This window comes from Alnus glutinosa, chromosome 7 (assembly GCF_958979055.1).
Source record: "Alnus glutinosa chromosome 7, dhAlnGlut1.1, whole genome shotgun sequence".
Lineage (NCBI taxonomy): Eukaryota > Viridiplantae > Streptophyta > Magnoliopsida > Fagales > Betulaceae > Alnus > Alnus glutinosa.
This window is the reverse complement of record NC_084892.1, coordinates 29,578,175-29,680,997: the sequence shown is the minus strand read 5'-3', so window position 1 is coordinate 29,680,997 and position 102,823 is coordinate 29,578,175. Positions and strand designations below refer to the sequence as shown.

Below are 102,823 nucleotides of genomic sequence, written 5' to 3'. Positions count from 1 at the left end.
AGTACTAAATTTAAAAAGGCTTAAAACTCAGATACCAATGGGGTATTTAACCATTTTTTTAAACCGTAAACCATTTTATGATTTTGAGCTTCTATTTCTAAAATTGTTGTTCGCCGGACATCCGCTAGAACTCCATTGGACCTCAGACGAATCACTGCTGGAGTTCGCCAAACCTCTGTAGGAACTCAACCGAACACCACCCCCACATCCCCCTCCCATCACCTTGAAGTCTATGTCGGGTGGCCCCATAGCATTTGATGCATGAAGATTAACTTTTATTTTTTGGTTGAAGGACCACATTACATAGGCTTTATAGGGATGTAGGAATTATGCACAACATTACTCTTTAATGTATACCTTATATGCAAATTTGTAGCTAATGCCTTTTTTTTTTTTTTTTTAAGAAACAATCGAGATACAAGGGGAGGGGATTAAGGTGAGTGTTTTCGACTCTAATTTGCAGTTAATCCCTTATTATAAGTTGACTCGTTTTAGAATATGATTGGAACTCTCTATTCGAGTGTTGTTAGAACTACTAAGTTTTTATTGTAAGTTATTTACAAATTGACATAGTTGTTTACGTGACACTTATAACGTCAAAAGGGTTTAATCAATTATTTAATGGTCCCCACACGTACGTGTATTAAATAGGTTTTAGTTTAATTTATTTTATTTTATTTTTATTTTTAAGCACTAAATTAATAAATTTAAGTAATGCATGTATTCGCTCTAGTTCACATCTTTCTTAATTTGTACTACCACTTAAAATTGGCATTTTCATGAATTGTAATTTTATCCTACACACTGAGGTTTTTCTCTTCAAATAAACAATTTATAATGGATGTCCATAAAGAAAAAACAATTTATAATGGATGAGAAAATAAAACATTCATTTTAAATGCCAAAAAATTTGTGTACAACATTTGTTGACATTAGTTAAAACTTTTAAAATAATTTGTGATTTAAAGATTAACACTTGCTTATTGAAGGTGAATTTAAACCCACGTGTGAAATATGAATTGTATTGTTCAATATCTAGTCAATGTGATTACATGATTTGTAATTTTTCATCTTCAATATATTACTGAAGTTTGATAATCATAAACCCAAAAGAAATTAACTACTAATAGTTTTTTTTTTAAATGACAAATTAACTATAATTGTTAATCTCTCTCTCTCTCTCTCTCTCTCTCAACATACTATATTTGCTCCTTCCCTCTCTTTGATTTCTTCACCACCTCCTTCCTTTCTTATCTCCTATAATTGTCGTTATCATACATCTTTTCCTTGCCCGCAACCTTCAACCATGTTCATCTTTCTATTTATTTATGGGATTAGGCTTAGGTGCCGTAAAAAAACTACAGCATAGGTGCTATAATTTTTTCAATCGTCAAGATTTAACTTTATATTCTCTTTTTTTTAAAAAAAAAAAAAAAAAAATTTTATAAAACACTTAAAACTAGATCTTGACTATTGAAAAAACTATAGCACATTAGCACTTATGCTATAGTTTTTTTTTTTTTTTTACAGCAAACTTATTGATATAGAGTATGCCGAACAAACGAAAGTTTTTAAAGTCTTGTTGGTTTGACTATTCATTTCCATAGGCAAGATAAGATGTAATTAATGTTTTGTTGCACACTTGCCATTTTCCGTGAATGAAACTTCCTTTGGCTAGAGGAGAAAATAAATGTTCGAAATTAGTATATAACCTTGACATAATTTGTTTTTTCACGCTCACACTTTATTCATAAAGTTCTATCATGTGTTAGAGAAAACTTGTAATTATCAAATGAAAGCACTTTAATGCTAATATAACTCCCATAATAATTGGGGGTTTTACATAAATAAGCCCATCTTTGTGGATTAAATGGTGATCTCTTTTGATGACCACTTTTAATGCTAATATCACGGGCATTGATACATATGATCCGACTATGAATTGAAATCTCTTATAATTTACTGTTTGAACAGCTAATTGAGTGGGAAGTGAAGCCCCATCTTGATAATTTCAGATTGAGATATATTTGCTTTAATTTTTTTACATATCTTGTCCGTATCTTTTTTTAAATCCACCATTGGACAGAGATATGCACACGATAATAAAACCAAACATTTATCTTCTGAATTTCAATGACAAGTAAACCCATAGCCCATTTTTGTATAGTGTACCAGAATTAGATTAGTTAATTGCATGATCCTTATTCACTATCTATTGACATGCAAAATTTGGCTTTCAAGTTGATGATATGGTCATATTAAAGCCAAACTTAATTATTTTATTAACCACGTCCACTTAATAATTATTTTGCATAAAATTGACTGCATATATAAAATCAAAATTTGATAATTATTTTTTTTTTAATAATGTTAGAAACCGCATTTTTATTGAACAATTATTTTATAATGTTAACGTGACGGTTCCTATCTTCCCTTGAATAAATCTTTGTAAAAAAAAATAAAAAATCCAATAATTAGTTAGAAATGGCACATGAATATTATATGATAGATATATGATAAAATTGCGTTATATTAGATTACTCGTTTTTTTTGTTTGTTTGTAATAATATATATAATTCGGACATACAAATCAAAACACCGTTGTATTAAATAAACCAACCGGTCCAACCGCCCCGGTTTAAAGATCGTTATATAATTTATTTTCTTTACAATCTTCTATTTCTTATTTTCTTCTTACACTTATCTTTTCACGCTCTCTCTCTCTCTCTCTCTCTCTCTCTCTCTCAGTTTCTTTGCCGGTAAAGAACGAACGGGACGACGACCGATACGCGCGAAAACCCAACCTGAATATCGCCGGCACCGAATCAGCTACCATTGTATTCGTCATGGACTCTGAATCTGTAAGTCTCCGAATCTCTCCTCTGCCATTCGATTGAGATAAAACCTCCCACAATAGCAGCTCCGACCGACACCGTTTCTTCGGAAACCCTAAATTGATTAATCTTTTTCGAGCTAGTGCTCCGATTAGTCTTCGATTATTGAGGATACTAATGCTGGATATGGTTTTCTAATGCTTTTAGGGTTCTTGAGGTTCTGCCGGATTGATATATTTAGATATTTGATTTCTGCGATAAATTAGGGTTAGGGTTTTTGGTTCGAGGCATTTTTTGGGAAGTAGATTGGGGATTTTTCTTGATTTTAGGGTTTGTTTTGTTGGATTCGAGACGGGGAAGATAGGCGTGGGGTAGAGGATAATGTGTATACTCTGTGTGATTCAGAAGTGGTCTCGCCGGGTCGCTACGATGCTACCTTGGTTAGTCATTCCCCTCATAGGACTTTGGGCTCTCTCTCAACTCTTACCGCCAGCATTTCGGTTTGAGATTACCTCGCCTAGGCTGGCCTGCGTGTTTGTGCTTTTGGTTACTCTCTTTTGGTATGAGGTTTTGATGCCATGGCTGTCAACCTGGCGGGTTCGCAGGAATGCCCGGCTCAGGGAAAGGAAGAGGTTTGAAGCGATAGAATTGCAGAAGCTTCGGAAAACTGCAACTAGGCGGTGCAGGAACTGCTTGACTCCATATAGGGATCAGAATCCTGGTGGTGGTCGGTTTATGTGTTCATATTGTGGGCATGTTTCGAAGCGGCCAGTTTTGGACTTACCCATACCGCCTGGTATGGGAAATAATGGGATTATTAAGGATTTGGTTGGGAAAGGTGGGAAGATACTGAATGGTAAGGCGTGGTCCGAAAATGGATGGATGTGCGGTCAGGATTGGTTGGAGAATGGCAATTGGGTTGGTGGGTCTGTTGCAGGGAAGTCTAGTTATTGGAGGAAGAACGGGAATGGTGTTTTTGGAGAGGATGAACATTGTTTGGCCGAGAAGTCTTACTCGGGAGTTGTGATTTTTGCTTACAACCTGCTGACGTCTTTTTTCTTGAGCATTAGGTGGCTTTGGAGAAAGATTTTTAGGATTAGTTCATCTAGGGATGATAGCTCGACTGATGCTGAGCATCGGGGGATATTGGTTAAGAAGGGTGAGAATGGGGTGAACTATCCTGAAAGTAGAGGAGAGAAAGCACGCAGGAAAGCTGAGGAGAAGAGACAGGCTAGGTTAGAGAAGGAGCTTTTGGAGGAGGAAGAGCGAAAGCAGAGGGAGGAGGTTGCAAGACTGGTGGAGGAACGGAGGAGATTGAGGGATGAGAAAATGGAGGCTGAAAAAGATTGTGGCAAAACATCATCACCTGTCCGGGAGAAAGATGGTAAGAAGGAAGCAGAAAAGAGGCGTCATGAGAGAAGAAAAGAGAAAGACAAAGGGTCAAGTAAGAGCAATTCTGATGCAGAAGAGCTAGAAAAAAGAGCAGGTAAGGAAAGTGAGCGAAAGCGAGAATCAGACAAGAAGAGTGAGATTGATCGTCGGGAACATCAGAAATCTGGGACAGAAAGTGTCAGAGGCCAGAGCACCGAGACTGGACATGGGATGAGAAGTATATCTGCAAACAGTTTTAGCCGTGGAAATTCTGGAACTAGGTATCTGGATCGTATGAGGGGTACGATTTTTTCCTCTTCTAGAGCATTTAGTGGTGGTGGTCTTTTTGGGAAGGGTGCTAATATTCCTGCCACAATTACAAAGGAATACAAGCCTAACAGTTCTGTAGATCATGTCCATACTTTTGCTCATAAAAGAGATTTATTTCCACATGAGCACGAAGCTGCCAAACCAAGTATAAATGGAGATGACAAGAACATCAATCGCCCTGTAAGTTGTCCTTACTGTGTATTTACTTTAATCTGTCACAGTAGCGTGATCTCTTAGTGTCTTACTTAGATCGGAAATTCATAGAGGATGTAAGTATTTGTCATGCTCTTTTTACTTATTATCTATCATACCATGCATGTGCTCTGCATTCCATCATTATTAATTCTGTTTGTGTAAGTTTCTCCTTTTGGTAAGTAATAAATTTCTTTAAAGAAAAATGTAAACGTAAGCATCCTACTTATGTGTTTTCAAAACTGTTAAGTTTGCTCATATCCTTATTGACATTTAAGCTTAATTCTCCAAACTTGGACCTCAACTTCTACTGCCAGCTTTAGCACTACTTTTGGATTTCATATCTCTTTCCTATTGGCTACATCTTCTTTCTTCATCACCCCCCCCCCCCCCCCCCCCATCTCAAACCAAAATAAAAAATAAAGAAAAAGAAGGGAAAAATTAAAAAAGGTATTCTGTCTGCATTTGAGTGGCAGTGGTTGAGTTCCGCTGGCTTGTCAAGCATGATAATCTTAGGAGTATTTTATCACTGTATTTAGGTAGAAGAAATGCTATAACAATGTTGAGCTGCTGACCTGCAGGTCCTCTCAGAACCACAACCTTGGACAACACCTAAAAAAACATGGCAACAATTATTTACTCGATCATCTGTTCCTTTATCAAATCCAAATGTCATAAGCAGACCAAATACAAAGTTCCAAGCAGAAGTTCAAAACCCACAGTTTTGCAGTCAAACATCATCGACACAATCGTATGATAATCCAATAAGCTTTGGGCTGCCGTCACCATTTACACTGTCTACCTATCCCAACGGATCTACAAGCAGTAGTTTAGGTTTTTCACCTGCAATTGAGCCAATCTTCCCTCGCATTGGAGAAGCGCCTCATGAATTTATACATGAAGAGCCAGAGCTTTTTGAAGATCCGTGCTATGATCCTGATCCAGTATCCCTGCTCGGACCTGTTTCGGAGTCGCTTGATAATTTTCAGTTGGACCTGGGCACTGGCTTTGCAACAGACGCAGGATTGGAAACGCCTCGTCCTTTAAAGAAAGTATCTGCTTCATCTGAAGTTAACAAGCCATCTCCAATTGAGTCTCCGATGTCACGAGAAAAGCATAATAATTCTAATTGGCTTTTGAATCCCTCTAGGGCCCAAGATATGCATACTTTACCTGTGAATGATGCTACTGTGAATGAGACAGGAACGTGGCAGATGTGGAATACTTCTCCTCTTGGTCAGGATGGTCTAGGTTTAGTAGGAGGGCCTGTGAGCTGGCTTTCACCCCCAGAACGGAACAGATCAAACAAGGAAGATTTTGTGCATCCTTCTCAGAAAACTACTGCTTCACTGTTTACAAATGAGGACCATGTCCTTCCTGGCATTCATTCTCCTCAGAATGTCTATCTTGGTAATGGGCAGAATGGTGGGCCATTTAGCCCTGTCACTGGTTCAAGTGATAATGAACCCTGGCTACAGAAAGCTTTCTTTCCACCATTGTCAGGAGAAAACCATTTTCCTCTCAAGCCTCAAGAAGGGACCACACAGAATGAAATGATTTATGGCAGTCTCGGCTCTGGAAGTAAACATCCATTCGAGCTTTCTCCTGCTAATCGTTGGTCCAAGTAAGTGCTCTACGCTTTTATCCTTTTTTTATATTAACCTGCAAGCTGGTTGTGTATCTGTGCCAAATACCCATGTTTTAACATTAAGATTGATTACAGTAACACGTTTATATGTTCCCTCTTTGATGATTATGCTGTAAAGGTTGGGAATGTCTGTACTAATCCAGTGTCTATATGTTTTTACTGACATCACTCATTTTACTGTAACTATATTTCCCAGAATAGTGGAAGATAGAAGAAAATATCATTTACTTTTGTCTCCTGCATGTTATTCTATAGATGATGTTGTACGTGAGTGAAGTGACCATCTTTTTGAAGATGGGGCATAAGCGGTTTAGTCGGGCATAGTGTAGACTATTTTCATGCCACTTTCATAGTTCCATATATATTATATAGTCCTTATGTGTGTACAGTCAGGTCAGGGAAGTTGTTCATGAACCACATGTGAGATCGCTCTCAACCTCTCAACCTTACCTGTACTCAAGGACTTTGGTACTGCCTTCACTTGATCCGCAAACAGGCCTCCCTCCCTCAAAGAGTCCTCGATCCATGCATGCATTTGTGGACACCCACTTGATCTAGAGCATCTTTCCCACTTCTTCAGCCACTTCGTATAAATATTTTTACCTAAAATTTGATAATCATACTGTAGCTTTTGCTGTACTGGACTTTATGCAAGTGTGTGCATGTTTTGGGGAGCATTGACCTCCACACACAGTCTTTTGGAAGATGCAATGTTGGATGCCAGCATGATACTTGACTTGGAATCTTGATTTTGAAGTCCATCAATCTTGGTCATTTTATAATATTTACCTTTATTCCTTATCATTTAATAAAAGAAGGGTTTTATGATAATATTTAAATTGTAAGGAGGTTTGGATGTAAACCTGGGTAAGTATCAAGCGTTGCAGTTCACTTGTCAAATAATATGGTGCCTGATTTCATGCATTGCTCTTTTCATATATATAAATTACGAGTGATCTGGGAGGAGGAGGCCCCAGCTTTTCTCAGATGCTTATTGTGATTGCGACATTGTATGTGAGGTGAAAGCTTAGCAGCCACAAGAACTAGAGAAAAGCTGCTAGTTGATTTTTGTTGGGAAACTGGGCCCCTAATGATGGCTTAAAGGTGTAATCCTTTAGCAACAGGTCACTGTAGAATAAAGGAAATCCATACTTAAAAGTCATGCTGTTCCAAACAGAGGTACTAGATTAATGTGATTAGCTCAAACACTGCCGAATAAATAATAGTATAAACAATTCCCGTCAATGCTGTGATAACTACTGACAACCCAATATGGTTTTTGATATCGAGGCTAGATGCCTAGGCTTTCACAGTTTTGTCATTGCTCTAGATGAGATGTGCACAGCTAAGTAAGCTAACCTTTAATAAAGGAGCAGCCACACAACATAAACGGAAACTTTCTTGATTTTGGATATTGATTGACTCTTTTAATTAATCTTGAATTTTGGATGGGGCTTTCTTTCATTCTTTACCCAATTTTAAAGATCATTACTTACCAAAATAAGTAATTAATTCTTTGTGCTTCATACATAGCAGTTATGCAAATTTTCTACGGTCGTTTTCAGCCTTCTTTGATTTAGTTATTTCTAGTAACTAATTGTACTTTTTGAATGGTAAATCTCTTACATTTTTGAGCTTTTATGCATTTTAGTTAAGTCAAAATATTAGCAAACAAGTTTGCCATCGGTTAGTGTATCCATCTGAGGGCTTCATCTTCTTATTTTAATGATTTTAAAGCAAGCAACTATTATCTGCCGACTGGTTGTTCCGTTCTTGATTCTATTGCGTCTAATGCATCAAAGTATTGAACCTGTCATGCGGATTTTATATCTTATGAGGCTTGATATATGAGAGAGGATGATGAATTCGAGACAACATCCTATTGCAAATTAGGGTCTCCATCAAATGATTGAGGAGTCCATTAAGGGCATTTTCTTAGTCTTTTACGGACAGACATAAATTTTTCAGTCTAAGCATGCCCCGTCACGGAAACATGACATGAATTCTATTTCTGTTTTTCAGAGCCCTAGCTGAGTGGTTCCTCAGTGGAGTTATTAAGTTCTTCTGAATGTAAATTCTGTGTTTTTTCTTTTCTTTTCCAATATTTAAATGAAAATAATTATTTTAATTAGCTTATAAAAAAATTATTTTATTTAAATCACATCTAAAGTCATGATTGTCCCAATATTTTTGTCCTATCACTTTGCTTTATATATTTTATGTAGAACTGCATTGTAATAACATAAATGCATGAAATGAGTTGCATGTGTAATAACAATAATGCGTGAATGTCTGATAAATATTTGTGGAGTAATGCTATATGCAAGACTCATATCCCTCCAAATGTGACATGGCTTATAAAATCACTGTTGAATTTGGCGGGATGGATCACTATTGAATTTTGATCTAATAGTAATTTTAAAAGCCGTCACATTTGGGGATAAAAGAGGGATAAGAGTCTTGCATATAGCATAACTCATATTTGTGACACGGTTTGTCTCGTGAAATAGGAAGGATGTGCTCATGGAAAGCAGCTAAAAAGGTTTTTTTTTTTTTGATAAGTTATGCAGCTAAAAACTTTGACGAGTGATGAGAGGCATCTCCTTAAATTATTTGAGCCGACTAAAAAGCCTTTGGAGATCTTTAGCTTTGTGTTTTAGTTGATGTTAAATGGTGGTAGAATGTTTTCCTGGGAGTTTATAGCTTGGTGTTCTCCCTTCTTTGAATGGTTTGATTGCTTATGATTCATAATACATGAACCTAGTTGTTGGATGGGTCCGTTGTATGTTTAGATTGTTTTGTGGTGTTTTTGAGGAGAAAGAAGTAATAAAAGTTTTGAGGATTGCAAGAAGACTGGTGGTGGAACTTAAAAGTCTTTTTTTTCTTTTCTTTAATACTCTTAATCTTTGGACAGCTGTCTGTCTCTCCTTATTTGCCTAGTTTTTACGACTTTCTTGTATACTTCATGTGTACTTGGGTTTTGCCTCTTACTTTTTAATTATATTTCGATTACTTATCATTTTTAAAAAAAAAAAAATAAAAAAAATCATGAATGGCAATCTGATTCCTGTTTTGGTTCAATTTCTTGTAGCAGAAAGGAATGGGCTGTGCCGGCTTCAGGGGAAGGTGTTGGAAAGTCATCCGTGGCAAGGCCCCATATTGGGGGTCTATATCCCAGTCAGGATGTACAGTCACTTTGGTGATTCGATTGGAAACAGTGAGAGAGTGATGAGGGACTAAAATTAAAATACACTTGTTCTCTCTCAAGGCAAATAGCCTCTTTTGGAGGAGAGTTTAGAAATACTGGATGCATTGTATCTTCCTGCTCATCTTTATAAGGGAGATTGATGTTTACTTACATTAGCATGGATAGGAATACACGTGGCATTGCATGCATTTATGCGGCAGTTAAGAGCTAGGTTTAATATGTTTCTAATTTTTGAGTTTTAGTTCCTTTCTATGCTGCTGGGGATGAGGGGGTCTCCCGTTATTGAGGAATTTCTTGGATGGATGGATGGATGTCAAATGTCAAATGATAATATACTAATGCTGGCTACTTCTGTTCATAATATAGTTTATATGCGCAACCTTTTTCTTTTTGGGTTTAGACGACCTTTGCCAATCGGTTTCTGGAGACCCCTACCCCCTCCCCAATTGGAATTGGAGAAAGTGTTCTAAATAATTCAGCAGCTCATGCGCAAATACTAGTGTTACAATTAGTATAATTTTTTTGGAGGGTTGTGTTATTTTGGCTGATTGGCCCAAACAAATATTAGGATGCCTCGTAAGGTTTCTGTGAGTGATGCATTTGTTCAGTACGTTACGGAGAAATTTCCTCCAAACTCTTCTAACTCTGTCGTGTATCTTCTAGCATGTGTTTTTACTTGCATGTTATTTTTAGTTAAAAAATCATGTGTTTTTTTTTTTTTTTTTTTTTTTTTTTTCTTTCATGGTAATTAAAAATGAGTAATATTATTTAGTAGATTGTTATACGACTGTCATATTATTTGGATTATGTTTAATCTCTCATTAAGTTGTATGACAATTGTATTAGAGTCTACTAAATATCATTTCTCATTAAAAAAAATGTGTTTTTCACATCTTAATTAAAAAGAAAATCATGTGATTCTCACGTGCTAATAAGAGTAGCAATTCATATTAGCGTGTTGAAACATGAGTATAATATTATATATGCCAAGTCTTATCTGACTTTTTAATTAAACAAGCTAGACCTCTGAATCTTAACCTGTTAATATTGTGTTGGGTTTGTGCCGAGCTTGCAGATCGTGTCAAAAAATTTCAACGTAAATGTTGAGTGTCCTATTTGAGTCGGTAAGACATGCTTATAAGATTAGATAACACTAACTTGATCCATTTAATTAAACAGTCTAGACTCTTTATTTTTAACTTGATAATTTCGTATTGAATTTATAGATTATGTCAAAATTTGTTAGACCTACATGCTAAAAGGCACGTGATAATTTTTTAGATTGAGTTGATAGAAATTCTTTCAATCCAATTTAGATCAAATTTATAATCGTATGACTCTTAATTCATTTTGAGAAAGAACAGTCGAGTGATTTTTATTACGAGGTGAAAGGCTTATTTTACAATCGATTGAGTATGTGTGCGCACTTTCCCATTGGCAAAAGATGAAAGTTACACTCCTAATGTACGAGCCTTTAAGTTGTGTAAGCACTTTTAGGTCGTATCTTGATGTTGATGATGGGGGGGGGGGGGGGGGGGGGTTCAAATTATGGGGTCTAACTTAATCTGCTGGCATGGAATATACCTTAACATAAATGCGTAATAATTGAGCATGATCCAAATCGACGTGCTTCTATGTGTTTGGTTCGAATAAAAAGTTTTTTATTTTTTGATAAGTAATAAGTTGGTTTTATTAAAAGCGTAAGTCGCCCTTCAATACACCGGCAGTATATAAGAGAACGCACCTAGCTAGAAAGTGTGAATCGAATAAAAAGTTGAATAATCCTTTTTTAAAAATAAATAATATTTTATTTAACTTTTTTAAATTTTTAAATTTTATCTCACAAAGTCAAACTTCGTAATTTGCACAATGAATTAGAATTATGTTTGGATTTGAAAAAATTCAACACCCAAACGGACCAAAACCCTTTGCCTTTGTGACATATATTTTCCCAATCACTTAATAAGTTTTTGTTTAAACTATTTCTTTCGATTCAGTCTATTAAACTGACATGTGTTCAAAATGAATATAATTTTTATATGCCATTTTAAAAATAAATATAAGAATTCACGTGCTTTTATTAATAATGCATATAAGAATCACATAAATTTTGGATTCATGTTAATTTAATAGATTAAGTTAGAAAATTTATTCAACCCAAATTTGAAAATAAAAATAAAAATAAAAATTTGTTCTTTACAATATATAATGCCACCGAAAATGAGGAAGTTAGCATGAATAGAATTTGTGTCAGGATGGTGTAAATTAGATGCATTTGCACCTCAACAATTTAATTACTTTTTTCCCAATTTGTAATTTGACCTTGCTTCAAGGTCCCTCATTTTCAACCCTAGATTTCACGGACAAAAAAATATATAAATATGAATTCTCGTGAACAAAGAAATCCGGCCTGTCGGATTCAATCCAGCGACCTAAAGGATGTCTATTGAACTTATCTACAGTCCTCCGCCCTACCAACTGAGCTAATGTCGGATACGAAAGAAACAACACAAATTTTTTCTTTTATACAAACAGGTATTTTTGAGGCGACCTGTAAATAAATTACTTCGCAATTTATATTAATCCAACGTAACTATTGTACAAATATCTACCTAAATAAATAGGCAAATACTTGTACGTTTTACTCGTAAGTGCACAAGATCAAAACAATAGTATAGCAGGCAAATACGAGATCATTCCCACGAGGATTGGTATAAATTGTCTTTAAAGAGAAATTCCTAAAAGCGATATGTTGAATAAGACAGGATAAAAGATTGAATTAAAAATACTATGAAGAAAAGGTAGGGCTTCGATATCCACAGCTAATCATACTCAAATAAGATTCGCAATATGCACAATACTACAATCATAACATGATGCTTAATGCTTACTAGCCACAAGGGAATGGTATCTTCTCCTAAAGCTATTGATTTCCCTAAACAACGAGTTAGGCATGGTATCTACTCTAACTCTTTTCTTCCTTTAAGGATTTAGCATGGTATCTACTAAGTTGTTCTTCAAGAAAGCATAAATCTATGGAAATCGGTATACACACTCAGATTGAAATATGGTATCTATTCCAATTATCTTTATGTTGATTAATCCAAGAACCTGTGTCGGGGTTCTTCCGTTACTCTATTATGCCCAGGACTCGGTCATCCAAATTGACATAAATAACAAACCCATACCACAAGAATATGCTAGCTAAACATAAACATGCGAGGAATTCAAGAAACTAGAATTAATCAAGTTAAGCATCAATATATAAATTGTAGCAAGGCAAATTGAAAAACTTAAAAAGACATGATTAGGGCTTTAATCGAGCCCTAACTAAAGTATTAGTTACACATAATTTGGATGGAAATCATCCTCATAAGAAATTAATAAAGGAAAAGAAAGAAAATAAAGACTATAAAAAACCTCCTTCTTGATGTAGCCTTTGATTCTTCCTCCAAGTTTGTGTGTCTTTCTTCAAAGGCTAGAGGCCTATTTATAGGGATTAGAGAAGCTTTAGAAGTTCTAGAATTCCTATTACAATTCTAAGTAGGTTTTCTAGTCCAAAAAGAATAATTACAAGTCTTCTCATTTTCTGAAATTTCTATCCAAGTAGGAAAAGGATTCCAAAATTCGTACAGATTTGCGGTCTTTTATTTCAGGGCGATTTTGGCATGGAAAACGTCCGAATTAGGAAAAACCTATTTCTGACATATTTGTTGCCTTTATTATTAGCTTTCCAACGCCACCAATTTTGTTGCAATTTGATACTTGAGCCGAAAGTTATGATTAAATTACTGAGACGTGTTCATTCTGGATTCTTTCCAAAGATAACGAATTTTTGCCAACTTCTCTTTTCTTAAATTCAAAATTGATTTGGAGTTTGAATCTATCCAAAAGTGAGTTTGCTGACTTCATTATAATCTTGGAATTTGATCGGTTTTTCTTCTAAAACCTGTAAAATACAAGAAAACACAAAAACAACACAAAATATTAAATTATAACAAAACTAAGAGCATAACATATGTAAATTAAGGGGCTTTAATGTGTAACATTCAGCACTTATCAGTAACCGTGTCGGCTCTTTCTGTCTCGTACGCTGCCTTCTCTTTTTATTCTCGTGGTGCAAGCGGAAATAAATTCCATTCAATTAACAATGAAGCAAGTGACACTTATTTATTTAGTTTTATATTCAAGTCTTGATACAATCGAAACTTAACACATGAATACAAATTATCACCCCTAATTAAAAGAACCCAAAATTCGTCTTTCTTCTTTATTTTAAAAATAAAAAAAAAAAGTTAGAGCATTTACATCCAGCTTAGCAAATTTTAGTTTTAGCTAAGGAATCATATTTTTGTGTTTCAATTACCCATTTTTCTAAAGCATGTACATTCGATCTCTATTTTAATTATCCACTCTCAGTATCTATTTAAATATTTTTCTTTATATTCTATCTTTATCCATTTTCACTGTTACCAAAAATGAGAAAGAATCAGACTTGATTTTTTATTAGATTCTTTATGCATTTTTTTAGCTAGATTGCTAGACAAAATTGACTAGCATTGTAGCAACTAGCCATCTTTTTGGCTAATTTAACTAGTCCAATAAGAGCATTTCACATATGACCGAGCAATTTTAGCTAAACAATCACATTTTTTTTTCTTTTTATTTATTTATTTTAGCTACTTATTTTTTCAAAGCACTTAAAAAGTTAAAACTTCTCTTCATTTTAACTATTCACTTTCACTATTTCATCTAAAATATTATTTCTTTATTTACTTTCACTATTCTCAAAGACGATAGATAATCAAATTAATTTTTTTTATTAGTTTTTTTATGCATTTGTTAAGTTACATTACTTGACAAAATTTGTTAAGCACGATAATATATATATATATATATATATATATGTGTGTGCGCGCGTGTGTGTTTTTAAATTTTAAAATGGCTAACTAGATGGGACTACTTTTTTTTTTGCCTATTTTTACTACTAAACTAGCTAAAATAACCTTTTGACTAACCCAATATAAATGCTCTTAACAATCCAAGCACAGGAGGCTGGAGCAAAATACAACTGGTTTTTAGGCAATATAATATTTCATTACATAGAAATGAGAAATGATTCTTCTATATCTTTCATATACTTCTCTCACACCTAATCCTATGTGGCATCTACTTATTCATTTTGTGAGAAACAAAATAAACAAAACAAAAGAAAAATGAAAAAAGACACCACGTAGAATGAAGTGTGGAAGACTTGTATGAAAGATATAAGAGAATCATTTCTCCATAGAAAGATGCATGGATTCTAAGATAAGGAACATGGGTTCTAAGATTTTACCAGCAAAATAAGTAAGTGAAAAACGGGACCTTCCACATACAGTCGAACCAAACCAGTACAAAACCTAAAAAGAAAAAGAATAAAAGAACAAAAAAGGGCCAAATCTTGATCCAATAACTCTCAAGTTTAATGGGATAATTTAGAAATAATTAGGAGAGAATACAAAAGTTGAACATGCAGAATGTAAGCTCTCCCACTTTTAGTTAGAAATCAAGTTGTGATGTTTGAGGATACTTTGGAATCATTGATTGAATTATACATAATAAATTCCGATTTCTCCACGTTGAACCAAAAATTTATCAAAAAAGGTGAATAATCACACTTACAACAAGTTGCTTCCACATACAGTCTGCTTGTGCTGCTAATGTTCCTTCAGCTACAATAGCAGTAGGCAAAATATCTATATGGACTAAGCTGCTATATGAAATGAACTAAACGATATCTATAGGGAGGGGTGCATTAAGTTGCAAGCGGCCATACTACTTACAGAAAATTAGATGCCTGGTTCTAGAATTACTTTCTTCTCGTTTGGTGTAATCGTTTTCTTTAGTCCGAATCACAAACTTCTAAGAAAAAATTAAAGAAAATGACAAGTACAGACCCTAATTACAGGCAATGCATGAGATACACCTACTTCTATGGATTTGAAGGCGATGCAACCTGTTGTTCTTGTTGCCCTACTTCTTGCTGCTGCTGCTGCTGCTGCTCCCCTTGCCATGTCCAAACAATGTCCTTGAGAGCTGGTCTAATGTCCTGTTTCAGCATTTTTTGGTACTCCAGAGTATCTCCGCTTGACTTTTTCATCTCCACCAAATGGAAAAGTGGCGCGATCTCAAAGATCTCGGCGTTGATGCCCAAGAGCCCTTTCCTGCCTGCCTTGGACCCCTCCATTTTCAACAACCCTCCATCTTTCTTTTTCACTTTCAGTCTCAGTCGCTTGGCAATGTCTTCCAGCTTAGAGATTATGGTCGAGGCAGGTTTGTCGGACGTAAATCGCACCTCTTTCTTCTGGTCAGTCTCCTCAAACAGACCAGACAAGTCAAAGCCTGCAGAAAAGGAGATGATATCAAAAGCATTCAAGTTACAAGGCCTTGCCAATTCTTGCTTTGATTCTGTGGCGGAACAGTTATTCTCATTAGGTCTAAAAACTTCATCGGCATCCAGTGGGGCAGGTTCTTTCCCTTCCGAATGAATATCTCGGCGTTTGGGGTCTAAACCCTTCCGGAACCAAGAATTATCCATTATCTTTGTCATGGATATCCTGGTACTTGGGTTTGAATCCAAGATCTTTGACAACAACCTTCGAACTTCGGGGCCAAACCAGTTAGGGAATTTAAATTCACCCTTACCAATCTTCCTATACATCTCCATCAGATTTGAATCATGAAATGGGAGATAACCAGCCAACAGAACAAATAAAACCACTCCACAAGACCAAATATCAGCTTTGGATCCGTCATAGCCTTTTCTATTAATCACTTCTGGAGCAACATATGCAGGGGTCCCACAGGTTGTATGGAGCAACCCATCTTGACGCTTACATTCAGCAAGGGCACTCAATCCAAAATCTGAAACTTTTAGATTCCCATTCTCATCCAACAGTAGGTTTTCTGGCTTCAAATCCCGGTGATACACGCCTCGACTATGGCAGTAATCAACAGCACTGATCAACTGTTGGAAATATCTTCTAGCAACGTCCTCCTTGAGCTTCCCTTTAGCCACCTTGCTGAAGAGCTCACCACCTTTAGCATATTCTATAACAAAGTAAATCTTGGTTTTGCTGGCCATTACCTCATAAAGCTCCACCACATGTGGATGTCTAACCAATCTCATGACAGAAATTTCCCGCTTAATCTGCTCAATCATCCCAACCTTCAAGATTTTCTCTTTGTCGATTACCTTAATGGCCACACCCATGCCAGTTTTAAGGTTCCTTGCATAGTAAACCTTGGCAAAGGTACCTTGGCCCAGTAGTCTCCCTAATTCATACCGTTGCATCAATATAATCTCTTTGTTTTCCATGCCAGGCACTATTATTGTTTGAAGCAAAACTTTCTTTTACCTGCTAGTGCAATATCTAGATATAGGTATGTACGAAAGAAGAACTGATCTCAACAACATAAAAGCTCAACCATCTTCACAGACATCATGTTTTGAAATGGTGTGTTCTCTTAAATTTATAGCTGCATAGGGAATTTGGGAACAGAACCGTGGTGGGATGTAAGTTAAACAACCGATGTCATCAAGTATAAAAAAGGGCAGCCCAGAAGAAGCAACAACTTCATCATCCTTAGAGAAGGAATTCTCAACTTTCAAGCACATCTTTCAGCATTCCCTGGTCTTTTTGATACCTAAAGAAGGCCAAAGATATGGAGAAAATTATGTGTTGAACCTCTGGCAGAAAAGTCGAGAAGTAGAGCAGCAATTAATAATAGTTTCAGTTCAAATTACCAAATATTCAAAATGGAAAACTCTATAACAAGCTAAATACCATACTGAATTTTAAAAACATTCAAGAGACTACTATAAATCGCCACTGTTCATTGCTTGTTCAAGAAAGGTAAATATATTAATATTCCCATTAAACATGATATTCTTTTTCTTTGCCTCATCCATAGAGAAAGATACAATACCAGTGCAAATGCTCCAGAAAAAAATATATTAACGAAACAAACTAACTCCCCATCGGGGGGGAATCAAAAAGTTCGGAAATTTGTTCGTTTGTAGTATATTTGCGAAGAAACAATAAATTCTCGGCATGCAGCGTCTTCTATACATGTGCAAACCATTAAAAGTTAAAGAAGTCCTACATCTAACGCTTCACAGTGATATTTAAAACCCAATACAGTAGCAATATACTTTACCAGTAAGATAAAAGAAACAATGAATGAATGAGCAAATAAGCACCTTATTATCACTGAAATCTCATACTCAATAGATTAAACTGGACAATAGTTATTACAACGAAAACAGAGAGAGCAATAAAAATAGTACATAATACATGTAATACAAGGTATACAACCTCCTACTTCATAAAATAGTCGATCAATTTCATTATAAGCAAAAAATTTCAAAAACTTGAAGATCTAACCAATATGATAGATACCAATAAACAGAGAAATCTTACACAGTGCTTTGAATTAGTAAAATTGCCTTATTAGCTTCCTTGGAACCTAAGCAGCAAAGAATTACAGCTTCAATTTTCTTATCCACACATTTTCTCAGGAACCAAACAGAAAACTGATGGTTTCAGATAAACAGCTTTTTCCATATTGAAACAAACAGAGCCTAACAAACATGTTTTTCCCAAATCTTTTTTTTAAAAAAAAAATTAAATTAAATTAAAATTATCGTTCTTTAGCTCCTAAATACAAATATTCTATCATTCAGCTCTGCAAATCGAACTCCACCACCAATAAATACATTAACGCAAACCCAATTTCACATATAACACATATTTGAGATCTTACCTGAGAAAAGGGTGAGCTTGGAAATGGAAGCTATCCCAAAACGCCGCTGTATGCTTGTGTCTCGGGGCAAAGATTGCAGGGAGACAGAGAGAGAGAGAGAGAGAGAGAGAGGCCGTCTTTGGCCACGACTTCGGCAGATTCCGAATTACCGAGCAAGAATAATTAGATGCTGTTCTTCTTAGTTCTTATACACCGCCAAGCCTCACAATAATGAATATTGAATATTTGATTTTATGCAAAAGCGCGTCCCCCAATTTTGCCAAAATAAAATAATAATAATAATTATTATAATAATAATAATAGGGTGGCCCTATTTTCTCTGACCTTATTTAGGAGAAAATTTTGTCCATAATTAAATAAAAATATTAGAAATCACTCTTATTCTTACTTCACTTACGTGACATTGCTAACCAGTCATTCGGTCATTCTTTGTCAAAATAAAAAATAGTAATTTTATACATCACACTAGAGACGGGACCAAACATTTCAACGGGATGGGGCTAAATAATTTTATTTTATTTTTATTTTGTTTTAAGTAGGGGTTAAAAAATATATATATATATATAATTCAAAAATATAAGTCTATGTCCTCTTGTCTAAATGGCCATCTATGTAGTATATATTACTTCATATTAAAAAAAATAAAAACCAAATTTTAAGTAAATTAAACATAACCCAGTTTTTATATTTTTATTATTCCCTTAAAATTAAAAATCAAGATATGCAAAATTGAAAATAAAGTTTTTTTGGAAAATAAGTAAAGAAAACCATTGTCTAAAGATTCAGAAAAGGAAAAATAAAATAAAATGTCTCAATTTATGTACTGAAATTGATAAATTTCAGTTGGATAAAATTTTGTGCTTCTCGCAAGGCTTTACCTGGATAACATGGTTCTTGAAGCTAATATTCTCTTGCTCATTTTATTATCACTCTAATTAACATAGTAGCCCACTAACTGTTATACAAAACACACTATATTATACATAAAACGTATTCAGCTAAATGCAACACAAAACAAATGAAACTCATATTTTATGGACTTTTCTAACGCCATGTAGCTGTATTGCAATGAATCTCCATTTTATATTACATTTGCCATACATCTTTAGGAAATCAAGCTTTGGCAGACGTGTGACTTTTCAAGTCCACACCTGTCTTATTTCAATGCACTGCTTTACTAAACCCTTTTCATTTACTTTGAACAAAACTCCGGTAACTTTGTAAACCTCCTTCCATTGTTACTCTTCTCAGACATGTCCGTTGCTATCCGTGAATATTAGAAGGAAACAGTTTTGACAAAGCTATTATTCCAGATGATATGAAACCAGTTGAAGAGATAATAAAAGGGAAGGGGCAAAAAAAAAAAAAAAATTACTGCTAGGGGCTAGTAGGCAAAAAACCTTATAATCACGCACTGTCCCCCTTCCTCTGTCCTCGCACTACACTTTTATTTCACTTTGTTGATGTGACATTGCTAATCAGTTTTTAGATTTTTTTTGTAACAAGGGGATGATTGATAATGTCACATCAGTAAAGTGAGATAAAAGTGTAGTTTGTAACATTTTTCTAAAAAAAAAAAAAGAAAAAGAAAGACTAACTAGCAATGCAACCTTGTCAAAGTAAGATAAAAGTGTGTTATATAACATTTCTCTAAATTTTTAAAATTTGGTAGTACTAAATACTATATTTTTATTCAACATTTATGACATGATAGTCTTAACTAAACGTTAGATTAATCATTGTTAAAAGAAAAAAAATAGTTAAAATGTTTTAACATTATGAAATAGTTGTAAAATTGAAATATGATATTAAATTAATTACACTTTTTACACAATTTGAAGAATCCTAATTATTAAAATCAATTATCTTTTAAAACCCTATCACATGATTCGTGAAGTTGTTGATTTTTATACCACTCACCAATGATGAGTCATGCGTTAAAAAATAGAAACCAGTCTAGAAGATTCGTTGAATTTAAAAAAAAAAAAAAAAGAAAAAAAAAAAAAAGGGAAAAAGGGAACTTTTAGGTGTCCTTTTAGGGACCTTGTAGTCTATTAATCAATCCATTTCCCTTGGGGAGGTGACCTACCTAACAGTCACATAATTTCTAGTCACCTACACTATTACAACCAATTATTTGTGGGAAAAGATATTTTATCCTTTTTAAAAAATATTATTCTACCTGACTTCCAAATTTAGTTTCAAATGGATTTGATTTGACTGTGACTTGTGAGGTGAGGGCAACGAGGGGCTACGAAGCTTCCTCTTTCAGCAGCCACCCATACCCACGATCAATAGGGAAACGACACATATAGAACGCCAAGTACCTTCTTATGGGTACAAGTGTGGCGTTCCTTGGCCTTGCCGCTACAGGCATCACTGGTTTTCTAACCATACACGTGTACTCATCGTTTTAGGATGACGCCACGCAAGCCGATATTATTAGCTGCTCCAATTGCCTTACAAGAGAGAAATAATAATTTTAATTCGTGCGTTGAAATATGAGTATTAAATTATATAAGTTAATTATAATTTAATTTATTTAATTAAAATAAATCAAATTTCTTAATTCTAGCATGCTAATTTTACAGGGAGTTCACAATCGTGTTCAAAATTATCAGTAATTTATAAGGCATGAGTATAAAATTATATAAGTCAATCATAATTTGAACAATTTAATTAAACAGGTCAGATCCCTTAATCCTAACCAGTTAATTCCGTGTTGGGTAATTGTCAAAATCACGGATTGCGTTCAAAATTATCAGCCCTAAGTGTAGGGTTAATTTATTACATAATCATACTTTGAACAAACAAATAATAGATTAAAAATATTTTATAATTAACTGTTCAAATAACACACTATTCAAGCCGCCCTATTGAAAGGGAGGCTGCGAGATAGACTTGTCAAGAGCGAATTTGCTCTATACCTTAGGCTGTTCAAAAGCTTCAATCTTTATCATACTCTGTACAACGAAGTTGTTGGAGATCTTTATTCATAGGTAAAAATTATTATATGTCATAGTTTTAAATGTCCGACGATATGATGAAGTCTACATTTATAAATTTAAGTCTCGGATTTAGATCATGCATTTAGTTGTTACAACAACATTTCATTTGAAGATTACCCAACTATTTATTTTTCTAATACCGTATAAGTTACTTTTGGGGTTTTCATTTAATTTATTTTGTTGATTGAACGGTAGAATGCGTTTTAACTCACGTGCCGCTTAAAAGAAACAAGAGTTCAACGGTCAAAGGAAGGACCTTTGGTGGCGTTTAAGAGGCCGTTGGGGGCAACTTGCCAAAGCACTCAAAGCCCACTTTAATTAAAAAATAATGGAATTCGGCTTCCTCACTCCTCAGGACAAAAAAATAGTTGAAGCAATTGGAATTTTGGAAAGGTTGTTGGGGTTCGGATAGGCGGATAGCTTTGGCAGATAAATCATACTTTTTATTTTGTCATTATCTTATTTTGTCGACACTGCAGTGTAAACAGATTTTTTTTTTTGTTTAAAAGAAAAAATTACATTATTAGCCCTTATGATTGGCTTAAATTACAAATTACCTGTTGTAAAATAAAAAATAATTGTAAGGTTCTTTTGGTATGCGAAAATTATAAATTACTCATTAAAGTCGTTTTTGTCCACAAACTTAATAAAAACCGTTAGGTTGCCACGTCAGTTCAATAAAAATATTAGCCGTGTCACTCGTAATAATAAAAAAAAAATTAAAAATTAAAAACCTCAAATTTTATTTTTTTATTTATTTATTTTAAAAAATTGATATTTTTTTATGAGGTTTTTAATTTTTAATATATTAACATTTTTTATTAAGAGTGACACGTGTCGTGTTTTTATTGGAATAACGTGGCAACCTAATAGTTTAAGTCTGTGGATGAAAAACGAGTTCAGGAAGTAATTTGTAATTTTCGTCTACCACAATGATCTTACTAGGGGTGTGCAAAACCCACCCGCACCCGCAAACCCGCCCCGCCCCGTCAATAACGGATATAAGACATTTCTAAAAAAGTGCGGATCCTAAATATGCCAACCTGTGATTTATGGGGCGGGTTGCGGTATGAAATTTTTTCTCACCCGCACACCCGCCCCGCCCTGCAATCCCTTTATACTCGTACAATCAAATTTTCCCAAAAAAAATTATAAGAATCATGACTAGGGGTGTGCCTTTGATTTCATCAAATTTTCTCCAAAAAAATTATAAGACTCACGAATTGCCCAAATTGTGTACTTTTGATTTCATTCAATTCTGCATTATTCATTTCATCTCTATTCTTATTCCATTTTTATATACACTTTCATCTCTACATTCTCACATACACATATTCATTCAATCTACAATCACATAAAAGAATAAAAAAGTTATTTACAGTTAGGTTTGTTGGTAATTCTAGTTATTTCTTCTTGTTATTGTTTGCTAGTGAGGTTGATTCAATTGGGATTTTAAAATTTTGAATTGGGTTAACAAGATTGTGAATTATTTTTCTGGTTTTAGGCCCATTAAAAAAAAAAAAAAAAACCCAAACCCGCATGAACTCGTCCCGATCCGCACTACCCAAGGCTTAGCGGGTTGACCATTCACTATGCGGGTTGCGGATCTTGATTTTCAAACTCGTTCATTGCAGGGCGGGTTGTGGGAAACATGCAAATTCGGCCCAATTCGGCCCGCGCCCACCCCTAGATCTTACAATTATTTTTTTATACTACAATGAATGATTTGTAATTTAGATAGACCACAAAAACCATTGGTGTAGTTTTATTTTATTTTATTTTTTTAAAAAAACATAATGACTAATTAACACGATCGCAGATCGCATCAACCAGATATGATAATGGTGTGTTAAATGTGTGGTTTTTTGTATTACTTTATTAAATTGATATATGTCTTTAGCATATTTTTATTTTTCTTTTTTTATAAAAAATATAGGTGAATTAAAACCACTTAATTTTATTAAAAATATGCTTTTTAAGGACGAATATTAATACAATGGTTGAAGGAGGGAAAATTCTGTCCATATAATAATTAAGAAACAAAAATCCACGCGGTACTACCGTTCCCACACGTTGGAAGAAAGTCCTTTTTGGATGGATAGATATAACGCAAAAAGAGAGTCTGTCACGTTTTTATTTTGTTCGTGCACATGTGGTGGTCCAACAAAAAGACATGTAGACGTATATTCTGTGAAGCTAACTTAAATGTCGGCATATTGAATATGATGTGACCATGATTCATGTTGCCTTTCTTTTCTCATGTCAATCTTACCGCCACCACTACCAAAGACATAAACGTACGAGTGCCACGTGCACCTAAGACATCAATTTCTGTGTGTTACTACTTTTTTAAAGTGTATTATTTGTTTAAAAAAAATATTCTGATGCGACAAAATTAAAAATAGTTTAAAATATTTTACGTTTTGAATAATTTGTTAATGTTTTTGTTTTAAAAACAGAAGAAATAATGAAAAAACGTTATCAAACAAAGCTAATTGTAATTTGTTAATTAGTCATTTTGTAACTTCGCTCATACTTCTTCCCTCTTGAGTCTTGGCAATGGGAAGAGCTTGCATCATGTGTTCTTTGTTAAGAGAATGCAACACAGGACACTAGATTAGTTGACAAAAATTAGCTACAAACTGGTTTAATAAGTTGATAAGTGTAGTTAAACATGTGAGTTTTAATAGAATTTAATGGTGTTAACTTTTCAGCCCTTTTTTTTTTTTCCTAACCCTTATTCGTTTTTGTTTTTTATTTTTTATTTATTTTTTTATGTTCTCTTTTCAATTAATTGACTTTCACATGATGAGCAAGAGTTTAGTTGTGAGAGATTTTTTTTTCCAAATTTTTTTTTCACAGCAAGTTCGCGATGGTTCTAATAGAAAGTTTACTTGATGATTCTTTTATGCTCATGAGGATTCCCTTTTTTTATTTTGCTAATTTTTGTCTTTTTTTTGTCCAGCAGGTTCGGGGTTTTTTTTTTTTTTTTTTTTTTTTTGTTGGTCCTAAATGGAGCAATTTTTTTTCTTATTTTTTTTGGGTCCTAAATGGAACAATTTTTGTCCTTTAATTTTTTTTTTTTTCACTTTTTTGACTTGCTCCTCACGTGAAAGCCAATTAATTGGAAATAGAACATGTAAAAGAAACGAAGAAGAAGGGTTAGAAGAAAGGGGGAAAAAAAAATGAAGAAGAATGGGGGTTAGAAGAAAGGGACAAAAAAGAAAAAAGAAAAAAAAGGAGTTAGAAGAATTAAATGTTAGGTTCATATGAGAGAGAGATTAGATTAGAAGAATAGAGGTTTAGGAAAAAGAAAACAAACAGAAAGTTAACACCGGCTTAATAAGTTGACAAGTGTTCTAAAACATGTGACTTTTTGGTTCTAAGATGAGACTACTACATAAGTAATTAGAGACATGTTACACCTCCAGCTTGTGTCTGTGTACACTAACACAGGACACAAACCAAAGCCTTTGAAAATTGTTTATTTTTCATTTTTACTAAGCTGGCAAGATTGCACACTACTATGAAACATAGTTTTAGCAGCAAGGAAGTCTTAGAAACTGTGGTATTGACATTTTTAGATCAAATAATTTTCAAACAAGCATTTGAACTTTGAACATATATTATACATCAAAAGCACCATGATGTCATAATAAATATTATACATGCACACATCGGAATGAAAGTATAAATATCAAGTTTGCATCTGCATTTTCATTCCAATAGATTTTTTCTGGCATAATTAAGAATCAGACAGCGCTGATACTTTTGCCACCGGCGATGCTTCCGTGCTACTATCTGTAGAAGAATTGCAGGCATGAAGCGTGGTGCATATGTCTGTTGTTTCCAGAAATTTCTCTGCATTGGCAAGGACCAGAGGTCCATACTCGAAAACCATCCTCTTGCACTGACAAATAATTTAAGATATTAGAAGATTAAATATATTTAATAAAACGCTTATAAACATTTCTCTAATCATGAATATCAATACATCATATTCCAACACATGTCGCAATTAAATACTAAAAACTAGGCAGAAGGCCTGGTTATCTTTACTGTTACTGCTCTTTTTCCACTGTCTCACCTTTAACAGGCCAACAGAGAGCATCCTAAGCCATTAATCATAAAGTTTGCCTATTCAGTTCTCAAACATGTTGAAAGAATAAGAATCGGAGCGTTAATACCTTTCACATAGATCAAGGGCCATCACAAATCAAAATAATCATACCTTGATTTAGTTATTGGTCAAGTGAGGGTATCAGCCATTAGTGGAAAACCCCTCTTCCGATTCAACTTAATTTTTTTTTTTGATAAGTAAGAGAAATATCATTAAAAAGCGCAAAGCGCAATCAAGTACGCATGAAGTATACAAAAAAGGCATCTAGGAACTTAATGAGGCAGGTATAAACTGATAACACAAACCCCCCTCCAAAAATTAAAAAAGTTAACTTCCTAAAATTGTTCTCACCTTTTTTGCATAGTTCTCCATGGAATTACATGCCTTCAAAAGCAACTCAATGATCTCTAGCTGACATAAAAGTAAGATAAGATGTTAGTTGTTTAGTCAGCAGTAAGCACCGTGGTATATCACAGCCTGCAATTTCATGTTTTGGGTTGGAGATACTCCTTTTATATTGTGAGATATATCTCTCTACTGATCCACACAACAGAATAGCAGTGAAAATTACTCAGATGATACAACAATGAAGATCTTGGATCTTCTTTTGACAATAAAATTATGATTTCACATAAGTTGGTTTGAACATCACAACCATGTAACAAATTCAAAACTCTATTATCAACTTTAAGCTTCGTCTGTATATATTCAGTTGCCTGAAGTTTTCTGTATTTGTTATTTGCGTTATTATTCCCAAATGCGTTTTTACATTGACATATCAACCTTTCAGCAGCCAGCAAGCTTTCCAGAACATACATACATAACCCTGAAAAAGTTTTCTACACAAGCAACCAAAAGCTGAATTTTGTAATTTTTTAATAGTGTGTAGCTACTCAATGATAGAAATGCCAATCTAATTGAAGTAATGACCACTGATCTAAAACTACATCAGTTTGGCTTTATTCATTTGCTCCATTTTCTTACTCTACTCTTGGGAAAGGGTTTATGGTGGTGAAGTTTGCTTACGATTCAAAGAGGTTGATTAGTTAAACGATACGAATATGCAGTGACCATTGTCATTTTAGTGTCATTTCTCATTTGGCTGTGCCTTTGGCCATATAACAGTGCAATCTAACACAGGTGGTAGATTGACTCATCACACATTTGCAGTAATTTTAAATAAACTCTTAACAGAAAAATCAACAGAAGAGGAGATAATGTCCAGAAGCAGTATGCGTTTCACCTGGAGGTAGGAAGGGCTTTGATTTTCCTTCTCTCTTTTTGATTGTAAATGTGAGAATACAAAAAATGTCCCAAAGTTGAAATTTTTTACAACATATAGTGTTCTGTGGTACTTTAACTAACAGAAAAACCATGTGCATATCTAGGTCTTATTATGACGCAAGTACATACCTGAGTGTCAGGGTCTTTCAGCTTAACAAGTAATTCTGAAACAGTGCGGTGGCAAAGTCCACAGCTGTCTTCATGAAGTTGAGAAGAAATCATTGCAATTTGTTGACAGAGATTGACTCTTCGGCAGAATTCTTCAGGTTGTACAGAAGAAACCTCTAAGAAGAACAGAGGGGCATAATAGTTCACCAAAGTGATGCACTATGCAGTCCCCCCAAAAAAAAAAAAAATATTAGATGAATTAAATTTGAGCACCCTTTTCTTTTTGTTGTTGGGGGGGGGGGGGGGGGGGCACCCTCAAATTTTAAGATTAGACACAATGTTTCACAACCCTCCAAATCATTCAAAAGTAAACTAAACTTTCATACAGTGACTTATCCCACTACTATGTTCACCCTTTATATTATTCTTGTTTCTGTTAACAAGTAAATTATAATACAGGTACCAGTACTCATCTACACTTCATCGTACTTATAATACCTATAACCTATCAGCCATCCAAATGGTGCACATGAAGGCAAATTGACCATTCAATGTAACAAAATTTGATTTATTCAAGATAAATGACCAGCATGACCACTCAATAATTATGACGACTTGGCGATAATAAAAAAATGAAATCAATTTGTGATGGTCTGATGCTTGAGATCAATGGAACTACTCTTTTTTTTTTTTTTCTTCTCTTTTTCTTTTTCTTTTCCATCTTGCAACTCAGTGGCCAGGAGGAGGCTAACTGTTTTGAAGCAGCACGATAACACAGTTTTATCTAAAATATCCACATAACTAAATGAGATAAGTACCTCCCCTTTGAAAGAGCCTGCTCGAGTGCAGGCCAGACGGAGGATGTCAATGATCTCAGTCTGGGTCTTGTTTTCAGAAATGTAATCAAGTGCCTGGTTAGCAAACTCCTCACACAATGTGCACACCTTGTCATTCCTTGGAACTTTTTTCATAGTTTGAACTTCTCTATCTTGATCCTGGTAGTTGATCTGCATAACTGAACCAAAACATATGGCGGCAACAATTTTTTAACATTCTTATGACTAGATAAGCAGAATACTTCTTCGATAAAATAAGAGCATACATAGAACCTAAAATTTCATTGCATCTTCAATGAGAAACTATTTGTTGATTTCCTTATTATAGAAACTAGCATATAACCTGCGTCATGCGCGGGATTTTACGAATTAAAACTGCGTGCTTATGTTTTAAAAGTAATAAATAATGTAAAAAGTAGTTTTAAAAAAGTTTTGAGCTATTATATTAGAATGCTACATTTAATTTACGAAACAAAATAAAAATTTAGGAATAAGAATGAAAATACGTAAACGTATATTGTAAATTATCTCGTAAGGAAGCAAAATAAATCACATGTATTCAATATTTATAGATGTTAAATTAAAGAGACTTTTTACATAATATAGGAATTCATAAAAACAAAGAACAAAATAATGTACTCACATCATTGCAATAACTTGTATTCAATATTTACAAATAAGATAACTTGTATTAAAATGCTACATAAAATTTATCAAGCCTATAAGCATGAAGTTTAAGAACTTATAATAGAGAAACTGAAATCTGTTAAGCATGATCGTGTTCATTGTCGAAGGACTCAAGCGGTGGTACATTTGTCTCCTCCTGACACTTCAGATCAATCATGTGGTGCAAATTAATAACTTTAGACATTTGATGCAAGTGTTGGTAAAAACTTAGTGATGTTGCCCTCTTAGGATTAGAGCACAAAATTGTGTAAAACAAAAAGAACTGGATAAAGACCAAAAAACCAAATAATTATCCATTTTATAAACTGTTTTTTTTTTTTTTTTAATAAATAGCCAGCTTCAAGCACACTATATATATAGTTTAAGTCTTTCATAATATTGGCCGTATATGCATTGTTTTAAATTTACGGATTTCATGTGCCAAATGTGATGGTCATTTTCTATCTATCCAACAACACTTGATGCTTTTCTAATCTCTGGCATTGTCATAATGCCCTGTTTGATTTGACTAAACAAAGAAAAAGTTCCAATGTAAGCACACTTACTTCACGGTATTGAATGTACGTTTAGTTTTGTGTTACTCTTCCATTTGCTGAGATATATAGAGAGATTGAAGTGTATTGCTTTGCTCTGGATTTGCATCTACTGAGATATTTATAAAGTTTGAGATGAAAAGAATGAAGAAGTATTTCAAGAAGAATGCTGCTGTCACACCACAAAACGAATTTTTAAAGAAATTCTTAAGCACATGAAACTTACTTGATCGACGTAGAGGGTTGGGAGTTTGGGAGGGTGGTGAGTTCTTTGGAGTAGAAATAGTGGGGAAGAAGGAAGGAATAAACAGACAACGGGTAAATTAGGAGCCCACTAAGCTGTCATTTGAAACCTTCAACTACTGCTTACCACCCCGACGTTCTATAGGAATGTCTACGCTATGATCAAGAAACTTCATAAATTTTGCATACGCCTTGTCAGAAAATAGTAAAACTTGATCATGGTCATAAAATAATTAATATCTCTTTAGCAGTAGCTTCTTCCCTTTCTAGAGCCTTTAAAACACTACTCAACTCCTTTTTCTCATCTTCACTCAAAGATGCTAAAATGTCATACAAAGTTGAAGCAGGTTTGAGTTGCATTTCTTTCTCTTGCACCATCTCTTTTGTTGCGTCTTTGATCACGGTTCAGTTAACTACCCCATCTCTAAATTATGTATTTGATTTCAGATATTTTCTGGTTCACAAATAACAGTTATGATACAGTTATTTTCTAGGGAAAAAAACTGCTTTTACACAAAAATAGGATACAATTATTTTCTAAGAAAAAAAAACTGCTTTTACACAAAAATAGGTACACTTGCCAATTGTATGAGATGCCACATGTCATGATTATAGGCTCTCCTCCTATTGATTCTCCTATTATATAAGAAATATATGATATCTTTTTGGAAAGTCTGCATTTGATGACACGTACAAGAATTTATTGTTACATCTTTTTTTCTTTTTTTTGATAAGTAATGCCAATTCATTAATAAAGCGCAGAGGAGCGCAACCCTAGTACATATGAAGTATACAAAAGAACCCATAATAGGAATGAACATAAAATAAATTTAAGAAATCTGCATAAAATCTTTTTTTTTGATAAGTAGAGAAATCTGCATAAAATCTTAAAGCATCAAGTTTTGCAAAATGTCAAAAGAACAAATCTGAGTTGAAGAGGATAGCCCATATGTTTGAAAGTGACCAACTTTGTCAACTTTGGGAGACATTTTTTTACAAGGCATCACACTTCAGACAACCTATACATGTTTGAAGGAGATCCAAACCGAGTTCTAAATTTGGCTGCAAACTGATGTAGCAACCCATTGAGTTTCTTATTAATAGGCCTTAGCCAACACAATCTAGGTTTACTGGAGTATCATTTCCCAAGGGTAAAGTTACTTGTAAGACTTAAACCTAGAAAGCCCTAGAGTTTCAAGGTTAAAAAGTGTGTGTGTGTGTGTGTGTGTGTTTTAGTGTAAGCATGTGTGCGTGTGCTTTTGGCTAGGAGCTAAGTCTAAGTGTTAGCAAAGGTACTTAAGGTAAGTAGGTAACAATAACTATCCAATCAAATGATAGGGCCAAGCAAGACAACTTGAAGTATGTCTTGACTGGTAGAAAAGTGGATCATGGCATGCTATATTAGATGGACTTAACCTATCCTTGTAGACTTCTAAATAAGGCCCAACCTTAATTTCAAAGAAGATGTTTCAAGCAAACCAATAGGGCATAAAATCTGCATCTCAACCGTTAAATGAGGATAAATAGATATTAACAAGTGAACAAAACAGAAAGTAAGTAAATGCTCAAGAAAAAGAGCAACATTCAGAAATCAGTTAAAAAATTTACCTGATATCTCAAAGATCCTTCCATTCCCACTATAGAACTCGGTGTTCCCCAGTTTTCGAGCATCACAAGCCCAGCTAGCACCCAACACTAAAACAAATAGGAGCCCAACTCTCACCTCCATGGTGCCTGAAGTCACAACCATTCAACAAAAGTATTATAGCCTCAATATTGCAAATCAATTCGTAGTGAAAATATTTCAAACCAATTTATCATTATTGTCGAGAAGGATTTCAAAATTACAGGTAAAAATGAGAACCAATGGTGAGATATTCCTTGATAGTCAATATATCCAAATTGTACGGAGGAGCAGGAGTAGGAGCTAAAAAGTGAGCTTAAGATGCATATCTACAGTACCTTTAACCAGTTTAAGGCTCAGCCAACTAGGGTAAGAGCTGAAATGCTATACTCACTAACATTATGTTACTGGTCAAATCTTCTTATCACTAGTTACGGTTTATAAGGCATTATGCAATTCTGATAGCAAAAACCTAGCTCAAACTATGCTTGTCTAAGCTTGATATTGGCTATTTTTAGCTCTATTCATAATCCTGAATTAGCAATCTAAGAAGTGGAACTGAATACTGTTCTTCAGCATCTTTTTCATTATCAGTGAAAATACATAGATATAAACCTACTACCGCAAGCCCATTTGACCCATGCTTGGGGTCAGTAAGGCTTAACAAATTCTTAATAAGCCTGACATAGGGGCTTTAGATAAGTATATTTGATTCATAAATAAGCCTGAACAGGCTTCTAACTGAGCCATAACCAAGTTTCCGGCCCTAGCCGGTAACCTACAAATTACATATTCATCAAATTACCCAACAGTTGTTTAGAAGTCTTTTAAAAAATAAAGCACTGACAACAACGGAATCACAGCTTTCAGAAACATTAAAAAAGAAAAAAAGAAAAGAATAAACATAGTCCTCTATCATTTACACATTCAGATGAGGGCGAAAATTTGTGTTCAAACTGTGAGTCTGTCAACTTGAAACAGTGCATATCATAAATACCAAAAACCTTAACAGTAATCCCAGAAACCAGATAAGTAAACCCCACAACCACAAATTTGACGAAAATATGGAACATCATAGCAAGAAACCCATGACATAAAAAGCAAACCCAGAAAGAAAGAAAAGAAAAGCAAAAGCAATTAAAATATATATATATATATATATATATATAAGATAAGAGTAATACTAAGTTCAAGAAAAACAACCCAAGAGGCACGTTTTGCAGCTAAGAAAAACTTGGGAGAAGAAATCGAATATCGAAATCTCAGAACAAAGTTCGTGGGTGAAATTCGCTAGTTGAAAGATCAAAGTCTTCAGATATTTTGTGTTTTTTCAGCAAACAAACGGAGCATAAATTGGGATTGATAATAGCCGAGTAACAGATATTTACCTTGTAAGGATCAGCAAGGGAGAACTCGCAGAGAGAGAGAAAGAGAGATGTTCGTTGGGGACTTGGAGTGCTGGATTGGGCGATGCGTTGGAAATTTGGAATGGTGGTTGGGAATTTTGATTTTCAAAAAGTCGTACAGATAGAGGTTTCTTTAGTCTGTGGTAAGCAACATATTATAGAAGAGTTCCACCTTTATTGAATAACTAAAGTAATGTTGAAGATAATGGTATTATTTAATGGTTATTTATTTATTTATTTATTTTTTAATTAGATGAGAAAACAAATACAAAAATAAGAGGAAACCAAAAACATAAAAATAATTACAAGGGGTCTTCTAACAAAGAAAAAGCAAAAGTGGAATGCTTTCAATTTTTTTGAAAAATAGAAGTCCTTTTTGCTAAATTGTGAGTATAATAATTAGCGCTCCCGTGATCTTTGATTGTCGATTAATTATGTAACTTGGCTAATGAGCTACATATATTTGGCTTAGGTGTGGGTAAAAAAAAAAAAAAAAAATTGCAGCACATTTTATAGTTTTTTCAACTATTTATAACTATTTTTTCATAAGAAAAAGAAAAAGAAAAGTTAAATTTAAACCATTGAAAAAACTACATATTAAAAGCTTTAGTTTTTTTTTTATTTAGAACACCCATCCTCCAATATGTGGTGAGGTAATGACTCATTTTACTAAATTGTGGGGAGGGGTTAATTGTTAAAATGGATCGTAGAAACTATTCTACTAAGTAAGAACATTAAAAAGAAAAAAGAAAAAAGAAATGCTTGCAATATAATCTATTTGTACCTATCAAATCATTTCACAAGCAAACTAAAATTAGGATCTTAAAAAAAAAAAAAAAAAAAAAAGTTGATTTGGCAGACTACTTGTTAAAAATGATCAATTTAATCTTATTCTCTTCTAATTGGGTTTCGTTGGATATTATATGCGTTCTGTAATTAATGTGTATTCAACGAAAAAAAAAAATACATGGAAAACTGTAGTAAATAATTATCTCTTCAATAGATGATTAGAATCCTTTAATGGTGTGTTTGGTTGGAATAAAATGTAGAATAATATTTTACTTTTTTCAAAAATAAATTATATTTTATTTAAATTTTATCTTACAAAGTTAAACATTGTAATTCGTACAATGAATTAGAATAATATTCTAATAAAAAAAATTTAACACCCAAACAGACCATTAATTTGACAAGATTCTGATAATCTAGTGCTGATGTGGCAACATGTACGTGGGTCTGCGTAAGTTCAACGGTGATAGCTTAGAGTACAGGAGCTAAACCCAAAACAACAATTGGAGAATAAAGCAACTAAATTGATAACGATATTCCGGTCATTATACAGGCTAGGTACCACCACACAATAACAAAAAAAAAAAAAAGAAAAAAAAGAAAAAAAAAAAAAAGAGGAAAAAAGTCTTCAATTTTTTTCAGTTCAATCTATTAAACTTGGCTAATGGTGTTTCATAAAAAAAAAATTAGACCATTATAGCAAGTTCAAGATTTAGGCTCACACAATGGTTGATCGAATTCGTCCGAGAAGTTGCCCTGTTTAATACATAAATTAAATGAATTATTTGTATCAGTCCATCATTAAACTAATGCATTGTTAGAAAGATTGACGCATATATTTAAACTTAAAAGCTTAAGGACACGTTTGATATACGAAATAGTCATTCCTTTAGAAATAGGAATAAATATTACTAAGAATATAAAAAGTTAGAATGAAAATATTATTCTTATTCGTTTGTTTGGCCGCATCACATATGCTTTTATTGGAATTAAACTAAAATTCCTAAACTACACAAGATTTATATATATAGTAGACTCTTGACCAACAAGAAATGTCCAACCGTCTAAAAAAATTGCTTCAACAATTATCAATTGCAAAGTCAACGACTTTGAGGTTGTGTGTGTCTAATGTGACAGTACTATTTCCAAAGATAAGAACCAAGAATCCAGAACCAAGACTATGATGTTTCCCGCCATTGGATCAGGAAAAAAGATCAAGTCTTTAGAAACCATGCTATAGACACTATTAGATCAAATAACTTTAATATATATATATATACAAGCATTTGGATTTTGAGCACATATTTTACATCAAAAGCACCATGATATTGATGTCGATCATAATAGTATTATACATACACACACACAGCTCGAAATGAAAGTACAAATATCAAGTCCACATGGGCAATTTTATTCCACTTGATTTTTTGCCGCCATATGGCTAAAAACTTGCTTTAGAATCAAAGTATGAGGGCCTGATCACGTAATTGTTCTTGATGGGGATTGGCGAATAAGGCAGCAAAGATGCTTCCATGCTACTTGCTGTAAATTTGCAGGCATCAAGGGTGGAGCACACGTCTGATGTTTCCAGAAATTTCACTGCATCGGCTAGGAGCTGAGGCCCATACATCAAAACCATCCTCTTGCACTGCCAAATAATTAATTAAGATATTAGTAAAAAGCTAAGTTAAAAGCTTTTCCCTAACCATGAAAATCGCATTCCAATTCATGTTCCAATTAAATACTATAAACTAAGAAGAAGACCTGCTTCTTCTCTCTGATATTTTTCTTCTTCTACTGTCTGATTTTTAACAATCCAACAGATAACATCTTTATATATATATGTCATCCTTGTTTTGGTTCTCGACAAGGGGTTGTCGGCTCGTCATTGATAATGTATCATCAGAGTCGACACATTGGTTAAAGCGCTATCTGTGGCGACCGATGTCATCATTGATAATGATATATCAATGACGGCATTAAAGTTGTTGTTGATATATAACCTTTCTTGACGGAGCAACTACAACGACTTACTATCAACAACTGATCGTCACTAAAAGGCATTAGCGATGACTTTTGAACCTTTTGTCATTGCTAAAGAACAAAATTCTTGTAGTGGTCATTGAAGCGTTCATGACCTCCACATAGAGTAAGTGGCCATGAAAAATCAAAGCAATCATAAATCCAATTGATTCAGACAACAAGGTCATTGTGGTATAGGGGGAGTTTTTGTTGTGAATGGTGCAGACATCAATAAAATGTCACAACTGACTTAATTATTGATCAAGTGAGGGCATCTGCCATTAGTGGAATCTCTCTTCTAATTCAACATATAGTAGAGAGGGTATGCTTGACCTAATTTCTTTGATCAGAACTCCCTCAAAAGAAGTTAATTTCTTAAGATTCTCACCTTTACTCTATGGTACTCCACAGAATTAGAGATCTTACATGCCTTAAAAAGCGACCCGAGGATTTGATGCTGATATAAAACAAAGACAAGATGTTAGTTGTATATTCAACAGTAAGCGTAACGAAGTCAGAGCTCATAATTTCATATTCTAATATTAATTAAATAATTAAATCAATCAATTTTTTTTTTTTTTTATATATTTTTTACATTGGTTGTACTTTTGGTCTATTATGATTCTTAATAATTCTTTAGTTTGGTTGGGTTTAACAGGAGTCCAATTCTTATTAGAGTTAAGTTTGCTTTTCCTAAAAATATTAATTGCTTTCAATTCAAGAACGGCGGAAGAATATGCTTTGCTAAACCTTAGGTGTAATACTTGGGAAAACTATCTCTTTGTCCGATGAGATCGGGTGCAATAAAGGTGTTAAGAGTTTCAGATTGCCAAGGTATACTTGGGTTGTAGACTTTATAAGCCTTGGGTAAATATCTTCCTTTAGAGTGTTTTTTGTAGAAGAGTAAGGCTCAATGGACTTTATTATGGTATTAGACCTTTAAGGCCTTGAGCAATGTTGCGCCTTCCATCTTGTTGTACACGTGTTTGGATAATAGTGTCACACGTGAGGAGGCGTGTCAAGAGTCCCACATTGCCAAGGTATACTTGGGTTGTGGGCTTTATAAGCCTTGAGCAAACCTCTTCCTTTAAGATGCATTTTGTGAAAGACTAAAATTCAATAGGCTTTATCAAAAGGTGCTGATTCATGTGAGAGGGCACTTGGGCTGAACATATGCATATTCCTTCCATGGGTTGAAATAAATTATTGAAAACATTAATGTTGGCCTATATGTGTTTAGGAAACGGTGCAAGTACATACCTGAGATTCAGGATCTTTCAACTCAGAAAGCACGGCTGAAACAGAGCGTTGGCAAAGCCCTTCTCTAATTTCGTCAATTCGAGAAGAAGCCATTTCAAATTCTTGACAAAGACGGTATCCTCTGCAGAATTCATCAGGTTGTACAGTGGATACATCTAAGAAGAACAGAGGAACAAAATGGTCCACCAAAGTGATACACTATATATGTAGCAAAAAAAATTAAATTAAATTTAAATTTAATCATTTAATTAATATTGCAACCTCAACGATATCAAACCGATTAACTAATAAAAAAAAAAAAAAAAAAAGAGGCTATTACCTCCTGTCTCAAAGAGCGTGCCCGGGAGCAGCCATCGTGGAGGATGTCGACGACCATAGTCTGGGTCTTGTTTTCACCGAGGTAATCAAGTGTCTGGGTCATATACTCCTCACACAATGTGCACCCTTTTTGGTTCCTCGAAACATGTTCCAAAACTGGAACTTTGAATTCTTCATCCTGGTGGTCGATCTCCATAGCTGAACCAAAACGTATGCCGACATCAATCAATTTTTTCAGATTCTCATGACAAGATCAACAGGTTAATTACTTCCCAATAAAATAAGAACAAGCACAAAATCTGATGGTTCAGGCAAGTAGATAGAGCATAAAATTTGCACCTTCAACTGTTACTCCATGATAAACTGTTATGATTTTAAAACTTAAGTACAATTTTAACCATATATATATATATATTTTAACCATATATATATATATATATATATATATATATATATATATATGCTTTTGAACACCTTCTTTTGCAAATCAGTTTTAAAAAGTGAATTATTTGTATTATTTGAAATCAAAATCAACCACCATTTCAAATCGATCAAATGGGTTACAACTTTATGTCTGAGTCATAAAAGGAGCGGCCTATAAACTGGATCAAAATATTTTATTACTATGCATGAGCGTTGTGTTAAAATATGTATCAATATCGATAGAGTCGTCGGCTGTGAAGCGTGATGGTATATTACGATATCATTGGATTTGTATCATAAAGGATAATTAAGAAGTGAAAAGAAAATGAAAATAAGTAAATGCTCAAGAACAAGAGATAGGTTTAGAATTCATTTGAGAATTTGACCAGTAATCTCATTCTCAGAGACGATCCTTCCATTCCCACTATACAACGCAGGGTTCCCTAGTCGTCCAGCATCACAAGCCCAGATAGCACCCAACACTGAAACAAATAAGAGCCCAAACCTCACGTACTCCAAGTCCATGGTGCCTGCAGATCTGCAGAAACACAAATGGTGATTAATTCATAGTTTGAACACACACATTTTGTGTTCAAACTATGTGTGTAAACTTGAAACAGGGCATATCATAAACCAAAGACCTTCACCTGCAATCCCAAAAGGCAGGTAAACCACCCCACAAACACAAATTCGACGAGGATATGGAACCTCAACAGGGAACCTACGATATAAAAACCACACGCAGAAGACAAAGCAAAAGTAATAAAAGAATAACATAAGAGTAATGCCAAGGTTCAAGACAAAACAACAACTGAGAAAACTAGGGAAAATGACTCGCATCTCCGAATGCATGTCAGAACAAAGTTTCCGGGTAATATCGTAGTTGTAAGACCAAAGCTCTCTGGCTTTTGTGTTTGTAAGAAAGAAACAAGACAAAAGTATAAATTAGACATCGATATAACCGAGATGACTGATATTTCCCTTGTAAGGAGATCCGGCGCTTTGGTCCATTCTTTCCGTTTGTTAATGCTTTTTAAATGGGATTTTTTTTTTTTTTTTTTTTTTTAATATGCTTTTTATCAAACAAAGCGTTGGAATGATTGTTTCTACTTTTCAAAAACTCCTCAATAAGTCGTCGAGGTGACATTTTGGGATGAGGATCCCTGCGGTTCGGATCTATGTTAATCTTTGAACCTCCCCTTTAGGCAAGAGTCTATGCGAGGAGACTCCCTTATTTATGCTGGTGTGTGTTTAACAAAAGAAAATGCTTAAAGTACTATAATTTTTATTAATAATTTTTTTACAAGTTGATGTAACCGTTTTAATTAGTGAAATGATTAAAAACTTTCCCTTTTAATCATTTTACTAATTATAGGCTGTTATATTAATTTGTAAGTGATTTATAGTAACATTGTGGTAGCCTTAAATGCACTCGCAAGCAAAATATTTATATCACCGATATTTTAGATCGATTTCTTAAGATTAATGGTATCGTAGACTTTTTAAAATTTCATTCATTATTTTTAATAAAATCATTCAAATTTTATCATCACTAAATTAAGATAAATGATTTTTTTATTTTTTTCATCTAGTATATATCTCCATACAATTTTTTGCAAATTGGCCATTTAATTTATGGAACTCACATGTGAATTTGTGTGGATCTCACAAATTTAATAGTTGATTTGCAAAAAAGATAGAGAACAAATGTATAAAAGATGAGCGTGTATCTGTTCTCCTGATTTAATGAGATACGGTGAATTAAAGAAAAAATTATGATTGTTTTAAAATTTTCATTAAATTATCCTAAAAAACTTAAGATATGCCGATCCCAATTTCTTTTTGCTATAATGTGTCCACGTGTCAGCAACAGTAGATACAGCCTACAGGATCAACTACATTAAATAATAGAGAAATGTTTAATGAAAAATAGAAATCGACCCAATATAAAATATGCTAAAATCTTTTAGCTTCTGAATGACGAGTACAGTAAGCTGGCAAAAAACATAAATCAAATTAGCAGGTTTGCCCGAGAGGTTAAGGGGGAAGACTTAAGATCTTCTGCATATTAAATGCGCGTGGGTTCGAACCCCACAGCCTGCATTATTGTATTTAAAAAAGATAATAGAAACCTTACTTTCTAATCTTTTACTTTTTTTTTTTTTTTTCCACGCATCAAAAAGGTTGTATAAATTAGTTTTTTCCATTATAAGGGAAAGATATAACAAGGAAAACCAAAAGTGTGAATGCTTCTAGAAAATTTGGAAAAAGAGGCTCAATATGCTAAATTTGTTTGCATGATAATTAACACTCCTGTGAACCTTGACTGTTGATCAGCTGTGAAGTTTAGCTAACAAGCCAAGGATGTCTAAGGGAAATCCTCCGATGTGTCGTGAGATGGCTAAACCTATCGAATAGCAAGAACCATTGCCAAAGAAAGTTATCCAACTTAAGCTCCAAGGCTGAGTTGGCCTCAAGCAAAGCTGCCACTGCTTCACCAACATTAGGTACAAGGGGGAGCTGATAGATGATTTGGTCCAATCTTGAAAGTATTACTTCCATTCCTCTTTACATGGTTGAGGAAGCAGTATTGTGCGTTTAATTAGGACAAAGTTTCCCTCTAAATTAGATTGGACAACATTCTTCCAACCCAATCAATTAAGCTGACATATGTCTAAAATGCAAGTGAGAAGATCACATCAGTACTACTTGATTACCATTGCATGACCTACAAGAAGTCCCAACTTCAGCCAGATCTTACTACTCATCAATAAAACACAATATATAAATATGACTCTTGTGGTTTCCATCAAATATGACTTCCACCGGCTATATATGACAAACAGCTTTACAAGCAGCATAATAACTTAACAAGGATGAAAAGCAAAGTACGGACTGAGAAACTCAATACTGACCCAAGTAAACATAGTTCTGAACCAGGAACTACAACTCTACAAGAGTAGGCAAAGGGGGGTTAAAATAAATTAGAAGTCAGTGGTTGATGGGGATCTTGATCGACTCACTGGGTTACCTCAGGTTTAGAGTTGGATTCTTCTTTTTCTTACTTTGCTTTGTCATAAGCAATGAGAACCTAGCAAATCCAAACTTCTTTCTCTTAGCAGGGAACTGCTTGTGACTGCTTTCCCTCTCAGCCTTGGGAGAAGAAGGTAGATCACCATATTGTTTACTAAGCATCTGACCCAGTGACACCTTTCGCTTCCCGGAGCTTCTCTCAGCCAGCATCCCCGATTCAAACTCTTCTGGCATAAGCAGCTTTCTGCTAAGTATTTGTCCTATTGACAGGGTTGGCTTCAAAACAGGAGTGGATCTATCATTAACCAGATTCAGCCCATTCACGTCAACTAGATGGGACTCTCTTCGATGGTGAGATGGACAGGAGTTCTTAAACTTGGTAGAGTTATGAACAGAACGTCTTTTCTGGCCATGCTCAGATCTCCATTTGCGAAGAGTGTCTTCAACAGCGAGTTTTTCCATGTTTGCCGCTTCCACTCTGTTCAGAGCTTCTTCCAATGCTTTCTTACTGGTTTTGACTTCCTTTGTAGCTTCCTCTACCCTTTTCAAGATTTCCATTTTTGATATATTTGCTTCATCGACTTGAAGCATAGCATCTATTACTCTCCTTTTTGAAAGCTCTTCTGCCTCTTGAGCTTTGCGGATCAGAGATGAGTACTCTTCAGATGAAAGAGTTACTCCGCCAGGATTTTGCAAGTATTCTCCAGACGAGGTTGTGTGGTTTGATAGAGCCTTGATCTCTGCAAGAGCAACAGCTTCAGTCGCTCTAGCTGCTTCCTTCATTTTCCTGGCTGCAACCAACCTGATTTCAGCTGTTTTTATTTTAGCTTTTGTCTGTTCAATCTCGGACATTGCTCTCAAAACTTCTGATTTTGCAGCTTCTCCCACTTTTTTGAATTGCTCTGCCTCGTAACACAATCTTTGGAGCTCCTTTGAAATATCCAAAGCATCATCAGACCCAACTTTAATTTCAGAATTTTTTGCCAACCGTAGCTTTAGTCTTGTTTGGTTTAGCTCCTCCTCAAGAGATGATATTTTTGAAGAATTTTGAGTTAGCCTCTCCCGAGTTTTTTCAAGTGAGATTCTTTCCTTTTCTAGTTTCTTGTTGAATGATTCAACAGAAGCTCGAATGTCAGCGAGATCATTAGTAGTCCTGGTAAGGTTCAACTTAGCTTGTTTGAGTTCAATTAAGATTAAACCTGGAGCAGAAGAAGGGCAGGGGCTCAAACCTTCCACTGAATTCGGATTCTCATGGTTGCTCTCATCTCCATTTTTCACCAGACGAATCATGTTCTTATCATCCATATCTGTCTCAAGGGTCACACTAAATTCAGATGCTTCTTTTTGTAACTTTAGTTTCAGCTCTTCAACAATAGTTTTAGTGGCTTCCAGTTCTTTCAAGACATCCAGTGTTTCTCTTTCTTTCACAAACAGATCTTTCTCCAACTGTGCTGCCTGCTCCTCTAGTTTTGAAATGCCAACCTCTTCTATGTCATGCTGCCAATACAGAGAACTTGTCACAGTATAATAAAAAATCATAAAGTATACAGATGCACAGATATGAGTTGTCATTCCCAGTATTGAGTTAGCTAGTGCTAAATATATACAGGAGATGATATGACAGATGAAACTCCTTCCCAGCTTTACTTTTGATTCTATGGGGCAGCCAGAAAAAGTAGAAATCTTGGCCAAAAACGAAAAGGTCAAGAGGCGTTCAAAACGAGTTTGGCAACAAATTGCTCAGGCGCACACATGCACTTCTTTGTGACAGGATGCACCATGGCATCACACTATAGCATGATACTTGAGCCCATGATGCAACAATGATTTAAGTAGCAAAATAAAACATAAATGAATAAATCATAGGTAAAGTTTCTAAAACATGAATGCACAATTCTTATAGACTTTCTAAGTAATGTGTATTAGGTACATTATAGTGTATATATATATATATATATATATATATATATATATATATATATATATATATATATATATATAAAAGGCATATAAGGGTAGATCAACTCATCATAGCAGGTTCAAGAACAGCCCTATTGATGTTTCGAAAAGAATCCGAAAGTTAGACCCATTATAGCAGGTTAAAGAACCATGTTCACATAATGGTGGATCACATTCCTCCTAGAAGTTAAGTACACAGTTTGCCACTGAGATTAATCATCTGCAGGTCATATGAAATAGCAAAGAGAACCCTTCACACATGCGAAGGTCATCCTAAGGATCACATTCGTTATAAACCACATTCATAGCAAAATTTGTCAGCCATCGCGTAGCATATGACTTGAATCTAAGGTCCGAGATTGACTACACGTTTAAACAAACTGTGAAAATGGGTTGCTCTACTTAAAAATCAACAACTTTGAAGAACAAGTAACACCCATTTGCCCTGAAATTCCCAAACTAAAAATCTAAAACATCTGCAGTATAAAAACACAAAAAAAAAGGCACTTTTCGCACACAAACAGTAGCTCAAATCCCAACCTTTACTTTGCAAGCAGAAAAACCCGAGAGAGAGAGAGAGAGAGAGAGAACCTCGGCTTCAGCGAGCTTGCTGTTGTGGTGGGGTTTCCAGTAACCGAGTCCACCGAATCGACTCACCGCTTCCTTCACCGACTCAAACGGCGCCGAAGTATCGATCTCCGATCTAAGACTGTCACACTTCGGAGCGCCCATTTTCACACCCGAATCTGATATTTCGGTAGTAGATTCCGGTTCCGTTTTCAAACCACCCGTTGTTCCAAGGGTTTCAGCCATTAGAATGAGTTTGAAGAAAAACGACAAAGCGTACGGCAAAACAGAACCCTAGGACTCACTATGTGGTCGTTTGTGCGTTAGAACTGAACGACGACGATGATGATGTTTGGGACTATAAAAGAGAGCGAGGAGCGAGTACACAGGCCACAGAGACAGACGGAGGGAAAAAAGCAAAAAGAAACCCTTGAATTTCCTGAAAAGCCCTGGTGTTTAAAGCATTTTACGCGGCCATATCTGTGGCTAAGAGGCGAAAATATTGCCAACTCTTTTGCCCCTAGTGAGACTTGAGAAAAAGAGAAGAGAGAAGCTGGGCATTGATATTTGAAATACGTGGGCCCTAGGGGAGAAGTGATTTTTCAACGGCAACATGCACTCTAACGGGCTTCTGCGCTTCTTTCAGAACATCATGAAACCACGTTAATAAAGGAAGCACTGTGCTCAAAAGTACTTCCTATAATTGACTTTAATCAGGAAAATAATTTTTTTTTTTTTTTTTTTTTTTTAAATATCAATTATGTAATGTTCCATAAATTTCTAAATAATTTTGTAATAGGACTTGTTTGTCGAGCAACAATACAGAACAGCAACCGTTCATGTAACTTTTTTTTTTTTTTTTTTTTTTTAATTATATTTTTTACTACTAATCAACATTAAAACATTCCCACTTTTTATATCACATCAATAATTTTTTATTACTATTCAAATAAAAAAATTCACTACAATACAAAATTTTTTCACTTTTTTATACAAATTTTTTTTATTTTATATCACATCATTACTTTTTACCAATTCCAAAACTAACAACTCACTACTCTATTCTGTTCTGTTTTGTACAAGTCTTTACCAAACAAACCCAAAAATCATAACATCTTAAGTATTTTTCATATATAAAAATAGGTATTAAACCTTATATCAAAACGAAATTGTGAGTTATATTCCATAACGAGACACAAGAGACTTGTGTCCCAATTTCAATGAGTCCGGTTCCAGCTCCTTAATTCAAAATTCGGAATAAAAGGAAAAAAAAAAACTCACTGTAAATATTGGTCTCACCTCAATGAAGCCAATCAATTACTTCATGACATTTTGACATTAAAAAATAAAGAATTCTTGTTGTGCTTAATTCCTTGTGGTGTATTTATTTTGGTCCTTCTACCAAATTAAAAAAGTATTAATAAATTTATGAGAACTCCAAAAAAAGAATATTATTTTAATATATATATTTTTTTTTAAAAAAAAAAATGGTTATTTGATATAATTTTCCATTTTGGGAATGAATAAGTTTCAAGGTTGATGTGAATTATTCTCAAAGTTTGGAGTTGAGTAACCTTCTGTTGTCGTTTTCTTGAGGGGACGCGTCAAGAGATTGAGGAGACCTTTTTTCGGGTCCATTGAAAGTAGTTTAGGCGAATAAAAATGTCAGAGAAGAGAAGAAGAAGCCAAAGCAATGGCCTCCTCCTTTTAACTCAACATTCCATCACGAGGAGACCGTTGCATAGGCATACGGACAAAAGAATTAGGGATATTTTTATAAGGATAATTCAACCGGCAGGAGATTACGTTGATTACATAAAACGAAAGTTATTAATTCAAATTTTTTATTTTTCTCTTATGCGAACATGTCAAAATAAATAATAAATAAAGAATTAGGGTATATTTGGATTATCATGAAGTTGCCTTTAATAAATATTATATTATTTTAAATTTAGAGATGTGATGATATTGAATTACCTTAAATCAAAAGATTTGATTATGATTATATTTTATCTGTGTAAGCTTTATAAATAGAGCATTTTGTATTGTAAACTCATTAAAATAAATAAAAGTATAATATAGTCTTTTGAGTTTTATTATGTGAATATAGATTATAGACCGAATCATATAAAATTTTTGGTATTTTTTTTTTTTTTTTTTGTCATTACGTTTTCTTTCAAAAAGAAGCCTCATCCAGTATACTGCGACCGAGTTTTTTGTTTTTTCTTAATTTTTTTTTTTTAAAAAGAACATTCAAAGAGAAAACAAGAAACAACAACGAAAAAACTACAAGAGAAGTGAATCTGTACCGCTACAAATAGGGAAAGAGGGGGCAGGGAGAACATTTGCCTATTTTCCCAGTTTTACAAGCGGGCAGAAGCTTACTGCTTGTGAACATTAAGAAAAGGTTTAAAGTTTTCGTTCAACCTGATTTTGATTTTGATTTTTTTTTTTAGTTTATTATATTGACATATATTTGTAATGTATGTAATTTTCACATTTGTTAGAACAGATTCCGGTTTGATTACTTGCTGAATTGGAAGAGCCCGCCTCTACTGACCTGCAAAAGAGAAAACTGCGTTGGGAGAAGCCCAACAATTCCACTCTGATGCTGAAGTCAATATTATATCAAGCATATTTTTTTTCTTATATTATCACCGAGAGCAATCGAATCCATACCTATGTAGTTGTGAGGTATTTATAGATGGAGTGTTGAAAGTGGTCCGATTTTTCATTAGACCACGTGTCAGGTCCGAAGCACTTGTCAACTATCCGAATCATGGGATTGTGGTACATGTTTCACGATCATTACGGAGTCGATCTTCAACCGGCTCTAGATCGTCGGTGGCACCTTCCGCGATAATTGCTATTGTGCGGATCATGGGATATCCTTCATGAACCTATCAAGGTTAGTATTTTTAACCGGCCTTGATGCGTACGCACAGTCAGCATTTTACCAATGCTGGGTAAGACGGTTTTGGTAAGGCATCATCATGGCCTGTTTGGGTCTTCTGCTGATGGGCCCAATAAACCCAGTTTCTGCAGTTTGTTGCTGGTCTTGATGGGCCAAAATCTCAGACCATTTGGTAGAGTCGGGATTATTTTCCAACAACATTCATTTTGCATCTTGAAACTCAGTTTATCAAATTAACATGCGTCCAAAATACATAAAATTGTTTCATGTATTTTAAATAAATATCAATTTAATAAACTGAATTAAAGAGTTTCTTTTAATTCAGTTTGAAAATAAAACTTTATCCTTTTAGAATTCCACTTTTTTGGTATGTAATATTTTAGAAGCTATAGGTCTCCATGGAAGAGGCGAATTGGTCTTTAATTTAAGGGTATTTGGCATTTTCATACATCTCATCATTGGGATATAATAGACTTTTTACGTGTTTGCCTTCCAAGTTAATCAAAAACCTTAACAGCAGGGAGTAAAATGGGTAACAGTTTGGTGGGTCAATTACAATTTTTTTTTTTTTTTTTTTTTTTGGGCTATATTGCAAACGGGTAAAAGCTAAAAGGATTAAAATTCCCATTTTCCCTTATTGAATACAAAAAAGATAAAAAGAAACGAAAAAAAGAGTGTAGTTCCGAAATACTTTGTTTACTTAGCTCCTTTAACAACTTAATTAGAAACTACCAGAAATTTCTTAGTTATACCTGAGGTGACCGAAACTTTAGCAGCCCTACATGCTGTGGAAACAAGTAAATAGATGAGTTTATATAATATAATCCTGGAGGAAGATGCTCTTCAGATTGTCAATGCGATTAAAGCGACATGTAACAATTAGAACAACTTTAGGTATATTGTGGATGGCATAAAATTGAAGTTGCGACAGCTGCAATCTTAAAGTATTGCACATATTAAGCGGAATGCAAATACAACAACTCATACTATAACCAAATAGGTTATTTCGTGCGTCATAAATAGAGTTTGAGCTGAAAAAAATTTCAAATTATCTCTATAGTATTATATCTATAGAGCTTTTGCAAGTTTATTTCAATAAAGATTCTTATATTATTATTATTATTATTGGGCCAAGATAGATTTATTTTCTTCTTTCGTTTTGGGTCTTGAAAGCCTTCTGAACTTTTTTTAAAAAAAAAAATTAAATGAAAACAAAAACTTGCAAACCAAATTGGGCCGTATATGTTCAGCCCAAGACTAGAAGGAACTCATTATCTTTTGTTTTTATGTTTTTGATCGGAAGCAACATAAGCTGGATTGCATGAACTTTTTTTTTGTGGCGGGTCACAGCAGTTGTTGCAGCCATCATTGAACTTCTGAATCACTCGAAGTGCACGACCAACTACTCGTTGGTAAGGTATATTAGGGAATTTGATTTTAAAAATTTATTTTAATATTAAGCTTTTTAAAAAAAAAGTAAATTTAATCATATTTTAACCCTCATCAATGAACCATGAACAGTTTGTATACGTACAATATAAAATCAGTCGTAATTTCACCATATAAAATCATGAACGAATATCTTTTTCATTTATTTTTGAAACCCCAAACTTTATTTTTGTTTTGTATGAAAAATGGAACCAATATTACAAATATGTATATATCACATAATAAACAACCTACACTTAATTCTTTGAGGTAATGGACCCAACACCCAAACGTACGTACGAAGGAAATCGTAGATATCAATTCAAGCAAAGGAAAGAACATGTGCATGCATGTGGGTATGGTGATTCCACGGCATGTGACCACATACCCATTCTAACAATGCAGTTGAAAATTGTTTGAGTACAATTTTAGGATGATTATTGTAACAAAAAAAAAAAAAAAAAATCCGCTTCCAAACAAGGATTATTGTGACTAAATATCGAAAGGGAACTATAAGACTTTGAATAATACCTCAAGAAAAAATAATCAATTGGAGCATGATACCTGTTGGATGGTATATATTAAGGCGTGAGATATGGGTGGATAGAATTAATGTAGGCGTCATGGATGACTTGTACACAAATGCCATTAACCATGCTTAATTAAGTTGCTTATGCCCATTCTCTAACTTCTAAACTACTTTCTTGATGGGAATTGATACACGTACCATTATCGGAGCTAACGTGAGGCAGAAATCATGCCCCCAAGTATTAGAATATCTATTCTGCAATTGGATATGTATCTTATTCTTATGGCTATGCAAAAAGAGTACTAGTACTTGGTCCCATAATAGATATGAATTAAATGCTCGGAAAACTACAATTTTATTACAAAATGATTCGACAATCAATATGCGCACTGCCAATTGGATATGTATCTTATTCTTATGGCTATGATAAAAGAGTACTACTAGCACTTGGTCCCATAATAGATAGGAGTTAAAAACGTTTGGACACTACAATTTTTACTATAATTTTCTTACAATTAAATGATGCGACAGTCAATATGCGCACTGCCATATTAGACGCAATCAAATTTAATTGTTCAGTAATTGACGTGGTAAATGTCACATACATGCAAGGATTTACAGTCTGACGTGGTAGTCCCACATCAACTACAATTGATTTTAATTGTTTAGTGTGCAAGTATAACGTGAATTGCACATGTAAGAGACTTATAATAGAAGTTAACGCATCCTTACAGCAAAAAAAAAAAAAAAAAAAACAAAAGAAAAAACCATGGATCAAACTGATAATTTAAGAAGGAGTAATATTGCTACTTTTCACACCTATTTCACATATATAAGACATAACGTGTTTAAAGTATTTTTTTTTTTAAGTGTTTGAGAAGAAAAACTACTTTAAAGAAGTCAAGCCAATATACGATATATATATATATATATATATATATATATATATATATATATATATATATATATATATATATATATATATATATATATATATATATATATATATATATATATATATATATATATATGACAAATAGACGTGAAGAATAACAATCCTCTTTTAAGAGAAGTCAACTTGTGAGATGTGGGATGAATTGCCGTGATCCTAGCTACCCTTCACGTTATAAAGGTTATAACCACTTAATTAATTGCAATTCGTGAAAGCTGAGGATGTAAATATATGGTAGGTAAATTTGGTCATATGAACCTCGTATGTGGCAGTGATGTTTACGATGAATCGGCTTAGGGTTGGTTTGGGTTTGCGATTTCAAAACGTGCGATTTTAAAATAATGATTTTAAAATGCGCGATTTAAAAAAGTGATTTTTAAAAACGCAGTTAAGTGTTTGGTAAAATCGCAGTTTGACTTTTAAAATTGCAGTTTAGCCTTTTAAAATACCGCGTTTTTAAAAAAGCACCTCATTACCTGCGATTTGAATAAACACTTTTCTGCGTTTTCAAATCGCAATTTTTTAAAAACACAGTTTCCAAACGGTTCATTTTCTGCGATTTGGTTTAAAATCGCACTTTTTCTCTACGAAATCGCAATCCCAAACGCACCCTTAGTAATTATCATATGATAAAAAGGCTGTTTTTACTATATATCTACTTATTTTTCAACATTTTAACTTAAATTGATCAGACATTACCTTAATATAATATTGAATAAAATATTAGTTAATTTGACAACACACAGAATATTTTAAGTGAATGAAGTATACTGTGAGAATCATGATTCGAGCTTATCATGATCTTTATTATGATACTATATCATATTAAATAAGTACTTAATTCCAAAAACTTAAGCGGATAAAAAGAGATCAATTTAATTAATATTTGGTAAAAATCATATTTAGCTCTTATGTTTTTATCTTATTTGAATTTAGTCTTTAAGTTTGTAATTTTAAGAATATAGTCCTTAATTAGGTTTTGCTCAAATTTTAAATAGGTCCCTCTATCACTTTTCCGTCAAAATGAATGGTTTGTCATATGTCATGTGTGTCTCAATTGACACGTTAGCGTCCATATCAACATATAATATCAATGTCATATCATTAAGAGCCGAGATCTACATTAAAAAAATAAAAAACCCAAAGACCCCAACTACCAAAAACAAAAACCATTTTTTTTTTTTTTTGTCAAATTAATTTTTTAGATTTGTAGCATTAGAGGAAAAACCATTAACCTTGATAGTGAGATAGACCCTGACATTTCAAATAAGACACACGTGACAATAAAAAATCGTTAACTTTGACAGTAAAGTGATAGAGAGACTAATTTAAAACTTGAGTAAAACTTAACCTTATTCTTAAAATTAAAAACCTAAGGACTAAATTCAATCAAATGAAAACTTAAGGGTTAAGTATGATTTTTCCCTTAATATTTTAACAAAACATTCCCGTCAAATTACTCTATAAAATTTGGAATATCTCAATCGAACACAGCTTGTTGACTCATCCATGGCTACATGACAAATGAATCACGTTAAAACTCCAACTAATTACCATATATATATATATGAATGAGTCTGATCTTTTCAATGGCCCACTTGATAACATACATGCATGAATCATGATGGAGTTCATGAGGACCACAGGTAGCCAGGTCACCTTCCCACTAATTTAATAATGGTCAGACCATTGGCTATGAGAATCATGGCCACTGTGTATCCCTTCTAAGCCACTTAATTGTGATTTTTTTTTTGTTCAGATCAGCATCAGACAGCCCTATTGAGACAATGACGGTTCTTTATCAATGGTGTAGATTCGTGGAAGGTGCAAGTAAGGCAGCAATATTGTTACAAATATAATAAATAAGGAGGATCTAATTAAGATTTTCTTTCAGTATCAAGAAGGAGATTTCTGTGCATCAACTTAGATTTAAACTACTGCCCCTTTTGAGCCATACACAAAACGTGGCGGTATGATCAGAATTGATCATATGGGATCATTTGATATGTAAAGCTTCGAGCCAACATGTTGCTTTTATAACAAAGATTTGACCACATCAAGAATGAAAAATCAGATGTATATATCAATCTATATAATGATAATTTTACTCTTGTCTGTTTTTATTTCTTTCTTAATTTTTTTCCGCGTAATTGTACGTCAACATGCTTTGATTTAAAAAAGTGTTATGATATGACATAAAATGTGAAAGTTGTTTTGTGTTTTGAGTTGTTTGTTAATGTATTTGCTTTGAGAACGAAAAACAAAAACTTCAATAAACATGATCTGATCGAATATAGATTTCCAACAATTTCGCAAGCATTGTTGTTCGGATTGTTAGCAATTCGGACAACAAATATGAGTTTCTATGAGACTCACCTATCCAAATAAGATTTGAACTATCTGCCTACTTGTTGGTGCAGGTGAGTATTCTCTCGTATTTACTATGTGAATTGCTAGTAATTAAACCAGACAATTATATTTGGGTTTCTAGTTACTTGCAACTGGGTTTTGATCATTTTGCACTTATGCTTAATTTACAGGAAGATCGTGGGGAGAAGCCTAAGGGTACATATTACGCAGACTAAATTTTCTCAACCAGTAAAATAAGCATGGGAAATGGTCAAAATGGTTGGATGCGAAATTGATCAAGCTTTGTCATTAAAACAACTTGAGGTCGAAAATCAACTTGTCACTTGCATATATATATATATATATATACGTACACACTGAATATATACGTTGTGTGTTAGTTTTATATATGTTCCGAAATATACAAAGCTAAGGTACGTGGGTGTCTTCTTCTCCCATCTTCATATCCTGACGAAGTCAGTGAATCCCCCATCAATCTCAAATGTTCAGTGGCAGCTCTGAGCTTCCCCAAAGCTCCCTTCAAATCAAGCAGGACGACAAGTTCTTCTCCAGGCTTTTATCCAAAGAAAGCTCCCGGGCAAACCCTTCTCTCAGAGTGTATTATGGAGGAGCATCCGGTGCTGTTCCATTCATGTGGGAATCTCAGCCTGGTACGCCTAAACATGCATTTTCTGACACCGTCCTTCCCCCTCTTACTCCACCTCCCGCCTATCATTGCACTTCCAAGAAGAAACCCATCAAGAACAACTCAAGATCCAATCTTTTACATGCCTTATTCCTAAAAATCAGTCCTCAAAAATCGATCAATGTGTCACCTTACCCATCTCCATCATCATCCTCATCGTCACTGTCATCATCAAGGTTTGCTCCAATCAGTACCCCTACCAAGTACCATGGAAGGAGGCGAGTTTTTAGCCAGAGCAGCTCATCCTTCGAATCCAGGGAAGATGATGAAGGACAGACCGTCGGATCACCAACTTCAACATTGTGTTTCAGGGGTATTGGGCGTCGAAGCTGCTACCGGTTTTGAGAATAAAGAAAAAGCCTTTTTCGTAAAAGTTGGGAAATGGATCTAGCTAGGTACGACTGCCTATAGATTTCCCATATGTTTTTCATGATTAAGCTTTAGGCTGTCTAAGTTGTTCTGTTGTAGTAACTTGCAGTAGTACTTACGATCGATATGAAGCAAACTTTCTGAAATGTATGATGGTGAAGTTTGTTTATACAAAAGAAATAAGGAGTTGGCTTTCAAGATTCATTGTATCAAAACCATGTAATTTTTCATTAACACAACTCATCTCTTCCTTCTCCTTCAAATCTGAAATGTGAGACTAGAGGGGGACAATTTGTATTCGTGTACATGTTAAGTTCAGGTCATGTCGAAGCATGAGTATAAGAGTATTAATCATATATGGTTTAGTAAATATTTAACTAAAAAACACATTCTTCTATTTTAGTTACTAATTTTTTCAAAATACCTATATCTAGATCATCATTAATTTTAACTATCTACTTTCATTTTTTTTTTTTTCATTTAATTTAATTAATTAATTTTTTTTTTTTTTTTTTTTATCATCTACTCTTATCTAAATTTGTTAAGCACGCTCAACAAATCATTAACTAGTTTAACTAGCCAGATGTGGAGCTTTATTGGAAACATTTTGCTACAAAATTAGCCAAAATAACATTTTAGTTATTTTGGTTAACCCTATGGGGTGCTAACTATATAAGTTAATCTTATCTCAATCCATTTAATTAAATATATTAGACTCCTCAACTCTAACCCGCGAATTATGTGTTGAGTTCGCGAGTTGTTTAAAACATTGTCAATTGTAAATGTCGTGTGTTAGGTTCAGGTTCTATCGAGACATGGATATAATAGAACTATATAGGTCAACTCTAACCCGATCTGACATAATTTTTCTGCAAACTGGGTTGCAGGAACTCCTACAACCCTACAACCTAAGCTTTAAAAAAGTGATATGTATTAATTAGCATGTGAGAAACACATATTTTTTAAATGACATTAATAAGAAAGCTTTTACTTCTCACATGCTTAAATGACGCATGTCACATTTTATAGGCTGGGTTCTAGCAACTCTTATAACCCAATTTGTAGAAAATTTTATATCCAACCCGACCAATGTAATTAAACGGGTTAAACCACTCAACTTTAACCTGCTAATTTCATGTTGACATGGTTTTGTATCGAATTCGTAGATCGTGTAAAAAATTGCCAATCTTATCACCAAGACACATGAAATTGGTTAAAATGTGGCTGAATTTGGTATATGATCAAACCAGTGAAATAGACCTAGCTCAATGAAGTTGAAAATTAAGAATATACCGTTCTACTACGTACTATCATATCCCCTATATTGTTTTCATTATTTTCTTATTTTTAATTAATTTATTGGGTGTTTAGTTGTCTTTTTAGTATTTTCCATTGTTCAGAGATCCATTAGTTCGAAGGAAGTAGATTGGATCATCCAACACCTTTTCAACCTTGATATAATTAGGACACTGGCATCTCGTGGTGTAGTACTTTCCCAGAAGCAACAGCAACTACTCTCTGTGGGGGGTTTATTAATTGCTTTATTAATTTGGTTGAGTTCATTGTCGGAAAACATGTCTTTTTTTTTTCATGCATTTACATGTGCCTCTAATTTGTCTTTCTTTCAATGGTTATTTAATGCAAAGAGGAAGATGGGTCTCTGTTCCTATCAACATATTTAATTCTGCATGAGCGCATTGTCTGGAATCTTTTGGTTCTAGTGCTTTGTCCTCATCACGTACAGAAAGTTTGTCTCATTTTTGAAAGAGCAAAGATGTTTACTGGGACAAGGAGTTTTTTTTTTTTTTTTTTACACGAGAAACCAATTACAACAGGAAATAAAAAATACAAACACAGTAAGATGTGGGCAACTCAAAAATTAAATTACGAATGAAAGTACACGGAGACAATACTTTCGAAAATGTAGACCCTTTGACTCGAGGCAAGAATGCCACAAAGTCGGAGTCATCAGTAAAGGTGATTTGATAAATGTATTGAGTCACAAGGGCTCAACCACCAAAAAAGGGTTGAACAGTGGGGGAGGGGTACAACAAAAAGACCCAAAAATACAATAAAAAAAATCACAAACAACAGCAACTAAACGGGTTGAGTGTGAAGTTGGGTGGGAGCCGTTCCTGGAGGCGCGTGAGAAACACGCGCTGCCCAAAGGCGGCCTCTCAGCAGTAGGGAGAAACAAAATCCTTTTGGAGCCGCCGGGGGCTAAAGCGAAAGGTGGAGGAGGACGCAGGCGTGAGCTTCACACGCCGGTTGAAAGGAAGAACAATCGGGCGTGTGAGAAGCACGCGCCGACATCCAAGCGGCGATGGAGATGGACGAGACCACCGATGGACTCCTGAGACTCCGGAGAACCCGTTGCCGAGGAGCATATCTTGAGAGAGAGGACAGAGGTGAGATGATGTAAGTCCAAAATACCAAAACCAAACACTAAATGTTAAAATCCTCAAAATATGGTAGGTGATGGGGAATAGGCCAGAGAGACACTATTGGTTAGAGGAAAGCAAGTAAAAAATTGGAAAATGGAAAGATAAAACCGGTGCAAAGCCGGCTCGGGGATGGAACATCCAGTGTAATGCCCGCTTTGGATTCTGAGAGAAAACTCTCAGATTTATTGGTTGATGGGGAAGAAGGGCGGGTGGGTGGATGGGGAGAGGGAGATGAGGATGAAGGGGCAAAGGGGAGGGAAGCTTTCCCTCCCATGGAGGAAGTAGCAGCAAAAGGGAGAAGTCGGTCGTGCTAAAATCGCCTTAGAGAGAAGTGATAGCTTCTCTCTCTAGCTGGGACAAGGAGTTAAGTTCCGACTCAGGACCTCTATTCTAATACTATGTTAAATTATTGTATTAAAAAGTATTGATTTAATAATTTAATTAATATTCTTTACATATGTGCCTGAATAAATCTCAAGCTGCTCAAGCATATGCCTGAACAAGTGAGTCCCATTGAGATCTCTCTGGTCCCTAATGCAGAGAAAGCAACATTTTGTAATTCAATAAACAAATTGTAGCTGCTTTCACAGTTTCGTAGCAAATGATGCTGCCGTATCATTTGTCAGCATTTTCCAATGGCGGCTATGTATGATTTTCTTCATACAATTGCAGTTTATATGAAAGTCATTTCCTTAATGATTGAACAGAAGAAAAGCCAATGACACAAAACCAAGCTACCTTTGTCTGTCTCATCAACCAAGAAAATCGTAGCACGTATCAGAAGATTTTATTGTTCGCAATTTTAATCAAAGGAAGAAGAGGCTGGAGAACCTTACCAAATTCAAACCTCTCTCGTTATCTAATTTGTCGGCAGCTCCGCAGCTAGCATGTGCACGCGGGCCATCATCATTTGTATGGGATAAATTTCACACAAAATAACGACAAATCCTATGCTACAAATCCTGCAACAGAAGGTTGGACAAGATGGGAACTAATTTATAGCTTTTCCTTTGGGGGAATAAGAGACAAGGGCTGCCGAGAGTATAACAATTTTTACAATAAATATCTTATAAACCGACATAACAGTCTACGTGACATTTATCATGTCAACCATTAAATAATTAAATTGACCATAGCCAATGCAACAGTATCACTTGAACTTCTACGCCAATTATTAAGGAGTTGTGATAAAAGCTATAGAATCCTAAACATTTTACTTATATACTCATTTTCATGCTTTCTCTGCCTTTGGAGCCAGAGCATTTCTGAGGTACTAAATTCCTATCATATCAATAGTGGGATTAACTCATAAAGTTATTAGAAGTTTTGACCCAGAATGTATTGCACAAGTTGCATGGATATAAACTATTCACGCACGTAGATTCACATAATGAATTTTCCAAATCTGAATATATTGTACTTGCATCAATCTGTGTGGGAATCTTGGGTTTATAAGAGTCAACAGGGTTAAAATCTTGAACTATTTTAGCACATAACCTTAACTCAAACCTAAATTAATGGCTTTAAACCTTTTTATGTTATAAGTAAAGCAAGTTCATTAGAAGCTAAGGAGTGCAACCTAAGTACACATGACGTCTACAAGAGAAGAATATCCAACAGATTAAGAACGATGAAAGAGATCACAAAAATCAACAAAGCTAGAGCTATTGGGAAGGGCATTCAATGGCTTCTAACCTAGCAATGTTAAATCAGTTGCTTGCTCTTATTATTACAGCCCGATCTGAAATTTGACTGCCTAACCAATCACACCACAGAGGTGTGAATATTCCAACAAAGTGTTCTAGATAACTAGGTTGGCAGTGGAACAAGGAGCAAGCAATTTCATCAATTTCTCTGTAATCCTGGAAATAAATAATATTATGGTTTCTGCTACAGTTGGTATGATGTAACATCTGAAATATGTTTCATGGAGCTTTCCACAATTATACATTAACACTCAGTTTCTCTAGTAAGCAACATCATTTGTAAATGATGGGGTTTTAAGCATCCCAAAAATGAAGCATTAGGTATAAAATGAGATATTAAAGACTGATGTTATAGATATTTGAGGCTTCTTGATCATATTTTGTAACTTCATGTATCGCGCTTGCCAAGTAACTCACATTGCTTGTAGTTACACCTGCAATGCTGTCAATGGTGTCATGGTGATGCACACAATTGCAGGTTGGAATAGCTTATGTCAGTATCATATCCATAAATAAACGTAGAACAAAATGGAACAAGAAAACACAATGTAAATCATAATTTTAAAAATAAATTTAATCATTTTACTAAAACAAGTATACCTTATTCGTCCATCTCGAGTCATATATATGTGGAATTCCCTCACTAGCCGATCAACCTGATCAGGGGTTAAGCCAGAGAAGCAAAACATCCCAACCTGCAGCATCGTACATAAGCAAAAGATCCCATGAAACCTTACTAATTAAACTCCAGTCACAAAACCACCAAATACTGGCCCAGAACACAACACACACACACACACACCCACTCACCCACCCAACCTGGTTAGATATGTGCTCCCAGTCGAGAGGAGAACCCAACTCCTCAAGACGTTCATGCAGAGTAGCCCGCATTAGTTGAATACGATTTGCCATGACCTTATAATGTCGGGTTAATATTAAAGGAATATTAGGATCTCCCTACTCCAAATGGAAGAGAAAAGAAAAGGAACCAGTGCGAAAGAGATAGGCAAGTATACATTACCTTCACCTCTTTGATCCAAAGTGCCTTGGTCTGTGGATCATTTAAGATCGTGGAGACCAGCAAAATACCATGAACAAGAGGATTGCTGTACATTGCCCTGGCAATCTTCTGCAGTTGGCTTTTAACTGCAACTGCTTGCTTCACATCAGCACATAGGACACTAAAATTTTTAAGTAGAGTGAGAAAAAGTGAAGAATGATCAAATCCATTCCAGAGGACAGATTCAGATGGTTGAGTTATTGACCTGATTAACATTATAACACATTGACCTTTGGGTAATACTGCTTCCACCTATAGACAATGAATAGATATGGGTATGGCAAAGGGCTCCATTGGTCAGTCTCATCCTATTTGTTTTCCAAACTTGTTACATGTACTGCCCATTGCCCATTGATCACATCTATAGTCATTCTCATATGTTTTTAGTCTAACTACTAACAAATCCAGACCTCATACTTTCCAGAACCCATGCTTATCTTACCTGAGACAACCAACTCGGTGTCCGTATAACCCCATGTTTTTGGAAAAGGATTGAGCACAGCCGATCAGATGTCCATCTTCAAGAAAAATACGAATTGCTTGGGCATCCATGTCAAGATCTCCACTTGCAAAACCTTGATAAGCCATGTCAAAGAAGGGAAAGTGATTCTTTACCTGAAAAATGATGGATGCAAGAGCTAAAGATAACTATGAAGAATTAGAGATACAGAAAAAAGCTGGTAAGCACTACATTTGAAAAATTACCTTAAATTGATATGAGATTTCCCTCCACTGTTCCTCAGTAGGGTCAACCCCAGTTGGGTTGTGAGCACACGGATGAAACAAGAAAAAAGAACCATCTGGGGCATTCTACACAAACCACCAGACGAAATAAACCAAAGACAGTTAATCATTTCTTTCATTCGACTGTTGTATGAGGTAATATACCGGCAGTCAATTGATAATGTAGGCAAAGCATTATCCATTGGCTTAAGATTCCTGAAGAGGATACTGCATGACTCCATGCTTTGACTCAAAACAACAATTGTACAATGCGTATGGATGAATATGGGCCTTTGGCGTGGTTCTACAGCATAAGAAGAAGTTAATATCCATTCTAATTGGCTATAATTTAAAAGACATGGTTTACATGGATAATTTTTTTTTTCCATCAACCACTTTTATTGAGAGCAGAGTCCTTTTAAGAAAATTTATATTCACACAGAAAAGCTCCTTAAGACGTGGCACATCATTGATTGAACAAATGTGCTTCTCTTGTTTGGGTGACATGAGGCCTTGAAATGTTGAAAGAACTTGATATCGACATCTCTTTTGAATCAATACAAACCATGACTAAGGTCCGTCTGAAATTACAATTTCAAAATAGTGATTCTAAAATGTGCAATTTGAAAAAGCGGTTTTTAAAAATAAAGTTAATTGTTTGGTAAAATCGCAATTTCGAGTTTAAAATCATACGTTTTTTAAAACACACCCCCTTGCCTACGATTTAAAAACGCAATTTTTTTTTCACGTTTTCAAATCACAATTTTTAAAAAAACACTCCCAAACAATATATTGTTTTGCGATTTGGTTTAGATCAGAAAAATTCCAATGCCAATCGCAATCTAACAAGTCCAAGTAGACTCTTATACCTTGACATCATCCATGAGAGCTGCGAAGTCTAAACCCTTTGTAATGGGATTGTAGTACCGGAAGCCTCTTTCTGGAACTTGGGCATCTCTCCATATATTGTGGTGGCTATGCCGTTGCACATGATTGAAAGTAATACCAAATACATCAGAGGAATTACGTAGACCACGAACAGTAAATCAGAAAATGCGGAAGGAATTAAAAGGGTAAAGAGCAAACTTACTTGGACCAAGTTGGATAAGGTAAATAAATTGGTGATCTAGGATAGAAACGCCTCTGAAGCTCAGCAAAGAGACGACACGCACCAGTACCAGAGAGGGCTTGAAGTCCAGCAACCCTCCCTTCTTTTACGACATGGGCATGTGTTCCATAAGCCAGTTTCACACTCTCCTCCACCAACTTTGAACCCACTGCAGTAGCATTTGACTCCCTAACCACAACCCAATGGCTCTTAAGAAAAAATCAGACTTTTTTAAAGTATCGATTAAAGGATTAAATTCATCATTTTCTATCTCTCTACACCCTTAGGATCGGTACTTCGGTAGTATTTAACTCCTGGTCCACAGGTGAACAACTTGAAATTTATCACTATTAGATAATACTGGGAAAGAAACGGAAACAAAAATTAACCTCAAACAAAGAACACCCAAAATCAAAACTCACTGGAACTCGCAAGCAGCAATCTTTGCCTCCGCATTTCGAACACATTGAAGAACAACTGGTTTCCCCTGATCGTCCCTGTAAGCTCCCTGAAATTAGAAATTAAAAAAATAGATCAAACAATATTAAAACAGAGAGAGAGACAGAGAATTTTCTAGCACCAAAGGCTCAATGAAGTGAAGGAAGAAGTGTACCACTCCAAGATTGATCTTGTTGGGGTTGGTGTCAGCAAGAAAAGCCTCGGTTACACCAGTGATGGGGTCCTTAGGAGCTGGGCTCACATGCTCCCACCATCCAAAGGCCCTGCTTGAGCTTGACATGCACCTCGTTGATCTACTAAATCTTCCTCCCATGAACCTCCACATGATGATGATCGATGATCCTTCACTGAAGCACTGTGACTGAGTGAATTCGACGAACCCAAGTTACTCGGTGTAGGTAAAAGAAGGGGTGGGTGGTGGTGACTTGGAGAGCTCCCCTTTTCCATTGTTTTTCCTGCTCGTCTTCCAGTGTTCCAGTGGGCTCCTTGGTTTTGCAGACTTCTGCTTTCCAAATCCCACAGCGCCGTTATACATTTTCCTATTCTAGGTAATCGTGGTGGCGACTTCTTCGGTGTTAAGGCGACAAGATTGTCTTTGAAATAAGTCGGCAGTAACAGTTTTTATGTCCACATTTTAATTTCGACGCAATTGCTTCTCTTTTTTTTTTTTCTTTTTTTTTTTAATTATTATTATTGTTATTTTTTTTTTTTAGCGTTTTAAAAATAGAATATCATTAGCTTTACAACCCTTTTTTTTTTTAAAAATAAATAAACTAATTGAACCCTTTTTTTTAAAAAAATAAATAAACTAATTAATGAGTGAAACAAGACATTACAGCAACATTTGAAAACAAAATAGGAAAATTACATATAATCAAAACAAAGATTAAAAAAGTTACTTTCTATTACCGTAATCCATAGAATAATTATGTTTTAGTGGAAATAGATGTTACGTCTGATTGCCCTAAAGAGATCACTATATGTCGTGGTAATGGATCTAATATCACCATAGGGGTGGATCGAATACCCATGGTTGCCACCTAAGTGCTCTTGCTGTGGGGGTTTTGGGCATGTGGCTCATTCCTGCTTTAAGAAGGAGAAAAAAGTTTGGATTCCTAAGATTTGGAAGCCAGACCTGGTGAGAAAGAGTACTGCTGGTCCTTCAAAATCAGTGCTGCTTGATGGGACTATCAGGAAACCTAATGGGGCTTCAATTTCCAAAGGCAAATCTAGGGGTATCAGATTGTCTAACTCTTTTGGTCCTATTGGGAACAATGTGGTGGCTGATAAGGAGGAGGAGGAGATCCCGAGTAGAGCTCCTATCACTTTCCTTGATGCATTTGAGAATGCCCTAACCACCAAGGATAAAGGGAAGGCTCAAATGGGAGAGAGCAGCAGGGTGGGGGGGGGGGGGGGACTGAGTTTTCTCCTTCTAAAGGGACATGAAGATCCTCATTTGGAATGTTAGGGGCTTGAATATGCCCCTAAAACATAAGGAGATTAGGAAGATGGTGAATAGGCTCGGGGTTTCTATTCTTTGTTTGGTGGAGACCCGGGTTAAACAATTTAATTTTGATAGAATTGTCTTTTCTATGCTTCCCGGTTGGGAAGTTATTCAAAACTACTCTGCTCACAGCTTGGGGAGGGTATGGATTTGTTGAGACCCGGGTGGATTTTCTATTAAGGCTATTGATGTACATGAGCAAGTTATTACTTGCCATGTCAATTCTGTTGATCTGGGAAGGCCTTGGATGTTTGGTGTATGGTGCCACTCAAGGGTTGGAAAGGAGATTTTTGTTGCAGGAACTTCAGTACATTAATTAAATCTTTAGTTAGCTGCCATCCGTGGCTCTTAGCTGGTGATTTTAATGTAGTGAGGACTGTTCAGGAAAAGTGGGGAGGTGCTGGAATTTCTTGCTATGAAAAGGATTTTGAAGACTGTATTCTCGGATTGGAGGTGGATGACCTTGCGTATACAGGATGTTTTCATACCTAGACTAACAATCAAATTGGTTCAGCATTTGTTTCCAGGAAGCTAGATAGGGTCATGTCTAATTTGGTGTGGTTGCAGCATTTTGGCAATACCTCTATTGAGTTTCTTGAGGGGGGGGTTCTCCGATCACTCACCAGCTTTGGTGACTGTGGCTAAGTTCATTAGTTATGGTCCCAAACCGTTTAAATTCTTCAATTTTTGGGTTGAGCGTGTTCATTTCATGGATTGGATTGGTGATAGTTGGAGACTCGAGGTGAATGGATATGCTATATTTAGACTTTATGCTAAACTGCAAGCTGCTAAGAGTATGTTGAAACAGAAAAATCTGGAGGTTTTTGGGGGGCTTGGTCATAAGGTGCTTCAAGCTAGACACAATTTGGCTAAAGCTCAAGCTGAATTTCTTGCTTCTAGAGGTAATGCAGAATGTCACTGTAGAGAGAAGGAATGTTTGCATCTTTTCATTTCTATTTCCAGTGCTGAGGAGAATTTTTTGAAACAAAAGTCCCGTAACAAATGGCTGAATTTAGGGGATGGGAATAATGCTTTCTTTCACAACTCGGTTAAGGTGAGGAACACCTCCAACCTTATCAAGATGTTGAAAGATGCTAATGGTAATTGTGTTCAACATGTGCAGCGTATTAAGAACCTAGCTCTTGACTTTTATCAGAAGCTTATTGGTAGTTCCTCCGATGTTTTTTCTTTTGCGAAGGCTAGAAGGGTTGCTGGTCTCATTAAGAGGAAGTTTTCTGCTAGTTGTATTGCTGGAATGAATGCTCCAGTGACTAGAGCTGAGATTACAGAGGTGATGTTTGCTATGAATAAGCATAAGGTACTAAGCTCGGATGGTTTTTCAGCTGGTTTCTTCCACAAGGCTTGGCCTATTGTTTGGGGAGATGTGTGTGATGCTGTCCTTGAGTTCTTTAACTCTAGCCTGCTTCTTAAGAAGGCTAATTCGACTATTCTTACGTTGGTCCCCAAGAAGAAGAGCCCCTCTTCTATGGGTGATTACCGTCCCATTTCCTGCTGCAATGTTGTGTATAAGTGTATCACGAAAATCATTGCTAACAGAATGACTCTGGGTCTTGGTGATGTCATTAGCGCACATCAAGGTGCTTTTATCCCTGGCCGAGGTATAGCAGAGAATATTTTACTGGCTAAGGAAGTGGCGAATGATTATCACAAGGAGAGAGGTAAGCCTTGTTGCACACTCAAAGTGGATTTGATGAAAGCTTATGACTCTTTGAGTTGGGAATACATTCTTTTTTGTTTACATTGTTTTGGTGCTCCTCCTTAATATATTTCTTGGATTCGGGAATGCATTACAAGTCCTAGTTTCTCTATAGCTCTCAATGGTTCATTGGTGGGCTATTTTCAATGGAAAAAGGACTTAGACAACGGAATCCATTGTCCCCTCATCTTTTTTGTCCTAGCTATGGAGGGGCTATCTCTTTTCCTAGAGGAGGTTGCTCATTCTCATCTTTTTGCTTTCCATGCTAAATGCAATTTGATCAATCTACATCATCTCTGCTCTGCGGTTGACTTACTGATTTTCTCTGAGGGTTCCATTGATTCTGTCCAAGCCATTCTTGCTGCTCTTAATGAATTTGAGGAGCTTTCGGGGCTGAAGGCTAATCCTTCTAAGAGTTCGGTTTTCCTGGCTGGTGTTCCTCCTCTTGTGAAGCAGGAAATTCTCCATGTTCTACAAATGCCATAGGGTGTTTTACTTGTGAGATATCTTGGTGTTCCTCTAATTACCAAGTGACTTTCTGCTGTAGATTGTGAGGCTTTAATCACCAAGATTTCTTCTCGTATTGATTCCTGGTTAGTGAGAAAGCTGTTGTTTGCTGGGAGACTTCAACTTCTGTCTTCGGTTCTTTTAAGTCTACAACTTTTCTGGGCTCGAGTTTTCATTCTTCTTAACAAAATCATTCGGCTTCTTGAACAGAAGTTTAATCGATTCCTTTGGTGTGGTAGTGATGTGAAGGCCAAGGCAAAAGTATCTTGTGATAAGATTTGTGTGCCTAAGAAGGAAGGAGGTTTAGGAATCAAGAACATTGAGGTTTGGAATCAAGTTTCAATTTTGAACCACATTTGGAACCTTTTCGCCAAAGCTGGTTCTCTCTCGGTGGCATGGGTTAATATTAATTGGTTAAAGGGTAGGAGTGTGGCAGATTCCTATCCCTAAGTCATGCTCTTGGAGCTTGAACAAGATCTTGAAATTGAGAGACATTGCTAAGAAGTTTATTCGGTTTAAGGTGGGTGATGGTAGTAAAATTTTTCTCTGGTTTGACCATTGGCACCCATTTGGATATTTGTTGGATACTTTTGGATATAGAGTAGTTTATGATTCAAGCCTTTCTTTGGAGTCTAAATTTTCTTCTATTATCCTTCATGGGGAGTGGTTCTAGCCTAGTGCTCGGTCCGATGCTTTGGTTGATATTCAAGTTTGGCTCTCGGAGATTGGCCTTGGAGGTACTGATACTCCTATTTGGGATTCTAGGAGAGGCACCTACTCTTGTTCATAGACTTGGGATAAGTTGAGAGCAAGGAGTCTAGAGGTAGTATGGTGGAAGCTTGTTTGGTTTTCCCAAGCTATCCCCAACCATTATTTTCTACTTTGGTTAGCCTGCCGTGATGCTATTGTTACTAAACATAAAATGTGTGGTTGGGGCTATATAGGGGCTGTCAATTGTCTATTTTGTCATGGCTGTATGGAGGATAGGGACCATCTCTTTTTTAGTTGCAGTTTTAGTCGGCAAGTTTGGAGAGCTGTCATGGCTGTTTGCTTGATAGAGAACCCTCCTATATGCTAGGATGAGGTTTTGTAATGGGGTCTTGTTGTGTTCCATGGTAAGACTATAAAAGCTTGCTTGGGGAGACTCTGTATTGGGGCTGTGGTGTATCATCTTTGGAGGCAAAGTAACGACATTCAGCATGGAAACACCCCTCGAACAGAGGAGGCTTTAGTTGCTCAAATTCTTTGGGAAGTGCGTGCTAAAGTGCTGGCCAGAGGCAATATCAAGGGCTTGTCTAAACATATGTCTCTTGTCTATCGTTGGAATTTACAATCCTTGTTATGATTGGCTGTTAGATGTTGCAATTGGGCTGGTTTATTTGGTCTTTTATGGGTGTTGCTGCTATATGTAGCAGTAGGTTGAGGTTGTAAATGGTTGTTGTTGCTTCACGCAGCAGTGGGTAACTTTCTGTTTGTGTTCCATTTTTCAGACAATTTACTGGAGGGTTGTATTTATTGAGTTTTGTTCTATAAAGCATTTGATTCATCCAAAAAAAATCCATTCCATCACCCCCACGGAGAATCCTGAAGATAGAAGAAGCAAACGGGAATGCTGCAAACGATGCTAGTTGTAGCAGCCTATGGTGAAAGTTGTGAGTATAATAGAAGGCATTTAAAGGATTTTTAGTTTTAGGCCAACTGTAAAAAGGGCTGAAATAACTACGAGATACCTATACAGTGAGTAATTCTATAAATCCTTTGTGTCAGGGTAAAAAAGTTGCTACCATAGATTGTGAGATAAAAAATAGCAATTCCAGTGTATTTTGAAGTCAAGATCTAAGTTTGGAAGAAACAAAAAAATAAATGTTGAAAGAGCATTTCCTTGGGTTTTTGGGTCGCATGATCTCTTCTCAAGAACAAATTGTAATTAAAAATAGTATGCCAAGAGGACCATGGCCCAGATTTCCATTAATAAATTCAAAAGAGAATCCATCTTTTTTAAAGAGTGGATAATGGATCCATTTTATGGTCCAAATTAAATTTTACAAATAAAATGGTGTTTATATTTCCACATAGTGTATATATTGCCACGCCATTTAAAATTTCAAATAACATGACATCTTATAAATTGTTCAATGTAACAAAATAAAATCTTAAAAGTAAAATAAATCATTTTCGTTTCACCTATTTCTTTTGAGTTCAAAGGAAGACCCTAATTGATCATTGGTGAACCATTTAAGAAAGCTTATTAAGCAAATTAAGGAAGGGTTAGAGTAGGCAGGAAATCACTTAAGACCTATGAGTTTAGATATAACCCATGGGTCACTCCGTGAGATTAGAGATTTAAAAGTTTGGGGTAATTACCTTTTCCCCCCATCAATTACCAGCCATTGTCAACATGCCCCCATGAACTGACACCTCGACCAAAAGAGAGCATCCAACTACCATCGTTACCCACTTTGCCCCCATCTGTCAGTCTAATTCACACAAAGACCAAAATGCCCTCTACAGTAATTAATAAAAAAATATTAAAATTAATATTTAAAAAAAAAAAAACTAAAAAAGGGCGCCACCCTTAGATTAATTTTTGTTTTTGTTTTTATTTTTAAAACAAAAAAATATATTAATTTTAATATTTTTTTTATTAATTACTGTAGAGGGCATTTTGGTCTTTAAACAAAAACTAACGCCCAAAAATGGAATATTCCATTCAAGTTAACGGAATCTTCTGACGGATGGGGGCAAAGTGGGTAACGATGGTAGTTGGATGCTCTCTTTTGGTCGAGGTGTCAGTTCATGGGGGTATGTTAACAATGGCTGGTAGTTGATGGGGGGAAAAGGTAATTACCCCTAAAAGTTCAATTAAGGCCTAAGTAGTTCTTTCTTAATGATTTTCTTATTAGTGACTAAAAAATGACGATATTTATGGAGACAGTAAATACAATATATATATATATATATATGTTATTGAGATACACATAATCACATCATGTGGTCATGTTTGATAAAGACTTTGTTTACAAATAAACAACGTACTTAAAATATAAAATACTTTTCAAAATACAAAAATTATTTTGGTCTTTAATCGTGATACATCGAGTATATTTTCAAACAAAACAATTAACAAAGGTATAAATATAGGTCATGCAATTCAACTTATTGGTTCACTTTGCTACAGCTCAGGCGGATTTCTCCTTGATAACCCGTCAATGGTTTTATATTGCCCATTTTCACCATGGACTTGGCAAAATCCTGCCAAAAAGCAATGGGATATGAGCTATACTTGTTCACTAACGGATCTGTTAAGCCTCCACTGAACAGTGCCTGATCTGAGTGGAGAAGCCCCTTCTGCTGAACCAAGTTATTGAAGTATGCTGTATCAAAATATGCTGGTGTTGGGTCGAAGGATGCGAGGTTTGAGTCTCCATCATTGGGGTTTTTTGGACATGTGGATTTAAGCTTTTCTGCAAATGCTCCGTCGATGTTTGTCTCCTTGTAAATGCGGTCCCTGAAGGTAAGGCACCGTGCAAACCCTAGGGTGTGGCCACCGGAGAGCACGACAAGGTCTGTCTCATCGAGGCCTTGCTTTTTGAAGTTGTCAATCAATTCGGGGAGGTTCATGTTCGACAGCGGGAGGTCGGCGTTGGCTATAGTCCTGCTGGCTGTGGTTGAGTCTCTCCTCCCTAGTTGCACCTCCCATGCTGGCCCTCCAAGCTGCAGATGCAATATTCACACGTTCACATTTATAGTCAAATTGATCATAATATTCCAACTTAATTATTATTACTTTTCAAACTATTTACTCCATGTTATATGAGTATGTCTTATTTTTGCGAGAAAATGAATTTTTGCTTTTGTGATAGCTCAAAAAGAATTAAGAGTAATGTAATTATTTAGTAGACTATATTAACATTAATAACCAAAAGGGTTAATGATGCAAGAGTACGAACCGCAACAACAGAGTCACGAGCAGCGACAGCCAATATATCTGCACATGAGACCACCGGACCTCCACAGGCTTTGTCGACCTCGGACTTGATATTGTCCACCACCTCAAATCCTCGGATGGAATTGTTATTGGCAACTGCAGTTTTCTCGCTGTCAATGGTGGGTGTAGAATCAAGAAGAACTGAACCATCACAACCCTGCAACATTTATATACATCATAAAAGGATAAGGTTTTTGAAATATTATGGAAATTGAAGAGCATACAACTATAGTTAGTTCAAGATTAGACGAGAAGAAGGGAAACATAGTAGTTCGTACGTTAACAAAGCAATCGTGGAAATGGAGACGCAGTAAAGAACCGCCCATGCGTCGCTCCTTGTATATTGCCGTCCGGACAGCACTTTGGATAGTCGACAAAGCGTGTGGACAAGAATTGTCGTAGAAATTGGGAGAAAGCTGTGAGAAAGCTGTGGTTGCAAGAGCCAACAAGACAAAGGCACGGACACAGAAAAGACTACCTGAAGCCATATCTAATAGCTCTAGTAATTAAGCTTTGAATCTGTCGTGACTATGTATTGATCCTAGGCTTTGGGTACCTTTGGCTTGCTTGGTCTTGGTATTTATAGGAAGAAATAGACTTAAAGTCTAGTTATTTTCTTGGATTTGGTCAAGAAAGTTAGGAAGCTTCATGTATTAGCTCAACTGCCCAGGTCTTATTTTATTTTTATTTTTATTTTTATTTTTATTTTTATTTTTTGACATGTTGACACGAGGGGGAAGGGGGAAGGGAAATTCGAACTAATGACATCCGCTTCATAAGGCGTGGTACCCAGTCGATTGATCTATCTCTTGGAGGCAACTGCCCAAGTCATTTAAATATACTAAAATGTGATTAGAAAAAGTATTATATGAAAACTTCTTAATTTCAACTGGAATTAATTGTATTGAATAGGTTAAAATATTAATTAATTAAACAATTAAATGTATCATTTTGTATGAGTTTTGACATAAGTTATGATTTAACTAAAAGCTTATATATGGCATGTTTGGGTGAGATGTTGTTTTCAAATACTTTTCATATACTGTGTTTTAGAATTTCAAATTCTACTCAAATTTTATCTAATTTTTTCTAATTTTGTCTTAAGTTTTATAAACCATCAAAACATAATTTCAAAAAACAAATTCTCTCGGAATTTACAATTTTTCAAAAAATCGCACATCCAAACAAATCATAAGTTTTAAGTCGATAAAAAATGATAAATCTAATAATTTAATCATTATATTGTCCAACATATTATCAAACCATTAATACCGGACAGGGATATATACTAACTATTTTGACAAGTCGATGAGACAGCTAGGGCTTACAATTTATTTCAAAAAGAATAAATCAACAGGGTATTTATTGATAATTAGGATCTCTATAATTTAAAAAAAATTTGAAATTACCAAATTATATGGATTCAAGCCGTTTTTTACATCAAATAACGTAAAAAATGTTACATATTAAATATATGACATGTTATCGAGACAAAAAAAAATAAAATAAAAATTCAAAAGGCTTTTTTTTTTTTTTTTTTTTTTTTTTTTTTTTTTTTTTTTTAACTTTTGAAGAGACGCTTTTTATTTACTAAATTAAAAGACAGTTTTTTGCTCAAAACTTTTATACGACATAAAGTGTAAGAATCTGATAAAAATATATTCAATTCTTATCGTTAACATATCTCGTTTTTAATATGTATAATTTTTCGTGCCGTTCGAAGTATATGAAACGACCTAAATTCACATAATTTGAGAATCTCAATTTTTTTTTGAAATTGTAGGGGATCTCATATATCTTGGGCTGAAACCATTGGGTTCGGTCATAAATGTCATTAGACCATGTCCAAGAAACTAGTAGCTTATGCATGCAGTACTTGGACCTAGTCAATTATGACTGCAAAGACTGAGTAATTCCATATTATGCATACACATAAATGTTCGATCGGATTATAAATAATTCCTGCTCCTATCAACAAAATAATTAGTGCTATACATTAATATTTCCTAGAGTCTACCTCAACCAAATGCGACACATGCAGTTTATACGTATATAATGGAAATAAATAATATTATGGTTTCTGCTACAGTTGGTATGATGTAACATCTGATATATGTTTCATGGAGCTTTCCAAGCACATTTCTACGTTAACACTCAGTTTCTCTAGTAAGCGACATCATTTGTAAATGATGGGGTTTTAAGCATCCCAAAATGAAGCATTAGGTATAAAATGAGATATTAAAGACTGATGTGGAAAGCATTAGGTATGGATGAATATGTGCCTTTGGCGTGGTTCTACAGCATAAGAAGAAGTTAATATCCATTCTAATTGGCTATAATTTAAAAGACTTGGTCTGCATGGATAATTTTTTTTTTTCCGTCAGCCACTTTTATTGAGAGCAGAGTCCTTTTAAGAAAATTTATATTTACACAGAAAAGCTCCTTAAGACGTGGCACATCATTGATTGAACAAATGTGCTTATCTTGTTTGGGTGACATGAGGCCTTAAAATGTTGAAAGAACTTGACATCGACATCTCTTTTGAATCAATACAACTCATGACTAAGGTCCGTTTGAAACAACAATCTCAAAATAGTGATTCTAAAATGTGCAATTTGAAAAAGCGATTTTAAAAAATAAAGTTAATTGTTTGGTAAAATCGGAATTTTGAGTTTAAAATCATACGTTTTTTAAAACGCACCTCATTGTCAACGATTCTCAAATCACAAATTTTTTGAAAACACTTCCAAACAGTGTGTTTTTTTTTTTTTTTTTTGTGATTTAGTTTAAAATCGCACTTTTGATAAGAAAAATTGCAATGCCAATCGCAATCTAACAAGCCCAGGTAGGCTCTTATACCTTGACATCATCCATGAGAGCTGCGAAGTCTAAACCCTTTGTAATGGGATTGTAGTACCGGAAGCCTCTTTCTGGAACTTGGGCATCTCTCCATATATTGTGGTGGCTATGCCATTGCACATGATTGAAAGTAATACCATATACAATAGAGGGGAATTATGTAGACCACGAACAGTAAATCAGTAAATGCGGAAGGAATTAAAAGGGTAAAGAGCAAACTTACTTGGACCAAGTTGGATAAGGTAAATAAATTGGTGATCCAGGATAGAAACGCCTCTGAAGCTCAGCAAAGAGACGACACGCACAGTACCAGAGAGGGCTTGAAGTCCAGCAACCCTCCCTTCTTTTACGACATGGGCATGTGTTCCATAAGCCAGTTTCACACTCTCCTCCACCAACTTTGAAGCCACTGCAGTAGCATTTGACTCCCTAACCACCACCAAATGGCTCTTAAGAAAAAATCAGACTTTTTTAAAGTATCGATTAAAGGATTAAATTCATCATTTTCTATCTCTCTACACTCCTAGGATCGGTAGTATATAACAGCTGGTCCACAGGTGAACAACTTGAAATTTATCACTATTAGACAATACTGGGAAAGAAACGAAAACAAAAATTAACCTCAAACAAAGAACACCCAAAATCAAAACTCACGGGAACTCGCAAGCAGCAATCTTTGCCTCCGCATTTCGAACACATTGAAGAACAACTGGTTTCCCCTGATCGTCCCTGTAAGCTCCCTGAAATTAGAAATTAAAAAAATGGATCAAACAATATTAAAACAGAGAGAGAGAGAATTTTCTAGCACCAAAGGCACAATGAAGTGAAGGAAGAAGTGTACCACTCCAAGATTGATCTTGTTGGGGTTGGTGTCAGCAAGAAAAGCCTCGGTTACACCAGTGATGGGGTCCTTAGGAGCTGGGCTCACATGCTCCCACCATCCAAAGGCCCTGCTTGAGCTTGACATGCACCTTGTTGATCTACTAAATCTTCCTCCCATGAACCTCCACATGATGATGATCGATGATCCTTCACTGAAGCCCTGTGACTGAGTGAATTCGAAGAACCCAAGTTAATTACTCGGTGCAGGTAAAAGAAGGGGTGGGTGGTGGTGACTTGGAGAGCTCCCCTTTTCCATTGTTTTTCCTGCTCGTCTTCCAGTGTTCCAGTGGGCTCCTTGGTTTTGCAGACTTCTGCTTTCCAAATCCCACAGCGCCGTTATACATTTTCCTATTCGAGCTAATCGTGGTGGCGACTTCTTCGGTGTTAAGGCGACAAGATAGTCTTTGAAATAAGTAGGCAGTAATAGTTTTTATGTCCACATTTTCGACGCAATTGCTTTTTCTTTTTCTTTTTTTTCTTTTTTTGGTTTAGCGTTTTGAAAATAGAGTATCATTAGCTTTAGATTTTTTATTTTTTAATTTTTTTTAATGAGTGAAACAAGACATTACAGCAACATTTGAAAACAAAATAGGAAAATTGCATATAATCCAAAGAAAGATTAAAAATGTTACTCTCTATTACGGTAACCATTCCACCGCGCCAAGGAAAATCCTGAAGATAGAAAGAAAGTAATGGGGAACGCTGTAAACGATGCTGCTAGTTGTAGCGGCTCATAGTAAAAGTTGCAAGTATAATAGAAGGCATTGTATCGTTCCTTCTAGTTTCTCATAATATTGAATATAGAAAAGGGATAGAAAATGGATGAAGAATAAAAATGGAATGGATAAAATGCAGAAGATATATTGATTGAATCAAAAGAACATAGGTATGAGCAATTCGAGAAGCTCAGTTTTCTCCCAAGTCACCAAGAACTCAAAACAAGCTAAAACTCTTAATACAGATTACAAATTCCAAAGGCTATTTAAAGCCCACAGATGAGATAACAAACTAACTACTTCAGCCCAACTAACAAACTCAATCCCAATCAGTTAAAAAATCAAGCCCAAAAGGCCTAACCTAATATCCCTTACAGGCATTCAAAGGATTTTTGGTTTTAGGTCAGTTGTAAAAAGGGCTGAAAAAATTAAGAAAAATCTATACAGTAAGTAATTTTAGAAGTCTCTCGTATCTCAGGGTAAAAGAGTTGCCATCACAGATTGTGAGACAAAAAATAGCAATTCCAGTGTATTTTGAGGTCAAGATTTAAACCTGGAAGAAACAAAAAATAAATGTTGAAAGAGCATATATTTCCTTGTGTTTTTCGGTCGCATAATCTCTTTCCAAGAACAAATTGTAATTAAAAATGGATCTGGCTTCTATGTGGTAGTGCAAACTACCGCATAGATGCTATTACTCTAAATCAACAAAAGGAAGAAATATCCCTGTCGCCATTTCCAATAATTTCGTTATGTTCTTCTTCTTCTTATTTTTCGGGAAAATGACGACGGTGATAGTGCAAGACCAGAATTTGGAGAATGATGACTTGGTTCCTTTGGATCTTCAACCGCCACCAGATTCTCGCCGGGAAACGCTTCAACTCCACCAAACGCCTCCCTCCATCTTTGGTAAGTTTCTCATTTGGCTCTTTTAAAACATTTTTATGTCCTCTGTTTGCTTGCCGATATATTTTTTTTTTTTTAAAAGAAAGAAAGAAAGGAAATTGACTTATGTAAAATTTTCAGGCGGTGGATTCGACGCCGGAGTCAGAGAAGAGTATAGATTCTCCAGAGGTATCGGGAGAATTGGAGAAACAACAAGAAGCGAGATCGGCACCATCGCCGAAGAGACTGAAGCAGTCTCCGCTACCAGAGGGCCGAACTCCGACGTCGGAGACTGCTACTCTGGCGGATACTCCGACCAAGTCACCGCTTCCCTTCCATAAAAATAATATGCCAAGAGGACCATAGCCTAGATTTCCATTAATCAAATTTAGAAGACAATCCAGCTTTTTTAAAGAGTGGATAATGTATCCATTTTATGGTCCAAATCAAATTTTATAGATAAAATAATGGCGTTTATATTTTCACATGGTGTATATATAATTCCAATGCCATTTAAAATTTCAAATAACATGACATCTTATAAATTGTTCAATGCAACAAAATAAGATTATAACAGTAAAATGAATCACCTTCGTTTCACCTATTTCTTTGGGGTTCAAAGGAAAACCCTAATTGATCACATGTGAACCATTTAAGAAAGCTTACTAAGCAAATTAAGGGCGGGCTAGAGCAGGCAGGAAACCACTTAAGACCTATGAGTTTAGATATAACCCATGGGTCACTCCGTGAGATTAGAGATTTAAATATTCAATTAAAGCCTACGTAGTTCTTTCTTAATGATTTTCTTATTAGTGACTAAAAAATGGCGATATTTATGGAGACAGTAAATACAATATATATATATATATATATATATATATATATATATATATATATATATATATATATATATATATATATATATATATATATATATATATATATATATATATATATATATATATATGTTATTGAGATACATATAATCACATCATGTGGCCATGTTTGATAAAGACTTTTACAAATAAACAACGTACTTCAAATAGAAAATACTTTTCAAAATACAAAAATTATTTTGGTCTTTAATCGTGTTACATCGAGTACTTTTTCAAACAAAACAATTAACAAATGTATAAATATAGGTCATGCAATTCAACTTATTGGTTCACTTTGCTACAGCTCAAGCGGATTTCTCCTTGATACCCCGTCAATGGTTTTATATTGCCCATTTTCACCATGGACTTGGCAAAATCCTGCCAAAAAGCAATGGGATATGAGCTATACTTGTTCACTAACGGATCTGTGCAGCCTCCACTGAACAGTGCCTGATCCGAGTGGAGAAGCCCCTTCTGCTGAACCAAGTTATTGAAGTATGCTGTGTCAAAATATGCCGGTGTTGGGTCCAAGGAAGCAAGGTTTGAGTCTCCATCATTGGTTTTTTTTGGACACGTGGATTTAAGCTTTTCTGCAAATGCTCCGTCGATGTTTGTCTCCTTGTAAATGCGGTCCCTGAAGGTAAGGCACCGTGCACACCCTAGGGTGTGGCCACCGGAGAGCACGACAAGGTCTGTCTCATCGAGGCCTTGCTTTTTGAAGTTGTCAATCAATTCGGGGAGGTTCATGTTCGACAGCGGGAGGTCGGCGTTGGCTATAGTCCTGCTGGCTGTGGTTGAGTCTCTCCTCCCTAGTTGCACCTCCCATGCTGGCCCTCCAAGCTGCAGATGCAATATTCACACGTTCACATTTATAGTCAAATTGATCATAATATTCCAACTTAATTATTATTACTTTTCAAACTATTTACTCCATGTTATATGAGTATGTCTTATTTTTGCGAGAAAATGAATTTTTGCTTTTGTGATAGCTCAAAAAGAATTAAGAGTAATGTAATTATTTAGTAGACTATATTAACATTAATAACCAAAAGGGTTAATGATGCAAGAGTACGAACCGCAACAACAGAGTCACGAGCAGCGACAGCCAATATATCTGCACATGAGACCACCGGACCTCCACAGGCTTTGTCGACCTCGGACTTGATATTGTCCACCACCTCAAATCCTCGGATGGAATTGTTATTGGCAACTGCAGTTTTCTCGCTGTCAATGGTGGGTGTAGAATCAAGAAGAACTGAACCATCACAACCCTGCAACATTTATATACATCATAAAAGGATAAGGTTTTTGAAATATTATGGAAATTGAAGAGCATACAACTATAGTTAGTTCAAGATTAGACGAGAAGAAGGGAAACATAGTAGTTCGTACGTTAACAAAGCAATCGTGGAAATGGAGACGCAGTAAAGAACCGCCCATGCGTCGCTCCTTGTATATTGCCGTCCGGACAGCACTTTGGATAGTCGACAAAGCGTGTGGACAAGAATTGTCGTAGAAATTGGGAGAAAGCTGTGAGAAAGCTGTGGTTGTAAGAGCCAACAAGACAAAGGCACGGACACCGAAAAGACTACCTGAAGCCATATCTAATAGCTCTAGTAATTAAGCTTTGAATCTGTCGTGACTATGTATTGATCCTAGGCTTTGGGTACCTTTGGCTTGCTTGGTCTTGGTATTTATAGGAAGAAATAGACTTAAAGGCTAGTTATTTTCTTGGATTTGGTCAAGAGAGCTAGGAAGCTTCATGTATTAGCTCAACTACCCAGGTATTTTTTTTTTTTTTTTTTTTTTTTTTTTTTTTTTTTGTGACATGTTGACATGAGGGGGAAGGAGGAAGGGGAATTCGAACTAATGACCTCCGCTTCATGAGGCGTGGTACCCAGCCGATTGATCTATCTCTTGGAGGCAACTGCCCAAGTCATTTAAATATACTAAAATGTGATTAGAAAAAGTATTATATGAAAACTTCTTAATTTCAATTGGAATTAATTGTATTGAATAGGTTAAAATATTAATTAATTAAACAATTAAATGTATCATTTTATACGAGTTTTGACATAAGTTATGATTTAACTAAAAGCTTATATATGGCATGTTTGGGTGAGATGTTTTTTTCAAATACTTTTCATATACTGTGTTTTAGAATTTCAAATTCTACTCAAATTTTATCTAACTTTTTCTAATTTTGTCTTAAGTTTTATAAACCATCAAAACATAATTTCAAAAAATAAATTCTCTCGGAATTTACAATTTTTCAAAAAATCGCACATCCAAACAAATCATAAGTTTTAAGTCGATAAAAAAATGATAAATCTAATAATTTAATCATTATATTGTCCAACATTTTATCAAACCATTAATACCGGACAGGGATATATACTAACTATTTTGACAAGTCGATGAGACAGCTAGGGCTTACAATTTATTTCAAAAAGAATAAATCAACAGGGTATTTATTGATTAGGATCTCTATAATTTAAAAAAAATTTGAAATTACCAAATTATATGGATTCAAGCCATTTTTTACATCAAATAACGTAAAAAATGTTACATATTAAATATATGACATGTTATCGAGACAAAAAAAATAAAATAAAAATTCAAAAAACTTTTTTTTTTTTTTTCACTTTTGAAGAGACGCTTTTTATTTACTAAATTAAAAGACAGTTTTTTGCTTAAAACTTTTATACGACATAAAGTGTAAGAATCTGATAAAAATATATTCAGTTCTTATCGTTAACATATCTCGTTTTTAATATGTATCATTTTTCGTGCCGTTCGAAGTATATGAAACGACCTAAATTCACATAATTTGAGAATCTCAATTTTTTTTTGAAATTGTAGGGGATCTCATATATCTTGGGCTGAAACCATTGGGTTCGGTCATAAATGTCATTAGACCATGTCCAAGAAACTAGTAGCTTATGCACGCGGTACTTGGACCTAGTCAATTGTGACTGCAAAGACTGAGTAATTCCATATTATGCATACACATAAATGTTCGATCGGATTATAAATAATTCCTGATCCTATCAACAAAATAATTAGTGCTGTACATTAATATTTCCTAGAGTCTACCTCAACCAAACGCGACACATGCAGTTTATACGTATATAATGGAAATAAATAATATTATGGTTTCTGCTACAGTTGGTATGATGTAACATCTGATATATGTTTCATGGAGCTTTCCATGCACATTTCTACGTTAACACTCAGTTTCTCTAGTAAGCGACATCATTTGTAAATGATGGGGTTTTAAGCATCCCAAAATGAAGCATTAGGTATATAATGAGATATTAAAGACTGATGTGGAATTGTGGAAAGCATTAGGTATGGATGAATATGTGCCTTTGGCGTGGTTCTACAGCATAAGAAGAAGTTAATATCCATTCTAATTGGCTATAATTTAAAAGACTTGGTCTGCATGGATAATTTTTTTTTTCCGTCAGCCACTTTTATTGAGAGCAGAGTCCTTTTAGGAAAATTTATATTTACACAGAAAAGCTCCTTAAGACGTGGCACATCATTGATTGAACAAATGTGCTTATCTTGTTTGGATGACATGAGGCCTTGAAATGTTGAAAGAACTTGACATCGACATCTCTTTTGAATCAATACAACCCATTACTAAGGTCCGTTTGAAACTACAATCTCAAAATAGTAATTTTAAAATGTGCAATTTGAAAAAGCGATTTTAAAAAATAGAGTTAATTGTTTGGTAAAATCGGAATTTTGAGTTTAAAATCATACGTTTTTTAAAACGCACCTCATTGCCAACGATTTAAAAACACAAATTTTTTCGTGTTCTCAAATCACAAATTTTTTAAAAACACTTCCAAACAGTGTTTTTTTTTTTTTTTTTTTTGTAATTTAGTTTGAAATCACACTTTTGATCAGAAAAATTGCAATGCCGATCGCAATCAGAGGGGAATTATGTAGACCACGAACAGTAAATCGGTAAATGCGGAAGGAATTAAAAGGCTAAAGAGCAAACTTACTTGAACCATGTTGGGTAAGGTAAATAAATTGGTGATCCAGGATAGAAACGCCTCTGAAGCTCAGCAAAGAGACGACACGCACAGTACCAGAGAGGGCTTGAAGTCCAGCAACCCTCCCTTCTTTTACGACATGGGCATGTGTTCCATAAGCCAGTTTCACACTCTCCTCCACCAACTTTGAAGCCACTGCAGTAGCATTTGACTCCCTAACCACCACCAAATGGCTCTTAAGAAAAAATCAGACGTTTTTAAAGTATCGATTAAAGGATTAAATTCATCATTTTCTATCTCTCTACACTCTTAGGATCGGTAGTGTATAACAGCTGGTCCACAGGTGAACAACTTGAAATTTATCACTATTAGACAATACTGGGAAAGAAACGAAAACAAAAATTAACCTCAAACAAAGAACACCCAAAATCAAAACTCACGGGAACTCGCAAGCAGCAATCTTTGCCTCCGCATTTCGAACACATTGAAGAACAACTGGTTTCCCCTGATCGTCCCAGTAAGCTCCCTGAAATTAGAAATTAAAAAAATGGATCAAACAATATTAAAACAGAGAGAGAGAGAATTTTCTAGCACCAAAGGCACAATGAAGTGAAGGAAGAAGTGTACCACTCCAAGATTGATCTTGTTGGGGTTGGTGTCAGCAAGAAAAGCCTCGGTTACACCAGTGATGGGGTCCTTAGGAGCTGGGCTCACATGCTCCCACCATCCAACGGCCCTGCTTGAGCTTGACATGCACCTTGTTGATCTACTAAATCTTCCTCCCATGAACCTCCACATGATGATGATCGATGATCCTTCACTGAAGCCCTGTGACTGAGTGAATTCGAAGAACCCAAGTTAATTACTCGGTGCAGGTAAAAGAAGGGGTGGGTGGTGGTGACTTGGAGAGCTCCCCTTTTCCATTGTTTTTCCTGCTCGTCTTCCAGTGTTCCAGTGGGCTCCTTGGTTTTGCAGACTTCTGCTTTCCAAATCCCACAGCGCCGTTATACATTTTCCTATTCGAGCTAATCGTGGTGGCGACTTCTTCGGTGTTAAGGCGACAAGATAGTCTTTGAAATAAGTAGGCAGTAATAGTTTTTATGTCCACATTTTCGACGCAATTGCTTTTTCTTTTTCTTTTTTTTTTTTCTTTTTTTTGGTTTAGCGTTTTGAAAATAGAGTATCATTAGCTTTAGATTTTTAATTTTTTAATTTTTTTTAATGAGTGAAACAAGACATTACAGCAACATTTGAAAACAAAATAGGAAAATTGCATATAATCAAAACAAAGATTAAAAATGTTACTATCTATTACGGTAACCATTCCACCGCCCCAAGGAAAATCCTGAAGATAGAAAGAAGTAATGGGGAACGCTGTAAACGATGCTGCTAGTCGTAGCGGCTCATAGTAAAAGTTGCAAGTATAATAGAAGGCATTGTAACGTTCTTTCTAGTTTCTCATAATATTGAATATAGAAAAGGGATAGAAAATGGATGAAGAATAAAAATGGAATGGATAAAATGCAGAAGATATATTGATTGAATCAAAAGAACATAGGTATGAGCAATTCGAGAAGCTCAGTTTTCTCCCAAGTCACCAAGAACTCAAAACAAGCTAAAACTCTCAATACAGATTACAAATTCCAAAGGCTATTTAAAGCCCATAGATGAGATAACAAACTAACTACTTCAGCCCAACTAACAAACTCAATCCCAATCAGTTAAACAATCAAGCCCAAAAGGCCTAACCTAATATCCCTTACAGGCATTCAAAGGATTTTTGGTTTTAGGTCAGTTGTAAAAAGGGCTGAAAAAATTAAGAAAAATCTATACAGTAAGTAATTTTAGAAGTCTCTCGTATCTCAGGGTAAAAGAGTTGCCATCACAGATTGTGAGACAAAAAATAGCAATTCCAGTGTATTTTGAGGTCAAGATTTAAACCTGGAAGAAACAAAAAATAAATGTTGAAAGAGCATATATTTCCTTGTGTTTTTCGGTCGCATAATCTCTTTCCAAGAACAAATTGTAATTAAAAATGGATCTGGCTTTTATGTGGTAGTGTAAACTACCGCATAGATGCTATTACTCTAATTCAACAAAAGGAAGAAATATCCCTGTCGCCATTTCCAATAATTTCGTTATGTTCTTCTTCTTCTTATTTTTCGGGAAAATGACGACGGTGATAGTGCAAGACCAGAATTTGGAGAATGATGACTGGGTTCCTTTGGATCTTCAACCGCCACCAGATTCTCGCCGGGAAACGCTTCTACTCCACCAAACGCCTCCCTCCATCTTTGGTAAGTTTCTCATTTGGCTCTTTTAAAACATTTTTATGTCCTCTGTTTGGTTGCCGATAATTTTTTTTTATTATTATTAAAAAAAAGAAAGAAAGGAAATTGACTTATGTAAAATTTTCAGGTGGTGGATTCGACGCCGGAGTCAGAGAAGAGTATGAATTTTCAGGAGGTATCAGGAGAATTGGAGAAACAACAAGAAGCGAGATCGGCACCATCGCCGAAGAGACTGAAGCAATCTCCGCTACCAGAGGGCCGAACTCCGACGTCGGAGACTGCTACTCAGGCGGATACTCCAACCAAGTCACCGCTTCCCTTCCATAAAAATAATATGCCAAGAGGACCATGGCCTAAATTTCCATTAATCAAATTTAGAAGAGAATCCAGCTTTTTTAAAGAGTGGATAATGTATCCATTTTATGGTCCAAATCAAATTTTATAGATAAAATAAGGGTGTTTATATTTTCACATGGTGTATATACAATTGCCATGCCATTTAAAATTTCAAATAACATGACATCTTATAAATTGTTCAATGCAACAAAATAAGATTATAACAGTAAAATGAATCACCTTCGTTTCACCTATTTCTTTTGGGTTCAAAGGAAAACCCTAATTGATCACATGTGAACCATTTAAGAAAGCTTACTAAGCAAATTAAGGGCGGGCTAGAGCAGGCAGGAAACCACTTAAGACCTATGAGTTTAGATATAACCCATGGGTCACTCCGTGAGATTAGAGATTTAAATATTCAATTAAAGCCTACGTAGTTCTTTCTTAATGATTTTCTTATTAGTGACTAAAAAATGGCGATATTTATGGAGACAGTAAATACAATATATATATATATATATATATATATATATGTTATTGAGATACATATAATCACATCATGTGGTCATGTTTGATAAAGACTTTTACAAATAAACAACGTACTTCAAATAGAAAATACTTTTCAAAATACAAAAATTATTTTGGTCTTTAATCGTGTTACATCGAGTACTTTTTCAAACAAAACAATTAACAAAGGTATAAATATAGGTCATGCAATTCAACTTATTGGTTCACTTTGCTACAGCTCAGGCGGATTTCTCCTTGATACCCCGTCAGTGGTTTTATATTGCCCATTTTCACCATGGACTTGGCAAAATCCTGCCAAAAAGCAATGGGATATGAGCTATACTTGTTCACTAACGGATCTGTGCAGCCTCCACTGAACAGTGCCTGATCCGAGTGGAGAAGCCCCTTCTGCTGAACCAAGTTATTGAAGTATGCTGTGTCAAAATATGCCGGTGTTGGGTCCAAGGAAGCAAGGTTTGAGTCTCCATCATTGGTTTTTTTTGGACATGTGGATTTAAGCTTTTCTGCAAATGCTTCGTCGATGTTTGTCTCATTGTAAATGCGGTCCCTAAAGGTAAGGCACCGTGCAAACCCTAGGGTGTGGCCACCGGTGAGCACGACAAGGTCTGTCTCATCGAGGCCTTGCTTTTTGAAGTTGTCAATCAATTCGGGGAGGTTCATGTTCGACAGCGGGAGGTCGGCGTTGGCTGTAGTCCTGCTGGCTGTGGTTGAGTCTCTCCTCCCTAGTTGCACCTCCCATGCTGGCCCTCCAAGCTGCAGATGCAATATTCACACGTTCACATTTATAGTAAAATTGATCATAATATTCCAACTTAATTATTATTACTTTTCAAACTATTTACTCCATGTAATATGAATATGTCTTATTTTTGCGAGAAAATGAATATTTGCTTTTGTGATAGCTCAAAAAGAATTAAGAGTAATGTAATTATTTAGTAGACTATATTAACATTAATAACCAAAAGGGTTAATGATGCAAGAGTACGAACCGCAACGACAGAGTCACGAGCAGCGACAGCCAATATATCTGCACATGAGACCACCGGACCTCCACAGGCTTTGTCGACCTCGGACTTGATATTGTCCACCACCTCAAATCCTCGGATGGAATTGTTACTGGCAATTGCAGTTTTCTCGCTGTCAATGGTGGGTGTAGAATCAAGAAGAACTGAACCATCACAACCCTGCAGCATTTATATATATCATAAAAGGATAAGGTTTTTGAAATATTATGGAAATTGAAGAGCATACAACTACGGTTAGTCCAAGATTAGACGAGAAGAAGCGAAACATTGTAGTTCGTACGTTAACAAAGCAATCGTGGAAATGGAGACGTAGTAAAGAACCGCCCATGCGTCGCTCTTTGTATATTGCCGTCCGGACAGCACTTTGGATAGTCGACAAAGCATGTGGACAAGAATTGTCGTAGAAATTGGGAGAAAGCTGTGAGAAAGCTGTGGTTGCAAGAGCCAACAAGACAAAGGCACGGACACAGAAAAGACTACCTGAAGCCATATCTAATAGCTCTAGTAATTTTTTTTTTTTTTTGAAGGAAATAGCTCTAGTAATTAAGCTTTGAATCTGTCGTGACTATGTATTGATCCTAGGCTTTGGGTACCTTTGGCTTGCTTGGTTTTGGTATTTATAGGAAGAAATAGAGACTTAAAGGCTAGTTATTTTCTTGGATTCGGTCAAGAGAGCTAGGAAGCTTCGTGTATCAGCTCAACTGCCCAGGTCATCATTTAAATATACTAAAATGTGATTAGAAAAAGTATTACATGAAAACTTCTTAATTTCAACTGGAATTGTATTGAATAGGTTAAAATATTAATTAATTAAACAATTAAATGTATAATTTTCTTTGAGTTTTGAGATAAGTTATGATTTAACTAAAAGCTTATATATGGCATGTTTGGGTAAGATTTTTTTTCAAATACTTTTCATATACTGTTTTTTAAAATTTCAAATTCTACTCAAATTTTATCCGAAGTTTTTGTAATTTTGTCTTAGAATTAATCAATATATTATCAAACCATAAATACCGGACAGGGATATATACTAACTATTTATAAGTTTGACAAGTCGATGAGACAGCTAGGGCCTACAATTTATTTCAAAAAGATTAAATCAATAGGGTATTTCTTATGGATTAGGATCTCTACAATTTTAAAAAAAATTGAAATTATCAAATTATATGAATTCGAGCCATTTTTTACATTGAATAACGTAAAAAATGTTACATATTAAATAAATAACATGTTATCGAGACAAAAAAAAAAAAAAAAAAAATTAAAAGGCTTTTTCTTCACTTTTAAAGTGACGCTTCTTATTTACTAAATCAAAAGACAGTTTTTGCTAAAAGCTTTTATACGACATAAAGTGTAAGAACCTGATAAAAATATACTCAATTCTTATAGTTTACATATCTGGTTTTTAATATGTATCATTTTTCATGCAGTTCGAGATATATGAAACGACTTAAATTCACATAATTTGATAATCTCAAATTTTTTTTAAATTGTAAGGAACCATTGGGTACGGTCATAAATGTCATTAGACCATGTCCAAGAAAGTGAAGAAACTAGTAGCTTATGCATGCAGTACTTGGACATAGTCAACTGTGATTGCAAAGACCGACTAATTCCATATTATGCATACACGTAAATGTTCGATCGGATTATAAATAATTCCTGCTCCTATCAACAAAATAATTAGTGCTATACATTAATATTTCCTAGAGTCTACCTAAACCAAATGCGACACAGTCTATACGTATATATTAATGGAAAAACCCAGCCATTGATCGAGTTGATCTATTCCAAAAGCCTAGATTACCAAAATTATTGGCTTATTGACAATTTCTCCCTTTTTTGGGTTGAATATTTCATTGATAGGGCCAGTGGCGGACAAGGTAATTGACATTGGAGAGGCCAATAAATATAATTTAAAATAAAAATTAAATAATTTATTACACAATGTGTATCACAATAGCAGACAATATGCGGCATCCATTGTAGAATAATACTTAAGCCAAGATGAAAATTGTGTGAACCACGAAACTTGAAAACGACGGGGATGATTTTCTGGTCTAGAAAGTGGATAGTCTGGAAGAAAATGTTGATGTGGACGCGCTTTCAAATAAGCCATTCTTATTTCATCACGTCAATTGATTTGATAATCCCACATCGGATGACGTTTTCCTAGATCTCATTCTATAAAAAAAAGCATCAACTTCATTAACATTAAGCGTGGAGGATTTAAAAGGAATCTGTTGAGCTTCCACAATTAGAGATTCATAAGGATGTTCTTCAACTTCAACCCTTTGAGATTTAAAAGGACGTTTTTTGAGATTTGAAGTTTCAGCATTAAAATTCAATGGTAGATTACTTTCTGGAGCACCAACTTTTTTTCTTTTAAAAAATGACTCGATAATTTTAAACTTTGATATGCTTGATGAACCTAAATTTTTCAAGTTAAATTACAACCCCATAATTGACAATCAAAGTTAAAAAAAAAAAAAAAAAAAAAAAAAAAAAAAAAAAAAATCGGAGTCTAACAATCATAAAATCTTAAAAAAAAAAAAAGAAAAAAAAAAGTCTATATAACCCTAAACTAAAAAAAAATCTGAAAAACTAAAAATTTTAAAACTAACATCATTCATAATTTTATATATAACCCAAAAAAGAGAGAAAAATTTGAAAATTTGAATAGAGAGATTACCTTGTGGCTTGTAGACAAGATCATAACAAGTATTGAGCTTAGTAGAGAAGCAATGCCCAAAAATGGTGAAAAATCTCTTGTCCTCTTCCCTTTTTTGCTCTTCAACACCAGCAAAAGAGTGCTGCCTTGACTCGTGAGAGTGCTGGTGAGTGATGCTTGTGGCTGTGGTGGAAAAGGAAGTTTGGGATAGGAAGTCTTGAAGTGAAACTCAGAAATTGTGGAAGCTGGCATTTTTTTAAAGAAATTTTTTTAGAGTTCTATGAGAAGGTTTTTTTTTTTTTTTCATTAAAAAATGTTAGTTTTGAGGTTTGTAGGTGTTGAAGAGCAGAAGAGGGAAGAGGACAAGAGGTTTTTCACCATTTTTGGGCATTGCTTTTCCACTAAGCTCAATACTTGTGATGATCTTGTCTACAAGCCACAAGGTAATCTTTCTATTCAAATTTTCAGAATTTTTTTTAGTTTTGGGTTATATATGAAATTATGAATGATGTTAGTTTCAGAATTTTTAGTTTTTCAGATATTTTTTTTTTTTTTAGTTTAGGGTTATATAGATTATTATTATTTTTTTTTTAAAATTTTTTTTAATTTTTTTTTTTATAATTTTGATTGTCTCTTATGGAGTTGTAATTTAACTTGAAAAATTTAGGTTTATCAAGCATGTCAAATTTAAAACTATCGAGTCATTCTTTAAAAGAAAAGAAGTTGATGTTTGAGAAAGTAATTCACCATTGAATTTTAATGTTGAAACTTCAAATCTCAAAGAACGTCCTCTTAAATCTCAAAGGGTTGAAGTTGAAAAATATCCTTATGAATCTCTAATTGTGGAAGCTCGATCAAGAGATTCCTTTTAAATTCTCCACGCTTAATGTTAACGAAGTTGATGCTTTTTCTATAGAATGAGATCCGGGAAAACGTCTTCCGATGTGGGACTATCCAATCAATCGACGTGATGAAATAAGAATGGCTTATTTGAAAGCGCGTCCATATCAACATTTTCGTCAAGACTATCCACTTTCTAGACCAGAAAATCATCCTCGTCGTTTTCAAGCTTCGTGGGTCACACAATTTCCATCTTAGCTTGAGTATTCTCCTACTACGGATGCCGCATATTGTTTGCCATTAATGTGATACACATTGTGTGACAAATTATTTAATTTCTATTTTAAATTATGTTTATCAGCCCCTCTAATGTCAATTACTTGGGTCTGCCACTGATTAAGTAGGTAGGCTATTGACTATTAGTGAGGCCAAACTTGAGAGTTCCAAGTCTGGAAGACCAAAAAACAGTATACTAAATTTTATTTTAATTTTTTTTTTTTTTTTTTCAGGAGCCAACAGGAGCCACGGCCTTACTGACCCTATTATAAGTCCGCCCTTGCATAGGGTTTTATCTATATATATATATATATATATATATATATATATATATATATATATATATATATATATATATATATATATATATATATATATATATATAGATAACAAGTGTACGTACAATGCAACGCTCATGTCTCTATGCCTTTGGCGTGGTTCTACATGCAGCATAATTAAGAAGAAGTTAATATCCATTCTAATTGATTATAATTTTAAAGACTTGGTTTACATGGATAATTTTTTTTTTTTTCCATCAACCGTTTTTAATGAGAGCAGAATCCTTTTAAGAAAATTTAAATTCACACAGAAAAGCTAGCTTTTTTTTTTTTTTTTTTTTTTTTTTTTTTTTTTTTTTTTTTTGACGTGAGCTACCTCCTTAATTAGACGTGGCAAGTTCAATGTTGAAAGAGCATTTCCCTGTGTTTTTTGGTCGCATAATATCTTCTCAAAAACAAATTGTAATTAAAAAGCGTGTGCCAAGAGGGCCATGGCTAAGATTTCTCTTAATCAAAATCAGAAGAGAATCGAGCTTCTTTAAAGAATGGATAATATAATGAATCCGGCCATTTTATGATTCAAATTAAATTTTATAGATTTAATGGTGTTTTTGTTGGCATATATTATATATGTTGTCGCGTTATTTAAAATTTAAAAGAGTAGATACTTGATCCATTTTATGATCCAAATTAAATTTTACAGATTTAATAACATTTATATTTCTACGAGTAATGTTAGAAGTTACTCTTACCCGTAAACCTTCGTTGATATTTCACCTATTTTATTAGATTTTGGGTTCGAGGAAAAACCCTTATTGATCATAGGCCCGTGAACCACTTAAGAAAGCTTGAGCAAATTAAGGAAGGGCTAGAGTAGGCAAGAAATCACTTAAGACCTATGACTTTAGATATAACCCATGGGTCACTTTGTGAGATTAGAGATTTAAAAGTTCAAAGGCCAATTAGTTCTTGCTTAATTATTTTCTTAATAGTGACAAAAAAATTAACGATATTTATGGAGACAGTACATACATACATACATAAGCACCTATTTTATCTTTTAAAAAGTCCAATTGAGATACATATGGAATATATAAAATTACGCATTGTCATGTTTGACAATGACTTTGTTTAGAAATAAACAACCTAAAATATAAAATATTCCTCAAAACGCCATAAACATTTTGGTCTTTAATTATCTTATATTTGATACTTTTTCAAACAAAAAAAATAAGAGAATGAGATGTGCAATACATCCTCCCCATGTCCTTATTCCATCATCCCACTTTTGAAGATCACCATTAAATCTGTAGAGATCGTTTTTCTAAGTACTGATATCGGTCATACAATTCAACTTATTGGTTCACTTTCTTGCGGATGAAGCGAGTTTCACCATGATTCCCCGTTAATGGTTTTATATTGCCCATCTTCAACATGGACTTGGCAAAATCCTGCCAAAAAGCAATGGGATATGAGCTGCACTTGTTCACCGGCGGATCTCTGCAGCCTCCACTGAACAGTGCTTGATCGGAGTGGAGAAGCCCCTTCTGCTGTACCAAGTTTGTGAAATATACCGTGTCAAGCTATCTGCATACTTGTTGGTGCAGGTGAGTCTCATAAAAACTCTCTCGTATTTACTGTATGAATTGCTAGTAATTAAACCGGACAAGTATATTTGGGTTTCTAGCTAGTTGCAACTGGCCGGTCTTGATCATTTTTGACTTTTGCTTAATTTACAGGAAGATCGTGGGGAATGGTCAAGATGGTTGGATGCGAAATAGATCAAGCTTTGTCATTAAAACAACTTGAGGTCGAAAATATATATATATTCGTACACACTGAATATATACGTTGTGTGCTAGTCTTATATATGTTCCGAAATATACAAAGCTAAGGTACGTGGGTGTCTTCTAGCTTCTCCCATCTTCATATCCTGACGAAGTCAGTGAATCCCCCATCAATCTCAAATGTTCAGTGGCAGCTCTGAGCTTCCCCAAAGCTGCCCTTCAAATCAAGCAGGACGACAAGTTCTTCTCCAGGCTTTTATCCAAAGAAAGCTCCAGGGCAAACCCTTCTCTCAGAGTGTATTCTGGAGGAGCATCCGGCGCTGTTCCATTCATGTGGGAATCTCAGCCTGGCACGCCTAAACATGCATTTTCTGACACCGCCCTTCCCTCTTACTCCACCTCCCGCCTATCGTTGCACTTCCAAGAAGAAACCCATCAAGAACCACTCAAGATCCAATCTTTTACACGCCTTATTCCTAAAAATCAGTCCTAAAAAGTCGATCAATGTCTCACCTTACCCATCTCCATCAACATCCTCATCGTCCCTGTCATCATCAAAGTTTGCTCCAATCAGTACACCTACCAAGTACCACGGAAGGAGGCGAGTTTTTAGCCAGAGCAGCTCATCCTTCGAATCCAGGGAAGATGATGAAGGACAGACCGTCGGATCACCAACTTCAACATTGTGTTTCAGGGGTATTGGGCGTCGAAGCTGCTACCGGTTTTGAGAATAAAGAAAAAGCCTTTTTCGTAAAAGTTGGGCAATGGATCTAGCTAGGTACGACTGCCTATAGATTTCCCATATGTTTTTCATGATTAAGCTTTAGGCTGTCTAAGTTGTTCTGTTGTAGTAACTTGCAGTTCTTACGATCGATATGAAGCAAACTTTCTGAAATGTATGATGGTGAAGTTTGTTTATACAAAAAAAATAAGGAGTTGGCTTTCAAGATTCATTGTATCTAAACCATGTAATTTTTCATTAACACAACTCATCTCTTCCTTCTCCTTCAAATCTGAAATGTGAGACTAGAGGGGGACAATTTGTATTCGTGTACATGTTAAGTTCAGATCATTTCAAAGCATGAGTATAAGAGTATTAATCATATATGGTTTAGTAAATATTTAACTAAAAAACATATTCTTCTATTTTAGTTACTAATTTTTCCAAAATACCTATATCTGGATCATCATTAATTTTAACTATCTACTTTCATTTTTTTTTTTCATTTAATTTAATTAATTAATTAATTTTTTTTATCACCTACTCTTATCTAAATTTGTTAAGCACCGTAACAGCTCAACAAATCATTAACTATTTTAACTAGCCAGATGTGGAGCTTTATTGGAAACTTTTTGCTACAAAATTACCCAAAATAACATTTTAGCTATTTTGGTTAACCCAATGGAGTGCTAACTATATAAGTTAATCTTAACTCAACCCATTTAATTAAATATATTAGACCCCACAACTCTAACCCGCGAATTATGTGTTGAGTTCGCGAGATGTTTAAAACATTGTCAGTCGTAAATGTCATGTGTCAGGTTCAGGTTCTATCGAGACATGGATATAATAGAACTATATAGGTCAACTCTAACCCGATTTGACATAAATTTTCTGCAAACTGGGTTGTAGGAACTCCTACAACCCTACAACCTAAGCTTTAAAAAAGTGACATGTATTAATTAGCATGTGAGAAACACATATTTTTTAAATGACATTAATAAGAAAGCTTTTACTTCTCACATGCTTAAATGACGCATGTCATATTTTATAGGCTGGGTTCTAGCAACTCTTATAACCCAATTTGTAGAAAATTTTATATCCAACCCGACCTATGTAATTAAACGGGTCAAACCACTCAACCTTAACCTGCTAATTTCATGTTAGCATGGTTTTGTATTGAGTTCGTAGATCGTGTAAAAAATTGTCAATCTTATCACCAAGACACATGAAATTGGTTAAAATGTGGCTGAATTTGGTATATGATCAAACCAGTGAAATAGACCTAGCTCAATGAAGTTGAAAATTAAGAATATACCGTTCTACTACGTACTATCATATCCCCTATATTGTTTTCATTATTTTCTTATTTTTAATTAATTTATTGGGTGTTTAGTTGTCTTTTTAGTATTTTCCATTGTTCAGAGATCCATCAGTTCGAAGGAAGTAGATTGGATCATCCAACACCTTTTCAACCTTGATATAATTAGGACACTGGCATCTCGTGGTGTAGTACTTTCCCAGAAGCAACAGCAACTACTCTCTGTGGGGGTTTATTAATTTGGTTGAGTTCATTGTCGGAAAACATGTCTTTTTTTTCTTTTTTTCATGCATTTACATGTGCCTCTAATTTGTCTTTCTTTCCATGGTTATTTAATGCAAAGAGGAAGATGGGTCTCTGTTCCTATCAACATATTTAATTCTGCATGAGCGCATTGTCTGGAATCTTTTGGTTCTAGTGCTTTGTCCTCATCACGTACAGAAAGTTTGTCTCATTTTTTAAGGAGCAAAGCTGTTTACGGGGATAAGGAGTTTTTTTTATATTTTTAAAGAGATACATGATCAACTAATTACAACAGGAAATAAAAAATACAAATAAAATAGGATCTGGGCAACCCAAAAATTAAACTACGAATGAATATACGCAGAGTCAATGCTTCCAAAGATGTGGGTCATTTGACTCGAGACACGAATGCCACAAAGTCGGAGTCACCAGTAAAGGTTATTTGACAAGTGTATTAAGTCACAAGGATTCAACCACAAAAACAGTGGTGAACACTGGGAGAGGGGTACAACAAAAAAAAAAACCAAAAATACAATAAAAAAAATACAAACAGCAGGAACTAAACAGGTTGGGTGTGAAGTTGGGTGGGAGCCGTTCCTGGAGGCGCGTGAGAAACACGAGCTGTCCAAGGGCGGCCTCTCAACAACAGGGAGAAACGGAATCTTTTGGAGCCGCCGGGGGTTGAAACGGAAGGTGGAGGAAGACGCAGGCGTGAGCTCCACGAGCCGGTTGAAAGGAAGAACAATCGGGCGCGTGGGAAGCACGCGCCGACATCCAGGCAGCGATGGAGATGGACGAGACCACCGGCAGACTCCTGAAACTTCGGAGAACCCGTTGCCGAGGAGCATATCTTGAGAGGGAGGATGGAGGTGAGATGATCTAAGTCCAAAAAACCAAACACCAAACACCAAATATTAAAATCCTCAAAACATGGTAGGTGATGGGGGATAGGCCGGAGAGACGCTATTGGTTAGAGGAAAGCAAGTACAAAATTGGAAAATTGGAAGATAAAACTGGTGCAAAGCCGACTCGGGAATGGAACATCCGGTGCAAAGCCCACTTTGGATTCAGAGAGAAAACTCTCAAATTTATTGGTTGATGGGGAAGAAGGGCGGGTGGGTGGATGGGAGAGGGAGATGAGGATGAAGGGGCAAAGGGGATGGAAGCTTTCCCTCCCATGGTGGAAACAACAGCAAAATGGGGAAGTCAGTCGTGCTAAAATCGCTTTAGAGAGAAGTGAGAGCTTCTCTCTCTAGCTGGGACAAGGAGTTAAGTTTCGACTCAAGACCTCTATTCTAATACCATGTTAAATTATTGTATTAAAAAGTAATTGATTTAATAATTTAATTAATATTCTCTACATATGTGCCGGAATAAATCTCGAGCTGCTCAAGCACATGCCTGAACAAGTGAGTTCCATTGAGATCTCTCTGGTCCCTAATGCAGAGAAATCAACATTTTGTAATTCAATAAACAAATTGTAGCTGCTTTCACAGCATAAGATGCTTACTGGCCCTTCAGTTTCGTAGCAAATGATGCTGCCGTATCATTTGTCAGCATTTTCCACTGGCGGCTATGTATGATTTTCTTCATACAATTGCAGTTTATATGAAAGTTATTTCCTTAATGATTGAACAGAAGAAAAGCCAATGACACAAAACCAAGCTACCTTTGTCTGTCTCATCAACCAAGAAAATCGTAGCACGTCTCAGAAGATTTTGGTGTTTGCAATTTTAATCGAGGAAGAAGAGGCTGGAGAACCTTACCAAATTCAAACCTCTCTCGTTATCTAATTTGTCGGCAGCTCTGCAGCTATCACGTGCACGCGGGCCATCATCATTTGTATGGGATAAATTTCACACAAAATAACGACCTCCTGATACTTTATCATTTTTCTCTCGCCAGGATGGGAATCCCATCAAGATTTGCAGTATAACCTATGCTACAAATCCTGCAACAGAAGGTTGGACAAGATGGAACTAATTTATAGCTTTTCCTTTGGGGGAATAAGAGAAAAGGACAGCCAAGAGTACTACAATTTTTATAATAAATATCTTATGAACTGACATAACAGTTTACGTGACATTCACCATGTTAGTCACTAAATAATTAAATTGATTATGGCTGATGCAACATTATCACGTGAACTTCTACGCCTAAACATTTTACTTATATACTCATTTTCATGCTATCTCTGCCTTAGGAGCCAGAGCATTTCTGAGGTACTGAATTCCTATCATATCAAGAGCGGGGTTAACTCATCAAGTTATTAGAAGTTTTGAACCAGAATGTATTGTACAAGTTGCATGGATATAAACCATTCACGCACGTAGATTCACATAATGAATTTTCCAAATCTGAATACAAGTACTTGTATCAATCTGTATTGGAATCTTGGGTTTATAAGAGTCAAAAGAGTTAACATCTTGAACTATTTTAGCACATAACCTTAACTCAAACCTATATCAATGGCTTTAAACCTTTTTATGTTATAAGTAAAGCAAATTCATTAAAAGCTAAGGAGTGCAACCCAAGTACACTAGACGTATACAAGATAAGAATATCCAACAGATTAAGAACAATGAAAGAGATAACAAAAATCTACAAAGCTAGAGCTATTGGGAAGGGCATTCAATGGCTTTAAACCTAACAATGTTAAATTAGTTACTTGCTCTTATTATTACTGCCCGATCTGAAATTTGACTACCTAACCAATCACACCACAGAGGTGTGAATATTCCAACAAAGTGTTTAGATAACTAGGTTGGCAGTGGAACAAGAAGCAAGCAATTTCATCCATTTATCTGTAATCCGGGAAATAAATAATATTATGGTTTCTGCTACAGTTGGTATGATGTAACATCTGATATATGTTTCATGGAGCTTTCCACATTTATACGTTAACACTCAGTTTCTCTCTAGTAAGCAACATCATTTGTAAATGATGGGGTTTTAAGTATCCCAAAAATGAAGCATTAGGTATAAAATGAGATATTAAAGACTGATGTTATAGATATTTGAGGCTTATTGATCATATTTTGTAACTTCATGTATCGCGCTTGCCAAGTAACTCACATTGCTTGTAGTTACACCTGCAATGCTGTCAATGGTGTCATGGTGATGCACACAATTGCAGGTTGGAATAGCTTATGTCAGTATCATATCCATAAAAAATGTAGAACAAAATGGAACAAGAAAACAATGTAAATCATAATTTTAAAAATAAATTTAATCATTTGACTAAAACAAGTATACCTTATTCGTCCATCTCTAGTCATATATATGTGGAATTCCCTTACTAGCCGATCAACCTGATCAGGGGTTAAGCCGGAGAAGCAAAACATCCCAACCTGCAGCATCGTACATAAGCAAAAGATCCCATGAAACCTTACTAATTAAACTCCAGTCACAAAACCACCAAATACTGGCCCAGAACACAACACACACACACCCACCCACCCACCCACCCAACCTGGTTAGATATGTGCTCCCAGTCGAGAGGAGAACCCAACTCCTCAAGACGTTCACGCAGAGTAGCCCGCATTAGTTGAATACGATTTGCCATGACCTTATAATGTTGGGTTAATATTAAAGGAATATTAGGATCTCCCAACTCCAAATGGAAGAGAAAAGAAAAGGAACCAGTATGAAAGAGATAGGCAAGTATACATTACCTTCACCTCTTTGATCCAAAGTGCCTTGGTCTGTGGATCATTTAAGATCGTGGAGACCAGCAAAATACCATGAACAGGAGGATTGCTGTACATTGCCCTGGCAATCTTCTGCAGTTGGCTTTTAACTGCGACTGCTTGCTTCACATCAGCACATAGGACACTAAAATTTTTAAGTAGAGTAAGAAAGAGTGAAGAATGATCAAATCCATTCCAGAGGACAGATTCAGATGGTTGAGTTATTGACCTGATTAACATAATAACACATTGACCTTTGGGTAATACTGCCTCCACCTAAAGACAATGAATAGATATGGGTATGGCAAAGGGCTCCATTGGTCAGTCTCATCCTATTTGTTTTCCAAACTTGTTACATGTACTGCCCATTGCCCATTGATCACATCTATAGTCATTCTCATATGTTTTTAGTCTAACTACTAACAAATCCAGACCTCATACTTTCCAGAACCCATGCTTATCTTACCTGAGACAACCAACTCGGTGTCCGTATAACCCCATGTTTTTGGAAAAGGATTGAGCACAGCCGATCAGATGTCCATCTTCAAGAAAAATACGGATTGCTTGGGCATCCATGTCAAGATCTCCGCTTGCAAAACCTTGATAAGCCATGTCAAAGAAGGGAAAGTGATTCTTTACCTGAAAAATGATGGATGCAAGAGCTAAAGATAACTATGAAGAATTAGAGATACAGAAAAAAGTTGGTAAGCACTACATTTGAAAAATTACCTTAAATTGATATGAGATTTCCCTCCACTGTTCCTCAGTAGGGTCAACCCCAGTTGGGTTGTGAGCACATGGATGAAACAAGAAAAAAGAACCTTCTGGGGCATTCTACACAAACCACCAGACGAAATAAACCAAAGACAGTTAATCATTTCTTTCATTCGACTGTTGTATGAGGTAATATACCGGCAGTCAATTGATAATGTCGGCAAAGCATTATCCATTGGCTTAAGATTCCTGAAGAGGATACTGCATGACTCCATGCTTTGACTCAAAACAACAATTGTACAATGCGTATGGATGAATATGTGCCTTTGGCGTGGTTCTACAGCATAAGAAGTTAATATCCATTCTAATTGGCTATAATTTAAAAGACTTGGTTTACGTGGATAATTTTTTTTTCCATCAACCCCTTTTATTGAGAGCAGAGTCCTTTTAAGAAAATTTATATTCACACAGAAAAGCTCCTTAAGACGTGGCACATCATTGATTAAACAAATGTGCTTCTCTTGTTTGGGTGACATGAGGCCTTGAAATGTTGAAAGAACTTGACATTGACATCTCTTTTCAATCAATACAACCCATGACTAAGGTCCGTTTGAAATTACAATTTCAAAATAGTGGTTCTAAAATGTGCAATTTGAAAAAGCGGTCTTTAAAATTAAAGTCAATTGTTTGGAAAAATCGCAATTTCGAGCTTAAAATCATACGTTTTTTAAAATGCACCCTCTTGCCTACGATTTAAAAACGCAAATTTTTTCACGTTCTCAAATCACAATTTTTTAATAAACACTCCCAAAAAAATTTTTTTTTTTTACGATTTGGTTTAAAATCACACTTTTGATTAGAAAAATTGCAATGCCAAATGCAATCTAACAAGTCCAGGTAGACTCTTATACCTTGACATCATCCATGAGAGCTGCGAAGTCTAAACCCTTTGTAATGGGATTGTAGTACCGGAAGCCTCTTTCTGGAACTTGGGCATCTCTCCATATATTGTGGTGGCTATGCCATTGCACATGATTGAAAGTAATACCATATACATCAGAGGGGAATTATGTAGACCACGAACAGTAAATCAGTAATGCGGAAGGAATTAAAAGGGTAAAGAGCAAACTTACTTGGACCAAGTTGGGTAAGGTAAATAAATTGGTGATCTAGGATAGAAACGCCTCTGAAGCTCAGCAAAGAGACGACACGCACAAGTACCAGAGAGGGCTTGAAGTCCAGCAACCCTCCCTTCTCTTACGACATGGGCATGTGTTCCATAAGCCAGTTTCACACTCTCCTCCACCAACTTTGAAGCCACTGCAGTAGCATTTGACTCCCTAACCACAACCAAATGGCTTTTAAGAAAAATTCAGACTTTTTTAAAGTATCGATTAAAGGATTAAATTCATCATTTTCTATCTCTCTACACTCTTAGGATCGGTACTTCGGTAGTATATAACAGCTGGTCCACAGGTGAACAACTTGAAATTTATCACTATTAGACAATACTGGGAAAGAAACGAAGACAAAAATTAACCTCAAACAAAGAATACCCAAAATCAAAACTCACGGGAACTCGCAAGCAGCAATCTTTGCCTCCGCATTTCGAACACATTGAAGAACAACTGGTTTCCCTTGATCGTCCCTGTAAGCTCCCTGAAATTAGAAATTAAAAAAATGGATCAAACAATATTAAAACAGAGAGAGAGAGAGAGAGAGAGAGAGAGAGAGAGAGAGAGAGAGAGAGAGAGAGAGAGAGAGAGAGAGAGAATTTTCTAGCACCAAAGGCACAATGAAGTGAAGGAAGAACTGTACCACTCCAAGATTGATCTTGTTGGGGTTGGTGTCAGCAAGAAAAGCCTCGGTTACACCAGTGATGGGGTCCTTAGGAGCTGGGCTCACATGCTCCCACCATCCAAAGGCCCTACTTGAGCTTGACATGCACCTCGTTGATCTACTAAATCTTCCTCCCATGAACCTCCACATGATGATGATCGATGATCCTTCACTGAAGCCCTGTGACTGAGTGAATTCGAAGAACCCAAGTTACTCGGTGTAGGTAAAAGAAGGGGTGGGTGGTGGTGACTTGGAGAGCTCCCCTTTTCCATTGTTTTTTCCTGCTCGTCTTCCAGTGTTCCAGTGGGCTCCTTGGTTTTGCAGACTTCTGCTTTCCAAATCCCACGGCATACATTTTCCTATTCGAGGTAATCGTGGTGGCGACTTCTTCGGTGTTAAGGCGACAAGATAGTCTTTGAAATAAGTCGGCAGTAACAGTTTTTACGTCCACATTTTAATTTCGACGCAATTGCTTCTCTCTTCTTCTTTTTTTTCTTCTTTTTTTTTTTTTTTTTTTTTTTAATTTTATTTTATTATTTTTTTTTTTTTAGCGTTTTAAAAATAGAATATCATTAGCTTTAGAACCCTTTTTTTTTCAAAAAAAATAAAATAAAATTAATGAGTGAAACAAGACATTACAGCAACATTTGAAAACAAAATAGGAAAATTACATATTATCAAAACAAAGATTAAAAAAGTTACTTTCTATTACCGTAATCCATAGATTAATTATGTTTTATGCTCCGTTTGTTTCGACATAAAATAATTATGAAAAATGATTTCGACATTTTACGGTGTTTGGTAGGGGCAAAAATAATGGTCAACGAAAATCATTTTCGGTTTGATCGTAAAAGTTTCTTTAATTTTTGAAAAATGATTTACGGTTTTAAAAATTGTAAATCGTTTTCTGAAATTAAATTCTTCGTCCTTGTACGCACGTTTGATATTTGATTGTCAGAATCCGACAATAGTCGGTCGTCAGAATCCAGGCGGCGTCGGAATCTGGCAACATCCGGCCATCGGAATTTTGCCGGCCTTGGAATCCGGCGACATCCGGCCACCGTCGCCGGATGCTGATGGACCAAATTCTGGCTAAAACTGGCCAAAATCCGGCCATGGTCTGAAGCGGGCTGTATCTTGCCAAAATGGCCAGGATCCGGCCGGATCTGGACGGATCCAACCGAATCAAGATGATTCCGGCCGGAATCCGGTCATTTTGGCTAGATCTGGCCAACACATGCTCACCAGAATCCGACAACGGCGACCGGACGTTGCTGGATTCCTGCAACAGTTACATTTTCGCCTTTCGTAATTTTTTCTTGCGAGCCAAACGCTGGAAAATATTTTCGAGAAAATCATTTTTTTTTTAAAATGATTTCGTCGAAAATATTTTACAACGAAAACCATTTTACATCGAAATAAACGGAGCATTAGTGGAAATAGATATTACATCTGATTCCCCTAGTCTCTCCACTTCTTCACGTATGGCTTGGTTTCTTTCTGGAGCAAAGTTTCTTCTTTTTTGCTTGATGGGTCGGTAGTTTGGGTCAACATTTAGCCTGTGTGAAATTACCGAAGGATCAATTCCTGACATATCGTCATGACACCAGGCGAACACGTCAGTATTACTTCGAAGAAAAGCTACCAAGGATTCTTTGATCTTCGGAGGCAGCAGAGATCCAATCCGTACTCTTCTCTCTTTACCCCCTACTTCAAATTCTTCCATCTCCTCGGTTGGTTCTCCCGGCTGTAATTGCTATTGCTCGGCTTTCTCTTCGTAGTTACCCCATGATGGGGCTCCTTCCATTGTTACGTTGTAGTATTGGCGTGCCACGCCCTGTTCTCCCCTTACTTCCCCAACCCTCCTCTCTGTTGGGAATTTGATCTTCAAATGTGAAGTGGAAGTAATCGCCTTCAAATCGTTGAGGGTTGTTCTTCCAAGGATCGCATTGTAGGCCGAGGGTCTATCAATCAACAAAAACTTGACCATAATGGTTTTTGTGGTCGGATGATCCCCGACGGTTACAGGGAGCTCAATAGACCCAACCGGCTGGACTTGCTCTTCGGCAAACCCCACCAAAGGGCAAGTAGCCAGGACCACCTTTTCCGGGTTGATCTCCATATTTCGGAAGGCCGACCATTAAACACAAAGAGAGAGAGAGAGAGAGAGAGAGAGAGAATTTTCTAGCAGTAAATGCACAATGAAGTGAAGGAGAAGTGTACCACTCCAAGATTGATCTTGTTAGGGTTGGTGTCAGCAAGAAAAGCCTCGGTTATACTAGTGATGGGGGGGTCCTTAGGACCTGGGCTCACATGCTCCCACCATCCAAAGGCCCTGCTTGAGCTTGACATGCACCTCGTTGATCTACTAAATCTTCCTCCCATGAACCCCCACATGATGATGATCGATGATCCTTCACTCAAGCCCTGTGACTGAGTGAATTCGAAGAACCCAAGTTACTCGGTGCAGGTAAAAGAAGGGGTAGGTGGTGGTGACTTGGAAAGCTCCCATTTTCCATGGTTTTTTCCTGCTCGTCTTCCAGTGTTCCAGTGGGATCCTTGGTTTTGCAGACTTCTGCTTTCCAAATCCCACAGCATACATTTTCCTATTCGAGGTAATCGTGGTGGCGACTTCTTCGGTGTTAAGGCGACAAGATAGTCTTTGAAATAAGTCGGCAGTAATAACACTCTAATGGCTTATGTATTTCTCAATTTAGAATAGTTAATCAAAATTTATTTTATCTAGTTTAGCTAATAAGTTTTAAAATGCACCATACATCCGATTATTTATTATTAACTCTATATTATTTTTTTTTATTATTTTTCATTAATTTTTTTCATTGTAGTATTTTTTTTTCACGTGGGTCCCACTTGATAACTCCACTACTTTACACACTTTCCCTTAGATCTCCACTATAAAGAAAGAAAGAAAAAAAAAAAAAAAAAAAAAAAAGGAAGAACATGGAGTCACATAGGAAAAAGGAAAAAGAAAAAGTAAAAAATGTGGAAATAAAAGGAATCTCCACTGTTTATGGAATTAAGAAAAATCTATTTAAAAGTTGGAATACATAAGCTGATGGAATATCTTTTTAGCACTTTTGTTATCTATTCTAGCTTAAAGTTGCAAATAGATAATCGATTGGGAGTGCTCTAATAGTTTTTAAGTCCACATTTTCGACGCAATTGCTTTTTTTTTTTTTTTTTTTAGCGTTTTGAAAATAGAATATCATTAGCTTTAGATTCTTTATTTTTTAATTTTTTTTAATGAGTGAAACAAGACATTACAGCAACATTTGAAAACAAATAGGAAAATTACGTATAATCAAAACAAAGATTAAAAAAGGTACTATCCATTACGGTAACTATTCCACTGCCCCAAGGAGAATCCTGAAGATAGAAAGAACTAATGGAGAATGCTGCAAACGATGTTAGTTGTAGGGCTCATAGTGAAAGTTTTAAGTATAATAGATGGCATTCAAAAGATTTTTAGTTTGAGGCCAGCTGTAAAAAGGACTGAAAAAATTAAGAGATATGTCAGGGTAAAAGAGTTGCCATCACAAATTGAGACAAAAAATAGCAATTTCAGTGTATTTTGAGGTCGAGATCTAAACCTGGAAGAAACAAAAAATAAATGTTGAAAGAGCATATATTTCCCTGTGTTTTTTGGTCCCATAATCTCTTCCCAAGAACAAATTGTAATTAAAAATGGATCCGGCTTCTATGCGGTAGTGTAAAATGACATGGTTTTAGACTAATAGCAAAAGGAAGAAATATCCCCGTCTCCATTTCCAATAATTTCGTTATGTTCTTCTTCTTCTTATTATTTTTCGGGAAAATGACAACGGTGATAGTGCAAGACCAGAATTTGGAGAATGATGACTGGGTTCCTTCGGATCTTCAATCGCCACCAGATTCTCGCTGAGAAACGGTTATACTCCACCAAACACCTCCCTCCATCTTTGGTAAGTTTCTCATTTTGGCTCTTTTAAAACATTTTATGTCCTCTGTTTAGTTGCCGATAATTTTTTTAAAAAAAAAAAAAGAAGAAAGGAAATTGACTTATGCAAAATTTTCAGGCGGTGGATTCGACGCCGGAGTCGGAGAAGAGCATGGATTCTCCGGAGGTATCGGGAGAATTGGAGAAACAACAACAAGCGAGATCGGTATCATCGCCGAAGAGACTGAAGCAGTCTCAGCTCCCAGACTTTCTTTGGACAGCCGAGAGCCGAGTTGTGGTTGATGCTAAGGGAAGCTTAAAGCCAGTGAACCGGACGGGTTGGACGGGGAACAACTCTCTGCTTTCAAGCTTTTGATCGAGAGCAGGAGTTCGGTGGCATGTGAACGAGACGTTGCTGGCTGTGAGCCCAAGGTGTGAAAGGACAGAGATTGATCGGAACGGACGGTACCAGACGAGAGAGAGAAACGGGAGTGGCGTGAACAGCCCGAGTAGAAGAAGACCACCAAGCATTGAAACGCAGAGCACAGTGAATGTGATTGATTCAGTGGAAAACAGAAGGGTCTCTCCTGTTCAGTCTCCTATATAAGGTTAGTGTGAGGAGAGTTGAAAAATAAGCCAAGCATGCAACCCATTTGCTTCTCCAGATTATTGGTTTTGCACTATCCTAAACATTCCAAAATGTCAGCAATAATTTCTAGTCATTATCTTTTCTGCGGTAGTGCAATATGCCCTCTTGCTGGTAGTTTAAAATGATGTTGTTTTAGACTAACAGCTTCTATACGGTAGTCTAAACTACCGCATAGAATCCATTTAAAAATAATATGCCAAGAGGACCATGGCCTAGATTTCCATTAATCAAATTCAGAAGAGAATACAGCTTTTTTAAAGAGTGGATAATGTATCTATTTTATGGTCCAAATTAAATTTTACAGATAAAATAATGGTGTTTATATTTTCACATAATGTATATATAATTGCCATGCCATTTAAAATTTCAAATAACATGACATCTTATAAATTGTTCAATAACAAAATAAAATTTTAACAGTAAAATGAATCATCTTCGTTTCACCTATTTCTTTTGGGCTAAAACGAAAACCCTAATTGATCATAGGTGAACCATTTAAGAAAGCTTACTAAGCAAATTAAGGGCGGGCTAGAGTAGGCAAGAAATCACTTAAGACCTAGGAGTTTAGATATAACCCATGGGTCACTCCGTTAGATTAGAGATTTAAAAGTTCAATTAAAGCCTACCTAGTTCTTTCTTAATGATTTTCTTATTAGTGACTAAAAAATGGCGATATTTATGGAGACAGTAAATACAATATATATATATATATATATATATATATATATATATATATATATATATATATATATGTTATTGAGATACATATAATCACATCATGTGGTCATGTTTGATAAAGACTTTGTTTACAAATAAACAACGTACTTAAAATATAAAATACTTTTCAAAATACAAAAGTTATTTTGGTCTTTAATCGTGTTACATCGAGTGCTTTTTCAAACAAAACAATTAACAAATGTATAAAAATAGGTCATGCAATTCAACTTATTGGTTCACTTTGCTACAGCTCAAGCGGATTTCTCCTTGATACCCCGTCAATGGTTTTATATTGCCCATTTTCACCATGGATTTGGCAAAATCCTGCCAAAAAGCAATGGGATATGAGCTATACTTGTTCACTAACGGATCTGTGCAGCCTCCACTGAACAGTGCCTGATCCGAGTGGAGAAGCCCCTTCTGCTGAACCAAGTTATTGAAGTATGCTGTGTCAAAATATGCCGGTGTTGGGTCCAAGGAAGCAAGGTTTGAGTCTCCATCATTGGTTTTTTTTGGACATGTGGATTTAAGCTTTTCTGCAAATGCTTCTTCGATGTTTGTCTCATTGTAAATGCGGTCCCTAAAGGTAAGGCACCGTGCAAACCCTAGGGTGTGGCCACCGGTGAGCACGACAAGGTCTGTCTCATCGAGGCCTTGCTTTTTGAAGTTGTCAATCAATTCGGGGAGGTTCATGTTCGACAGCGGGAGGTCGGCGTTGGCTGTAGTCCTGCTGGCTGTGGTTGAGTCTCTCCTCCCTAGTTGCACCTCCCATGCTGGCCCTCCAAGCTGCAGATGCAATATTCACACGTTCACATTTATAGTCAAATTGATCATAATATTCCAACTTAATTATTATTACTTTTCAAACTATTTACTCCATGTAATATGAATATGTCTTATTTTTGCGAGAAAATGAATTTTTGCTTTTGTGATAGCTCAAAGCCTCAAAAAGAATTAAGAGTAATATAATTATTTAGTAGACTATATTAACATTAATAACCAAAAGGGTTAATGATGCAAGAGTACGAACAGCAACAACAGAGTCACGAGCAGCAACAGCCAATATATCTGCACATGAGACCACCGGACCTCCACAGGCTTTGTCGACCTCGGACTTGATATTGTCCACCACCTCAAATCCTCGGATGGAATTGTTACTGGCAACTGCAGTTTTCTCGCTGTCAATGGTGGGTGTAGAATCAAGAAGAACTGAACCATCACAACCCTGCAGCATTTATATATATCATAAAAGTATAAGGTTTTTGAAATATTATGGAAATTGAAGAGCATACAACTATAGTTAGTTCAAGATTAGACGAGAAGAAGGGAAACATAGTAGTTCGTACGTTAACAAAGCAATCGTGGAAATGGAGACGCAGTAAAGAACCGCCCATGCGTCGCTCTTTGTATATTGCCGTCCGGACAGCACTTTGGATAGTCGACAAAGCATGTGGACAAGAATTGTCGTAGAAATTGGGAGAAAGCTGTGAGAAAGCTGTGGTTGCAAGAGCCAACAAGACAAAGGCACGGACACAGAAAAGACTACCTGAAGCCATATCTAATAGCTCTAGTAATTTTTTTTTTTTTTTTTGAAGGAAATAGCTCTAGTAATTAAGCTTTGAATCTGTCGTGACTATGTATTGATCCTAGGCTTTGG

At 35.4% G+C, this 102,823-nt stretch overlaps 14 protein-coding genes, 1 long non-coding RNA gene and 1 other non-coding gene across 29 annotated transcripts; 4 read left to right on the top strand and 12 right to left on the bottom strand.

The window, feature by feature from the left end:
- Positions 1-2,692: 2,692 nt before the first annotated feature.
- LOC133872478 (uncharacterized) lies at positions 2,693-9,982 on the top strand. Of its 4 annotated transcripts, XM_062309985.1 has the most exons (4): positions 2,693-2,861; positions 3,042-4,715; positions 5,309-6,351; positions 6,765-7,126. In XM_062309985.1, the coding sequence occupies exons 2-4, from the start codon at positions 3,216-3,218 to the stop codon at positions 6,931-6,933; spliced, it is 2,712 nt and encodes a 903-aa protein (XP_062165969.1). In that variant the 5' UTR covers positions 2,693-2,861; positions 3,042-3,215; the 3' UTR covers positions 6,934-7,126. The 4 variants fall into 4 exon arrangements, with proteins under 4 accessions (XP_062165969.1, XP_062165971.1, XP_062165970.1 ...); XM_062309987.1 differs by lacking the exon at positions 6,765-7,126 and adding an exon at positions 9,470-9,982 and having other exon boundaries at positions 2,693-4,715; XM_062309986.1 differs by lacking the exon at positions 6,765-7,126 and adding an exon at positions 9,467-9,982 and having other exon boundaries at positions 2,693-4,715.
- A 5,192-nt stretch (positions 9,983-15,174) lies between these two features.
- LOC133872543 (CBL-interacting protein kinase 2-like) lies at positions 15,175-18,595 on the bottom strand. Of its 2 annotated transcripts, none has more exons than XM_062310094.1 (2): positions 18,392-18,595; positions 15,175-17,315 (listed from the first exon to the last, which is right to left on the bottom strand). In XM_062310094.1, the coding sequence occupies exon 2, from the start codon at positions 16,941-16,943 to the stop codon at positions 15,558-15,560; it is 1,386 nt and encodes a 461-aa protein (XP_062166078.1). In that variant the 5' UTR covers positions 16,944-17,315; positions 18,392-18,595; the 3' UTR covers positions 15,175-15,557. The 2 variants fall into 2 exon arrangements, with proteins under 2 accessions (XP_062166078.1, XP_062166077.1); XM_062310093.1 differs by having other exon boundaries at positions 15,175-17,272.
- Positions 18,596-25,006: 6,411 nt separating this feature from the next.
- Positions 25,007-32,381, bottom strand: LOC133872780 (uncharacterized). 2 transcript variants are annotated; one of them, XM_062310383.1, is made up of 6 exons: positions 32,223-32,381; positions 30,819-30,944; positions 27,730-27,926; positions 26,933-27,130; positions 25,871-25,930; positions 25,007-25,309 (listed from the first exon to the last, which is right to left on the bottom strand). In XM_062310383.1, exons 2-6 carry the CDS (start codon positions 30,937-30,939, stop codon positions 25,145-25,147), a joined length of 741 nt encoding a protein of 246 aa, XP_062166367.1. In that variant the 5' UTR covers positions 30,940-30,944; positions 32,223-32,381; the 3' UTR covers positions 25,007-25,144. The 2 variants fall into 2 exon arrangements, with proteins under 2 accessions (XP_062166367.1, XP_062166368.1); XM_062310384.1 differs by lacking the exon at positions 32,223-32,381 and adding an exon at positions 32,038-32,186.
- A 1,989-nt stretch (positions 32,382-34,370) lies between these two features.
- LOC133872779 (uncharacterized) lies at positions 34,371-38,038 on the bottom strand. Its single transcript, XM_062310382.1, has 6 exons — positions 37,700-38,038; positions 37,439-37,590; positions 36,631-36,827; positions 36,312-36,509; positions 35,440-35,508; positions 34,371-34,677 (listed from the first exon to the last, which is right to left on the bottom strand). Exons 2-6 carry the CDS (start codon positions 37,575-37,577, stop codon positions 34,471-34,473), a joined length of 810 nt encoding a protein of 269 aa, XP_062166366.1. The 5' UTR covers positions 37,578-37,590; positions 37,700-38,038; the 3' UTR covers positions 34,371-34,470.
- Positions 38,039-39,071: 1,033 nt separating this feature from the next.
- Positions 39,072-39,155, top strand: TRNAL-UAA (transfer RNA leucine (anticodon UAA)). The gene has a single exon. It is a non-coding gene; the product is annotated as a tRNA-Leu (tRNA).
- Positions 39,156-39,809: 654 nt separating this feature from the next.
- On the bottom strand, positions 39,810-42,997 carry LOC133874364 (WEB family protein At2g38370). Its single transcript, XM_062312262.1, has 2 exons — positions 42,636-42,997; positions 39,810-41,582 (listed from the first exon to the last, which is right to left on the bottom strand). The coding sequence occupies exons 1-2, from the start codon at positions 42,855-42,857 to the stop codon at positions 40,080-40,082; spliced, it is 1,725 nt and encodes a 574-aa protein (XP_062168246.1). The 5' UTR covers positions 42,858-42,997; the 3' UTR covers positions 39,810-40,079.
- Positions 42,998-51,158: 8,161 nt separating this feature from the next.
- Positions 51,159-52,056, top strand: LOC133872212 (uncharacterized). Its single transcript, XM_062309659.1, has one exon. It carries the CDS (start codon positions 51,286-51,288, stop codon positions 51,832-51,834), a length of 549 nt encoding a protein of 182 aa, XP_062165643.1. The 5' UTR covers positions 51,159-51,285; the 3' UTR covers positions 51,835-52,056.
- Positions 52,057-56,171: 4,115 nt separating this feature from the next.
- On the bottom strand, positions 56,172-59,933 carry LOC133874113 (aspartate aminotransferase, mitochondrial-like). Of its 4 annotated transcripts, none has more exons than XM_062311945.1 (10): positions 59,513-59,933; positions 59,322-59,407; positions 58,882-59,088; positions 58,661-58,766; positions 57,774-57,878; positions 57,511-57,683; positions 57,030-57,189; positions 56,819-56,923; positions 56,609-56,703; positions 56,172-56,450 (listed from the first exon to the last, which is right to left on the bottom strand). In XM_062311945.1, exons 1-10 carry the CDS (start codon positions 59,681-59,683, stop codon positions 56,345-56,347), a joined length of 1,314 nt encoding a protein of 437 aa, XP_062167929.1. In that variant the 5' UTR covers positions 59,684-59,933; the 3' UTR covers positions 56,172-56,344. The 4 variants fall into 4 exon arrangements, with proteins under 4 accessions (XP_062167929.1, XP_062167930.1, XP_062167932.1 ...); XM_062311946.1 differs by having other exon boundaries at positions 56,828-56,923; XM_062311948.1 differs by having other exon boundaries at positions 58,882-59,108; positions 59,513-59,652.
- Positions 59,934-66,206: 6,273 nt separating this feature from the next.
- Positions 66,207-67,609, bottom strand: LOC133873698 (peroxidase 2-like). Its single transcript, XM_062311441.1, has 3 exons — positions 67,353-67,609; positions 67,037-67,231; positions 66,207-66,800 (listed from the first exon to the last, which is right to left on the bottom strand). The coding sequence occupies exons 1-3, from the start codon at positions 67,560-67,562 to the stop codon at positions 66,243-66,245; spliced, it is 963 nt and encodes a 320-aa protein (XP_062167425.1). The 5' UTR covers positions 67,563-67,609; the 3' UTR covers positions 66,207-66,242.
- A 2,295-nt stretch (positions 67,610-69,904) lies between these two features.
- On the bottom strand, positions 69,905-71,176 carry LOC133872226 (aspartate aminotransferase, mitochondrial-like). Its single transcript, XM_062309673.1, has 4 exons — positions 70,775-71,176; positions 70,588-70,673; positions 70,157-70,362; positions 69,905-70,039 (listed from the first exon to the last, which is right to left on the bottom strand). The coding sequence occupies exons 1-4, from the start codon at positions 70,943-70,945 to the stop codon at positions 69,963-69,965; spliced, it is 540 nt and encodes a 179-aa protein (XP_062165657.1). The 5' UTR covers positions 70,946-71,176; the 3' UTR covers positions 69,905-69,962.
- A 2,293-nt stretch (positions 71,177-73,469) lies between these two features.
- On the bottom strand, positions 73,470-74,908 carry LOC133873539 (peroxidase 2-like). The gene is made up of 3 exons (XM_062311255.1): positions 74,684-74,908; positions 74,368-74,562; positions 73,470-74,131 (listed from the first exon to the last, which is right to left on the bottom strand). The coding sequence occupies exons 1-3, from the start codon at positions 74,891-74,893 to the stop codon at positions 73,574-73,576; spliced, it is 963 nt and encodes a 320-aa protein (XP_062167239.1). The 5' UTR covers positions 74,894-74,908; the 3' UTR covers positions 73,470-73,573.
- A 2,385-nt stretch (positions 74,909-77,293) lies between these two features.
- On the bottom strand, positions 77,294-78,320 carry LOC133873452 (aspartate aminotransferase, mitochondrial-like). The gene is made up of 3 exons (XM_062311152.1): positions 77,929-78,320; positions 77,742-77,827; positions 77,294-77,516 (listed from the first exon to the last, which is right to left on the bottom strand). Exons 1-3 carry the CDS (start codon positions 78,097-78,099, stop codon positions 77,294-77,296), a joined length of 480 nt encoding a protein of 159 aa, XP_062167136.1. The 5' UTR covers positions 78,100-78,320.
- A 2,190-nt stretch (positions 78,321-80,510) lies between these two features.
- On the bottom strand, positions 80,511-82,082 carry LOC133873021 (peroxidase 2-like). The gene is made up of 3 exons (XM_062310729.1): positions 81,762-82,082; positions 81,446-81,640; positions 80,511-81,209 (listed from the first exon to the last, which is right to left on the bottom strand). Exons 1-3 carry the CDS (start codon positions 81,969-81,971, stop codon positions 80,652-80,654), a joined length of 963 nt encoding a protein of 320 aa, XP_062166713.1. The 5' UTR covers positions 81,972-82,082; the 3' UTR covers positions 80,511-80,651.
- Positions 82,083-86,783: 4,701 nt separating this feature from the next.
- On the top strand, positions 86,784-88,384 carry LOC133873070 (uncharacterized). The gene is made up of 2 exons (XR_009901105.1): positions 86,784-87,156; positions 87,289-88,384. It is a non-coding gene; the product is annotated as an uncharacterized LOC133873070 (long non-coding RNA).
- A 1,574-nt stretch (positions 88,385-89,958) lies between these two features.
- Positions 89,959-96,235, bottom strand: LOC133874307 (aspartate aminotransferase, mitochondrial-like). 6 transcript variants are annotated; one of them, XR_009901235.1, is made up of 11 exons: positions 95,843-96,235; positions 95,598-95,683; positions 95,158-95,364; positions 94,936-95,041; positions 94,040-94,144; positions 93,777-93,949; positions 93,296-93,455; positions 93,094-93,189; positions 92,877-92,971; positions 91,388-91,572; positions 89,959-90,500 (listed from the first exon to the last, which is right to left on the bottom strand). XR_009901235.1 is itself a non-coding variant. In XM_062312201.1 (11 exons), exons 1-11 carry the CDS (start codon positions 96,011-96,013, stop codon positions 91,564-91,566), a joined length of 1,233 nt encoding a protein of 410 aa, XP_062168185.1. In that variant the 5' UTR covers positions 96,014-96,235; the 3' UTR covers positions 90,515-91,563. The 6 variants fall into 6 exon arrangements, 4 of the variants coding, with proteins under 4 accessions (XP_062168185.1, XP_062168184.1, XP_062168182.1 ...); XR_009901236.1 differs by lacking the exon at positions 89,959-90,500 and adding an exon at positions 90,515-91,296; XM_062312201.1 differs by lacking the exon at positions 89,959-90,500 and adding an exon at positions 92,697-92,721 and having other exon boundaries at positions 90,515-91,572.
- Positions 96,236-101,364: 5,129 nt separating this feature from the next.
- On the bottom strand, positions 101,365-102,822 carry LOC133873472 (peroxidase 2-like). The gene is made up of 3 exons (XM_062311173.1): positions 102,513-102,822; positions 102,197-102,391; positions 101,365-101,952 (listed from the first exon to the last, which is right to left on the bottom strand). The coding sequence occupies exons 1-3, from the start codon at positions 102,720-102,722 to the stop codon at positions 101,395-101,397; spliced, it is 963 nt and encodes a 320-aa protein (XP_062167157.1). The 5' UTR covers positions 102,723-102,822; the 3' UTR covers positions 101,365-101,394.
- Position 102,823: the final 1 nt, after the last annotated feature.

Bases quoted from the DNA above. Each gene is read 5' to 3' on its own strand.
- LOC133872478 (XM_062309985.1), top strand. From the start codon at position 3,216: ATGTGTATACTCTGTGTGATTCAGAAGTGGTCTCGCCGGGTCGCTACG. The intron at 4,716-5,308 runs GTAAGTTGTCCT...GCTGACCTGCAG, and splicing joins ACAAGAACATCAATCGCCCT to GTCCTCTCAGAACCACAACC. The intron at 6,352-6,764 runs GTAAGTGCTCTA...ATGTGTGTACAG, and splicing joins CCTGCTAATCGTTGGTCCAA to TCAGGTCAGGGAAGTTGTTC.
- LOC133872543 (XM_062310094.1), bottom strand. From the start codon at position 16,943: ATGGAAAACAAAGAGATTATATTGATGCAACGGTATGAATTAGGGAGA.
- LOC133873452 (XM_062311152.1), bottom strand. From the start codon at position 78,099: ATGTGGAGGTTCATGGGAGGAAGATTTAGTAGATCAACAAGGTGCATG. The intron at 77,828-77,928 runs GTACACTTCTTC...TTCTAATTTCAG, and splicing joins ACAAGATCAATCTTGGAGTG to GGAGCTTACTGGGACGATCA. The intron at 77,517-77,741 runs GTGAGTTTTGAT...GGTGGTGGTTAG, and splicing joins ATTGCTGCTTGCGAGTTCCC to GGAGTCAAATGCTACTGCAG.
- LOC133872779 (XM_062310382.1), bottom strand. From the start codon at position 37,577: ATGGACTTGGAGTACGTGAGGTTTGGGCTCTTATTTGTTTCAGTGTTG. The intron at 36,828-37,438 runs GTCAAATTCTCA...GTTTTGGTTCAG, and splicing joins CTCTGAGAATGAGATTACTG to CTATGGAGATCGACCACCAG. The intron at 34,678-35,439 runs GTGAGAATCTTA...ATTATTTGGCAG, and splicing joins TGGAGTACCATAGAGTAAAG to TGCAAGAGGATGGTTTTGAT.
- LOC133872212 (XM_062309659.1), top strand. From the start codon at position 51,286: ATGTTCAGTGGCAGCTCTGAGCTTCCCCAAAGCTCCCTTCAAATCAAG.
- LOC133873698 (XM_062311441.1), bottom strand. From the start codon at position 67,562: ATGGCTTCAGGTAGTCTTTTCTGTGTCCGTGCCTTTGTCTTGTTGGCT. The intron at 67,232-67,352 runs GTACGAACTACT...TAAATGTTGCAG, and splicing joins TCCACGATTGCTTTGTTAAC to GGTTGTGATGGTTCAGTTCT. The intron at 66,801-67,036 runs GTTCGTACTCTT...TTGCATCTGCAG, and splicing joins CTCGTGACTCTGTTGTTGCG to CTTGGAGGGCCAGCATGGGA.
- LOC133873472 (XM_062311173.1), bottom strand. From the start codon at position 102,722: ATGGCTTCAGGTAGTCTTTTCTGTGTCCGTGCCTTTGTCTTGTTGGCT. The intron at 102,392-102,512 runs GTACGAACTACT...TAAATGCTGCAG, and splicing joins TCCACGATTGCTTTGTTAAC to GGTTGTGATGGTTCAGTTCT. The intron at 101,953-102,196 runs GTTCGTACTCTT...TTGCATCTGCAG, and splicing joins CTCGTGACTCTGTTGTTGCT to CTTGGAGGGCCAGCATGGGA.
- LOC133873539 (XM_062311255.1), bottom strand. From the start codon at position 74,893: ATGGCTTCAGGTAGTCTTTTCGGTGTCCGTGCCTTTGTCTTGTTGGCT. The intron at 74,563-74,683 runs GTACGAACTACT...TAAATGTTGCAG, and splicing joins TCCACGATTGCTTTGTTAAC to GGTTGTGATGGTTCAGTTCT. The intron at 74,132-74,367 runs GTTCGTACTCTT...TTGCATCTGCAG, and splicing joins CTCGTGACTCTGTTGTTGCG to CTTGGAGGGCCAGCATGGGA.
- LOC133872226 (XM_062309673.1), bottom strand. From the start codon at position 70,945: ATGTGGAGGTTCATGGGAGGAAGATTTAGTAGATCAACAAGGTGCATG. The intron at 70,674-70,774 runs GTACACTTCTTC...TTCTAATTTCAG, and splicing joins ACAAGATCAATCTTGGAGTG to GGAGCTTACAGGGACGATCA. The intron at 70,363-70,587 runs GTGAGTTTTGAT...GGTGGTGGTTAG, and splicing joins ATTGCTGCTTGCGAGTTCCC to GGAGTCAAATGCTACTGCAG.
- LOC133874113 (XM_062311945.1), bottom strand. From the start codon at position 59,683: ATGTGGAGGTTCATGGGAGGAAGATTTAGTAGATCAACGAGGTGCATG. The intron at 58,767-58,881 runs GTAAGTTTGCTC...GCAACGGCATAG, and splicing joins CCTTATCCAACTTGGTCCAA to CCACCACAATATATGGAGAG. The intron at 56,704-56,818 runs GTGAGTGGGTGT...ACGATGCTGCAG, and splicing joins TATCTAACCAGGTTGGGTGG to GTTGGGATGTTTTGCTTCTC.
- LOC133873021 (XM_062310729.1), bottom strand. From the start codon at position 81,971: ATGGCTTCAGGTAGTCTTTTCTGTGTCCGTGCCTTTGTCTTGTTGGCT. The intron at 81,641-81,761 runs GTACGAACTACA...TAAATGCTGCAG, and splicing joins TCCACGATTGCTTTGTTAAC to GGTTGTGATGGTTCAGTTCT. The intron at 81,210-81,445 runs GTTCGTACTCTT...TTGCATCTGCAG, and splicing joins CTCGTGACTCTGTCGTTGCG to CTTGGAGGGCCAGCATGGGA.
- LOC133874364 (XM_062312262.1), bottom strand. From the start codon at position 42,857: ATGGCTGAAACCCTTGGAACAACGGGTGGTTTGAAAACGGAACCGGAA. The intron at 41,583-42,635 runs GTTCTCTCTCTC...CTGTATTGGCAG, and splicing joins GCAAGCTCGCTGAAGCCGAG to CATGACATAGAAGAGGTTGG.
- LOC133872780 (XM_062310383.1), bottom strand. From the start codon at position 30,939: ATGGAGGTGAGAGTTGGGCTCCTATTTGTTTTAGTGTTGGGTGCTAGC. The intron at 25,931-26,932 runs GTATGTACTTGC...CTTTTATGTCAG, and splicing joins TGAAAGACCCTGACACTCAG to CTAGAGATCATTGAGTTGCT. The intron at 25,310-25,870 runs GTGAGAACAATT...ATTATTTGTCAG, and splicing joins TGGAGAACTATGCAAAAAAG to TGCAAGAGGATGGTTTTCGA.
- LOC133874307 (XM_062312198.1), bottom strand. From the start codon at position 96,013: ATGTGGAGGTTCATGGGAGGAAGATTTAGTAGATCAACGAGGTGCATG. The intron at 95,042-95,157 runs GTAAGTTTGCTC...GCAATGGCATAG, and splicing joins CCTTACCCAACTTGGTCCAA to CCACCACAATATATGGAGAG. The intron at 92,722-92,876 runs GTATACTTGTTT...CACCATTGACAG, and splicing joins ACTAGAGATGGACGAATAAG to CATTGCAGGTGTAACTACAA.